General features: G+C 39.9%; 5 protein-coding genes across 15 annotated transcripts in view; 2 read left to right on the top strand and 3 right to left on the bottom strand.

The window, feature by feature from the left end:
- Positions 1 to 20170, bottom strand: part of stx8 (syntaxin 8) — a 196511-nt gene extending 176341 nt beyond the window's left edge. For 2 of the 3 annotated variants that reach the window (XM_060844532.1, XM_060844534.1), the window contains exons 1-4: positions 20080 to 20170; positions 19032 to 19131; positions 3260 to 3354; positions 2271 to 2381 (exon numbers count right to left, since the gene is read on the bottom strand). In XM_060844532.1, coding sequence (XP_060700515.1) covers positions 2271 to 2381; positions 3260 to 3354; positions 19032 to 19131; positions 20080 to 20096 — 323 coding nt within the window. In that variant the 5' untranslated portion in view covers positions 20097 to 20170. Of the gene's footprint in view, positions 1 to 2270; positions 2382 to 3259; positions 3355 to 19031; positions 19132 to 20073 lie in introns of all 3 variants that reach the window. The other variant, XM_060844533.1, reaches the window with a different exon arrangement.
- An 18079-nt stretch (positions 20171 to 38249) lies between these two features.
- Positions 38250 to 96849, bottom strand: mfsd11 (major facilitator superfamily domain containing 11). 3 transcript variants are annotated; one of them, XM_060844976.1, is made up of 13 exons: positions 95760 to 96334; positions 86077 to 86132; positions 85674 to 85781; positions 80244 to 80323; positions 70015 to 70111; positions 68736 to 68794; positions 66123 to 66267; positions 62290 to 62327; positions 55108 to 55173; positions 54100 to 54225; positions 53818 to 54004; positions 39136 to 39271; positions 38250 to 38939 (listed from the first exon to the last, which is right to left on the bottom strand). In XM_060844976.1, exons 1-13 carry the CDS (start codon positions 95853 to 95855, stop codon positions 38778 to 38780), a joined length of 1356 nt encoding a protein of 451 aa, XP_060700959.1. In that variant the 5' UTR covers positions 95856 to 96334; the 3' UTR covers positions 38250 to 38777. The 3 variants fall into 3 exon arrangements, with proteins under 3 accessions (XP_060700959.1, XP_060700960.1, XP_060700962.1); XM_060844977.1 differs by lacking the exon at positions 95760 to 96334 and adding an exon at positions 87889 to 88416; XM_060844979.1 differs by lacking the exons at positions 86077 to 86132; positions 95760 to 96334 and adding an exon at positions 96706 to 96849.
- LOC132828049 (serine/arginine-rich splicing factor 2-like) lies at positions 96762 to 103750 on the top strand. Of its 2 annotated transcripts, XR_009646072.1 has the most exons (4): positions 96762 to 97247; positions 98688 to 98998; positions 102923 to 103039; positions 103373 to 103750. XR_009646072.1 is itself a non-coding variant. In XM_060844980.1 (3 exons), the coding sequence occupies exons 1-2, from the start codon at positions 96895 to 96897 to the stop codon at positions 98974 to 98976; spliced, it is 642 nt and encodes a 213-aa protein (XP_060700963.1). In that variant the 5' UTR covers positions 96762 to 96894; the 3' UTR covers positions 98977 to 98998; positions 102923 to 103750. The 2 variants fall into 2 exon arrangements, 1 of the variants encoding a protein (XP_060700963.1); XM_060844980.1 differs by having other exon boundaries at positions 102923 to 103750.
- A 4862-nt stretch (positions 103751 to 108612) lies between these two features.
- mettl23 (methyltransferase 23, arginine) lies at positions 108613 to 118439 on the bottom strand. 6 transcript variants are annotated; one of them, XM_060844531.1, is made up of 6 exons: positions 118320 to 118411; positions 114847 to 114859; positions 112938 to 113042; positions 111882 to 112119; positions 110175 to 110259; positions 108613 to 109295 (listed from the first exon to the last, which is right to left on the bottom strand). In XM_060844531.1, the coding sequence occupies exons 3-6, from the start codon at positions 113019 to 113021 to the stop codon at positions 109121 to 109123; spliced, it is 582 nt and encodes a 193-aa protein (XP_060700514.1). In that variant the 5' UTR covers positions 113022 to 113042; positions 114847 to 114859; positions 118320 to 118411; the 3' UTR covers positions 108613 to 109120. The 6 variants fall into 6 exon arrangements, with proteins under 6 accessions (XP_060700514.1, XP_060700511.1, XP_060700509.1 ...); XM_060844528.1 differs by lacking the exon at positions 114847 to 114859 and adding an exon at positions 114099 to 114260 and having other exon boundaries at positions 118320 to 118405; XM_060844526.1 differs by lacking the exon at positions 114847 to 114859 and adding an exon at positions 114099 to 114265 and having other exon boundaries at positions 118320 to 118400.
- Positions 118440 to 118589: 150 nt separating this feature from the next.
- On the top strand, positions 118590 to 143129 carry jmjd6 (jumonji domain containing 6, arginine demethylase and lysine hydroxylase). The gene is made up of 6 exons (XM_060844524.1): positions 118590 to 118823; positions 122641 to 123029; positions 126502 to 126788; positions 128052 to 128187; positions 129690 to 129828; positions 142694 to 143129. The coding sequence occupies exons 1-6, from the start codon at positions 118695 to 118697 to the stop codon at positions 142823 to 142825; spliced, it is 1212 nt and encodes a 403-aa protein (XP_060700507.1). The 5' UTR covers positions 118590 to 118694; the 3' UTR covers positions 142826 to 143129.
- The last annotated feature ends 1050 nt before the right edge of the window (positions 143130 to 144179 follow it).

Genomic DNA, 144179 nt, shown 5'->3' with positions numbered 1-144179 from the left:
TTTCAGCAAAGCCTTACACTAATACCACATCAAAGTCTGATAAAGAGGGTTAAAAACATATGGGATCCAGTGTAACCTGACAAGTTGTATCCAAAATTGGCTTAGTGGTGGGAAACTGAAGGCAGCTTGTGTGCCTGGAGGCCTGTGACCAGTTGCATACCACAGGAATTGGTGTTGGGTCCCTTATTGCTCGTGATACATATAAACAATACAGAAGAAAGAGTGTGAGAGTACCTGAGAGAGTGTGATTAGCAGATATAAAGAAGATTGGCGGGTAGTTGACAACAAAGAATGGCTCACATTACAGGAAGATAGAAACAGATTGGTCAAATGGACAGATCAATGCCAGATGGAATTTAACCTTGATAAATTTGAGGTGATGCACTTTGGAAGAAGGAAGAAGACAAGGCAATATTCAATGAATGGCAACACACTAGGAAGGGGTCTGGGAGTGCTTGGCCACAGATCCCTGAAGGTGGGAGGACAGGATAATTCAGGAACGAAGATGCCTTGATCAATGGTGGCACAGATTATAAGAGCACCGAAGTTATGTTGGTGTTTAACAGCTATAGATTGATTAAGGAGGAGTAAGTGAGGATTGCAGATGCTGGAGATCAGAGCTGAAAAATGTGTTGCAGGAAAAGTGCAGCAGGTCAGGCAGCATCCAAGGAGCAGGAGAATCGACGTTTCGGGCATAAGCCCTTCTTCAGGAATGAGGAGGATGTGCCAAGCAGGCTAAGATAAAAGGTAGGGAGGAGGTACTTGGGGGAGGGGCGCTGGGAATGCGATAGGTGGAAGGATGTTAAGGTGAGGGTGATAGGCTGGAGAGGGGTGGGGGCGGAGGGGTCGGGAAGAAGATTGCAGGTCAAGAAAGCGGTGTTGAGTCCGAGGGTTGGGACTGAGATAAGGTGGGGGGGGGGGGGGGGGGGGGTGAGGAAGCTGGAGAAATCTGCATTCATCCCTTGTGGTTGGAGGGTTCCTAGGCGGAAGATGAGGAACTCTTCCTCCAGGCATCGTGTTGCCATGGTCTGGCGATGGAGGAGCCCAAGGACCTGCGTAACGTGATTAAGCCAAGGCTGGAGTACCGTGTGCAATTGTGTGTGCACACGATAAGAAGGATGTGTTTGCACTGCAGGGGTTGCAGAGCAGATTCAGCAAGATATTGGTTGGGATGGAGTATTTTAGCTATGTATAACGGCTGGAAAAGTTCAGGTTGTTAGCTTGAGATCAGAGAAGGCTGATTGAGATGTATATAATTATGAGGTGTATGGTCAGGGTGGATAGAAAGCAGCTGTTCATCTTAGTTGAAAGATCAATAATAAAAGGGTATACAGAACAACTTCGTCTAACCAAATGTCAATTATCAGAGTCCCGGATTATCTGAACAAAATCTCAAGGTCCCATGAAAACCTCCCTGCCCGTCTTGTTTGGATAATCGAGATTGTTCTGTAATTTTAAAGGTGAAAGGCAGATTTAGAGGGGACTTGTGGAAAAGATTTTTCACTTAAGGATAGCAGAAACCTGTAATGCGCTACCTGAGGTAGTTGAGAGAGGATAACCTTTAAAAAGTCATACCATTCAAGGCTATGGCCAAATACTGGAATGTGGGACTAGCATACACTAAGTTCTATTTTTCAGTGCAGACTTGAAGAGACAGCTTCTGCATGTTTGGATTCTATGATTATATAATTAATTAATGTGTGGACCTAGTTTTGCCAAACTGGGTGGTGCATTTGTTCACATAATTAACATGAACCAACAGCAGAGAAAGGTGCCATTCAGCCCAACTCATCATCAATATTTTCACCTCAAACGAGTCATCTTCTAGTTTATTTCATCCCAAAACTACCAACAAAGCTTCTAATTCCTTTGTCCCTTATTATGTAGTTTCCTATTGCTCTATACCTCGATGGCATCAAAGAGGATTCAGTTTTACTCATAACCACACTAAGAGTAATGCAGCAAACAACAATAATGACATTCATTGGCTGCTCTGAGTATATGAATTGATTCCATTCAAAATCCTTTGCTTCCAGGGTATTGATTCCACTAAGTTTTCAGTACTAAGCTCTTCATTAGTCACTGACAAAGTGAATTTTTGACAGATAAATATTAATTAAAATATTACTCAATATCTTAATAAAAACACAAAACTACTTCATTATATTTTTCGGATAGCAAAAGTTTTCAAAAAAGAATTTGTTAACACTGCACCAAACCCAAACGGAGAGTAAGTTTTCAAATGTAAGAAAGCTCAATGCAAGTCATACCTCATTACGTTAGGCTCTGTGCCATCATTCTTGAACGAAGTCTGAAGTTGTCGCTCTCTCGTTAACAAATCATCCACCAAATTTTGACGTCTGTCTGCTTCAAATTGTGTACTGAACATGAATTATTAAAGAATGAATATACTTTTATCATCTCTCCCTCTGTTTATCAATACAAAGACCATGCTTAAAAAAAAAGTCTCCTCAACTTGTCCTCCTGCCTTCATCAAAGTGTATTTATACACCAGAGGTTGGACTCCATTAAAATTTTATAGATGCATTAAATTTTTCTTTGCTGTGCAGGCTATTTGAATACAGTGCATGAGCAGAATTCTTGTGGACACCATTCAAAGCAGATTATAATTGTGCTCAATCCACCACAGGTTCTACTCTGGGCTTGTCCATTTTGAGCTCAATTACCTTCGATAATCACACTCAAGAAATACACAAATTTTTTTTTAAATTTTAAAGATCTGTATATATCCAATTATTAAAAATTAAATGAAAACACAATATGAACGCACACAGCAGTTGCATGTTCTCATTAATCATAAATTCTGTGCTTCTCAGATATACCTTTCTTCTGAACATCAAACCACAAAGCTAGTTTTGGAATATAAACAAGTTGAAAAGATTAGATATTAACTCACTTTAACTTTCCTTTGCTGACTACCAGAATAAAAACAAAAGCTATTGTTAGAAAGCATTTGTTTCAATTCCTGAGTTGCGATATTCTACAAAGGCAGAGACAATTCACTAGTTTTGCATCCTACTTTGTTATCTTTTGAACCATTTAGAAGGCAATTGTGTGGAAAAATAGCTACACAGATTATTCAGTCACGATCTTTCGCTACTTTAACAAAGAGACAGTGCACATAGTGTATTTTATGCATGTAATATTTTATAGATATTATATATATATCAGTTTATCCATATTTTGTTACAATGTGGACCTGCAGAACCCTGTAAAAGAACAGGTCTGGAAAGGATACATCTGGCGTGTCGACAAACTGCGCAACAAAGAATCTTTCAACTGGCTAATCTGCTCTTGGAGCCTCTGTAGAGATGTCCGAATTGTCACATTCAGCTGCAGGAGGACAAAATAAAATATTGTCTGCAACTCCACATCTTTACAACAAATATGATCACGTAAAAAAAATCTGAAAATAATTAGGCTCTTGAATACATGTATTCCATTTTGAATTATTTTTGCCATTTGGCACCTAACAAGTAGGAGACCAAATGGAACAAATAAGAAATTTGAATAATCTTTTCAAAATTAAAAGAACCCAAACAACCAGCTGAAGCATTCTCAACCTTCCAACTCTTTGAGATTGCCAAAAACAATCAGTAACAAATGATCTCAACAAACTGGGTTAATATCCCATCCCCCATACACTCCCACTAACTCACAATAGAAGTGCAAATGGGCAGAGATGACATATTTTCTCAGGCAGAATACCATTCACGTGCCTACATTCCAGTTTTCCACAGGAGAACAAAATAATAATGAACCAGATAACAAATCAAGTGTATGAATATTATCACTGGAAGAAATAAATGAATATATGTAAATGTTTAGATATAAAACATTATGACACCTAATTGCAAAGCAACATTCTGTATAAAAATCACATTATGTTACAACAATGCATCCCCTGAAGAAAACTAATACGTTCAAAGTCAATACACAAAATAGTTTATTTTCTTTGATGAAATATTTTGAGGAATAATAATTTTTGCAGTTTCACAATTTGTGAATTAAATTTCGCTACAATTAGGTCTCATAATTTGCACAACAAAATCTCATTTTAGAAAATAAATTTAAACTGGGGAAGTTACATGTTTAATCAGCTAGATATTAAAATGTTTAAACGAAACTAAAAAAAAAATTGCCTCAATGCATTTATCCCAAATAGTAGAAAATGATATGTGTGATAATCTGAACAACATGGAAAAACAGGTGGCATGAATACACCAGTTCGGGCTGTGAACCACTGATATTTCTAGTTATGTTTACACTTAAAGGAGTCTTTAATTGGATGGAAGTTCGTTAGTCAGTATTATCAAAGACAAATAATCAATTATTAACTGTCTTCCTTTGGTTTTGAACTTTGTCTTTGCATAAATTATAACTTACAGCTCTTAACACACTAACACTTTCCTCATTCTCAAGTTTTCAATGAATGGTGTCCTGACACCTTTGATATGAAGCTATACTGACCCCTTGTGCATTTCCTGAAATCAGAATAAAGTCTTCTGTTCTTTATCAGCAGTTTCCCAGTTGAAACCTTTTTCCTCCTTCTGTTGTAGAATTAACTGATTACGTTTTTTCAGAATAATTTTAACATAGCTTTTCTTCTAAAGTGTTAATCTACTTAACAGTTGTCCTCCACAGGTGTCTTTCACAAACACAAAGCATGTACAACTTTAAAAAATTTTTTTGAAGAATGAGTTAAGTTTGGATCTGTTACAAATCTACAATATGCAATTAATTCTGTTCACTTATTCATTTATTGTTTAATTAGTTCTGTGCTAATTAATATCCCGAGCCACCAAAGAATTTTTTATTCTATTGATTTCAAAGTCAAGGGTCAGGACACCTCAAATAAACCATACATCAAAATACCATGACAAACGTTGACTTTTTGTTCTCATTACAAATAATCTGGATATTAGACAGGTCCTGGGAGAATGGGCTGACTTTGGGAACAGTGTTAGGCATTCAATTCAAGAAAAACAAGCATGCAAAAACTATAAGAATGATGACAATTCAACAGCCACAACTCACTTGCCGAGGAGATCAGAAAAAGACTTTTCACCTATTCCAAATAAAAAATGATCATTTTCTTGCCAAATCCTTGTTAACCAAACCACAACTTGAACTGGTCATTAAATTACTTCATTTTTAAATGCCCAACAGACACAAGATCCATTTCATGATTCTATGTCTGCGAACATAATTTATAAAATCTAGGCAGATTATTTTGGGTGATAATGCTACTGAACAGCCAGATTTCACAACACCAAACTCGATGAATGGAAAGCTGCAAATGTAGAACATGCCTTTCAGTTAAGTAATTGCAAAAATAAGTAGCCTCATTTGATTTGCATCGATGTGAATGAGGACACCTAGTGTCCATGACAAGGAACGCAGATATGATATGACTAAGGGAAAGAAATGATCAGACCTCACAAAGTCAAAACCAGAAACCTGGTCTCACAGCTAGTGAGAGTAATTATTTCGGGTAGGTCAGAGGAGCAGTCACTACAGAGTTAGTCTCAGTTAAATATAATACGAATCAGGATTAGAGTTAAGCATTCTTTTTTTACCAGAGACTCCAGAAACTACATAAGACCATAAAGTATAAGAGCAGAATTAGGTCATTCAGCCTATTATGTCTGCTCCACCATTCAATCATTACTGATAAGTTTCTCAACTTTATTCTCCTGCCTTTTCCCCACAACTGTTGACCACCTTATCAGATCAGACAGAACTTACCTCTGTCTTAAATGCACTGAATGACAGCCTTCTGTTGCAATGAATTCCATAGATTCATCTCCCCTCCGGCTGATAAACTCCTCCTTACCTCAGACCCTTCAAACTGTGCCCTTGGTTCCTAGTCACTCCTATCAATGGAAACATCTTCTCCATGTCCATTCTATCCAGGCCTCTCAGCATTTTCTAAGTTTCAATCGATCTCCCTCATCCTTCTAAATTCCAGACAGTACAGGGTCTTCAACTGTTCCTCCTATGACAAGCCCTTCATCCCCTGAATCATTTTGTAAACCTTCTCTGGACCTCCTCAAATGCCAGCACATCCTTCCTTAGATACAGGCCCAAAACTGCTCACAATATTCCAAAAGCCGCCTGACGAGAGCCTTATACAGCCTCAGCAATAGATCTCTGCTCTTGTATTCTAAGCCCTTCAACTGCCCACTGAACCTGCATATTAACATTTAAAAAATCATTAACTGGGACTTCTAAATCCCTTTCTGTTTAAGATTTCCCAAGCCTTTTCCCCCATTTAGAAAATAGTCTTTATTCTTCCAAAAAAAAGTGCACAAACATCAAACTTGACCACATTGTATTCCATCTGTCATTTATTTGCCTACTCTCCTAGCCTGTTAAGTCCTTCTGCAGCCTCAACACTATCTGTCCCTCCACTAACTTTTGCATTATCTACAAATTGAGCAATAATTCCCTCAGTTCCTTCATCCACAGAAAACATGTAATGAGGTCCTAACAGTAACCCCTCAGAATTCCACTTGTCACTGGTTGCCTAAAAAAGACCCCTTTATCCCCACTATCTGCCTTCTGCCAGTCAGCAATCCTCTGTCCATGCCAGTAGGTTGCCCCTGACACCATGGGCTCTTATCATATCTAGCAGCCTCCTGTCAAAGGCTTCTGGAAATCAAAATGGATCAGGTTCACTGGTTCTCAATTGTCTTACCAGTTACCTCCTCAAAAAATTAACATATCTGTCAGGCATGACCTTCCCTTAACGTAATCACACTGACTCAAATTCATGTGAGAATTTTTTACAACTTAAGCAAAACGACTGGTCCACTTTTTACCAAAAGCAAACATATCACAAGCACAGTAAGTCAAAGCATGGCTACAGTACAGAAAGTGTTCTTTTGGCCTTTCAAGTCAATGCCAGAGAAGTATATAATTCAAATCTTATAAGATTATAATGTCAAGCAAACCTGGGAGTTAAAAACCATGCGTCTTCCACACCATTCAACTGGTATCATCTTTATTCTGGATACAAAATTATTTCAAATGAGTCCCACACATCAGCATCTTTTTTAAATGATCAGTAGCATATTATGTTTCACTAAGTATGAGTATTACAGGCCTAGCCACTTCATTGCTCACTGTGTGGAACTCTTGAAATACAAAGACAATACAAAAGTGACTGAAATCTAAAATTACTACATGAGAAATTTTGTCTCATTTTCTAACAACAAAAATTCAACAACATAAAATATTTCACAACAGATAATAGAAATATGCTTCCCTTACCGATGTATGTAAATTTGATTTGGTGTGAGATTTGAAATCAATTTGTATTGTATGGGAGTGTGAAGCACAGAATGATCAAGGAACAGAATGGTGAGTAAACAAAAAGTCAACGGAAAAGTTAGTAATTGGTATTTCTAGTATTGCACCAGCTGTAATTTTGTTCAATGTTTAGAGTTTGAATGGAAATTAGTTCTGTGACTGCCAGGACACTCATGCCTCAGATAAGACTCAAAACTTAAAGAGTTGAGAGTATGTTGTTGGAAAAGCACAGGTTAGGAGGGGCTCTGGTCCGAAATGTCGACTTTCCTGCTCCTTGGATGCTGCCTGACCTGCTGTACTTTTCCAACAACACACTCTCAACTCTGATCTCCAGCATTTGCAGACCTCCCTGTCTCCTCAAAACTGCAGAAGGCAGAGAGAGCTCAGGTGAAGAAAGATTTAGAAATCTGAAAAGAAAAGTTAGGCATTTGACCAATGCAACGATTTGGTAAAGTTGATGAGACAGGAAGGGATAGTGTTTAACAGTGATTTTCCTTCACAAAGAAATGTCTCTGCAAAGAACAGTGGTACAAAACAGAATTGAAGACTCTTTATCTTAAAGTACATACAATTTGCAATCAAATAGACACAACAAACGCACAAATGAAGATAGTGGTTTAGATAAGATTAGATTAGATTCCCTACAGTGTGGAAACAGGCCCTTTGGCTCAACAAGTCTACAGCGACTCTCCAAAGAGTAAGCCACCCAGACCCATTTCCCTCTACACCAAACACCATGGTCAGTTTAGCATGGCCAATTCACCTGACCTGCACCTTTTTGGACTGTGAGAGGAAACCGGAGCACCCGGAGGAAACTCATACAGACACGGGAAGAATGTGAAAACTCCACACAGACAGTCGCCTGAGGCTGGAATTGAACCTAGGTTCCTGGTGCTGTGAGGGAATAGTGTTAACCGCTGAGCCACCATGCTGCCACACAGGCCACCACCCCCCTCCCCCCCCCTCCCCCCCACCCCCCACCAGCCTCCCAACTCAACTATTAGAGACATGGTTTTGTAGAATAAGAAATGAGTGTATAATAACCTTTTAAAATCTAAAGAAACTTATTGATTACAGAAACAGCTCTCTCTGTCCTCAAGAAATATTCCATTGAACTTTGCTGGGCTGACAAAGACAGGACAATGTGGGTCTATTATTTCTGATGTGGGAATGACTCGAGCACAGGTTCTACAACAAGACATTTCTAAACCTGATAAATTTGAATCTTATGATTACAAACTAACTGTCTATGTAAAGATTAAACAGAATATCCCAGCAATGAGGTACCTTCATCGACTGCATGATAAAGGTAGGGATTACTTAGAAACTGTCCCTTGTTAATGGCTAAGTGGGTAAGAGATTGAGACAACAATCAAGTCCTTAGGAATTAGATATTTCAAGAGAAATAAAAATCACTTTAGAGAGCAGTTTTTCAAAACGGAGTTGTACAACATTTAGCAAATGTTAGCAAATATCTTTTGCTACCTTAACAAGACTGAGAACAAAAGAAGCTGCCACCTCCAGCAACAGATCAGTTTGATTGCCTGTTTCTCCAAGCTGGGATTTTGATAATTTTGAAAAGTCTGCAACATCAATCAATTAGCTGAGCATTCTTCTGTCCACTCCAAGACCAGTAAACTATTCTCATCTGTGAGGAGGTTCATGTCTTGATCATATCTCATCTCTTGCTCCTCAATATGCTGCTTTAAAATCACTTCCAACTTCAAACGTCCTTTTGGGCTATCCCTGACACTTGGACCAAATTATACATCAAGGTTCGGAAATACGCATTGTCTACATATTTCTATTTCATTCTGCCTGCCTTTTCAACATAATTCTGATCGAAAAGGATGACATAGCAATCAAAATGCCCTTGGCTTATAAGATGAGGAACAGAATGAGTATTTGTGGAGATAGGAATCATCAGGTCAGAAAAGGTTAGGTAATCAATTATCGTAGAGTCTGTATAAGGACAGAACCAAAGGCAAAGATAATCTGGAAGTAAGGCTTTGGAATGAATTAGTGGCATTTCCTGGAACAATACAATGTGGAACCAACAGAGAATACAGCTATTTTGGATCTAGTCTTATGTGTCGAAGCAGGTTTAATTTCATAGTAAAAGATCCTCTGTGACAAAGTGATCATAAATACAACTAAGTTTGAGAACCATATATGCCAGTCTAAAACAAAAATCTTAAAATTTAGCAAAGTTAATTACTTAAGTGAGGGGACAGTTGGTCAAGAATGCTTGGATAAATTGGCTAAAAGTTGGTAAAGGGACACAATCCTTTATCCAAAATTGCAAAATCCGAAAGCTCTAAAATTTTTCTCGTGGAGTGTGGAGCATCATTATGGCATGTGAACAGGTATGCAACTTCACACCCACTCGAACCACGTCACTCAGATGTGACGTCGTGGCATGGCCCAGCACTGACAGGCGTCAAATGTGTCTCAGCACTTGTACAATTCACACGTGTGTCTGCTGTCGGGGTAATTTTTTTTAATTCACTGTGAAAATGTCATTTATTACGAAATCAAAAAATTCCAAATTCTGACAAACAACTGGCCCCAAGGATTTTGGATAAAGGATTGTGTACCTGTAAATAATACAAAAGGGAAATATTTAAAGCACAATTCAAGCTGCTTCACAAAAATCCCTTCAATTGAAAAAAAAACAAGTCATAAAGATCAATCTACAGTTCTCTAAAGAAATTGAAGGTAGTAATAGATTTTTTAAAAAAGACTTGTGATGTTTTAATAATAGTGAGTCTGAAGATTAGGCATATTTTAGAAACTTGCCAAAGGATGACCAAAATGTTGACTAATAATAGGCAGTCAGTCAGAAGATAACAGACTGTCAGAGATTTTACAGCTATACAAAAAGCTAAATTAAACTTGGGTTTCATATAGGCTGAGGAAGGAGAAATGATTATGGGGGATGGGAAACTGTCAGAAACATTTGATAATGTTCTGAGGAAGAGTGACTGGACCTGAAACGTTAACTCTGATTTCTCTTCACAAATGCTTCCAGATCTGCTGAGCTTTTCCAGCAACTTCTGTTTTTGTTTCTGATTTACAGCATCCGCAGTTCTTTCGGTTTACAGTTAATAGTTATTGTGTATCTATCTTCACAGTATAAGACACGAACTACCCATTGGAAATGTACAGTAATCAAATATTTAATAAGAATAAGCCATTATAAACAATGATAAAGTATTGGTGGAGAAACTTAAGGGACTAAAAGCTAACAACCTCAAGAATCTAATAAGCTACACCTTGGGGATCCAGAAGAAGTAGCAGCAGAGATAATAGATACACAGGCCCCACTCGAACAGCTGGCCTGTCATTACTCAGAAGGAAATTTCAGCAAGTCTTAACAATGCATCTAAACAAAATGATAGTATTTTGGGCATTTCAAAAGAGAAAGATTTCTCAATAAATTTATTGGGTTTTTTTGGAGTTAGGTAAGGTGGACCAAAAGGTGGATTGAGGGAAGGCTATTAATGTAGAATACTTTGACATGCAAATAACATTTGGTAAGGCATTACTCAAAAGGTTCATACAGAAAATAGAAGTGCTTGTGAAGCATTAACATGAGAGGACAGGTTAATGGACAGGAATCAGCAGATTGGGAGAAACCAGAAATTATCAAGTTGGCAAAGCTATTGGGTCATGTTGGGCCTGAGCTATTTACAATCTATATTAAATATTAATGAGTCAGACTAAAAATATCTAACAGTAATGTATCCAGACTTGCTCGTGGTACAAACTGATTAGGACAGCGAACAATGAGGAAGATATAAAAATGCTACAAAGAGACAGAGAGAGGTTAAGTAAGTGGTTAACAAATGGCAGATGGAGTGCAGTATGGGTAAGTCATTCACTTTCAGAGAAGCAGAGAATCCCTAGAGTGTGAAAGCAGGCTATTTGGCCCATCGGGTATACATTTATTCTCTGAAGAGCACCACGCCCAGACCTAACCTCTTATCCTAACTTTGTAACCCTGCATTTCCAATGTCTAATCCATATAGCCTGCACATCCCTGGACACTATAGGCAATTTAGATCAGCCAATCCACCTAACCCACACATATTTGGACTGAGAGAGGATACTGGAGGAAACTCACAGGGAGAAGATACAAACTGGATCTAGGTTTGCTCACTGAGCTAGAAGTTTCAGTTTCAGACGTGTCATCACCATACTAGGTAACATTTTCAGTGAGCCTCCAGACGAAGCACTGCTGATGTTTCCTGCTTTGTATTTATATGTTGGGTTTCCTTGGGTTGTTGATGTCATTGCCTGTGGTGACATAGAGAGTTAGAGATGTATAGCATGGAAACAGAACCTTTGGTCCAACTCGTCCATACCGACCAGATATCCCAACCCAATCTAGTCCTACTTGCTAGCACCCGGCCCATATCCCTCCAAACCCTTCCTATTCATATACCCATCCAAATGCCTTTTAAATGTTGCAGTTGCACCAGCCTCCACCACTTCTTCTGGCAGCTCATTCCATACACGTACCACCCTCTACCTGAAAAAGTTGCCCTTTAGGTCTCTTTTATATCTTTCCCCTCTCACCCTAAACCTATGCCCACCAGGTCTGGACTCCCTCACCCCAGGGAAAAGACTTTGTCTATTTATCTTATCTCATAATTTTGTAAACCTCTATAAGGTCACCCCTCAGCCTCCGACACTCCAGTTCAGCCTCTCCCCATGGCTCAAATCCTCCAACCCTGGTAAAATCCTTGTAAATCTTTTCTGAACCCTCTCAAGTTTCACAACATCTTTCTGATAGGAAGGAGACCAGAATTGCACGCAATATTCCAACAGTGGCCTAACCAATGTCCTGTACAGCTGCAACATGACCTCCCAACTCCTGTACTCAATACTCTGACCAATAAAAGAAAGCATACCAAATGCCGCCTTCACTATCCTATCTACCTGCACTCTAAGGTGTCTTTGTTTAGCAATACTTCCCTGGACCTTACCATTAAGTGTATAAATCCTGCTAAGATTTGCTTCCCCAAAATGCAGTACCTTGCATTTATCTGAATTAAACTCAATCTGCCACTTCTCAGCCCATTGCCCCATCTGATAAAGATCTTGTTGTAATCTAAGGTAACCTTCTTCGCTGTCCACTACACCCCCAATTTTGGTGTCATCTGCTAACTTACTAACTATACCTCTTATGCTCGCATCTAAATAATTTATATAAATGACAAAAAGTAGAGGGTGATGTCATTTCCTGTTTATTTTCTCAGGCAGCGGTAAATGGGATCCAAGTCAATGTGTTTGTTGAGTGTGTTCCGGGTGGAATGCCATTGCTTCTAGGAATTCTCGTGCATTGCTCTGTTTGGCTTGTCCTAGGATGGATGTGTTTGCCCAGTTGAAGTGGTGTCCTCCTTTATCTCTATGTAAGGATACTAATGAGAGAGGGTCATGTCATTTTGTGGCTAGCTGATGTTCATGTATCATGGTGGCTAGTTTTCTGCCTGTTTGTCCAGTGTAGTGGTTGCTACGATTCTTGCACGGTATTTGCACCACAGGAAATGACATCATCAACTCAAAAGAAACCCAAATGTATAAATAGAAAGCAGGAAACACCAGCAGTGCTTCGTCCAGAGGCTCACTGAAGATGTTACCTAGTATGGTGACGCAAATCTACATTCAGGACCTCAACCTGAGCTATAAACCTTCTCAAAACTTGTTATGATGCGAACTCCACACAGTTGCCAGAGGGTGGAATTGAACCCAGGGCTATGGTACTGTCTGGCAGCAGTGCTAAGCACTGAGCCATAGTGCTGCCCCTTTAGTATCAGGAGCAGTAAAAGAAAAACCTTTTGCAAAGGCATTCACCTTCTAAATGTTGATTTTCAGAAAGGCTTAGATGCAGAGAATTTTAGCATGTGAATACAATAAACAAGTAGGAAGGCAAATGTCACGGTCGCCTTTCTTGCAAATAGATCAGAGTACACGCATTAATATCTCTTGCAACAAAATAAGGGTTTTGGTGAAACTATATCTGGTGGAACCAGATCTGGTGTAGTTATCATCTTCGTATTAAAGGAAGAATTTGAGGTAATGCAGTAAAACACATATAATTAGCCCCATGGATGAGAGGGTTTTTATTTGAAGAAAAGCTGAATAAATTGGACATATTCTGTCAATAGAGTCATAGAGGTGTACAGCATGGAAACAGACCCCTCGGTCCAACCCGTCCATGTCAGCCAGATATCCCAACCCAATCTAGTCCCACCTGCCAGCACCCGGCCCATATCCCTCCAAACCCTTCCTATTCATATACCCATCCAAATGTCTCTTAAATGTTGCAATTGTACCAGCCCCCATTACATCCTCTGGCAGCTCATTCCATACACGCACCACTCTCTGCGGGAAAAATTGCCCCTTAGGTCCCTTTTATATCTTTCCCTCTCACCCTAAACCTATGCCCTCTAGTTCTGGACTCCCCCACCCCAGGGAAAAGACTTTGTCTATTTATCCTATCCATGAACCTCATAATTTTGTAATCTCTATAAGATCACCCCTCAGCCTCAGACGCTACAGGGAAAACAGCCCCAGTCTGTTCAACCTCTCCCTATAGCTCAAATCCTCCAACCCTGGCAGCATCCTTGTAAATCGTTTCTAACCCTTTCAAGTTTCACAACATCTTTCCGAAAGGCATGAAACCAGAATTGCAAGAAATATTCCAACAGTGGCCTAACCAATGTCCTGTACAGCCGCAACATGACCTCCAACTCCTGTACTCAATACTCTGACCAATAAAGGAAAGCATACCAAACTCCTTCTTCACTATCCTATCTGCCTGAGACTCCACTTTCAAGGAGCTATGAACCTGCACTCCAAAGTCTCTTTGTTCAGCAACACTCCCTAGTACCTGACCATCAAGTGTATAAGTCCTGTTAAGATTTGCTTTCCCAAAATGTAGCACCTCGCATTTATCTGAATTAAACTCCATCTGCCACTTCTCAGCCCATTGAAATTACTGCTTTGAAAAATTCAAAGTGTCATGTCACTACACTGTTCTGCTTTGGTCTTCTGTATCTTTCAAGAATCTAATATTAATGACACTATATTTTGAATATGACATGATGTCAACCACAGGAATTTGGCCTGATCGATAACCATTACCATTTGTGAATGCTGATGACTTAGCACTTCCATCTGAATTTTACTTTAAATTGATGCTTTGTCACTCTTCTTCAAGTTTCCGATACAACTTCAATCAAAGCCAATTAAATCAAATTGTATCAACAGAGTTAACCTACTTCTCAGCATATGCTTACTTTAAAAATGTGCATTTCACCTCAAACACTATCTGCACATGCACTTAACTCTAGCCCGGGATTAATGCTCATTTCATTTGGGGATCATGTTATGTTAAAATAAAAGCATATAGACCTTAATGATCTATAACTAAATAATAAACTGCTTCAACAAATAACATTCTGATCAGCTAACTTACTTCAGCCAGCCAATGTGCACACCGTGCTGTATGAATGCTGGAAGCACTCAGTTGCTATATTCATGAAAATCCTGTGCAATTAAGTTTGAAATTATTCTAATATTTGGCAGCATTGCTGCAAAGTCTAGTACAAGATGGATGTGTCTGGAAAGCATCCGTCTGTATTTTCTACCAAATAGAATCAGTGGTTTCTTTTTAAACATACACAATATTTCCAGGTACAGAGTAAGATGTCAATTGTGTCATGTGAATTGAACTGAAAATCTGTACATCGTTTTTCTTTGTCTTCTAAACTGTAGACATACAATTGAATAGAGTCTGTATGCATGATTAGGGGTGAATATATAATTCTTGTGCTCTCTGCCAAGGATTACATTTCTACAGTCAACTAAAACCAGCTGCATTTGCCGATTAGAAGTCTTCAAATCACAATTTCATACCTGAAAAGATATAATGAGGTTTTTTTAAAAATGTATGGTAACTATCCACTTCTTAAAGAAAATGAACCAAAACATAGAAAGGCTTAAAATATAAGCAAATCTTTCACACCCACTATAAACTTTCCTGTTGTTTTCAGGCCAGAGATTCAACAATAATATGGCAGCACAAAGAAACATGGAAATCAGTGTGCAGCAATTATCATTATTAGCCTTAAATCAGCAGTTAACTTCAAACTGGAATATTTTTATCGGTCTTTGACTCAGCACAGCTCATGCTGTATTTCAAAGGACCTCAGGAATTGAAATATATTCCAAACATCAACTTAATGGAATAACTATTACTGTGCACATACTGGAAGCAACAATAAATATCTCACCCATCATTTTCCAGAAACATTTGTGGCTGAAATCCCAGAAACTGACACGTGTAATTAAACCCTTTGCTCAGAGTAGGGGAAACAAAAGAGAATAGAATTCTCAGAAAATTAAACTTTCCTCACTTCCATTCCATCCTAGTATTCAGCTATATAAGAAACATTCAAACCAAAATAAAACACTTCCAGATGAACTGGCTATTACTGAGCACTGCCTTGTTTTACAGTAAAAGTTATAATAATCATGGAGGTAAAATAGGATATGAAACTTGCATACAAACATATCAGTTATTAATTTACTGCAGTAGGACATCTATTTGTTAAAATTGTCTTTGCTTACTTCAGGTTGATTTGCATGGCAATTTACTTAAACTGTGAGCTAACCCAGCTATAGTGACAGAAACTGAGCACCTGGGACCTGGATAAACAGGCAGACAACAACACAACTACTTAAGCAGGCACACTGCAAAATTGTGCAATTTGCCATTTTCAGTTCCTGACCTAGAGGCTTGTGAATCCTCAGATGACTCACTGACCAACCCTGGAGCCACAGGCCTTTGAGTATAGAGGAGGAGGGGCAGAAGATGAGGGGAGGGGGTGGAAGATGGGAGGGCAGAAGATGAGGCAGTAGTTGAGCGAGGGTGGGGAGTTGAGGGAGGCATAGAAGGAGTGGGGGGTGGAGGGGGTTCTTAGCAAAGATTCTGCTCTCAATGCTTCTCTACACTAACATTTTCTGCCGTCAGTTGCCTACTGAGTTGCAGTTTGTTGGACAAAGTGTCACTACATGGTGCAGTTCCCAGAAAGTTTTAAAAGATTCAAAAGTTCTGAGACTAATTTAGTTCTTATCCACTGTACTGCAAGCAATTTGAACAGTAACTTGTGAAAAATGGTGTTTAACCATACCCAAAATTGTTGTAACATTTGCACATAAAGAAAGCTCAGCACCATTAACTTCATTGTTGATCTGAAAGAAACATTGTGGCTATTAAATGCTGAAAATTTCAAACAAAGAAAACATTATTTGGCCCACAGAATCCATCCATCTCAGGGCCCAGGTATTAAACTCTTGTGACATTGAGTGAATTGAATTGAATTCAAGGCACAGTGAAAAACTTCATCTTGCTAGCAATACAGGCAGATCACAGAGTTAAGTAGCATAGATAGTAAATAATAGGTAAACAGCAGCAAAAACGAAAACAAAAACATATGTACAGGCGAATGTTAAGAATTTGTGAGTCCATTCAGTATTCTAACAACAGTAGGGTAGAAACGGTTACAAAACCAGCTGGTGTGTGTATTCAGACTTCTGTACCTTCTCCCCAATGGTAGAGGTTGTTGAAAGACATTGCCAGGGTGGGATGGATTTTTAAGGATGCTGGCAGTCTTTCCTTGACAGCAGGCCTGGTAGATTCTATACATGGGAAGTTGGCCTTTGTGATTGTCCGGGCCGAGCTCACCACTCTGTAACCATCTCCGATCTTGAATGGAACAGTTGCCATACCAGGTAGTGATACATCCAAACGCAATGCTCTTGATGGCGCACCTATAAAAGTTGGCAAGGGTACTCGCCATCATGCCACATTTCCCCAGCTGCCCGATGAAGAAGAGACAATGTTGGGTCTTTGTGACCAGTGCGTCCACAATCCGAGGAAGCTCGTTGTGGATAACCACTCCCAGGAGCTTGACACTCTCCACTCATTCCACCTCTGTGCTGTTAACGTGTGGTGGTGGTGGTGGTGGTGGTGGTGGTGGTGGTGGGGGGGGGGGGGCGCAGGAGTAACATCCTGCCAAAAGTCAATAATGAATTCCTTGGTTTTGCTGGCATTGACGTTCCAATGACTATGGTGGTGTCATCAGTGAACCTGTAAATGGCACTGTTCAGGTATTTGGTGACGCAGTAGGGGGCTGAATGTGCACCCCTGGTGGAGCTCCAGCATCGAGTGTTAGTGACAATGAAATATTGTCCCCAGTCTTCACTGATTGTGGCCCATGGGTCAGGAAACTGAGGATCCAGTCACAGAGTGGGCCTTAGTTTGAGATCAGTCTCGAGGGGATAATAGTATTGAAGGCTGAACTGTAGTAAATGATAGATTAAATTGCCTTGAATGCTGGGTTTGAGAAATTTGTAAATAGCCCTAAGATAATGATAATTCCAACGATAGGATCATAGTGATGTCCAACACAGAAACACTCTTCAGTCCAATTTGTCCATATCAACCAGATATCCTAAATTAATCTAATCACATTTGCCAGCATTTGGCCCAAATCCCTCTAACCCTTCCAATTCATATACCCATCCAGATGCCTTTTAAATGTTGTAATTGTACCAGCCTCCACCACTTCCTCTGGCAGCTTATTCCATACACATACCATCCTCTGTGTAATAAGGTTCTCCCTCAGATCCCTTTTAAACCTTTGCCCTCTCACCTTAAACCCGAGTCGTCTAGTTTTGGACTCCCCTACTCTGGGAAAAGAGACCTTACCTATTCACCGTATCCTGCCACTCATGATTTTATAAACCTTTATAAAGGTCATCCCTCAATCTCTGACCCTCTAATGAAAATAGTCCCAGCCTATTCAGCCTCTCCCTGAAGCGCAACCACTCCAACCTTGGCAACATTCTTGTAAAGCTTTTCTGAAACCTTTCAAGTTTAACAACATCTTTAGGGTCCATTTGTCCTTAGTGACTAGAATTGGAAGTGAGAAACCACTAACCAATAGGTGGTCCCCTCTCACTTCAGAATGGAGCCAGTGAATCAGACAAACTGCAGTTGATTCTACTGGTGCTATAAATTATTAATGCAGATCCTAGAATCAAAGGGGTTAGAATGGATAGGTGGTTGTTTTTGACCAGCATGGATGCAGTGGACTGAAGAGCTTTTTATTGTGCTGTAGATCTCTGTGACTGGATGTTTGACAGGTAAAAGTAATTAGTTTACATCCCTACCCAGGAAAAACCCATGATGTGGAGGTGCCGGTGTTGGACTGGGGTGGACAAAGTTATAAATCACAATACCAGGTTTTCATCCAACAAGTTTATTTGGAAGTACTAACTTTCGGAGCACTGCTCCTTCATCAGGTAACTAGTCACTGATGAAGGAGTAGCGCTCTAAAAGCTAGCACTTTCAAATAAAGCTATTGGATTATAATCTGGTGTTGTGAGATCTGTTAACTAGGATACCTCAGGGGTGCCACATTATCATAGCCATATATTGCTAAGTTTTCAAAATGAGAAACACAGAAATAAAATATAACGTGAATAGAAATACACATATCAACCACTATATTTAAATTAAAAGGTAGTGTTTTCTCACTTAATGCAAAGTATATCAACTGTGCAGGCAATGTTCAAATAAAAAGGAACAGCAAACTAATAGCAGCCACATTTAAACTTACCTTTGAAGGATTACCTCCTGTCCTCTTCTGTCTATTACGTTCATGAATACTTTCAGCAATTTCCTGTGCTAGCTGGCAGGTGGAATCATATTTCATTAACCTACAGAACAAGGGAATGGCTATTACAGATATCCAAACATTGATCAGATTAAAATGCTCATATTGTGGATTTAAACAGCACTGAAATATATTTTAATAGCATTTCCCCACAACGTATTTGGTTACGCCTTTGTCTGTGCCACAAAGTGAGTTCGAAGTTCCTTTCTTGAATGTACAAAGACTTGAACGACTCCATACAGCACAAAGAAGTGGCTGCAAAATTCAGGATGCTGTCACTTAGTTGACATGTCATACCCAATCCCCGTCTGTCTGTTCCCATGTTTCAAGTGGATGTTAACGATTCAGACTTAATTATAAGGGCATGATCAAAACAAATAATTCAGTTCATTGCTCTTGAAGGGATCTTACTGCATTTAAATTAGCAATGACAATTCAGGTACGACCACTGGGATAATGTGTTCTTTAAAGTGGCAGACTGTCAAAGCACATCTCTGGATCACCAAAATAATATTTGACACGGAGATACAGAAGGGCACATTATGGACAGATGACCAAAAAGATGGATCGAGGTGGGAGATTTTAAGCAGTAATTAGATGAGGTATGTGCAATACGAAAGGAAGAGAAAATTTAGGAAGGGAATTTCAGAGTTTCGTAACTTGGCAGCAATAAGTACAGCAGGCAAAGGTTCGACAATAATTTAAAACAATAGGGATTTGCAGAGGTCAGAACTGGAACACGGCAGGTGGCTCAGGAATCTATAAATTACGGAGATGAAGGGGTTAGGTGATAATAGAGATGGGGGGGCGACATGAGCATGTGAAGAGGATGAGAATTTTTAAATCTAGGCAGGGCTTAACTCGGAGTCAATGCAGGTATCGAGCAGTGCCCCTTGTTAAAGAGAACCCTCACCCTCACCCTCACCCTCACCCTCACCCTCACCCTCACCCTCACCCTCACCCTCACCCTCACCCTCACCCTCACCCTCACCAGGGCTCTCGAGCCATCGCTCTTCTTGTTGTTGCTCTTTATTTCCTGGTTTCTGTCCGTCTCCTATTTCGGCTCCGAGTGTCACAACTTCCCGAAACTTTGGTTCCGAGCGAAGTTTCTCGCTCTTCTTCCTCCATCACCTCCCCATATCCCTCCCACTTCCCCATCACCTCCCCCTCCCTGTCATCACCTCCCCATATCCCTCCCACTTCCCCATCACCTCCCCCTCCCTGTCATCACCTCCCCATACCCCTCCCACTTCCCCATCACCTCCCCCTCCCTGCCATCACCTCCCCATACCCCTCCCACCTCCCCATCACCTCCCCCTCCCTGCCATCACCTCCCCATACCCCTCCCACTTCCCCATCACCTCCCCCTCCCTGCCATCACCTCCCCATACCCCTCCCACCTCCCCATCCACATCCCCCTCCATCACCTCCCCATACCCCTCCCACCTCCCCATCACCTCCCCCTCCTCCTCCCTCTCCTCACCTGCTCCTTCAGTTACCACTGCCACATCTCTCGCACCTTACCCTCTTCCTCCCATCAACTGCCCAAGTAAGTGACCTCAAATCCATAGCAACCATTCTTGCTTCTGCACAAACAGACGGGAAATCAGAGTTGACTCAATGCATTATCATGATTTCCTACTTTTGATCGTTATGTAAATAATGCAAGTTTCAAAAATTTCCAACACCTAAAATTACCAAGTTTCCCACTCAGCCACACATTCTCCTGACCTTTATTTAATTCATTCATCGGATTGTGGGTGCTGCTGGACATACCAGTATTTATTACCCATCTCTAATTGCACAGAGGGAAGTTAAGAATCAACCACATTGCAGTTATGTCATCCATTCCTTCATCATCACTGGGTCAAAACATCGGAACTCCCCTCCTAACAGCAATTATATAATATAGAAGACAGGCATCTCCAGTGTGCTGCAGTGCTCAAGAAAACAGCTTCAGTACATTTTCTCCAGGGTCAGTAGAGACGGTCAATAAATGCTGGCTAAGCCAACATCACCAAAATCCCATGAACGGATCTGAAATGTTTAGAGGAGAAAAACTGTCAAATCTAAAATCAGTAAAGTGTGCAATTTACCAAATAACTATTTCAGAAACATCCAATTTGTTTAAGATATTTTGAGTAAAATAGACATTAATGAACCAACTGTGCAACATTTAAAGTTTCAGACATACAAATTCTCTAAAGTTGAAATGAGTAAGAATCAAAACTTAGTTTCAATTTGCTTCATGGTATCAACTTACTGAAGCAAGTTAGTATTAATTTTATATATTTCCATGTGAGACTATAAAGGATTGATATTTAGGAGTTGTAGCTGCTCTGTACTGTACAAACAATATCTTTTACTGCCAGTCAAAAGCATGACAAATTGGGTTGGCAGTGAAACATTCCTGTTGAGGGGCTTTTGCCCAAAATGTCGATTTTCCTGCTCCTCGGATGCTGCCTGACCTGCTGTGCTTTTCCAGCAGCACACTCTTGGTTCTAATCTCCAGCATCTGCAGTACTCACTTCCACCTAGTGAAACAAAGATGTTCATCATTGATTTGAGAGAAAACATTTTCGAAATAGCTTGTAATTTTTGTGACTGGAACTTGACTCATCTCACGATAAAATTGACTGCAGCATTTTTTGATGCAGATTCAGAGTGGACCTCCAGTCATCGAACAGTCCAAATAGCTAATCACATGAAATAATTCTCATCAGCAGCCCAAACAGGAAATTTAAAAAGTAATAAATTTGAAAATATTTTAAAATCTTACAGAACGACAGAACATTTACAGCATGAAAAGAGACAATTCAGTCCATCATGTCTGCACTGCTCTTGAAATGTGCATTTCAATCAGTGACATTCTCGAGCTTTGCCCCCCAACCCTGCATATTGTCCCATGTCAAATAATATTGAATGCATTTAATCTAACATATTTGGAGGTTACTTTTCATTGAACAATGCAATAACTTTATATGTGGTTTCTACCAGTAACACAAGAGTGGAAGAGGATAATTTCCTAATCTACTGATTTCATGCTGGTTCTGGTTGGTGTTGTGACTTGGTGAGGGGAAAGGAAAGAGATGTGGGTGGTATGGATTGGCTACAGTACAGTGTAAAAACCACCAGCTGTCACAAAGCAGCAAGTGGCAGTCTGCAACATCATGATTTTCATGTTTGTCCCCATTTACTGTGAATCCTGAATTTGTCAGCTTCAGCAATCAAAGAAAACAAAGGTGGCAATTCACAGACAAATGGCCTTACAAAAGTCAGGTCAAATATTGTCAATGCTCCTCAGTTCCAAATATAACACCAGCTGCAGGACAACCACTTGGCTGCTGGTGTCCAATAGTACAAGCTGCAAGATTAATTGAATAAAACTGCAGAATGTAACTGTAAACATGACATCAGTCACAGCTCAGTTCTGGATCTGAAGTTTGTAGGGTTCATGTCTCATTGCAGAGTCTTGACCACAAAATCTAAGTTGAAACTTCAGTGTAGCTGGAGGCACTTTCCTTGGACTCTGATTTTTCTAAGCAGACTTACTCCAACCAATGCATATCTCATGCCACATCTCAAATGATCACATAAGATCCAACGTAGTGAGGTCAAAGAGCAGCAGAGTCATTATCACATTGCTTTTTAGAGTCATACAGATACAAAGCATCGAAACAGACCCTTCAATTCAACTCGTCCACGTCAACCAGCAACCCATTTGCCAGCATTTTTCCCATATCCCTCTAAATCCTTCTTATTCAACTACTCATCCAGATGCCTTTCAAATGCTGAAAGTGTACCAGCCTCCACTGCTTCCTCTGGCAGCTCATTCCATACACGCACCTTCCGCTGCGTGGAAAAGTTATCCCTCAGGTTCCTGTTAAATATTTCCCCTGTCACCTTAAATCTATGCCCTCTAGTTTTGGACTCCCCCACCCTGGGGAAAAGACCTCGTTTATTCATGCCCGTCATGATTTTATAAACTTCTATAAGGCTACACCTCTGCCTCCAATGCTCCAGGGAAAATAGCCCCAGCCTATTCAGTCTCTCCCTATCATTCAAACCCTCCAACCCTGGCAACATCCTTGTAAATCTTTTCTGAATCTTTTCAAGCTTCACAAATTCCTGTAGCAGGGTTGTAGAACCTTTATGTATGCACATTTGAATTTGTGTCTTCTAATATTACATTATGACTACACTTCAAAAACATTTCATTGACTGTAAAATGCTTTAAGTACATCCAAAGGTGATGTAAGGCAACTTGTAAGTGCAAATCTTGCTTTTCTGCTAATGTTAAATACTATCGTAGTGTTATGATAATGTTCTACTTAGTACATTGAGACATAAGGAGAAAGTGAGGACTGCAGATGCTGGGGATCAGAGCCGAAAATGTGTTGCTGGAAACGTGCAGCATGTCAGGGCTTCCTGAAGAAGGGCTTATGCCCAAAACATTGATCCTCCTGTTCCTTGGATGCTGCCTGAAGAAGGGTTTATGCCCGAAACTTCGATTCTCCCGTTCCTTGGATGCTGCCTGACCTGCTGTGCTTTTCCAGCAACACATTTTTGACATTGAGACATACAAAGGTTGACTTGCAGGTTGAGTCTGTAGTTAAGAAAGCAAATATAATGTTGTCATTTATCTCAAGAGGGTTAGAATGTAAAAGCAGCGATGCGCTACTGAGACTTTATAAAGCTCTGGATGGACCCCATTTAAAATACTGTGTCCAGTTTTGGTCCCCACACCTCAGGAAGGACATCCTGGCACTGGAGCATGTCCAGCAGAGGTTCACACTGATGATCCCTGGAATGGTAGCCTAACATAAGATGAATGGCTGAGGATCCTGGGATTTTATTCATTAGAGTTTAGAAGGTTGAGGGGAGATCTAATAGAAACTTACAAGATAATGAAAGGCTTATGCCCCAAACGTCGATTCTCCTGCTCCTCAGCTGTTGCTGATCTGCTGTGCTTTTCCAACACCACATTCTCAACTCTGATCTCCAGCATCTGCAGTCCTCACTTTCTCCTATGGTAATTTCATGAGCATGAGAATAAATCAGATGGTTTTTATTAAAAAAGAGTGATCACTGGAAATTTGTTTCTGTCAGGCGGGGATACTAGGACCCGTGGGCACAGCCTTAGAATTAGAGAGGGTCAATTTAGAATGGAAACGAGGAGGCATTTCTTCAGCCAGAGGGTAGTGGGCCTGTGGAATTCATTGCCACGGAGCACAGTGGAGGCCGGGACGTTAAACGTCTACAAGGCTGAAATTGATAAATTCTTAATCTTGCAAGGAACTAAGGCATATGGGGAGAGTGCGGGTAAATGGCACAGAAATACCCATCAGTCATGATTGAAGGGCAGAGTGGAATCCATGTGCCGAACGGCCTTACTTCCACTCCTATGTCTTATATTTGCCTATATTTAAATGTAAGACCATATGTTTGAGTACATCTGTGCAGTATTCAAAGTTCCATGCACTCAGGAAAGAATTACAACTTTGAAATAAAAACCATCTGATTTATTCTCATGCTCATGAAATTACCATAGGAGAAAGTGAGGACTGCAGATGCTGGAGATCAGAGTTGAGAATGTGGTGCTGGAAAACAACAGCAGATCAGCAACAGCTGAGGAGGAGGAGAATCGACGTTTGGGGCATAAGCCTTTCATCAGGAACCCACACTCTCGACTCATGAAACTACCATGTTTTGTACTCAAATTGTTCAGCCATTTTTATATCAATGGAACAGTGCCCCCCAAAAAATTAGACTGAGGAACATGACAGGCTAACTGAAACCAAAGGTGTACTTGTATGTTAGTGTGAAAGCGTGAATTTGGAAAATGTCAAAGACTGAAACATAATTTAGTCAATTTAAATTTTCATTTATGAATGATGGTGGAAGCTTGGATAATCGCTTCAGTCTACCATGCTTTATAGTAAGACATCAGTAAAGATAAAGAACTACATCGTGCAAATATGTTCGCGAAAGAGTATCTTGCCTAATAACAAAAATGCCATACATGAGGATCATGACAGTTTCCAAAACAGTAATGGGCAATTAAGAAATATTAATACATGAATCAAATCAATCATAAAATGATAGTAAACCCATCAATGAAGCTAAGTTGGCTTTTCACTCTATGAAAAGGATAAACTTTTGACTTCTCTAATATGGTATAAGGCTGAACTCAGTGTAAGAAAAGTCTTGTGACAATCAGAATCACAATTAGAAGAGGAGATAACCTATTTCTGTTGACCATAGTCTGGCAACAAGAACAGAAGACAGCGTTCTCATCAACCAGTGGGCCCCACAAATGCTCATAAGATCAGATTGAAAGTATTTTCTTGTGAAGAACCATTTTTTTTAAAATACTACTGCTTTTACTAATTGCCTTGCATCCAGAATAATCAGTGTTATGGACTAGCCCAGACCACTAAAAAATTCTTAAGCAGGCAGCTTAGACCATAACTTTCCAATTTGTTTCGGTAAGTGTACAAGGCATAATTACTCAGAGTAAGTTTGCTAGACTGACTACTAGATTTAAAAAACAGGAAAAAAATTAAACTACATAATGAAACACAAAGAACAGAATAAAGAACCCGCATAGAACTCAGTTTATCCAAACTAAACTCAATTATGCTGTTCTGAATACACACAACTGTCTAACTAAGCAAACCTCGATAAAATACAGTATCAATGAATGGAACAGATGCTTCCACATTGAAGTTAGAAGGGCAGAATGAGAGACATCGCCTGTTCACACAGTTCCCTGCTGAACTCCCAAATAGTTCTGGATTAGACAGCTGACCACCCCCCTTCCATTATATAGGTCACTTTGAAAACATGACCACTTTGGCCTGAAGGCCAAACAAAAGGCCTCTCAAAATCCTTTTCATCTCTGTAGCAAACTAGTCTCATTGGAGCCCGGTCCGTTTATAACCCCTCTGAAAAAAATCAAGGACACGGTATTCTTGAGAAAAGGAATAGCTTTTAGAAAAAAGGGACCAGCTTTGTGACATCAGAGACTAATCAAAACTAAAGGTATGAAACAATGAATGGCGCTTATACAATGTTAATATGGCCTGAAATGGAAGATTTTTCAGTGGGAAAAGTGGTTGCCCCAATTGGCAGTGATGCCAGTGTCTTTGCAAATACTTTTTTAAAAAAATGATGTCTCTATATCTCCTTAATTTTCCAATAAATTCCCATGCAACAAAAAAACACACCAAGTACATTAATGATAAATTTAGTCATGAGATATACCTGAATTACATCTTAAGTCAAATTGACATTGATAGACAATCTCTCCATTTTCTAAAGATTCTTTTATTAGTCTGCTTATAAAGAGCTCATCTTGACTATTATTTCTTGAATTGTGGAAGTTTATCAATTTATTATATAGTAACATTCAGAACACAGGAATAAAATACGTGAACATATTTAATTTGTTTTGATTTATTACTGTCACGGGAACCAAGCTACCATGAGAAGTGTTGTCCTGAATGTCTTATGTGCTTTACAGGCAGATTGTACGACACAAGTGCATCAGGGTAAAAGAACAGAGTGCAAGATAAAATGTTACAGCCGCTACATATTGTTTAGTATGCATTGTGACACTCAATCCTTTCACATTGCTTGTTTAACCAACTTCAGTCTCGTCTCTTCTATATTTAGTTTTGTTTTCAAGCTATGAGCTCTGAATTTCCAGCTTTTTTTTTCACTTCTAACATTCCTTTCTCTTACACTTTCTGGCTTATTCCAAGCTATTAGCAAATATGTATTTAGATTGCAATGCAGGCAGGGCAATTTCATTCATTTCTGTTTACAAATGTTTGGAGAAACATATAGCATTTTTACCTTTCACTCTCAAAAAAATTAATCTCTTGCATGAGACAAACAAGAAAACACTTATGAAAAGGCATCACATTAGAGAGGGCTAAGAAATTAGATAGAGATTCATTATCATGCATGTTCTTAATTTGTTCTAAGTTTTCCTTGTGACTTAGTTTCCACAAAGGAAATATGATTGCATTAAGTAGAGGATCATAAGAAAAGAATACATATTGGAACATCCATCTACTCTTATTAAACTAGAAGTGACATTCATGTTGGAATAAATTCAGAGCTTCCGATCAAGGTTTGTTGCTGCAACGCTCACAAGATTTGCAAGGTACAGTTGAGAGGAAAGACAGTGTCTGTGTGGTTGAGGGGAAAAGTGTGATGGATATAAGCTGGGAGTGGAGATGAAAAGAAGCTGCTTTTATATTACCTAAAAAGATTTCCCAAACACCTGAACAAGAATGGTAGGGAATCTGATCTCAAACCAAAGGGCAGTGGCCAGCAAGCATGTAAATGAGGCACTGTATCATTCCAGAATATGTTGATCACCAGTGTACGGTCTTTTGCATGGTACTATGTTGTGTAGTTTTAGATAAACAAATAAATCAAAAGTCAAAAACATAGCAGTTCAGTCAATTTTGTCAGACTGTACCTAAGTCTTTCTTTCACCCAACACGTTGTCAGAGCTGCTGAGCCTTTACAGCACTTTCCCATTTTCATTTGATTTCTGGCATCTGCTTTATTTCGCTTTCATCTTAGACAATAATATTCTCAAAAGGCTGAGACTATCATTCCCTTAAATGAGTACAATCAGATTTCAAATCAGCAATACAGTTTAATAAATACTTCGTGTTTCATAGCACAGTATTTATCATCATATTTTCAATGTTTTTGTTCCGATCACCCCCAATCACTACTACTGAAAGCCAACAATCAGATCATATAAATACAAATATTGAAAATAAAGAGAAGAACAAAAATAGGATAAAATAATGCTTCCTTGGTTTTATTCTGTTCTGACATAATTCTTTAATTACCAAACTCTCCCACTAGGTGGTGCATTTGGTACATCAGGTCAAAACAATCAGTTGGCGTTGAACTTGAATTATCCTGTGACAGTACATGAAACGACAATTCAAAATATTTCTTGAAGCAAGGCAGTAGATAGGTAACTTCCAATTACATTCATGTGTAGGGTAATAGGAAAGGTAAACAGATTGTTGGCCCTTATTAACAGAATGGAGCTTAAAAATAAGGATTACGAGAAAGTGAGGACTGCAGATGCTGGAGATCAGAGTCAAAAAGTATGGCGCTGGAGAAGCACAGCAGGTCAGGCAGCATCCAAGGAGAGGGAGAGTCGACGTTTCAGGCATAAGCACTACATCAGGAACGTGTGTGTGTGTGTGTGTGGGGGGGGGGGGGGGGGGGGGGAGAGAGAGGTGTCATGTCGAGCTAAAACTACACAAAACACAAGTCAGACCACCCTGGACTATTGTGAAGTTCTGCTTCCATTATCTAAATTAAAGAGTTTGAAGCCAGTCCAGAGAACATTCACTAAATTCATTCCAGGTATGGAAGGATTTGCTTAGTAGGAGAGGTTGAGTGGTTAGGCTTGTACACATTGAGTTCACTCTGTCATTCAATAAGATCATAGTTGATCTGATAATCCTCAACTCCATTTTCCTGCTTTATTCCCATAACTCTGAATTCCCTTAACAATTAGAAATCGGTTTATCTTAGCCTTAATGACCCAATCTTAACAGCCTTTTACAGTAAGGAATTCCTTAGACTCACCTCCTTTGGAGAACAAAAAATATTCCTTATCTGTCTTAAATAGGCAACTCTTCACTTTGACATTATGGCCTCTGAAAATGGGCAAAATTACTGAACTCAAGATAGGGAGTGAAATGACCAATCTTGGACATCAAAGTAACATTTGACGGGAGTGGGTGTCAATGAGCTCAAGCAAAACTGAAGTTAATGCAGATCCATGAGAAAACTCTCAGCTGGGTCATATTGAACACAAAGGAAGATGGTTTAAGTAGTTGGAGGTTAATTACCTCAGTCCCAAAACATTAGCCGGAGGAACTCCTCCAGTGATGTTCGAAGGTTCAACAAACTTCACCTGCTTCATCAATGAACTTCACCCCATCTTAAGAAATGGGGATGTTCAGATGACTATACAATGTTCAGCACCATTTGCAATTCCTTCGTGACACATCCCATGTCCATGTCCAGCAAGACGTTGACAACATCCAGGTGGGGACTGAAAGTGGCAAGTAACATTCATACAACTTAAGTCCCAGGCAATGACTACCGCAAATAAAACAACCTGAACACCTTTGTTGGCATGATTATTCATGAGTCATCCACTCGTCCTGGGGATGAAAAATGAGAAAATGTAACATCAAACACATACAGAGTTAGTAAAGTTCCTTTGTGAATTTTAGTGTCTTGTCTTTTTTTTCATTCCAATATGAAAGCTCCCATGCAAAAATGAATAAAACAAAAATGCAAATATCCTGAAGCCTGTATTTCAGTCTCCCTTGATGGAAATGGTAATTCTGATGCAGCTGGTTTTTGCATGGTCAAGTAAATTGTACGGGCTTGTCAGGTGATCTCAGGAGACATTTTAGGTCATAGTGCCCTTTTAAAACTCACTTAGCTCATGACAGACTCAGGTACTAAAGTCAAAATAACATAAGTTGAATACTGATAGTCCATTTCACTTCAATATTTAAGTACTGCGGCTACATGAGCAGACCAGAAACTAGAAAAATATTGGAGTTTGGTCTAAACGTAATCAAATGTGGTTTTCTACTCTTTAAAAGGATGTTATCATTACAAAGTCTACATTCCAAATCCCAAGTTTCTGAAAGTTATATAGAGCATTCATAATATTTTAATTGCATTTTTTTGTAACAATTGTTATAGTTAGTGAGTTTTGAGAAGATTTGTAGCTCAGGTTGAGGTTCTGAATGTAGGTTTGCTCGCTGAGCTGGAAGGTTCATTTTCGGATGTTTTGTCACCATACTAGGTAACATCTTCAGTGAGCCTCCAGATAAAACACTGCTGATGTTTCCTGCTTTCTATTTATATGTTTGGATTTTTTGGATTGGTGTTGTCATTTCCTGTTCTTTTTCACAGGGGGTGGTAAATTGAGTTCAAGACAATGTACTTGCTAATAGTGTTTCTATCAACAAATACATTGACTTAGACCCCAATTACCATCCAGAGAAAAAGAACAGAAAAAGACATCACCAACCCAAAAAAACCCAAACATATAAATAGAAAGCAGGAATCATCAGCAGTGCTTCGTACGTAGGCTCATTGAAGATGTTGTCTAGTATGGCGACAAAATGTTTGAAAATGAACTTTCCAGCTCAGCAAACAAACCAAATCCTGAATTGTTACAGTTAAGGAGCAATATTAGTGTCACATTATTTTATACCATGTGGCTTTCATGCCATGTAGCAAATTGGATTATTCCTTTTAAAAAAAACACCTTGATCAAGTACTGTTATTGAAATTTGGCATCGGAACTGTTCATTTTACAGCACCAAGTCAATTATACTGGAAGTTACAGTATGAATATTTTCAGCATCTGTAGACAATACTAATACAAATGTAATGTTAGCTAATGTTCGGCAATAGTTAGGTATCAAGCCAACACAAATAAACACCTATTTAAACAAATGAATGGAAGCAGATGAACCTTTCACTTAACCTCTCATGAACAGATGCAGGTTTACAGCCTGTCATTTTAATAGTTAATGATGTTCAGAGATGTTGTGGTTCTGCTCGCCGAGCTGGAAGTTTTTGCTGCAAACGTTTCGTTCCCTGGCTAGGGAACATCATCAGTGCTGTTGGAGCCTCGTGTGAAGCGCTGCTTTGATGTTTCTTCCGGTATTTATATTGGTTTGTTGTTGCCACTTCCGGGTGTCAGTTTCAGCTGCAGTGATTTGTACGTGGGGTCCAGGTCGATGTGTCTGTTGATGGATGTTCTTGCCGTTTCCGGGTGTCAGTTTCAGCTGTAGTGGTTTGTATATGGTGTCCAGGTCAATGTGTCTGTTGATGGAGTTTGTAGATGAATGCCATGCTTCTAGGAATTCTCTGGCTGTTCTCTGTCTGGCTTGTCCTATGATAGTGGTGTTTTCCCAGTCAAATTCATGTTGCTGGTTGTCTGAGTGTATGGCTACTAGAGATAGCTGGTCGTGTCGTTTTGTGGCTAGCTGATGTTCATGGATGCGGATTGTTAGCTGTCTTCCTGTTTGTCCTATATAGTGTTTTGTGCAGTCCTTGCGTGGTATTTTGTAAACTACATTAGTTTGGCTCATGCTGGGTATTGGGTCCTTTGTTCTAGTGAGTTGTTGTCTGAGCGTGGATGTTGGCTTGTGTGCTGTTATGAGTCCTAAGGGTCGCAGTAGTCTGGCTGTCAGTTCTGAGACGCTCCTGACGTATGGTAGAGTGGCTAGTCCTTTTGGTTGTGGCATGTCCTCGTTCCTCGGTGCAAGGACTGCACAAAACACTATATAGGACAAACAGGAAGACAGCTAACAATCCGCATCCATGAACATCAGCTAGCCACAAAACAACACAACCAGCTATCTCTAGTAGCCATACACTCAGACAACCAGCAACATGAATTTGACTGGGAAAACACCACTATCATAGGACAAGCCAGAGAATTCCTAGAAGCATGGCATTCATCCCCAAACTCCATCAACAGACACATTGACCTGGACACCATATACAAACCACTACAGCTGAAACTGACACCCGGAAGCGGCAAGAACAAACCAATATAAATACCGGAAGAAACATCAAAGCAGCGCTTCACACGAGGCTCCAACAGCACTGATGATGTTCCCTAGCCAGGGAACGAAACGTTTGCAGCAAAAACTTCCAGCTCGGCGAGCAGAGCCACAACAACGGATACCCGAGCTACAAATCTTCAATCAGATTTTAAATGTTCAGAGATCTTTATTCTAATAGTTAATTATGGCCAGGGTTGTCTTACATCACAAAGTTCAGACTGGATGACATTATCTTATTAACTCTGTTATGATAGCCACAAGAAACTGAATGAATTCTTCCTTGCCAAATTCTGTCAGACAAGAAATTACATACACAGAATTCCTAAAATATAAACTACATTATCACTAAACATTAAAACACAAATTTTAGTATAGAAACATTTCAGACAGATCATTTGGCCCAACAAGTCCACACTGACCCTCTGAAGAGTAAATCACCTAGACCCATTCCTCTACCATATTCTCTATATTTACTCCTACCTAATGCACCTAACCTACCTATCCCTGAATATAATGGGCAATTTAGCATACCCAATTCACCTAACCTGCACATCTTTGGATTGTGGGAGGAAACCCACATGGACAGAGGGAGAAGGTGCAAACTTCACATAGATAGTCGCTGAGGCTAGAATCAAACTCGGGTCTGTGGTGCTGTGAGGCAGTCGTGCCAACCACTGAGCCACCGTGCTGCTCTGCAATCTGTATGCACTGTGGCTACATTAGCAGACCAGAAATTAGAAAAATACTGGAGGTTGGTCCAAACTTAATCAAATTGGTTTTCTACTCTTGGAAAGGACATCATCATCATCAGATTAGATTCCATGTTTCTGGAAGTTATATCATGCATTCACAATATTTTAATTGAATTTCTTTTTATAACAATTTCTACAGTTAAGGAGCAATAGTTCTAAAATATTAGCGTCACATTATTTTGTGGTCAGATTATCTAGTACACTCCTAAACTTCAGAGCCAGCTTAATTGCAGTTCATTTATGAATGCTGCTATTTGAATTAACTGGCTAAACTCACATCCAGAGAACAGCGTATCCAGATAGGTGAAGGTAGAGATTGAAGAGAGAAGAGAGTGAAGGAAATTCATAGAATGCAGAATACATTTAATTCAGTGGCAGAGCTTTTTACATTGTCTCAGAACATTGTAAGCTTAATGTGCATTGTTGGGAACAGATTGTATTGTGAATCTTCGGGTCCAACTGAGGACTTAACAGAAGTCAGACTTAAAATATTTGATAAGCATCCATTTCAGCTCAGTGCATAATTTTCCATTCAATAACTTGTTGAATATTAAAAACTTATGAGAATTAGAATTAAAAAACTAAAATACATTCCTTTCTACTGTTTTTAACACAATGTTATGAAAACAAAATCCATTTCACTGTAGCTTTAAACATTAGAATTGTTCAGAAAATACTTTGTGTCTACTTAATTTTCTGATTTCTCCACATTCAGACTTTGATATTGCTTCTCTCACTCAAAACTGGTATATATTAAGATGATTTGTATTATGGAGCATTTGTAAGAATTTGGTTATTTGACAAATATGGCTGACTTCATATTTTAGTGGATTAACATGTTTCTAATTCACAGAAAACATGGGTTTATTACAATCAAATATCACATTTTATTTCAAATAAAGGAAACACAGCAACTTATCCAGTTTAAATGGCTTTATTACATTAAATAAAATTTCAATATTGCACACTTTCATACTAAACATTACCTATAGAGTTTTACATGGAAAATGAGTGTACACACCATCCACACACCAAAACACATTTAAAACAAACTTTGTCTTAGTATTGCAGACTGACCAACAAATTTAATTTGACAAAGACTTGACAGCAGAGCAGTACAAAGACATCACAATCAAAGGAAATAATTTACAACAATGTGCAACATGATGCAAATTGTAAGTTGCTTGAAAATATCAAAATACATGAGTGTAAGTGTGACATTCTCCAGACACCATAGAAAAAGAGATCTAATGAATTATATTGTAAAGTTATTCATCTGAAATGAACAACAAATTTTACATGCCAAACAACTTTCTTAAGCTTAATGTGCATTGTTGAGAACAGATTGTATTGTGAATCTTCTGGTCCAACTGAGGAAAATCAATCAATCAATCAATCAGTCTCATTTTCAAGGCCTGAAGTATGAAAGTAGACACAACCATTTCCACGGTGAGCCTGAGTGTTGAAAAAGATTTGGCAAAGCATTGTTCCTCTCCCCACCTTTGCCGGAACAACTCCTGAAATTTATCAAAACTTAAATCTTATGCAACTGGTGCATACAGAAGGACCAGTTACTGCATAAAAACAAAGCAAACAGAAGTGTGGTATTGAACTTAATTCAATGCATTAAGACAACAGGAAATAAGACATGTTCGAAACCACAACAGGTTCCTGAGTCGCTTAAATTCTGTTCTGATCAAGAATCACTATTCAGGACAGTATAACATTGAAACTTCAGATGGGTAAAACTATGTTTGGTACTTAAAGACATACACAATTGTTTCTCTAGGTAGTGACTAAAATAGCATTTCTACAATAATGATGTCAGCTTAAGATCAGTTAACATATTTGCTCAATTATAGCTTCAAACTTCAGTTCAACAGATCTTGCTCATCTTATCAAAATATGCCAAAATATAAAAATGAATACAGTTCAGCTTGAGTAAAATCTAAGGAAAGTGTTAACTTCATTTCATACATTCCTTCTTTAAACTGTGAAAAAGAACTTTCAAGCCATTCAACCATTATTTGTGCATATTTGCAAAGATTTATAACCTACATGGGGACAGCTTCTCAATTTTGAATGTAACTTAGTCCTATATTACAAAAACACATCATGAAACAAAATGACAGGCAGGTATCCAAAAAGATAAATTTAAATGAAAGATCAAAACATTTCAATAAAGCACCAGTCAAAAAGAAAACTATTTTCTACTGCATCTGAAAATCTTGTAATTTTAAAAACAGCTTCTGACCAGGAAACTTGTAAAATAGGAATTAAGCTAGCTTTATCCTTGCCAAGATTTTTTCACAGCTATAAAAGATAGTGATTTGGGAGTGATTTTTGTTGTGCATTCAACTCACTTATGCCGATCACCATGATCTATTAGATCTCACAATTGGTGTATGCCTAGGATACATTGGTCCCTGAATAGAAATACAGAGAAAATTCAAGGCTATAGTCTGGGCTAACACTACAGGATGGCCTCAAAAGTGCAAAACAAGTTAAACTATGGCTTAATTTATCTGTTTCAGCAGTTGAGAAAATGAAGGTCCCATCACACTATTCAAAAGAGAACAGAATTACCCCAGTGCTTCTTTTCAGACAGACAGAAAATAAAACAAGCATTCATCAAGACACACAAATTTGTTTAAACTGCTGCCCTACTTTGTTTTTTTATTTGAGAGAAATGATGCAGCCTTCTATAGTTTAAACTTTTTTTTTTAAGAAGTCCCTGTACTTACTTCCAATGAGAAGTGGCAGCTTTTAAAAAAAAACACAATGCAACTTTAGTCAGACACTAAACCAATGGTCCACTCAATTGTTTTGGGAATTTGTAATGAAAAAAAAAATGCCTTAGAAAGCAACAAGCCAACAAAAATGACAAAACATTTTAAAAACTAATCCAAGTGCAATATCTTGAGATTTTTATCTTTAAATAGTTGCACTCCAGATAAAATTGACAAAATGATAACTTTTACTGTATTGCTTTCATGTCCAAAAATCCTGAAGGCAAACAGAGAAAAAAAAAATCAAGTTTCTAAAGAGAGTAAACAAAGGTATAAAATGACAAAACATGTAGAGTTTTCAATTTATTTGTTCCTCATCCAAGGAAATTGATAAAATGGAAAACATAAGGTACAGTCAAACTGACAATATTTTTACTTGACACTACGGAGGTCAAAGTGCAGAAAGATGCACTTTCCTTAGCTTACATTTCCTTCCTTGTCCTTTAATAAAATATTAGCCCAATGGTCATGGATTGTGAAATACTGCACAATTTATATTCAAAACTAAAATACTAGCAATTAGAAGGACTGGTCACCAAACACCTGGGTATACCATTGACATCAATAATCAGTTTCAATCTCTACAGCTTCGAACAATAGTTAAAGACTTGGCATTAATATTACACCCATGAAACAGTCATTGCTGCAATGCAAAAAAGAGCATCCAAATGGCACACAGCAACATTTCACAAACAGCAAGATGAAATTAACCAAATAATTTGATTTTATGACTTTAGTATTGCTAATTAAGAGGTAGAAAACTCTTCTTCAAAAAAAAACCTGCCATGGGATCCTTCCTATCTGCCTGAAAAAGGTAGGTGAGGCCTCTGTTTAACACCCTACCAGAAAGGTGGCACCCCCAACAGCAGAGCAGGCACTCAAATTTTGTACTGAAAATCTCCAACATGGCACTTGAGTTTGCTACCAAGAAATGATAGCTATTGGTCTTACCTGGTGCATTTCCTAGTGGGGGAGAAAAGCTTGATCAAGCTTCGCAATTCAGCAGTTATGGTGACAATGCACAGGTGATCTGACTAATGTCACATCAGATTTAGCCAGCTTTGAGGATTAATTTGAAGTTAAACGTTTCAATAATAACAAAGACAATGTGCAACAGCTCAAATTTATGCTTAATGCTCATCACTAATATACTTTTAATATTCCATCCATTGTATTTAAAAAGGTAAGTTATTATTTGAAAAATCTTTTTAAATTTAAATACTTATCATGTGACAGAAATAATTAATAATTATGCATAGTTTAATATCAGAATATAAAACTTGTTATTTTATAAGTGCAGAATACATTAACTTCAAGTTCTGGAAACTGCTTAAAACAGAAACATTTGTGTATTCAATATATGTCGACAAATAAGGGAATGGATCTGGGTGGGTTACTCTTTGGAGTGTCAGTGTGGACTTGTTGGGCCGAAGGGCCTGTTTCCACACGAGGGGGATTCTAAGTATCTACATGAGCATCAAATACCACAGCTTTACACTCTTCAGCTGAGATATGGGCTACATATTTCAGCAATGCAGCAACATGATCCTGTCATAAAAACTTAGCTAGTTAGATCAGTTAGTGATGGATTAATAGAAAATGAATAAAACATTATGCATACACTTGCTGATATTAAGTGCCTAAAATCTAGAGTGCTCCTGGGAAGTCAATTTTCAGTTCTAGTTCACATCAATAATGCTTCCTTTTTTTTCAATAAATTGGTTCCCATATATACGATCACAAAGTACTAAACTCAGCTCTATCAAGCTCAGGTTTTGTACAATTTAAATCATTGCTTGCTGAGAGAAAAAAAATGCTCCTTGACAGTCTTTGACCTCTCCATGTGGGCGAATGGAAAAGTTAATTGGTATCGCTGCACAAAGAGAATTTTGCAAAATCAACTTGTTCAACTTTAAGGCCCAACATTAAATTGAGGAAATTGGCACCTTCGATCCAGTAAATGCAGACAAACTGATACAGAAGTCAGCAGGTCATTGTGGAAAACATTCATTGATCAATTACTGTCCAAGTAAGATTGTATGGAATCTTACTGGAATATGTATATAATATCGAATATATATATGGAATATGGTTTAGCATCTACAAAAATTAGACACCGATTAATAAAGTTGTAATGAGAAAAAATTAACAGTTACTAATATAACAACCTATTAGTTTAAAGAGAGTGGTTAAATGTAAACAGTCAGAAAACCCTTAAAATGTAATACTTTACTTTCTTATTAAACCTTAGTTCAAAGCAAAGTTTCCCTTTTGATCTTTACGTAACTATTTCGTAGAAAGTCATCAGCAAACAGAAACATTTCATACTAGATTAGAAATTAACTGAGTCACTAACAACTTTTATCTTTTTGTCAAATCCTGAACATTTGAAGGCACATCACTAGCACACTGTAAATTTGGTCATTTTCATAGTAAATCATTCCAGCTCTAGTCACAATCATTAATAATCAGAAAACACTTATATTTCCACTTGAAATATCACATTGGAATTATTTGCACAAAACATGTATTTTCAAAAAATGATCAAACTGGAAATATTTACCACAAAAATATTTAGTTTTACATTAACAGTACAAATATGTGTGTCGAATTAATAAGTTTTAGAGTAGCAGACAATATTTTTGAAATGATGTGAAACAATATGCTTTTGTTAGTTGGTACTCTTCATATAGTACCTACCAGCAAAATGTATATTTTTAAAAAAAAACAAAGATTGATGAGGTGAAGCATGGTGAAAATAAAATTTTCTAACAATTATTCTCGATTTCAAGAAAGTGCTTTGATTTTCATTTTAAAAAACTGGAAATTTCTTCAAGTTTTGTTAATTATGAAAAGAATTTTCTACTTCAAATAAATGGATCAATAAGATTTGGCAATTTACCATAATTTGGATGTGAAATAATATTCTACATCACTACAAGGAAATGCTTAAAATGGTATTTCAAATCAGTGAAGTCAATATTTTAGATCAGATTTAGTTTGTTCATCATATTTCTTGTAGTGCAGAATTTATGTGCAGCAGAAATGTTTGGTTATTGTATTCCATCAGCTATTTAGTAACCAGCTTCACTTTATTGGCTTTATGACATTCACTCCAGTTATATCTTTTAGCCACAAATAAGCAGGTCAATTAACTAAGTTGGCTGGACAGCTGGTTTGCGACATAAATTGAGGCCAACAGTGAGAGTTCAATTTCCACACCGGTTGAGCTTATTATGAAGGACTCCCCTTCTCAAGCCCTCTGCTCATCCAAATTGGTGGCCCTCAGGTTAAATCACCACTGATGAGACGGCCCTTGGTCTGATACAATTATGGTAAATTTAAGGTTTCATTGAAAACTATATTTAGAAATATTTTCATACAACTAATTAAATTTCTCAAAAAACATTAGTAAAAGTGGTATTTAAAAATAAATCTAAGCTTTAAAAACCTACGCATCATTGGGTCTTTGAAAATGCAGTTTCTTGATTAAATGCGGTTATAACTGAAACCACGAGAATGTGCCTCTGTCTTCCACTCCACGAGGATGAAAGATATTGTGCCAAATAATCCAATCACACCAAGGATAAGCAGCTGCCACTTGAGCAATAGATAATTGCTGTAGCCAAATGCTATTGCTGCACTGATAGACTGGTGGAGACAGAAAAATAACATTCAATGAGTTTATTGCTAAGTAGAAACTTCAATGTATAGGATTAACAAAATATTTTAACATTAACATTGAAAATTAAATCAAACCTTGTATTGCTATAATTAATATTTGTTATAAGTATTTATCAGTTGCCCTCAGATCAAGTACATGCACAAGAAAGCTTTTCACTCTTACTTGCACAAACTTGAAGACAGCAAACGCAGGAGCACTTTCTTCAGAATACATATATCCTACTATACTAAGGAGTTGTGTGTTGAAACAACTATCACCTAGTCCCAGGAGGAAACTGCAAACCATAGCAATGATTTTGCTGTGAAGTTAAAAAGAAACAAATTACAAGTTGGAAAATTCATGAATGCAAACATAAAACTTCTAGTATATCTCTATCATTCAAATGCTGAAGAAATTTTAATCTGTGTTTTGTCTTTAGGAAAAGACAAAATAAAACTATCCAATTGTTTTTGAAACTGAAATCACCAGAAAGCATTTCTGTCTATCATTCCACAAGAATGAGATATTGTGTCAAAGATCCTAGGAGCACCAAGTAAAAGCACTACATGCAGTTTGGTATTTACTCCCAGAGAGGCTATGCTCAGAGTTTGAGATTGGCAGGCCAAGCTGCAGGTACTTTGACACACCAGTGGGGGAGACTTACCTGCATGTTGTGAAACAAGGGACAGTCACACCCATCAAAAGAGGGTTTTCTGATACGGTGAGTTGTCAGGGGCAGCTAAGTGCAATTACAATTAAGGCAGGTAAGGAAACTCGAAGTAGAAGCCACAGCTTTTGCTATTGTCCAACAGGTTTGAGGTTTTTTTCAGCTTGTTTGGAAGAAACGGAAGGCTACAGTGTGGATAAGCCAGATGATCATGACACTGTTGTAAAGGATGCTACTCAAGTAGGTGGAGCAAAAAGCAATGTAGTGCTAGTCGGAGAGTGTAATAAAGTGAATTGACTTTTCTCTGCAGCAAAGAGCGATGTCAAGTCCAGGACATCTGCTCAGGGTTGGAAAGACACTTGGAGTGGGAAAGGGATGATCCAGTCGGTGTGGTTCATGTTGGTACCAGGAATAGAGGCAGGTCAGAGTAAGGGTTTCTGCACAATCAGCATGAGAAGTTAGGCACCAAATTAAGTAAAACTTTTAATGTAACAAACTTTGGATTATTACCTGAGCTATGTGCAAATTGGGATATCAAAGAAAGATTAGATAAATCAATGTATAATTCAAAGGCTGGTGTGTGAAAAGTGGGTTCCAAATCATGGGCTACTTGTACTGGGAATAGTGAGATCAGTCCCATTGGGACTGTCTAATGTCAAACTGTGCTGGGATTGGTGTTATGACCAGCCTGATAACTGGAGAAGTAGAGAGGAGTTTAAATCAAATATCGGAGGAAAGGGAGCAGATTTGACAAACATGGCAAAAAGAGTAGATGGAGGGTGTTAAAGAAAGGTATTAATACAGGAAATGATAAACAGGCTGTGACAGGAAAGGATGCAATTTTAAAATCAACAGATAAGATTAAAAGTAATAAAGTGTGAAGGCACTCCTAAGATTGAATTTTACTTTCAGTCTAAGGAAGAGAAGACTGGGTCCAAGACTAGTATTTTATTTTTTAATAAGGACAATTATGAGGTATAAAGATGAGCTAGCTGAAGGGAACTGCCAAATTAGGTTAAGGAATGGGTCAACAGAGATGCTGGAGCAGACATTTAAAGGTATAGGTCAGGAGACACAGAATAGATACATTTCAGTAAGAAAGAAAAATTCCAAGTAAGGGGTTCACCATTTGGTCACAGAATGTCAGGATTGATATGGCTCAAAAGAAAGCTATTTGGCCCATCACGTCTGCACTGGCTCTCTAATGAGCTTTACAACTTAGTGCCATTTGCCTGCCTTTCACCTATACTCTTGCACATGGTTCCTATTTAAATAATCATCAAATGCATTCTGAAAATGCCTTAATTTACTGTAGCTCCACCATACTTCCAGGTAGTGCATTGCAGAAAAAGCATTTTTCTCATATTACATTTGCTACTTTTATAAATCTGTGCCCTCATTCATCATTTTAGAAGCAGGAATAGATTCTCCCCATCTACACTAATCAGACCTCAGATTTTCAAAACTTAGCAGATTTCCACTCAGTCTCTTCTCCAGAGATGACAGTCCCAACCTCTGCAACCTATCCTTACACTAGTAGCATTTTACAAAATTTCTTCCGAACTCTCTCCAATGGATTTCTATGTCTTCTACAGCATAGCACCCAGAAATATACATAATGCTCCAGATGAAGTCTAACAAATGTTTTATACAAGTATTGTATAACCACCTTTCTCTAGTCCACTACATCACTGTTAGTAAAGCTTTGGCTGCACTATTATCTGCTCCCTCCACCTGTACCTTCAGGGGTCTACTCATATAGCTATTCTCTCTGATCAATAAGACCATAAGACATAGAAGCAAAGGTAGGCTATTCAGCCCACTGAGTCTACTCACCATTCAAACCGATCATGGCACCTCAAGTGCACTTTCCTGTGTCAGTAATCCTCGATTCCCTGACTGATTAAAAATCTGTCCATCTCAATTTTGAATATGCTTAATAGCCTAGCCTCAACAGCCCTCTGCGGTAAAGAATTCCAGACTCACTCCCCTCAGACAAGAAATTCCTCTTCGTCGGTCTTATACTTGTGAATCCTTAATCTAAAATTATGCTGTCTAGTTCTAGACTCGCTGACAAGGAAAAATAGCTTTCCCACGTCTACCCTGTCAAGTCATCTAAGAACTTTGTATGTTTCAAGAAGATCACTTCTCATTCTTCTGTATTGCAATGAGAACAGATCCAATCTATTAAATGTCACCTTCTCAGACAGTCCATCTAGACCTGATATCAGCCGAGTGAACCTTCTCTGGACTGTCTCTAATGCAACATTTCTTGGTAAAGTGCCCAAAACTGTTCACAACATTCCAGCTGTGGTCCAATTAGTGACTTGCAAAGTTTTGGCAAAATCTCTAAGTATTTACTCCATTCCCTTTGAAATAAAGGCCAACCTTCCATTTGTCTTCACAATTACCCTTTAAATCTGTGTCTTCGACAAAGAGTCCTAATCCGTGTTTTGTTGTGCTCTGCAGTCTTTCTCTATTTAAATAATATTCAACCCCTCTCTTCATGCTAACATGAGCAACCTGACATGATATTCCAAAGGTTTTAGAAGAATGCCTTTGCACCCTTTTCTATTGTCTCCTTTTGTATACAGTGTCCAAGTTCTTCGTACATAAATGCATCACAGCATTCTTTCAAATCCGTGTCTGTAAGAAGTTATAGTGAACTCAAAACCTTTATGGTTCTCTATCCACAGACACTGCCAGATCCACTGAGTTTCTCCAGCATTTTCTGTGCTTCCTTCAGACTCCCAGCATTACACTGCATTTTGCTTTAATCTCAATGTTTAATTCATAGGTACATTTCTTTCTCAAAGAAGTTCTACTCTTTGTCTGATGGTGTTTCAGTTTAATTTTTCAACTTGTTCACCTTCACCGCTTTCTTCTTCCCTCTCAACATTTCACAACCACACCTCTTTCCTTAGTGACTGCCTCCACTCTGCCTTACTGTGCATAGATTCCACCTTTCATGTGTCAAACCCAACCAAGAATACAGGAATGTCCAAGACTTCTCATGCTCCTCAGATAATTGCTATGACAACATCCTGAGATCCACACTTCGTGCCACATGCCACCACATGCACATTTGAAACTTTTCCGCCTCACACTATTTCAAAGTTGTCCCAATATGCAGTTACATTTCATTTCTCACCTTATTTGATGCTTTAACAAGAAACTTTTTCACTTCTTTCCTGGTGTTAAAGAAAACTAAATTCCTCAAGAGTCACCCTGTAGCCAAAACATTAACTCTGCTTTTCTTCCCATAATCTGTCGGACCCGCTGAGTTTCTCCAGAATTTTGTGCATTTATTTCACTAACTTGTCCACATCCTTTTGGAGTTCCACATGATTCTTCTCACAATTTGTAATGCTCCCAAGTTTCATATCAACCACAAACTCCAAAACTGTCACCTGGACATCCAGATCTTACTCATTAATATATATCAGGAAAAGCATGGAGCCCAACACTAACTCCTGGGGAACTCCATTTCAAACTTGTCAAAAATACTGATTAACCACTAGTCTGCTTGCTTTCACTCAGTATGCTTTCTCTTATCGCCACAAAATTATAATCCCTCATGACATCTAAGCCTGTAACCACCTAATCTTCTTTATTGTACTTCATGTATTCACATACACGCACATGTCCAGTAAACCCGATATAGACTTAATTAATTGCTCTCTAAACTACAACTTCACCAAATGACTTCCTATTCTCAACTAATGTTGTTGATCTCTCCAAATATTGTGCATACTCTGGTATTCCTCTCTAATATTCTCTCGGTTCCCACACTCCTGCTGAATTACTTGGAAACCCTCCCAACATCAATAGCAAAATACCTGGCAAGAAACGGAGTCCCTTCAGTGCAACCTATGCAGCCTGTATAAGTGCCATGTTTTCCAGAGTCAGAGTCAATCAGACTGTGTGAAGAATCTAAAGCCCTCCCTCTTAGATTATCTTTCTAGTCATATATTTATGCATCTTACCCATGTAGTTCTGTATTCTCTCGTACATGATACTGGGAGTAATCCAGAAATTATTACATTTGAGGTCCTGCTTGTTCATTTCCTACCTAGTTCCCGAAATGCTGATTGCAGGATTACATCTTCTTTCCTACCTAAGTCATTGATACCAATGTGGATCAGTCTCTGCCTGTTCATCATCTCCCAGCAGAATCGCCTGCAGCTACTCTGCAAATTTGTTGACTCTGGCACAAGAGACGTAACATACTTTTATGGAATCACATTTCTGGCCAGAGAAATGCCTGTGTGTTCCTCTAACAAATTAATCCCCAATAACTATTATTCCTTTCTTCCCCCTGCCCTTATAGCCAAGCCATTCACAATGTCATAAACTTGGCTCTAACTGCACTCCGAGAGGCCAATATCCAGAGTGGAAAACCTATTTGTTCACTGATGAGATAAAGCTGGTACCAAACTGAATAATGGAAAACTGAACTATAAATGGCAATTAGGCAGATGGACCACATCCTCGGATTTTAAAAGATGTGACAAGTGAAATAGTTGATGTGTTAGTTTCAATTTTCTTTGGTTTCAGGAAAAGTACCATTAGACTGGACAATAGCAAAAACATTTCCTTTATTCAAAAAGCAAGTGAGCCAGAAAGCAGAAAACTGCAGGTGAGTTTGTTTAACATCTGTAACAGGAAAAATGATTGAAGCCATTATTAAAGAGGTTATCACAGTGCAATCGGATAAGTTTGAAGTAATCAGGCAGAGTTTAACACAGTTTTTTAAAATCAAATTATTGGATTTTTGTTTGAGGATGTAACATGCACTATGGATAAAGGAGAACCCATGAATGTACTGTACTTAGGATCAGTGCTGGGACTTGAACATTTTACAATTTATATAAACGACTTAGATGAAGGGAAGAAGGGCACTGTTGCTAAATTTGCTAATTATAAAAAGATAGATTGAAAATGGTTGTGAAGACAATGTAAGGAGACTACAAGTTAAATGAATAGGCAAAATTCTGGAAAAAGAATAGTGTAGAAAAACGTGAAGTAGAGAATCAGAGATGTACAGCACGGAAACAGACCCTTCGGTCCAATTTGTCCATGCCGACCAGATATCACAACTCAATCGAGTCCCATCTGTCAGCACTTGGCCCATGTCCCTCCAAATTTCCTATTAATATATCCATCCAGATGGGTTCTAAATGTGGCAATTGTACCATCCTCCATCACTTCCTCCGGCAGCTCATTCCATACACTTACCACCCTCTGCGTGAAAAAGTTAGGTCTCTTCTATATCTTTCCCCTCTCACCCTAAACCTATGCCCTCCAGTTCTAGACTCCCCCTCCCCAGGGAAAAGACCTTACCTATTTACCCTATCCATGCTCCTCATGATTTTATAAACCTCTACAAAGGTCACCCTCTGCCTCCGACGCTCCAGGGAAAACAGCCCCAGCCTATTCAACCTCTCCCTATAGCTCAAATCCTCCAAGCCTGGCAACATCCTTGTAAATTTTCTGAACCCTTTCAAGTTTCACAACATCTTTCCGATAGGAAGGAGACCAGAACTGCACGCAATATTCCAAAAATGGCCTAACCAAAGTCCTGTACAGCCGCAATATGACCTCCCAACTCCTGTACTCAACACTCTTAGCTTTGTTGATGGCTTCTCACACTCCCTCTCTCCCATGAGGGACAGAACCTGCTCCTGGGGCTTGCTTGAGTTTGGCTCCTGGTCCAATTATCACCTGCTTGTCTGATAGCTTCCAGATGATTATAGTATCTTCCGCTTGTTCTGGTCAACGAGACATCATCAGGGATCTTAAAATCTGGCACAGCAGCTTGCGTGACAATTCCTCTTCATCCTGACTGGCTGAAACATAGTGGTATGGTTTGCTTCAGGGGTCCCTGTGCTCACTTCTATCGCTCCTTCCAGAGGCACAGCCATGACAGGCCTGGTTACAGCTTGCAGCACGGCCAAGGGGGCAGTGCTGCATAGATGCCAGACACCAAGCAGAACTACCCCAGCAGCGGCTGTTTCCTGGCCATGCACAGTGCTGTCTCCACCCCTGATATGGTTAACTTGCCCCAGAGTGATTGTCGATCCCAGAGCAGTACCCTAACCTCGCTGTGTATATTGAGCCATTCCTCTCCACCTTCCACCTACTGTCCTCACACGTGACAGACAACAACGGTCTCAGCCGTAGAACTTTATCTCATTCAATTCAGGAATGGATAACCAATGCTGACCTCATCATTGATATCCACATCCCATGAACAAATAAAGGGAAAAAATGAATCCTGGTGGATCTGCACCTGCAATACATTTCCTCCACATTTAACAGAATTATAGAGGAACCTCAACTATCTGAACAACATGAGGCGGGGAGTATTTTGTTCAGATAAACAAATTTGCCAGCTGTTTTGGGGTGTTCCAGTTGACCCCCAGCATCCAAACCCTTTTACTGGAGAGTGTTTCAAATTTCTGCCATCCTTTGTGTGAAAACCTTTCTGATTTCCTTTTGAAATGGCCTAATTCCAATATTGAGACTCTGCCTCATTGAGTTCTTCCAGCATGGACACTAATCTTCTTGCATTCACCTGAACTGTTGGCCTCAGATGTTGAATTTTAAATCCCAGGCTAGAAATCGGATGCCTAGCTCATGTCCACGTCCAGACTCTGCATCAAGATGACATCAGTGATGTGACATGACTTTCCTATGCAAAGGGACTAACTGACTTGGGGCAGATTCAGCTCTGAGAGAACACAAACGCCAACAGCAGGCAGTGATGGTGAAAGAGCCAGACAGACAGTTGCTATCACAGTGTAGATGGGAGTTGTGCGTGGGGTTCCTGGAAATTCCCGATCAGAGCAGATTCTGAAGGTATTGCCTGGGAAATTGAATATTTGGCAGGGCAATTTCTCTAAGCTTGGAATACTCTTAAAGTTCCATATAAAATGGAGATTCTGGAGGATCCGAACAAAATTAAGCCAAATAGTTACTGAGGAAATGTTAGACAATTAAATGCATGAGTCAACAGTCCCTGTACTTGAAGAAAGTGAGGGCTGCAGATGCTTGAGATCAGAGTCGAGAGTGTAGTGCTGGAAAAGCACAGCGAGTCAGGCAGCATCCTAGAAGCAGGAGAGTCGACATTTCAGGCATGAGCTCATTCCTCTTGAAGGGTTATGCCTGAAATGTCGACTCTTCTGCTCCTCAGATGCTGCCCGACCCACTGTGCTTCTCCAGCACCACAGACCCTGTACTTCCCTCGCCCATTCTCCAGGTACATTTCCTCAGAACTGCTTAAAGGCTTGGGAGTCCTGGATATCCGACACCTTGTTCCTGAGCTCTACCCTGGGATGTGGCACCTGACACCTGCTCCAGAGCACAAGTCCCCACATCAGGACCAAACGTCTCACACTGTATATCTGAACACCACCCTCCCCCAAAATCTTCCGCTGTTGCAGCTAGACCCAACCTCAGACCCCATCCACCTCCTGCCACTACCACATATAATGCCCACCCAGAATCAACACCCATCCCATTGCCAGAACTAATTTCTCCCATTCACCCGAGTATATCCTAAACACTACATCATCTGCCTGGTGCCCTTGCCAGTGTCACCCTGGCATCTCAACCACTTGATACCTTGTCCCCTTCTTACTTGTCAGCTTTTCCTCTTGGCACCCTACACCTCCCAGCATCCTTACATCATACTTATCTCATGTGCTCACCATATGTCAGTCGCTATCAACGTGGTGATCGGGACAATAACATTTCAGACTATGCCAGTTGGCTGCTGGGAAGATGAGGCCTGGTTTGTTTTCCTCTAATAGCTCTGCACTATGAAGAAACTCCTATACTCAATATCTGATCAATAAAGGAAAGCATACCAAATTCCTTCTTCACTATCCTATTTACCCGTGACTCCACTTTCAAGGAGCATTCCCTACGGCCTTACCATTAAGTGTATAAGTCCTGCTAAGATTTGCTTTCCCAAAATGCAGCATCTCGTATTTATCTAAATTAATCTCCATCTGCCATTTCTCAGCCCATTGGTCCATCTGATCAAGACCCCATTGTACTCGGAGGTAACTTTCTTCACTGCCCACCTCCAATTTTGGTGTGATGGGATTTCACAATTGGACTACCTCAATCATCTACCACATATGAATTTAACCTTACAGTTCTCTGTGTTATTAGTGCAAGCCTCTGGATTAGCAGTCCATAACCACTATAAAATAGCACTCACTCATCTGAATCAGTAAGTAATTTTTTCAGAGGACAGTGATTATATCATTTTCTTCAGTGACACAATCTTCCTGTGTACACTGCATAAAAAGACCCTTCAAGACACTTATACCATGAAGAATGGCTGTCATCATCAAAAATACTTCAAGCATTAATGCAATCAAAGTGGCCTTCGTCAACAGTCTAAGACTCACTCATTGGCCTCTAAATAGACCAGCAACATGACTGCACTCCTGATTCTCAGCCAACCAGTGAAATCTAACAACACCAATCAAATGATAGCCCCTCCACAAAAGTGTTAAAAATGTACCGTTGTTTTAAAGCTGGTTGAAGTGCACTAAAAACAACCCACGCGGGATTGCCTGGGATTTGCATTCTGTCGATGGTGGGTTTGAAAGGACAGGGTTAGTAAAGTTCAGTGTGCAGCTTGGTCACTACCACACCCAACTCTCATGTACCTCTGACTTGCTGAAATTTTTACGAGGGGTTGAACAGACACCAGACACTCTTAGGTTACTTAATCAATACAGTGATACAATCCACGGTTACAGTGAAATGAAGTTGTATCTGATCGACATTATCAATACGAAGTTTTAAGAAAGACATGTATGTCAGAGATATCCAAAAATCTTGAAGTCTGCACAGTTCCAAATTCTGTTTTATCTCCTGAGAGAGTCAGAAATTACAGGTCAAACATTCAAAGGGACTGGTGGAATGCCAAGATAAGTCTGCATTACATAGATGACACTCTCCTCAGTCTCAACAGTATTCAAACATAAATGTCATGTAATTCTTGAAAAAAAATTCTATCCAGTTTCTTTGTCACACATTTCACACAGCATGTGGTGTCACCCAAAGGCAATTAAGAAAAATAAACTGTACGAAAGAAATTACTGCTGGCTTTAGAAACTGAGGCAAAAAAGCAAATGCTAAAGCTGCACAATTCATTGCTATGATTGCAGTTAGGCTGACTTGTCTTGGTTCACTAACCGGACAGGCTGCGTGAGAAATGTAAATGTTTTCGGAAGTTTAGCCATAAAATGACAAACTCAGTTACTTTTCAACTATTTATTGTCAATATGTGGGATTTGTTGGCAAAGGCTAGTGTTTATCGCCCTGAGAAGACAGCGGGAAGTCAAACTCTTGAAGCAATTGGAAACAGCTGAGTGGCTTGTCATAGGCTGCTTTAGACAGCAATTACAAACAAGTGTGGACTGGAGTCACAGAGGCCAGACTAACTAAAGGACAGTAGCTTTGCATCTGTAAAGGATAGGAATGGACCAATTAGATTTCAATAACAAACACTTTTATGGTCTCCTTTATCAATACTATGTTTTATTTTTAAAGCCATCTGATTGGGCATATTTTGACACACTTCCATGGCCACCATATCCAGAGTGAGTACTTGAAACCAGACTTCTGGTCCAAAGGTAGGGACACTACCAGAGCACTGCAAGATCTTTTAATTATAGAACTTCTAAAAAAAAGTCAAATTTTCAAACTAAGAACTCACATTCTATCAATTATTAGTCCAGATCCCCAGGTAAGGAACATCCTCACAATGAGAATCTGTGGTTACATGGGAGGGTCCTTACCTCTGAGGCAGATACCGAGGTTCAAGTCTCAAATTGACAGCTCTGATCAGGTTGATTAGGGGAAACCAAGGCTGAGGTGATCCATTAGAGTGAGGAGAACATTTGCTCACAGTAAGAAACTACACATGGTGACTTTTAACATGGGAACATGATTTGGGGTGACCAAGAAAGTATCTCCATGTCACCAGTGGGTAGTAAGTGTAAGGGTATCAAAAAAACCTACAGATTGATCATAGTCTGACACATATCCTACACTCATCAGATCCATGGTGAGACTTGAAACTGGAGTTTTGGCCCAGAAATAAGACCCATCCTACTCTGTCCACACATATTGGAGGTATTTATCAGGAAGGAAATGAAATAAGATGCAGTACAATCATGTACATTTTCTCTGGTGATTAATCGTTTACTGTTTCACCAAAATATACTTTATGGCAAATACATTGCTTTCCGTAATGCTCTTTGAATATATCTGAGTGAGATGGTCAAATATTGCCACCTGCTGGAACCAACGGATAATGACACAGATGTGGGACTTGTTTCACACTGAGTGGGAGATCTATAACTCTAGTTTCTAGCCATTTCCATGTTATAAAAAGGCAGGCTTCTGCTGAAGATCCACACCCCAACTTGTAAAACGGGCAATGGAAAGACTATGGTGTTTCTCCATGCTGTGGTATTGTGTAATCTCACAAAGTACATTCTGCTAACGATGCTTCTTCCCTGGCAAGTCCAGTCATTTACCTAGTGAGAGCTTAAACTTATACTCATTCGTGATTGGATGAAGTAAAACAAGTACTTGATCTCAACCATTATGCATACCAACCACAAACATCTCAACAAGGAATAAAATCCCAACAAGGAATAAAATCCGAACATACTGGGGCACTGCTATAAAAGGAACAATAAATGGTGCAATGATGTACCTGGTGTACGACTTCAACTGTTCTTCTAGTTTGGGGATGCACACAGAAAGTGATATAGCAGATTGCAAACAGAGAAAGATGAAAATACTAAAAAAACTAATAATTTAACTTTTAAAAAGCATTATCCACAAAATGGGACTGAAAATACAAATTATCCCAAACAATATGATGTTTTGAGTTCAGAGGTCGAGGTTAAGTTTGTGACTGGAAATCCTAAACATAAATTATCCCAATTCACATCTCATGCTTTCCAATAAGAATAGTGGAATTTTAGTTAAAAAATAAAACAGAGAATTTCCAGATGGCTGATGAACAGTTCTGTCACATGTTGACCATAATCATATAAATTTGGTTGCCTTGGATTAGTGACCAAATGAAATGTAGCAAGGAACAAGTAAGTTGGTCCTGATGAGCCAGACACTGAGCCAATGGATCCAAGGATCAGGATATATTACGCCATTCACATTCTGACTTAAACTGAACGAAGAATTATTTGAATAAGGAAACTGTGCAATAAAAATAAAAAGGTGATAATGTTGTCACTCTGGAGGCAACATTTGGATGCCAAGCAAGAACTGGAAATATTGTTGTAGAAGCTACATGAAGACAAGTTGAAGGATGATGTTTATAAAGCTGACAAGACCCAAGACCTCAGTCAGGTTTAAGGAGAGATTTTTAGCATGAGATAAGCTACAACAGGAATGTAAAAATTAGTAAGTCTGTGATGTTGTGCAAGTATATCATTCATCATAATGTGAATCTCAGGCAGATTTGCACATCTTTTGAACTAGGAGAAAGTGAGGACTGCAGATGCTGGAGATCAGAGCTTAAAAATGTGTTGCTGGAAAAGCACAGCAGGTCAGGCAGCATCAAAGGAGCAGGAGAATCGACGTTTCGGGCATTAGCCCTTCTTCAGGAAACTCCAAGATTATGTAAAAGCAAATCACTTGACAAGGGTTTTATATTTTACCTGATGTGACATGAGATTTGAATACACAAAGCTGGAAGACCACTGGAATTCTTTATTCTATAGGTATCAGATCACTCAAACCTGAAGGGAATTAAGGTTCAGCAAGGTAGAGTGTTTTACATGGAATTAAGCTAATGTTTTATACCTGAGAAAATCCTTTATATGTCCAATCTTTCTCTGCTTGAGATCTCTTTTTTCTCCAAGTAGTCAAGTTTGATAGGAAGAATTAAAATATTACATATAAAATATTATTTAAATGGTGATTTACCAATGAAGATGGACGAGGGAGATCCAGTAGATGTAGTGCACCTGGACTTTCAGAACGCTTTTGATAAAGTCCCACATAGGAGGTTAGTGAGCAAAATTAGGGTGCATGGTATTGGGGACAAAATACTAACTTGGATCGAAAGTTGGTTGGCTGATAGAAAACAAAGAGTAGTGATAAACGGCTCCATTTTGGAATGGCAGGCAGTGACCAGTGGGGTATTGCAGGGATCAGTACTGGGACCGCAGCTTTTTACAATATATGTTAATGATATAGAAGATGGTATTCGTAATAACATTAGCAAACTTGCTGATGATGCTAAGCTGGGTGGCAGGGTGAAATGTGAGGAGGATGTTAGGAGATTACAGGGTGACCTGGACAAGTTAGGTGAGTGGTCAGATGCATGGCAGATGCAGTTTAATGTGGATAAATGTACGGTTATCCACTTTGGTGGCAAGAACAGGAAGGCAGATTACTACCTAAATGGAATCAATTTAGGTAAAGGGGCAGTACAGAGAGATCTGGGTGTTCTTGTACACCAGCTAATGAAGGTAAGCATTCAGATATAGCAGGTAGTGAAGAAGACTATTAGCATGCTGGCCTTCATAACAAGAGAGATTGAGTATAGAAGCAAAGAGGTTCTTCTGCAGCTGTACAGAGCCCTGGTGAGACCACACCTGGAGTACTGTATGCAGCTCTGGTCTCCAAATTTGAGGAAAGACATTTGGCTATTGAGGGAGTGCAGCGTAGGTTCACGAGGTCAATTCCTGGAATGGTGGGATTACCTTACACTGAAAGATTAGAGCGACTGGGCTTGTATACCCTTGAGTTTAGAAGACTGAGAGGGGATCTGATTGAGACATATAAGATTATTAAGGATCAGACACTCTGGAGGCAGGAAACATGTTTCTGCTGATGGGCGAGTGCTGAACCAGAGGACACGGTTTAAAAAAATGGGGTAGACCATTTAGGACAGAGATGAGGAGAAACTTCTTCACCTAGAGAGTGGTGGCTGTGTGAAATGCTCTGTCCCAGTCTCTGGATTTATTTAAGAAAGAGTTGGATAGAGCTCTCAAGGGTTATGGGGATAAGGCAGGAACAGGATACTGATTAAGGATGATCAGCCATGAGCATATTGAATGGTGGTGAAGGCTCAAAGGGCAGAATGGCCTACTCCTGCACCTATTGTCTATAAAACTTGGAGATGCAGAAGGATCTGGGTGTCCATGTGATGAATCACAAAACATTCACATGCAGGTCCAGCATGTAACTAAGAATATTAATAGAATATTGTCTTTAATGCAAGGTAAACTAAATACAAATGTAGGGAGGTTATGCTTCAGTTATACAGGGCACTGGTGAGACTGCATCAGGAGTACTGTTTACAGTATTGGTCACTTTATTATAAGATTCAAGTGCATTGGAGGCAATTCAGAGACTGGACTAATGTCTGAAATTTGTTTCTTGTTTCATGAGTAAACGTTGGGCACGACCGAAACACAGATGATACAGAGGTAACTTGACATGATGAAAGTGGAGTGAATGTTTCCTCTTGTGAGGTAATCGGTGGTTACTGGTTTAAAAAAATAAGATCACCTAGTTAGAACAAAGATTAGGCTATTTTTTTCTTCACAGAGGGTTGAGTGTCATTTGAATTTATTTCTCAAAATAACAGTAGAATCAAAGTGTCTGATATTTGTTTAAATGCAGATATAAACAGATTGTTAGTAAGCAAGGAGGATAAAAGTTCTCAAGGTCGGCATGAATGTGGAGTTGAGGTTACAATTGGATCAACAATCTTATTTAGTGGCAGAGCTTGCTCAAGTATTTAAATGGCTTATTTCTACTTCTAATATGTTTACTCATATGTAACTAGTTTAGTCCCACGTAAAAATATTTAGAAAAAGTGGAAAACTAATCCATTTCTAACAAGCAGCCTCTGCTTCCCTCACTGAATGTAGAGGAGCTGTCAGCATATTCTTTATATTAGAATGGAAAACTGTTCAAATGAGCAGTCTGTGAAAGTAAAACCAACTGCAAGTGATTGCATTGTGGACAGACTCATCCACATATTCCCTTAACATTTGGCTGTGTAAACGTCTCATATACTCAGTGTCCTTAATAGATTCATTCCTCCATCACAAGTGTAGGTTACTTGTGCTTCATTTGAATTAAACTCAAGTTCAAAGCAAAAGGTAAAGTACATGACCAACCTTGGAATTAAGTAAGAAACTCGATCAGTTCCTTCATCAGAAACAATTGGTGAATCCCCTGGCACATTTAAGAATATCAGAAAGAAGGCAATAATGTGACATAATAAACCCAGAAGAACAACAGGGTTTCTGCCAATGCCAAGATATTTTCTGAGGAATTTGTTCAATAAACCAAAGGTTGCACCACCTAAACATAGACAAAAATAACAAAATTAAGAAAATGTAATTCTATTTAATAAAATCAGTATTTAATAGTTCATGCAATTGCAAATAATCACAAACCTATGATTTCTCCAACACCAATGAAGATACCAGATAAACCAATTAGGCTTTTGGCTTCACTCCCAAAACCATTTGTGGCACCCAAACAGGTACCATAGACACCACTAAAAAAGGTTAGTTCAATACCTAGAAAAAAAATTCAACAATTTCATTGACTTGATCTCTGCAAGAGGTTTTCATTTAAACGTTGAAGTTCATGTAATTTTATCATTCAGCTTCCTCAAATTAACCAATGTTAACAAGGCAGTCAGATAGTAAATTAACACTGGTAATGTTTACAATAAGTCTGCTTCATGTCATATCACAGCAACTTTACATATGTACTGCACAGCTTAGCATGTAGGCTCTAAGTATGGAGCTTAAGAGGTTGGCTATGTGACATGATTTTAGGCTCAATGTTTGCTCCAGTCATCCTCTTGCCAGGATAAGGCAATGTTTCAAAATGAACAGAAAGCAAACTTCGTTAATCTTAAAACTGTATCAGAAATATTATCCTACAAGACTTGTTTTTAATGGGTCTAACTTTTTCCAATATTAATAATTCAAAAGAATATCTCCACTCAAAGAAAAATGTAACTGGGGAATTATTTCAAAAAAAAAGTACATGAAATTAGATTCCCCTACAGTGTGGAAACAGGCCCTTTGACCCAAAAAGTCCACACTGACCCCACCCCGAAGAGCAACCCACCCAGACCCGTTTCCCTCTGATTAATGCACCTAACACTATGGGCAATTTAGCATGGCCAATTCACCTGACCTGCACATCTTTGGACTGTGGGAGGAAACCCATGCAGACAGACACAGGTAGAACGTGCAAGTTTAACACAGATGGTCACCCGAGGCTGGAATTGAACCTGGGTCCCTGGCACTGTGAGGCAGCAGTGCTAATCACTGAGCCACCATGTCGCCCCATTGAGGGTAAGCAAACAAATATTTTCTTGACAAGGGAAATCTCATATCCAGACAAACTCCTAGTTCAAATTTATAAGACTTGTAAAGGAATCTTACCAGTATAAGTAATAGTTATACTTAGAAGCAGCATATCTTTGGTCAAGAATATACAGATTGCACTTCCTATTAAAGAAAGAAACAACCTGTTAGCACAACAAAAGAGGTTAAGAACTTCCTTGAGTAAAGTATTTAAAACTGACTAATTACATAGCTACATAAAATGCAGAATTTAAATGCAATCAATCAATCCAAAGCAGTGAGTCCCATAAGTGGTCAGGTGCCTATTTCTTTCAAGAAACAGATTTTGCCTTGGCTTTTTAACTCAGCCAAAAATCACATTTCTCACATACTAAGTACTTTGCTTTCCTTCAAAGTCCACAATACAGGAGTGAAGGAGAGAACTGAAGGTGATTTTTTTAAAATCATAGTCAATTTGGCCATGCAGGTGGCATGTGGTCTAGGAGATCAGCAGGATAGTGGACTCCAGAGGCATTGCCAAAAGACAGGTGAGTGTGGGTCTCAGATACCTGGTGACACAATAAAATATTACATCACTTAGCACAAAGTGGAGAGATAGCAGTGTGGTGTTAATGGTATTTGACGAGTCATCCTTAGGCCCAGACTAACGGTTAGCAAATTCTACTATGGCATCTGCTGGAATTTCAATTCAAGTCATAAATCTGGAATTAAAAGCTAGTTTCAGTAAAGATGATCATGATGCCATTGTCCACTCGAAAAAAGAGCTTACTAACCTCCTTCAGGAAAAGGAATCAGCTGTCCTTAGCTGATGTGGCCTTTATGTGTATCTAGACCCACCTTCTGAAATGGCCTAACAAGCCATTCAGTTGGATCAAACAGCTAATAAATCAAAAAGGAACAAAACTATCTAGCATTGAGTTAGGCATCCAGAAATGATAATGTTACAGCCAACTGAGTTGACCATGAAAAATGTTTTATTTCTTAACGCTGGGGGCTTGTGCCAAAATTGGGAGAGTTGTACCACAGTTTAGTCAAGCAACTTGCTGATGCAATCATGCAAACCAAATCACACATTTCAGACAATATCCCAGACAGATTGTCATCATCACCCGTTATAGCACCAAAATTGATCAAGCTGGATGACATTCTTGAAAAACAGAGTTTGACTGGAAGTGGCAAAGGAAAAACCTACTTGACCACACTCTCAACAATCAACATGTAACCATCCATTACTTGGAGACGCTGGTGTCAGACTGGGGTGTACATTAAATTTGTCCATTGCCGTATTGGTAGGAGTGACCAATGCGCAATTCACGTATAGAAAAATTCCTGTCTTCATACTGAGATTTCTATCCATCATGTTGCGTAGCATTATCATTGTGCTAAATGATTTAATAACAGATACAACAATTGAAAGCTGGATATCCAAGTAGTCCTGTGGACCAAGAGCAGCAGTAAAATTGTATTCAATCCTAATCTGTAACATTATCATTCTGACATTTACCCTGGTCCAGCATTACCATTAAGCAAGTGGCTCAATAATGGTTTTGTGAAGAGTGCAGAAGGGTATGCCAGAAGCAGCATATGGCACACCTAAAAATGAGGTGTCAACCACATGAAGCTGTAATACAGACAACAAGCATACCAAGCAGCATATGATGGACAGATCTCTGCAAATTCTGTGACATTGCTCATGAATGATTGTGGACGATCGGCAACTCCCTGGAAGCATCAGCTCTACAAATATTCCCATCCTTAATGATGAGGCAGCCCAGCAACTCTGCTAGTATTAATATATTTAATATTAATGTATTATAATGTATTATTACAACGTATTAATAGCTTATCAGTTAAGAAGAAAACATTTGTAACCATCTCCAGCCAGGTGATGAATGAATGGTCAACTTGGGTTCCTTTTGAGGTCCCTGGCATCATGGAGCTACCTATCTTTGGTCAACTCAATACATGCCACATGACCTCAAATAACAAAAATAGCTGAAAGCACAGCACACTGCTAAGGCTATCAGCCCTGAAAACATTCAGCAGTAATGCTCCAGGTTAACTACACCCATAGCTAAATGTTCCAGTGCAATAACAATGGTGACATCTACCCAGCAATATAGGAAATTGCCCAGGACAAATCTCACACTGAATTATTGCTCCACACTACTCAAGCATCAGCAAAGTGGAAGTATAGTGGACAGTAAAGAAGGTTATCTCAGAGATCCTGATCAACTAGGTCAACAGGCTAAGCAATGGCAGATGGAGTTTAATTTGGATTTTGATGAAACAAGCAAGAGCAAGCAATTGTACAATTAATGGTAGGGCCCTGGGTAGTGTTGTCGAACAGAAGAGAGATCTACGGGTTCAGGTACCTAATTCTTGGAGAAATGTACGCCACAGGTAGACTGGGTGGTGAAGGCGGCATTCAGCCCACTTGCTTTCATTACTCAAACCTTTGATTATTGGAATCGAGATGTCATGTTGTCATTGTACAGGCCATTGCTGAAGCCTCTTCTGGAGTACTGTATGCAGTTCCACTCGCCTGGCTATAGGAAGGATATTATCAAATTGGAGAGGGCTCAGAAAATAATTACTAATGTTGTTGGGAATGGAAGGAGAGAGTTATTTTTAAAAATGCTGGATAGGCTAGGACTTTTTACACTGGAACAGAGGAGGTTGAATGCTGACCTTACAGAGGTTTATAAAATCATGAAGGGCATAGGTAAGGTGAATAGCAAGGATTGTTTCTCTTGGGTCAAGGAGTTCAAAACTAGGGGTCACATTTTTAGGATGAAAGGAGAAAGCTTTAAAAAGGACATGATCGCAACCTTATAACATGAGAGTGGTTCGTGTGTGGAATAAACTGCTGGAGGAAGTGGTGAGTACAAGTATAGTAACAATATTTAAAAAACATCTGAATAAGTACACGAACAGGAAAGGTTTGGACGGATATGGGCCAAATGCAGGCAGGTGGGAACATTTAGTTTGGGAACATGGTCAGTGTCTGTTTCCATGTTGTGTGACTCCATGAAAGGGTCGTCAAAGTGTTATCAAAAATCACTTACTCAGTCATAACTTACATATTGATTCTCAATTTGCGTTACATTAGGACTACTCAGCTCCAAATTAGATAATGATTATCTCCAAAAAGAGAGAATCTAACCACTTTTCCTTTATATTCAATGGAATTATCATCATTGAATCCTTCACCATCAACATCCTGGCATTTACCATTGACTAGAAACGGAAATGGGGACTTGCCAAATAAATGTTGTGCCTACAAGTGTTCAGAAGCTGGGAATTCTGTATCACATAACTCACCTCCTGATTCTGCAAACCCTGTCAATCAACCACGAGGCATGTCAGACATGTGAATGAATACTCTCCAAATGACAAGATGTGCAGATCCAACAAACACAAGAAGCTCAATATTACCTGGGTCAAAATAGACTATGCAATATTTACTCTATTCAGCATCCTCACGTGATTTCCTTTCACCATTGATAAACTGCTCAACAAGGCTTCTTCACTAAAGCTTCCAAACTTGCAATCTGTTTACTCTCTAGGTCAAGGGCAGATACATGGGTACGCTGTTACTTGCAAATTTTATTTTATTTATTCACAGATGAGGGCATCAGTGGCTAGGCCAGCATTTATTGCCAATCCCACAGGACAATTAAGGGTCAACCACTTTGCTGTGGGCCTGGAGTCACATGTAAGCTAGGCCAGGTGAGCCTCGTAGTTTCCCTCCCTCAGAGACATTAGTGAACCAGGTGGCTTTATCCTACAAACTTTAAATTCCAGATTTTTACCGAATTCAAATTTCACCATCTACTGTGGCAGATTCAAACTCAGGTCCCTAGAATATTACCCGAGTCTCTGGATTAACAGTCCAGTGATTATACTACAAGGCTATCACCTCCTCAAGTTCCCTTCCAACTTGCAACTATATTACCATTCCCTTAGCATTGTTAAGTCAAAATCCTGCAATTCTCTTCCTAGCAGCACTGTGTACTTGCACAGATGGACTGCAGTGGATTAAGATGACACACCACAACCTCCTAAACAGCAACTAGGGATGGGTATTAAATGTTGGTGACACAGCTCATGAAAAAAACAAAAATTACTATCAGTCACGTTGAATATTTGTTGTTCGTAATTGAAGTACAAAATAATGCGTAAGGCTGACCTTGTGAAACCACTCTTCCTGTCAGTTCTAATTATAATCTTGTATGTTCCATTGGCCCTTCAAGGCAACAAAAGACCTTCAGTGAGAAGATGTCAAGGAGAGCTCAAAAATACTGAAGAAGCACACTTCAGTGGGAACTCCATTCAAGATATCTAAGTTTTGACATGGTTAGCAGGAACAGGTGTTGAAGGTGAGGTCAGCCCTGAAGAGATGGGTGAGGTCTACATGACTCTACAACATCATGTGCTGGGATCATCCACAAGAACATTAGAAAATGATGCATGTGTTTCTATCAGCACTCCCATGGGCACTGTGCACCTTTCAAGCGAGATTGGAGGATCCTTTCTCAAATATTAATGACATGATAATGCAAGCTACCACTCATGTCCATCTCCAAGGAAAATAAAATGGCACATGTATGGATATCCACTCACAGCTGAAAATCAAGTGATGGTTACATTGACCAATAGTCCGAACATTCAGACTGGCACTTTCACAGATGAAATTTTTGCTTAGTGCATTCAAAACCTCACAACGTTTTAGCCGACAGGGGAATAATTGAGAAATGGAAGTTAAGACGATGTTCAAGGAGTTCCCATTTCCACCTGTTATTGCCAGGTAAAGCCCCACATCCTGAATCATCACCTAATGGCCAAGTCTGTCCCTGCATTTGTGCTGCTGGGGCAGTCTCTCTTCCGCAATGCTCTTTAGGGACTCCAGAACCCAGAGGGTGTGTGTGATCAGTATCTCAGCTGACTGAGCAGACAATGAGCCCGATTCCAGCCTTGCTAAAGATTTGGCGGAGCACTGTAGGAATACGAATGCAGAAGAGGAATGTTTTTGGTTGCACTTAGGTGTTTATAACAATACTAGTCACATCATCTTGATAAAAATATCAATGAATCAACACTTCATTTCAAATTTCCATTGTCAAGTAATTTCCACTGTTGATTACTGCATTCTAGATAGACATAAGCCTTCAGACGAATGCTGTGAACAGGGTGGACAGTGACCAAACTGTGAAAGACAAAATCCATCCATTTCTCGGAGAAAGAGTTGAACTTTTTGAAGGCAAGAGGGGCACATTTGGTGTTCGTGGGTTCAGTATTGGGTTGCCGAAATATGAATCCACAAGTCTATCTTATCTCCCCAGTAGCTATGTAAAGAGTTGCAACTTTCCTAATCACATGAAGTTTGACCTTCATAGAAGCAGAATGATGTTCTGCAATTTAAGTTTCTTTGTTGTGCAATGTTGTGGAAGAGTTTCTCAGCTGACTGAGCAGACAATGAGCCTGCTTCCCGCCTTGCTAAAGATTTGGCGGAGCACTGTAGGAATACGAATGCAGAAGAGGAATTCTGCACAACCATCTTGGATGCCCTTGTTGGTGTATTCTGAAGGGCTCCTGTAGATTCATTCAAGCACTGGAAATGAACCTTCAGCAACCTTAGAACACAGTCAATTTGCCCTTTCGATTGGAGGTTGCTTTAGTTGCATCTTTCCTCTACTGTCTGGTAGGAGTCCTCACAAGTGTGATCAGCCACATCTTCAATAGGAAGGTCTCATCTCCAAGAAACATCCATTGACTGTTTGAAGATGCAAAACTCTGTGCGTGATTTAACATACATAATGAAGGCATCAAGGCTATATCGAGATAAGTTGTTCACACATGAACACCTTTGTATGGTTACATTCTCAGCTGAATATTGACAGAGTGGAATCTTTTTTTGCAGATTAAACACTCCAGCAAAATCTGAGGAAACCTAGACTGTCATGAATGTACTAAATGGCTCTGTATATCTGTGAAAATTCTGCCAATGTCACAAATATCAAAGCCCTCCAAAATGTAACAACCTTATCAGTATCAAAGGAGGTGTAAGTGGTGATCTTTCCCAGGTCATCAGTCACCTGGGAAATCATGAAATCTTGAAAATATTACCAGCAGATTACTGAAACAAAGTGACAATAAGCATTCATCCGCTTCGCTCGGAAGGAGGTTTTGTTCCATAAGTTTCAGATATCAGTAACAGGCGATTAAGAAAGTCTGAGTCAATAAAATGTGGAGCTGGACAAACAGCAGCAGGTCAAGCAGTATCAGAACAGGAGAATCGACATTTCAGGCAGGATCCTTCATCTGGAAAGTTGGAGTCTTTTCAGATATTGTTACATCGCCACATCAAGAAGACTAGAGGAAAGCGAAGACTGCAAATGCTGAAGATCAGGGTCAAGACTGTGGCGCTGGAACAGCACAGCAGATCAGGCAGCATCCGAGGAGCAGGTGGATCTACATTTCAGGCATAAGCCTGATGAAGGGCTTATGCCTGAAGCATTCATTCTTCTGCTCCTCAGATGCTGTCTGATTTGCTGTGCTGTTCCAGCACCACACTCCTATCAAGAAGACTGCCTTATAAACTTTGCAAATGACTCTTTGAAGTTAAGAGTTACATTTAACCCTTTTGTCAGGCAGAGAAACACTTGCCTGTGGAGAAGGCAGCTATAACTATTGACAATTCCTTTGGCTGGTCCTGTTACTGTTGACGTTACTCCTTTTGCTCATCTGTTTCTCTTCAGTATAGCTGCATAAGCCGTTACCATACAGCACTGAATGTTGATGAAAGAGAAATACTGATCAAAATAAAGTCCAAACAGAAAAAATGACTCCCTGGAAGTTGCAATTCATTTTTGAAGCAGTGAAATACAATTGTACAAACCCTGTGAGCACAAGGATACCATCTAGGCAAGGAAGCAACTGTAGAAAACAGACTTACTGGAGTAACTGGACAGGTCAGGTAGCAATTGTCGAGAGAAAGGGAAGTTAATGTTTCGGGTCCAGTGACCCTTCTTCGGAATTATTCCACACTGTTTGGAGACCTGTGGACTCATTGTTAAAACCAGAATTTTGGGTGGAGAATTAGTAGACTCTTCGACACCCTTTAAAAAGCATCCTTGTCACAGACAGAAGTGAGAGTAGATCATTTGAGGTTTTTGCATGTTTTTGAATTTAACTCTTTGCCAGTACTTGTAACCAACCCTTCCTTGCTTAAATCTTTGCAAATAAAAGCATGCTTACGAATTGCATCAATTGCTTGTGATCGTTGCTCTTGAGGTCTGTCAATAAAGCAAAATAATTTGTTAATTCATTACAGAAATCTGTTTTTGATGCAAATAGAATTAGTCACTACCCTAATGTTTAATATTTAAATTTCAGATTAGTAGGTAGTTCCAAATGGATCAGTTCAACCGAAGCAAGGCACTTGCGTAAAGCACATGGTTACAACAAACTACCCTTATTTGTTCAGTGCATTTATGGACACGATCATAACAAGTGGAAAACATCGAATTTTAAAACTAGCCCAACTGTAGTCTACATTATATCATACAGTGGAAATGTTGGTGAATGAAGAAAAAAAAGCTAAAACTAGCGATTAATTCACCCCTATTCAAGAAGAAAAGTATTATAATCAATAAATTAGTGTTGTTGAATATGCTGAAGCAAACAAAATGCATTTTTTGTGGAGGAATTTAACTCCTTTTGTAATGTGTATAGTATCCAATTATACTGAAGTGTTACAAAGTCAAAAAACGATTCAGATAAAACAAGATGAGAAAGACTGAACAGCAATAATGGATCAGTGATAGTAAGGCAGTTGATGCTGCAGGGATGCTGGAATTGCTGTAACGTCATTCTGGCCTGGTATTCCAGCTCTACACACATCAATACTTTTCTTACTCACCTGGAACTTTGGAAAGGTATATAGCAAATTTAGATCAGCTATGATCATATCAAATGTCAGAGCAGGTTCAAGGGGCTGAATTGCCTACTTCTGCTCCTACTTCTTATGTTTTTAACCTTCTAAATGTTTTATCAACATATTGGAGATATACACGGTGCAGTAGAATGAAAGGTGTCATTCCATTGAAGGCACCTTTCTCAAGGAACATAACAAAGCAGTTTGCAAAAGTCTGACCAAGTGGGGCCCATGGAAATACCATCCATACGTGGTATCATTAAAAGTGAACTCAACCATGTGCTGCTGAATTCATAAGTTCATTGAATTCATACAATAGTAGTGGTCTTGATCACCATGCTGTGGTGCTTCAGAGCAAAGGTCAAAGGTTTGCTTGACAGCTACATTGATGAAAAGGCTAACAACATCTAATAAGTAAATTGACATTACATTGTGATCAATATCAGTCCAGATGGTGTTTGAAAATATAACAAATCCTTCACTATGTATTTGGAAGACTTGTTCAAAACATGTTGCAACAATTGACTCAAACATTTGGCCAGATTATATTGTGCAGATCCAGTCACAGGTAAAATTGAGAGCAAAGGCACACCTTATGCGTATGCCTTGGGTAGCCCATACATGCATGGATGCAGTGAGGTGTGAGGACAAGCCCTGTCATACAGATCATTGCTCTCACACAAGTCCATCAAGCAAAGGATGACTTTTTCAGTGCCTTTATTGGATTTACTGATACATATGTTCTTGAGGCCTTGCAGTGCTGCCAGACATTCATTTTACATATGAAAACTGGACAATTCATTTGGAATTCTGCAGAATGCATGCACTAGATCAGCTAATCCTGTAAACAAGAATTCTCAGTCTGCAGTAGGAACGAGTGGATTGTGCGATAGCTGGGATTAAGAGTACGAACTCAGCAAAACAGTCGTGATCTATATGGACTTCAGGACAAGGTTCCCCATGGGAGACTGGTTAGCAAGATATATCTCATGGAATACAGGGAGAACTAGCTCAAATGTAGAAGACAGAGGATGGTGGTTGAGGGTTGTTTTTCAGATTGGAGGCCTGTGTCCAGTGGAATGCCACAAGGATTGATGCTGGGTCCACTACTTTTCGTCATTTATATAAACAATTTGGATGTGAGCTTAATAGGTATAGTTAGTAAGTTTGCAAATGATACCAAAATTGGAGGTGTAGTGGACAGCGAAGAAGGTCTTCTCAGATTACTACGGGATCTTGATCAGATGAGCCAACGGGCTGAGGAGTGGCAGATGGAGTTTAGTTAAGATAAATGCGAGGTGTGACATTTTGGGATGGCAAACCTTAGGAGCACTTACACACACTTAGTTGTAAGGTCCTGGACAGTGCTGCTGAACAAAGAGACCTTGGAGTACAGGTTCTAGCTCCTTGAAAGTAGTCGCAGGTAGATAGGATACTGAAGGCGGCGTTTGGTACGCTTTCCTTTATTGGTTAGAGTACTGGAGTTGGGAGGTCATGTTGAGGCCATACAGGACATTGGTTAGGCCACTGTTGGAATATTGTTTGCAACTCTGGTGTCCTGTCGGAAGGATGTTGTGAAACTTAAAAGGGTTCAGAAAAGATTTCAAAGGATGGTGCTAGGGTTGGACGATTTGAGCTATAGGGAGAGGTTGAAGAGGCTAGGGCTGTTTTCCCTGGAGCGTTGGAGGCTGAAGGGAGACCTTATAGAGGTATATAAAATCATGAGGGGCATGGATGGGGTAAATAGAACTAGAGGGCATAGTTTTAGGGTGAAAGGGCAAAGATAGAAGTGAGACCTACGGGGCAACCTTTTCATGGAGTAGTTGGTGTGTGGAATGGGCTGCCAGAGGAAGTGGTAGAGGCTAGTACAATAGCAACATTTAAAATACATCTGAATGGGTATATGAATAGGAAGGGTATGCAAGGGTTTGGAGGGAAATGGGCTAGGTGCTGTCAGGTGGGACTAGATTGGGTTGGGATATCTGGTCGGCATGGACGAGTTGGACCGAAAGGTCTGTTTCCATGTTGTACATCTCTATGACTCTACAACTCTAAACTCCTCTTCCCATTCGATGCGAGATAATAGCACACCAAAATTGAAATCATGCACAAAGATAAACTCTTCACTTTCAGTGAACACATGCTAAAGGCATTGTTAGCTATGTTGCCCAACTACTTTTGCTTCAGTGAATTTATGGTGCAGGCCCATTTTAAAGGAGTACTGTTTACAGTGTGGTCATGTATTTTAGATTAGATTAAATTCCCTACAGTGCAGAAACAGATCTTTGGCCCAACAAGTCCACAATGACCCTCCGAAGAGTAGCCCATTCAGACCCCTTCTCCTACTCCCTGGTAATGGACAACTTAGCATGGCCAAATCACCTGACCTGCACATCTTTGGACTGTGGGAGGAAACCGAGGCACCCGGAGGAAACCCACACAGACACGGGGAGAATGTGCAACCTCCACGCAGACAGTTGCCCAGCTGGAATCGAATCTGGGTCCCTGGCACTGCAAGAGAGCAGTGCTAACCACTGAGCCACCGTGCCGCCCTGCTGAGGGATGACCTTTATTAAATCATGCGAGGCACGGATAGGATAAATAGACAAAGTCTTTCCCTGGGGTGGGGGAATCCAAAACTACAGAACATAGGTTTAGGGTGAGAGGGGCAAGATACAAAAGGGATCTCAGGGGCAACTTTTTCATGTAGTGAGTGGTGCATGTATGGAATGAGCTGCCAGATGAAATGGTGGAGGCTGGCACAATCGCAGCATTTAACAGGCATTTAGATGGGTATATGAATAGGAAGGGTTTAGAGGAATTTGGGCCAAGGGCTGGCAAATAAGACTAGATTAGGTTAGCATATCTGGTCAGCATGGACGAGTTGGACTGAAGGGTCTGTTTCTGTGCGGTATGACTCTATATACATATTAGATGACTTATAACATTACATTGTATGTACTAGAAGCTTATCAACTTACACATTCCTAACTTACTCCTTTAAAAGTTGAATAAATCTGTGCAGAATTTCTCCAGTATATATGCAAATAGAATTAATGAAAAATCAAGCCTATAAATTTCCCAACATAGCAAATTAGTGAAATAGCTCTTTGTAGCTTCAAACTTTTTAAAAAAGAAATTAGAAGACACTTACCCAAGTACAGTGTCAGATTCATCATCAGATTTGTTCTGTTCTGTAGATGAAACCTCAGAAACTGGTTGCCTTATAAGGAGAAAAAGGATACTTCCCACTCCACTAATTACAGTTAATGCAACATAAACAGTCCTACGATTATGATCTAATGAGGCAAAAAACAAAGATTAGGACTGAATTATTATTTAAAATCTGATTGAAGATTTGTAGCTTGGGTATCCGTTATTGTGGTTCTGCTCGCCGAGCTGGAAGTTTTTGCTGCAAACGTTTCGTTCCCTGGCTAGGGAACATCATCAGTGCTGTTGGAGCCTCGTGTGAAGCGCTGCTTTGATGTTTCTTCCGGTATTTATAGTGGTTTGTTCTTGCCGCTTCCGGGTGTCAGTTTCAGCTGCAGTGATTTGTATGTGGGGTCCAGGTTGACCTGGACACCATATACAAACCACTACAGCTGAAACTGACACCCGGAAACGGCAAGAACATCCATCAACAGACACGTTGACCTGGACCCCACATACAAATCACTGCAGCTGAAACTGAAACCCGGAAGCGGCAAGAACAAACCACTACAAATACCGGAAGAAACATCAAAGCAGCGCTTCACACGAGGGTCCAACAGCACTGATGATGTTCCCTAGCCAGGGAACGAAACGTTTGCAGCAAAACCTTACAGCTCGGCGAGCAGAACCACAACAACTGAATTATTAAGCTGCTAAATCCCAGAGAGAGGGGGAAAAGTACACTAATGAACAATAATATCCTTCAAAAAAAAAGCAGGGAGAAGTGGGTGGAGATGGAATACAGTGCCTCCATAAACAGACATGGGTGGAAAAATGTTTCATGAATGTTAGAGGAGGAAGACAAAGGAAAATATAGAGTCATAGAATTATAGACAAGTACAGCATGGAAACAGACCCTTTGCGCTAACTTGTCCATGCCAATCAGATATCCCAACCCAATCTTGTCCCACCGGACAGCACCTTATCCCTCCAAACCATTTCTAATCATATACCCATTCAGATGCCTTTTAAACGTTGCAACTGTACTAGCCTCCACCACGTCCTCTGGCAGCTCACTCCATACACATACCACCCTCTGCATGAAACAGTTGCCCCTCAGGTCTCTCTCATATCTTTCCCCTCTCACCCTAAACCTATGCCCTCTAGCTCTGGACTCCCCCCAACCCAGGGAAAAGATCTAATCTACTTACCCCATCCATGCCCCTCATGATTTTATAAACCGCGAGAACGTCACCTACTCAACCTCTTCCTATAGCTCAAATCTTCCAAACCTGCAACATCCTTGTAAATCTTTTCTGAACGCTTCCAAGCTTCACAACATCCTTCCAATAGGTAGGAGACCAGAATTGCATGCAATATTCCAAAAGTGGCCTAACCAATGTCCTGTACAGCCGCAACATAACCTCCCAACCAATAAAGGAAAGCATACCAAATGCCTTCTTCACTATCCTGTCTACCTGGACTCTAGGGTATGTGCATGCAAGAAAAGAAGGGAAGAATAAAGTTAAGACTACCTTGAAGGTGGAATGGAATTGTGAAAGAGTGGACTAAGTAGTTATGTAGGGAAAATTAAGATTATTGACTTGCATAATATTACAAAATAGAATACAAAAATTCAAGAAGTTGTAAACAAGCATGCATTTTAACATAAAATGCTGTTACAGAAGTTAATAGTTACCAAGCAAACAGTGCAACAAACCTTTAGAAGACACTTGCAAACCAAAAGGTTACCAGTTATCTATTTAACAGATTTGAGGTAAATTATTTAGTCATCATGCACAGGAGGGGCCTTCAGATCACCCAGTTCGTGTAATTTCTGTGTATGTAGTACCACGACAGTGTCAATTTATAGGTCTGCTTTTCTTAAAACATCTCCAAACAGTTTAAACGTTCTTATTGTATTCTATGCACCTGTACGAATGTACAAAGGCCTGTTCTGCATATAAGAGTGGGGATGATAATCCTGAAGTATTAGTCAAGGTCAACATTGAAGCAGCTAATGGGACCTACTGGTAAAAATATGTCATTTGAAAAACCAGGTAGAATGTTGAGTACTTAAAATATGGAGGCTCCACAGTGTGACGAGATGTGCTCAATGGGACTAAAAATTCAGAGTCAGTAGATCGATGAAGAGAAGAATAAAATCAACAAATGGTTACAGTACAGGAGAAGGCATTCAGCATGTCATGCCTGTGATAAGTTTCTGCAAGATTAATTCCGTTTGTCCCTTTTCCCCCAGCCTTGCCCCCTGTATCCCTGATACCTTTTTCTGCTTCTGATAATCATTCAATTCTCTTCCAAAACCTAAGAATGTGTCTTTCATTAGTTCCTAACAATATTCCTGCAATATCTATTGAGAAATGTTATGGATGATATATGCAGCATTTTTGACAATGAAGTCTCTCTCTTTCCTGGTAATCACGGAGGAAATTTTTAAAATTCATAAACAATGAAAAGGATTCAAAGCACCAAAAAAAGGCAAAACTCAATCTGTTGGTTAGTGAGCACAAATACTCTGAAATAAAATATCTTTGTAACTGAGTTCCTACTTGCACCAGCTGAGTTCCACTACACATTTTGGAGAAATGAAACTGACCTGAGATGTGTGTTTCTCCCTTCCAGGCAAGGTATATGTACAGATTTCCAAACAAAAGACTAGAGGGGAAAAAAAGATGATTAGACTTCACACTGCTCATTAATGTAATTGATGTTATGATTACTATAATACCCAAAATAAAACAGTTAATTGAAACTAAAGGTGATTGGAACACAGGTAAGTTCAAATAATATTCATGTAATTTTCTTGAGTAAGAGCCTATATTATTTTAAAATTCTAACCTGTAGGTATAAATGCACATTCAGTAATTGCCTTCCAGAACTCGATTCAAATGGCAAAGAGTACAAAAACAACAAAAAAAAAGGTGGCCAGATAACACGACACCTGGAGGATAGTTTTGCCTTTCTGTCATGCTGAGGACAGGCAGCATCTTTCCTGACATACTTCAATTACAATGAAAGGTATAGAGCTGGTTGTGCCATAGCTTGTCCAGAGAATCAATACAAGTTTTGGACTCCATGAAATCATTAAAAGTTGAGAAAACGTGAAACATAGGTCAATTTGAATTAAAATACACGATGATGTACTTCTTAATAGCATAATCACTTCTGTCCCTCTCTCAACCCATCTTATTTGTACCTTTAATTTTCAACCCAGAGGAATCAATGCCCTTCTAGTGGGCCTCCTATCCTCAAGGCTCAGTCAACCTCAAAATTTTGCATTGTGTATCTCGCAAGAAGTCCCACTCGTCTATCATTTTGCTGAACAAAATCAGCTCCCAGTATCAAGAAGCAACAAATTTAAAATTCACATTGTTTTATTTAAATCCTTCTGGGAATGTACTTCCTTATCTATACAATCTCTTTGAATCTTCACATTTCCCTGACATCTCATTTCCTCCAATTCTGGCTTTTTATGCATCTCCCCAAACCTTCTCCCTATGGCTAACTGTTCATGACCATGTCTTCAGTCAATTCGTCCCCACGCTTTGGAATTCTCTCTTAATTTTCACTGCCTTACTTCTTTCCCACCTTCTATTTGACTTGCTTTTAAATACAAATGACCAAACTTTGATAATCCTTCCCAAAACCTCCATTTTGGCTCCAACTTTCATTCGATTGCACCTTAAGGAATGCTTCAGCCCACTTTTCCATGTTAAAGGCTTTGTGAATTAATACTGAGCTGCTTCTTACCCGAATTGTATAATACGAGACAAAGCAAGGCTCATCAACTTGGGTGAATAACGCACACCTTTGGTTATGCAAGTGGTTTTGCTTAACACAGTTGTACAGTTCGTAAATCTAATTTTACTAAATACCTAAATTGCAACAGCGCCCAAAATATTCCACTATTTCTTCCAATTGTGTTTTCATCTGAGTTTGTCGTCAAACAGTTGCCTTGTGCAGTCCATATCACTGAAATAAGAATCAGAAACATTCAATCATTGTAACAATCATTTCTATGACAACACAACATTCCCTTCCCAAGCAAGTATGAAGAGAGATACTACACCTGCTCCTTTAGCTTTTTCTGTCTCAATGACCAAGATCACAATTATCCCTACCCGATGAAGCAATTACTCACTTGTACTTTCAATTTAATATACCGAATTCTCTGCTTATGATGGAGTCTTACTACTGGAGAAATTGAAGACAAATGGGACAATCACTTTGCAGTGCACATTCATTCAGTTCAAAAGTGTGGTCCCAAGCGTCACCTGTCATTTAGTCTCCACTCTCTCCCAATTCGGACCTCACTGCTCCAAAACCATCAAACTGCTTTGACTAGACACTTGACAGCCTTCCAGACTTAACGTGGAGTTCAATACTTTCAGATCGTGACATCTGTTTTCTTTTTTGCATTTCTAGTTACTGTAATTAGCGATTTGGATCAGAAATCTTCCCTGCACATTGGCACAATGCACTGGGCAGCAAGTTAGAATGTCCTTGTATTTTATTGGAGACTCGCAAAAGCTGCATCAAGGCATCCAAAGTACTGGAGAAGTACCACACACAGTGCCTTTGCAAGATCATCCAAAGTGCTCCAACATAAGCATCCTCCCCAAAGCATTGGGATATTGAGGTGGTAAACAATTAAAAACAGCTCTTCTGAGCACAACTCATTGTGCATAAAACTGCCACCAGGATACCAAAGCAAGTGCTCCACTCAGAATTTGGTGAGGACGATGACTGCAGAAACACTTCAGAATGCCTTCAAAGCATCCCTGAAAATGTCAAACATACCTGTTGACTTACGAGCAATCCTGGGTTGAGACTGACCAAAACAGAGACTACTCAATTCTAAAAGAACTCGAACAGAGGCTTGGGTGGAAATATGCAAAAGCAAAATAAAATATCATCACAGAATCCCTACAGTGTGGAAACAGGCCCTTCGGCCCAACAAATCTACATTGACCCTCTGAATACTAACCCACCCAGACCCAATCCCCTACCTTTAACCTCTGACCAATACACCCAACATATAAACCCGAGTACTATGGACAATTTAGCATGGCCAATTCACCTAATCTCAACATCTTTGGATTGAGAGGGGAAACCAGAGCACCTGGAGGAAACCCACGTAGACACAGGGAGAATATGCAAACTCCACCCAGACAGTTGCCTGAGACTGGAATCGAACCTGGGTCCCTGGCACTATGAGGCAGCAGTGCTAACCATCGAGCCACCATGTGGCTCTGATATTTTAGGATATGTGCAAATCTCAAAACAACTAATTGACCCACCCCTTCAAGTACCATCTGTCCCGTATGTGGCAGTCTTCAAATCACCCATTCGACTTAACAGCCATTTCAGAATGCAGGCAAGTCAGTCATCTACAATCCAGAGGTTGTGTTTAACGAAATTTGTGCGGGGGGGGTGGGGGTTAACCTGCAAACAATTACATGCCATGCCAGTGAAGTCAGTGAAAGATATAATCATTGTCATTTGCAAATATGTGTGTCATTTTTCACATAGCAACTGCCTGAGGAGATACCGACATTAATAGCTCAGGCATTGTAACTGTGCATGGACAGGAAGATCACCCACCAAAGCATCAACAAACTCAGGCATTTTTTTTCAGGAAGCAGCTGCTGATACAGACTCTGCACATATCCATCAAGAATCACTGCAGACACATCTTTTGAATCTGTACCGGCCTCATCACCTCACTTCTGCCATGTGTTATTATTTCTTGTTCTTTTGTCTCTGTCCTTCAACCGATCACAGATAATTCTGTTCCAATACAAGCCAAATTGTGCAGATTGCTGTGTTTTGACAATCAAACGTAAGTTTTCCATACATATGCTAGCCTGAATCTGCTAATTACTTGAACAATATATGGTCATTTTTCTTCCTCAGATCATGAATAATGAGCTTGCATATATTCTAGTAATTCATGAACTTGGATCACTAAAATGTTTTTTCAAAACTGGCTTAGTAAAGGTGTTTGGTATACTTGCCTTTATTGGTCTGCACACTGAGTATAGGAGTTGGGATGTCATATTGCAGCTGTACAGGACATTGGTTAGACCACTTTTGGATACTGCATGCAATTCTGGTCTCCCTGCTATAGGAAGGATATTATGAAATTTATAAGGATGTCGCCAGGGTTGGAAGGTTTGAGCTATAGGGAGAGCTGAATAGGCTGGAGCATCAGAGGCAGAGGGGTGACTTTATAGAGGTTTATAAAATTATGAGGGGCATTGATAGGGTCGCTAAGTCCAAAACTAGAGGTCATAGGTTTAAGGTGAGAGGGGAATGATTTAAAAGGGACATAAGGGACAACTTTTTTTACACAAAGGGTGGTGTGTGTATGGAATGAGATGCCAGAGGAAGTGGTGGATGCTGGTAGAATTACAATATTTAGAAGGCATCTGGATGGGTAGATGGATATGAATGGGTTTAGATGGACATGGGCCAATTGCCGGCAAACAGGACTAGATTTATTTAGAGTGTCTGGTCAGCATGGATGGGTTGGACCAAAGGGTCTGTTTCCATGCTGTATGTCTCTGTGACTTGACATTTGTTACAATAATTAGAATATCTTGAAAGCGCACAGTGTTTCTTGCAGCAGCTATGAATGCATTTCAGGTTGATTACTTTCCAGCAGATTTGCAAATAAGTTAGAAATGTGGTCAGTTTGTAAACAGGTGAAAGGGGCCAGCAAGTTAAAAAAAAAGAGAGATAATCTTGATGAAAGAAGAGATTTAAATGACGAAAGATTTGATTGTGTGGGTCGAAATGAAGTGAATGGAAGAGCTAGAGAATCAAAAGATGTATCAAGAGCAGGTGTGAATAAGTGATAAGCAGCTGTAGAAATAGCAGGAAAAACAAGAGTCAAACTGAAACATGGAAGTTGGAGTCACTCCTCTTTCATTGGGTAAACAAAGCTAAAATTGGTGACTGCTTCATAAAACACCTCGTTTCAGTTTGCAAACACAGCCCTGAGCTTCAGGGCACCTGTAATATCAAATCCCTACATTACTCTCATCCCTACATTAAGTGAAAAACAAGGTGTTGCTCATCAAGTAGAGACTTTTCAGTCTGCCAGCCTTGTCATCAAGTTCTGTAGTTTCAGAGCTCAATCTCTGGTGCCCATTTTAATTTTCTTTGTATTTTTAGTCATGTAATTATTTTTCTTGATTCTTGATTTTTGATTTTGGGCTGCAGTTGTAAATCATTTTGTTGTTTCAACCTGCTCTATTCTTTTGGCTCTTTGGATACCTCATTATTGTACCCTTTGGCCCTGAACTACCAATTCTTTACACATTTAATCCCTCCAGATTTCCATCCTATCTCAGACCATCCCTTTTGTGTTTTTTCCCCACTCACTTCTTGCACCAGCTTCAGATCAACTACATTTTTAAATTTTCCCAGTTCTGATGTAATGCCACTGACAAGGAGTGTTAAATCTGTTTTTCACAACTTCAGTTTGATCTGTAGAGTATTTCCAGTATGCTCTACTCTTGTTTTAAGTAAGAACAGAGGTCAGGAAAGTGTTATGTGGAGGAGAAACAAAGAACAAAATGGATTATCTGTGATCGGACGAAGGACAGATATAAAAGAACAAGAAATAATAACGCATGGCAGAAATGATATTGAGACTGGTACAGATACAAAGAATGTGTCTGCAGGGCGTCTTGATGGAAAGGTGCAGCGTCAGTATCAGCAGCTGCCTCCCAAAATAAGAAAAGCTGAGATTGTTGATGCTACAGGAGGTGAACATTCTGTCCATATACACTTACAATGCTTGAATTGTTACCATCAGTATCTTCTCAGCCAGGTGCTAAAAGAAAGATGGCACAAATCTTCACAAATTACAACGATATCTTTGATTGACTTCACTAGCATGGCATGTAATTGTATGTTGCTTTGATTGCAGCTTGTGATATTGTTAAACCTTCCCCATAGCACTAATTTTGTTATGTAGGAACTCTGGATTGCAGTGGGCATCACTGGCTGGCCAACATTTATTGCCTGTTCCTCATTGCCCTTGAGAAGGTGGTGATGAGCTGCCTTCTTGAACCACTGCATTCCATCTATTGTAGGTAAACCCACAATGACAATAAGGCGAGAATCACAAGAAGTAAACATATACATTTACATGGCATCAACCAAACACATTTTGTGGGAACAAAACAGGATAAAATCCACACTACCCAATAGCATCTTTTAATCACAAGTTAGACTGTCAGATGTAGACACCATGTTATAAGAGAAGTCTGCAAATTAAGATATTTGTGGTCCAACAAATGCCAGCCTGACTCTAGAGTTTCATATGAATAATTCGGAAAGGATTTGGTCCAGGGATACAGACTGAAACAAATCACACACAGGTAAAGAAAATATTCCAAAATGGTCATTTGCAGGTCTGCCAGCTATGGGAGCCGAGATGAACCACTCCCTGAAAATACTTCAGTTGCCTCCCCAATATGGAGTCTGCTAGTTGTCTGGAGAACAGAAGGCGTGGCTGTGGCAGTTTGGAGAAGAGACCACAATATCCCACCTCAACAAATTCTGCACCCGGCACAACGTGGAGCTCTTGTTCCGCCGCTTCTGTGCCTTCTTCTTTGTTAAAATTCCCAACCTCCCTCTGAGGACCCCTTCTCCAACCTTCGTCTTCCAATTGGTCATCCCCTCCCAAACTTGTACTTGGCCTAGACCTCTTCATTGCTGCCTGATGACGTGACATCAGCCTCCTCAATTTCTCCACCCCAATCATCCACTTAAAACATTCAGCGCTCTACTCTCTCCACCCCGGTTCACTGTCAAAGCCGCTGACAAAGGTGGCAGGTGGTAGTATGGAAAATGGATTTCTGTGTCACAGAGACCGAATGCCAACTCTCCGACACCACGTCCTACCTCTCTTTTACCTGCGACCCATCGGTCCCAAATCACTCGCATGTCCATACCCTCATTACCTCTGGTGATCTCCCCTCCGCTGCCTCCAAACTCATAGACCCCAGGCCCGCACTGCCAGGTTCTACATGCTCCTCAAGTCCCACAAGCCCAACTACCCTGGCCAATCCACCATTTCAGCATGTTTCTGTACCACCGAACTCATCTCACCCTATTTCGACTCCATCCTCTCCCCCTTGGTCCAGGCACTCCCCACCTACTTCTGCGACACCAACCATGCCCTCCATCTCTTCTGTAACTTCCAGTTCTCTGGCCCCCAGCACTTTATCTTCATTATGGATGAGCAGTCCTTAAACATGTCCACACCCCACAGGGATGGCCTCCAAACCCTCAGCTTCTTCCTCGCCAACAGACGTATCCAGTCCCCCTCCACCAATAACCACCTCCGTCCTCACCCTTAATAGCTTTTCCATTAACTCCTCCCATTTCCTCCAAATGCAGGGGATGGCCATGGGCACCTGGATGGGCCCCAGCTATGCCTGTCTCTTTGTCGGCTATGTCAAACAGTCTCTCTTCAGTACCTACACAGGCACTGTGTCCAAACTCTTCTGCTGTTACATCGATGACTGTATTGGGTACAGCGTCTTGCACCTAGGCTGAACTTGAGTTCATTGACTTTTGCCCACAACTTCCACCCCGCCCTCAAATTGACTTGGTCCATCTCAGCCACCTCCCCCCCCCCCACTTCTTGGCCTCTCCATTTCCATTTCTGGCAGCAATCTCCAGATGGACATTTACTGTAAACCCACAGACTCTGACAACTGCTTGGACGACACCTCCTCCTACCCAGTATCCTACGAAACCTCCATCCCATTCTTCCAATTCCTCTGTCTCTGCCGCATCTGCCCAGATGAGGAGACATTCCACTCCCAAGCATCCCAGATGTCCATCTATTTTGAACAAAGGTACTTTTCGCCCCTCGGTCATCCAGACACCCCTCTACCGCGCTACCTCCATTCCCCAATCTAGTGCCCTAAACCCGCCTTTCCAAATGCAATAAAGACAGGGTCCCCCTTGTCCTCACCTACCATCCCATAAGATTCCATATCCAACACATCATTCTTAAACATTTCTGCCAACTCCAACTAGACCTCAACACCAAGAACATCTTTCGCTCCCCACCCTCTCTGCCTTCTGCAATGACCGTTCCCTCCCCAGTCCTTCATGTGCGCCACCCTCCCCAGCAACGCCTCTGAACCTCCAGGTACCTGCAAGCAGAAAAGATGCAAAACCTGCCAGCACACCATCCCCTTCACCTCCATCCAGGCTCCAAACAGTCCTTCCTGGGAGACAGAGGTTCACCTGCCTCTCTTCCAAACTAGTTTACTCCATCAGATGCTCCTGATGTGGTCTTCTCTACACTGGGGAGACCAAACGTAAATTTAGGGAACGGTTCACTGAGCATCTCAGTTGGGCCAGCAGGGGCCAACCCGACCGCACAGTCACAGCCCATTTTAATTCACCTTCCCTTTCTGACATGACCATCCTTGGCCTCCTCCATTGCCACAACAAACCAAACCAAAAATTGGAGGGATACTTCATCTCAGTCTGGGCAGCCGACAGCCCGGAAGACTCAACAATGAGTTCTCCAATTTCAATTAACGTCCCTTCCCATCCCTTGACTCCCTTCCCAGCCCTGTCCCCTCCCTTCCACCCCTCCCAGCCACCTACTGGATTCATTTCTCCCATTGACCAAACACGTCATACTCTACCTGTCTTCACCTATCCCTACTTCACCACCCCCTTTTATTTGCAGCTCCCCTTACATCCACCCCCAATCCTGAAGAAGGGTGACACCCAAAACTTCAACTTCTCCTCTGCCTGATGCTGCCTGGCTTGTTGTATTCTTCCAGCCTCTTGCTTGGTTATCTCCAATATAGAAGGTAGAATCAATTTAATGGACATTTCCAAAACAGACATTTCCCTCACAAAATAAAAAGAATATTTTTTTATCTAAATGCACTGAAGTTAACCTGCAGCATTTCTGTTTGTTAAATGCATGCAAACACCTGCTAACACCCAGTGGTTAGCAGAGCACAGGTCTGAGCTGGGGCTATTAAAAGCAGTCAGTTGAGAGTCAGTGTGTAATATCAATATCGGAAAAGGAATGGTTTTGGACAAGATAACGGCCAGATATATCCAACCACCATGTGGGCTACCAACATTCAGGACCAAGTATTAAAAAGTATATTTAGGATCTCTGACTGAAGCTCAAGTGAAAATGAGTTGCTTCAATTTTCAGAGATTACTTGTGCTCTTTTGTATAAACAATCTCCAAAAAGCCTAGGCCATTTACCCTTTCTAATCTGTTCCATAATTCAATGAGATCGGAGTGGATCTAGTAATCTTTAAACCACTTTTCTACTTATCCTATTACCTTCAAGCTGATTATTGATTGAAAATCAGTTTCAGTCTTGAATACAATGAACAACACAGCCTCGACATCCTTGTGTGTTAAAATATTCCACAGATTCACTATTCTCAGATAAAGGAAATTCTTCCTTATCTGTCTGAAATGGCCGATTCCCTGACTCAGATACTATGCATTCTGACTCTCTCAAAAAAGAAACCACCTCTTCAGTTTTACCGCGTCATGCTCCCTAAGAATCTTTTAAATTTCAATAAGATCTCTCAGTGTTCTAATCCCCAAAGAGTACAAGCCCAATGTATGCAAACTCTTCTCATAAGAAAATACCCCATACTGGAATAAATCTAGGTAAACAATATATTTCGCCTCAGTTAAGGGGGGCAAACTATTCACAGTATTCGAGCTGCAGTCTGACTAGTGTTCTGTATAGTTTTAGCAAGACTTTCTGATTTTTACACATTACTCCCTTCAAATTAATGGTCAACAGTCAATTTGGCTTCTCTATTAACTGAACATGGATGATAGCTTTTTGTGATTCATCTATGAAGCCCCCCCATACATCCTCTGTGCTACAGCCTTCTATAGTTTCTCTCCATTAAAAAAAAATCAACCCTTCTATTCTTCTCATTAAGAGCATAACCTCGTATTTTCCTGCCAAGCCATCTGTCAAATGTTCGAACACTTATTCAACCAGTCTATATCCCTTTGGAGACACTTTTTTCTGTCAAATTCACGACTGCCTTCCTATCTATTTTTGTGTCATCTGCGAACTTGGGTGACAGCACATTCAGTTTCGACATCCACATCACCAATCCGTGCTAATATTCTACTTCCAACACCCTGAGCTCTTAACTTAGTAAGTGGTCTTATATGTGATACTTTATCAAATACTTTCTGGAAATTCAAATAAATTACATCTACTGGTCCCCTTTTAACTATCCTGCTTGCTACCACCTGAAAGAAATAAAATAAATATGCAGGTACAATTTCCCCTTTATGAAGATGTGTGTCCTCCCCTTGATTATATTACGTTTAATGTTTTGCTATTAGATCCTTTCCAATGGATTTCAATATTTTCACACTTACAGATGTTAAGGTAACTACCCTATAGTTAATAGCTTTTTGTCTCACTTTTTAAATAATAGTTGTTACATTGACTGATTTTCAATTTTTAAAATCTTTTTTTCAGAATCTAAGAATTTTTGGAGGATAACTCCTAGTGCATCCGCTATCTCTGTAGCTACTTCCTTTCAAATGCTGGGATGTAAACCATTATTGACCTTTAGCCCCGTTTTCTCTCACAAAAACCAAGTTTAGCTTGAAGATCAATGCCAACGAGTTGGAACCTGGCAATGCAAGCATTAATTTCAGGCTAATTTAAAAGCATCTTGAGCTTTCCAATGCAACCTGCACTTCTGCCTTCTTACTATGATAGAAGTGCGAATGTAAATCGATGCTTGAACTCACAATGGACTGAGTATGCAATTTTCCTCCTGAAATGCAAAAAAGCTAGGATTGATTTCAAGTTACAATGCTATTTTCCACATAACAATGAGTGAAAGGGTTTTGGCATCTCACAGTATGCGTGGAAAGAGAAGTAGTTACTTATGGGGAAATAATTGAACAAACTAGGGAGATTTTCTAGAAGCTTTTATTAAAATACCAGCCTTACTACTTAACTTAGTTACATACATTAAACTAACTACCATATCAATGACCTTTACTGGTAAACGAAAATTAATCATGAACAAATTAGCAGCGAGAAAAGAAAAAGTAGCTTTACTGAAATAGAAGTTACAAAGATATGCTTCCAAATTACAAACAAGATTGGTTTGTAACAAAAGGTAGGTACAATGGTTGGCACTGCTGCCTCTCAACGCCAGGGACCCAGGTTTGACTTCAGCCTCGGGCAATTATCTGTGTGGAGTTTGCACATTCTCCCTGTGTCTGCGTGGGTTTCCTCCAGGTGCTCTGGTTTCCTCCCACAATGCAAACATGTGCAGGTTAGGTGAACTGGCCATGCTAAATTGTCCATAGTGTTCAGGGACGTGCAGGTTACATGCATGAATCAGGGGTAAATGTAGAGTAATGGGGAATGGGTTGGGGTGTGTGTGTGTGTGTGTGTGTGTGTGTGTGTGTGTGTGTGTGTGTGTGTGTGTGTGTGTGTGTGTGTGTGTGAAATCAGTGTGGACTTGTTGGGCAGAAGGCCCTGTTTCCACACTATAGGGATTCTAATTATATACCAGAAATTGGCCAAGTGGCAACCACAATTTCAAAGCAATCACTAGTGAACCCTTTCATGCATTTTTCCACAACTCACTTCACCAGTCATATACCCACCTTCTTTCTCACCCGAGATAATAGCACTTACCACTGCTGGAACCCTTACACTACTAGTGCTAGGAGCATTCTGAAAGCCCAGTGGTGCACCAGCCAGGTGCTGCTCCCTACCATGTATGCAAAGACAGGGAAACCAAAAACAAATATTTCTGATCATACACAGGAAGCACAGCCAACACCCACCCCAAACATAAATGTGCATTTGCAAAAGTATTCTTATTTAGTAACCAAGCTACAGTGATACACATTCTCAGTGCCATTCCATCCCAGAACTCAGTCCAAGGGAATGCCACTTCACCCACAAAACTCAATCAGTCACCCTCAATTCTGACCTTATGATGGAGGCAAGGTCATCATGAGAAAAAAAATGTTATCCTCGGTTTTAATCATCTTACTTATTGCATTAGAAAGAAAACTCACCTGCAGCTGCTATTCCAATGATGACTGAAGCTAAGTAAAATGACCAAGTGAATGGCTCAATGAAAACTGCAGAATATACACTGCAAACAAAAATAATTTTAATTAAATTTAAATGCAACCAATTGTAACTTAGAAAATTACAATCCCTCCATTATTGTCAAGGTGTTATGAAAAATACAATGTTGGACACTCCTAAATATAAAAAGGTGACAAGAAACAGGAACAGGGGTAGCTTGCTCCACCAATCTATAGGGCTATGACTGATCTAACATTGCTCACATCCACTTTCTTGCCCTTTTACTGTAACCATATTGGAGAAGACTCTATCTCAGCCTTAAGGAGACAGAAAGACTCTGCGCCCACGCCTCTCGTGGCAAGGAGTTTCAAAGACTCAACCCACAGAGAAGAGATTGCTCCTTTTCCGAGTCTTAAACTTACACCCCTTCGATTGTGAGCATATGCCCTATACTCCTAGGCGCTTCCAGGTGGGGAAACATCTCTCAACACTTAGGATTCTAAAGGGGCTTAATAGGCTATGTGCTTCATTTAGACCAGTTCTAATTCTTCTGAAATCCAGTAGTAGTTTCTCAACCTGCTGAAGCTTTGCTCGTAAAACAATCCCTCCATAACAGGCAGCATTAACCCAGCAAACTTTTTCTAAACTGCCTCCACTGAAACAATATATTTTCTTAAGAGGCCAAAACTGCTCACAATACTCCAGATATGGTCTCACTAGCACCTTGCACAGTTGTAATAACACTTCCCTGCTCTTGTACTCCAAATGCCTTAAAATAAGGGCCAACATTTCACTTGCCTTCCTGATTACCTGCTGCACCTGAATGCTAGCTTTGTGTTTCATGCACAAGTACCCACAGGCCCCTGTGTGTTGCAGCTTTCTGCAGCTGTTCACTATTTAAATAATTCTGGGGTTTTTCTCCCTTTGAAAATGAACAACTTCACATTTTTCCACCTCTCTTCCATTTGCCAATGTTTTGTTCACTTACTTTCTGGAGACTGTTTGTATCCCCCTCCCACCTTACCTTTTCACCTATTTTTGTCTGCAAATTTAGCTACAGTACATTTACTTCCTTCCTCCTAGCTACTAACATACCTTGTAATCAGTTGTGGTCACAGTACTGCTCCCTGCTGAAACTCACTGGTTGCCAACCTGAAAAAGAACCTCTTGCCCAATAGCCAATTTTCTATTCACGTCGATATACACTTCCCATGCCATGGGCTCGTATCTTATGACTTAACCTTTTATGATGTACCTTCTGAAACGCCTTTTGGATATCCAAATACAACACATCTACTGGTTCCCATGTTCACACTGTTTGAGACTGCTTCATGATTTTCCAAACGTTCTGCGATATCTTCCTAATTAAGTGATTCCAAAGTTTTACAAACAATAGATGATAGCTTAAAGGGCCTATAGATATAAACCAGAGCACCATCTGCTAACTCTGGTGAATGCCACTGTTCAACGATCAATAAGGGATTTCTCTCCTGCGTCCTCTCCTAGACAACATTTATTCTTGAATCAACATCACAAATAAGCAGACTATTTGGTCATTACCAAATTGTTGTGTGTGGGAGCTTTGTGATTTGTGGAAAATATGTACTAGTCTCTTAATCATTTAAAAAAATTCTGCTCTTCCAATATTTCTGTCAAGATGGAGAACTTCACATTTCCCTACCTTCAAGTCCAACCATTCAAACAATCCATATTATCTTCCAATCTCTTTGCATCCGCCTGACAGCTTACATCCTCTTCAAGTTTTGAATCAGAATAAACTTTCTGTTACACTTGGTCACATCAAAGGTATAAATACAGATTACAAATAGTTGACATCAAAACACTGATCCTTCTAAAACTCCATCAGTTACACTCTACCATCCTGTAGATGACCTATTTCGCTATGTTTGTGCTTTCTGATCACCAAGGAATCTGCGCCAATTAATACTGATATATAGCAGTTTATACCAATATAAGGTGCACTGCAACAATATACCTTATAAATATATATTTATGGAAGTTTGGTGCTGCTGGCTTGGCCAACATTTAATATCCATCTATAAATGACCTGGAAAAGGTGGTGGTAAGCAACCTTTTTGAACTGCAAAGTCTGTATGGTGCAGTCAGGTACACCCATGGTGCTGGTCAGCCAAAGAATTCCAGGTGTTGACCCTAGGATATCTATCCCAAGAAGGCAAAGGGCAGCAGATGAATGACAACACCAGCATCTATAAATCCTCCTTCAGGCCATATATCAAACTGACATGGAAATACATCATCAGTCCTTCACTGTCACTGGATCAAAATCCTGCAACTCCCTCCTTCCAAGTACTGTGGGTTCACCTGCACCTGATGTACTACAATGGTTCAAGAAGGAAGTTCAGTATCATTTGCACTCAAGTGGCAATTAGTGATAGACAATAAGTGGTCATTTCACCAGCAAATATTCACATCTCATGAAAGAGTAACAAAAATCCTACAAGTGCTCATCTCGTGGAAAAGTCTCTTCATGATCCTTATCACGTTGCTTCTGTAAATTCCAATATACTGCATCCATTGACTCTCTTTAATCATCTTGCTGGTTACATTCTCAAAAAGCTCTCACTTTTCCCAATTTCTCTTTCACAAGTACGCACTGATCCAGTTTGATCATATTCTCACTATCTGATCACAGCAACAATATTCTAAAGCATGACAATTTGGAAACCTGCTAACCATGTGTAGATTCTTCCAGATACAAGGAAATGGTAGTAAACTCATCCACAAAGCCATATATTTAAAAGTGATGAATTTAGAGGGTTATGGAAATAGAGTTGGAGAATGGGACTGAGTCGCTCTTTTGGGAGCCAGTACACATGATGGGCCAAATTGCTTCCTTCTATACAGTAAGATTCTATCAACAAATTCCTGCTCCCTCTCAGATTCTAAAAAGAAACACTTGAGCAGTGCATGTCACAGAATTTTTGATGCAGCTTTACATACCATACACACAAAAAAAAGAAAATGAATCCCTACACTTTATTGAACGGAGCAAACGCCACATTTGGTTTCACCAAAAACAAACAAAAAGTGGAAAAGTAGCAATAGAAATATACAAAGATTATGCATAATGGCGGTAAGGTGGCTCAGTGGTTAGCACTGCTGCCTCACAGTGCCAGGGACCCGGGTTCGATATTCAGCCTCGGGTGACTGTCTGTGTGGAGTTCGCACATTCTCCCCCTGTCTGCGTGCATTTCCTCTGGGTGCTCCGGTTTCCTCCCACACTCCAAAGATGTGCAGGTTAGGTAGATTAGCCATGTTAAATTGCCCACCGTGATAGGTGCATTAGTCAGGGGTAAAATGCAGGGGAATGGGTCTGGGTGGGTTACTCTTCGGAGGGTCAGTGTGGACTTGTTGGGCCAAAGGGCCTGTTTCCATGCCTTAGGGAATCTAATCTAAACTGATCAAGCTGGTGAGCAAAATTGATGGCAGGGACCTCCTACTTGAAAGACAAACATTTCTTGCCACAGTGTTTTATTTATAAACATCTCTCTCCTCCAAAATCAGAGAATCACAAATTTGATCATGTCTACTGCAATTCTCCAAATGAGCAATGTCATTCTCACACCCTCTCCCCTTAACCTTTGACGGTCTTTCTTTTCAGAAAAGTTTTTTTCCCGCCATGAGATAGGCTTATTGAATGCCCTGCCACCGGTAACTGCAATCTAGATATTAACTAGTTACTGTGTGAATAAGCTGTTGTGTTGTTTTTCTTTCTTTCCCCAATTACTTGAAATCTGTGCTTTCTTTCTCTATCCATTCACGAGTGAGAACACATTTTCCCCCACTTACTCTGTCCAGACCCTTCATGTATACATAAAAGAATTATTGTCACTTGTATTAGTTTTTTGCAAAAAAAGGTGTAAAGTGTTTAAGTCGCCATGTCACTGCGCCTATGTTTTATACCTATATCAGATTTGCTCTCAACCACATCTTCTTCTCGAAGGAAAACAGTCATAACTTCTCTAATCTGTCTTCATAACTGAAGTTCCTCATACTAATGACCCTTCCTGTAACCTAGTCAACTGGAGTATAAAGAATTCTCACTGCAACTGCTCAAGATTTCAGGGAGACATTTGGTTGTAATATAAAATCAAGCGGTTTTTAAAATAGATATCCATATAAAATTCTAAAGGTGAACATTTAAAGAAACTGAAAGTGCAGAGCAAGATATAACGCAGATACACAAGAAACTAGGAAGTCAGAATTTTATTGCAAAAATAAAGAGGTCTTGTGAGTTTTGAGAAGATTTGTAGCTCAGGTTGAGGTTCTGGATGTAGGTTTGCTCGCTGAGCTGGAAGGTTTGTTTTTAGTTGTTTCATCACCATACGAGGTAACATCATCAGTGAGTCTCTGGATGAAGCAGTGATGGCATGGCCTGCTTTCTATTTGCGTGTTTAGGCTTCCTTGGGTTGGTGATGTAATTTCCTGTGGTGGTGTCATTTCCAGTTATTTTTCTCAGGGGTGGGGTGGTAAATGGGATCTAAATCAACATATTTCTTGATAGAATTCCAGTTAGAATGCCATGTTTCTAGGAATTCTCCTGCGTGTTTCTGTTTGGCTTGTCATCCTACCCCAAAGAAATGAAAAACAGATAAATAGAAAGCAGACTATGCAACCAGTGCTTCCTCCGGAGGCTCACTGACTATGTTACCGAGTATGGTGACGAAACGTCTGAAAACGAACTTTCCAGCTCAGTGAGCAAACCTACATCCAAAATAAAGAAGTCTTGCTACAACTGTATAACCTTTTGCTGAGATTTGACCTGGAGTACTGTATACAATTTTGAACTCATTATTTGAGGAAGGATGTAGTTGCATTAGAGACTGTACAGTGAAGGTTACTAGAAAATTTGCTGGAATGAGGTATTTATACTAAGTTAAGAGGTCAAGTAAATTGGGTCTACACTCTAGGTCTACAGTCTGGATCTCAAAGAAGCAATCAAGATTCTGAAGGGTCTCAATAGGATTAACACTGCAAGACTGTTTCCTGTGACAATGGAATTTAGAACACAGGGACATGAAGGTTAGGAGTTGATCATTTAAGACTAAAATTCGGATAAATTGCTCTACTCAATTGGTTGTAAGTCTTTAGAATTCTCTATTTTAGAGCGAAAAGAATATTTTTAAGGCCATGGCATACCGACTTTTGGTCTCTTGAAATTAAAGAGACATATGAAGCCAGCAAAAAAGTAGAAATAAATAGAAAATCAGCAGTAATTTCATGTAAAAAGAATGTGCAGTCTACACGTGCTCCTATTTACAAGATGACAATTTTTTTTACTTTTTAAATATTTTATAGAAATGGCATATAGATAAACAATTTATGAAAATGCACAGAAAATAAAAATGTAAGAAAGTGAACTTGTTTATTACCTGTACACTAATCCAGAAATGACCATTGAAAGTCGAGCTCCCAAAACAGCAACAATTGACGGAGTCAAAATATTTGAAGCAGAAAATACAGTATAAATTATAGCCAAGCTGTTAAAGAAAGATGATCTGTTAGCACAATGAAATAACCATACACAAATCGACAACAATTGAAGTACAATTTCAACAAAAGAAATACATTTAAATCAATACTAATACATAAATGATCAACTTTGATGCTGACTTTTCCGATGTTCCTTTAAATGGCAGGTAAAACAGTACTGTGAAAGTATACTTCATTTTATGGCTATATAGTTTTATCAAGATATTCGCAAGGTTTGAAATTGCAGTAAAACAAAGTTGCCATACGATATCACTTCACAAACTAAGATAAGTAAACAAACACCTGGTGTATCCACTTCCATGAAACCGGGTACTGTTAATGCTCTTGATGACTGTTTGCTGTTGAACAAAAATCGTAACTATTTTAATAAAAAGGAAAATGTATTCTGCAAAATCATAATATGTTCACATTTTACAAACTAGTGTGGTGGCTCAAAGCAACTTTATAAGGGATGAACATGTCAAGTCGATGTTTTGAGCACACTGCTCAAGTTTCTGGTAAATGTAAACACGTGCAAGCAGTGACCACAATCACAGAAGTGTTACAGCACAGAATGAGGCCATTTGGTCCATCAGGATTTAAACTAGTAAGGTGGGCAGTGGGACCCAGAGATAGTAAGGAAAGAGATCAATCTGAGACTGATACAGTTGAGAACAGAAGCGAGTCAAACAGTCAGGGCAGGCAGGGACAATGTAGGACTAATAAGTTAAACTGCATTTATTTCAATGCAAGGGGCCGAACAGGGAAGGCAGATGAACTCGGGGCATGGTTAGGAACATGGGACTGGGATATTATAACAATTACACAAACATGACTCAGGGATGGACAGGACTGGCAGCTGAATGTTCCAGGATACAAATGCTACAGGAAGGATAGAAAGGGAGGCAAGAGAGGAGGGGGACTGGCATTTTTGTTAAGGGATAGCACTACAGCTGTGCTGAGGGAGGACATTCCTGAAAATACATCCAGGGAGGTTATTTGGGTAGAACTGAGAAATAAGAAAGGGATGATCACTTTATTGGGATTGTATTATAGACCCCACAATTGAGAAACAAATTTGTAAGGAGATCCCAGCTATCTATAAGAATAATAGGGTAGTTATGGTAGGGGATTTTAACTTTCCAAACATAGACTGGGACTGCCATAGTGTTACGGGTTTAGATGGACAGGAATTTGTTAAGTGTGTACAAGACAATTTTCTGATTCAGTATGTAGATGTACTTACTAGAGAAGGTGCAAAACTTGACCTACTCTTGGGAAATAAGGCAGGGCAGGTGACTGAGGTGTCAGTGGGGGAGCACTTTGGGGCCAGCGACCATAATTCTATTAATTTAAAATAGTGATGGAAAAGGATAGACCAGATCTAAAAGTTGAAGTCCTAAACTGGAGAAAGGCAAATTTTGATGGTATTAGGCAAGAACTTACGAAAGCTGACTGGGGGCAGATGCTCACAGGTAAAGGGAAGGCTGGAAAATGGGAAGCCTTCAGAAATGAGGTAATGAGAATCCAGAGAAAGTATATTCCTATTAGGGTGAAAGGTATGGCTGGCAAGTATAGGGAATACTGGATGGCAAAAGAAATTGAGAGTTTGGTCAAGAAAAAGAAGGAAGCATATGTAAGACATAGACAGGATAGATCGAGTGAATCTTTAGAAGAGTATAAAGGCAGTAGGAGTATACATAAGAGGGAAATCAGGAGGGCAAAAAAGGGACATGAGATAGCTTTGGCAAACAGAATTAAGGAGAATCCCAAGGGTTCTTACAAATACGTGAAGGACAAAAGCATAACTAGGGAGAAAATAGGGCCCCTCAAAGATCAGCAGGGCAGCGTTTGTGTGGAACCGCAGAAAATAGGGGAGAAATTAAACAAGTATTTTAGAATAGATTCCCCATAGAGTGGAAACAGGCCCTTCAGCCCAACCAGTCCACACCAACCCTCTGAAGAACAACCCACCGAGACCCATTTCCCTCTGACTAATGCACCTAACACTGTGGGCAATTTAGCATGGCCAATTCACCTGACCTGCGCATCTTTGGATTTAGGATGTAGGTTTGCTTGCTGAGCTGTCGGTCTGATATCCAGATGTTTCATTACCTGGCTAGGTAACATCATGAGTGGCGACCTCCAAGTGAAGCGAAGCTGTTGTCTCCTGCTTTCTATTTATAACTTTCTCCTGGATGGGGTTCCTGGGGTTTGTGGTGATGTCATTTCCTGTTCGTTTTCTGAGGGGTTGATAGATGGCATCTAGATCTATGTGTTTGTTTATGGCATTGTGGTTGGAGTGCCAGGCCTCTAGGAATTCTCTGGCATGCCTTTGCTTAGCCTATCCCAGGATATATGCGTTGTCCCAGTGAAAATGGTGGCTTTTTTCATCCGTGCGTAGGGCTACGTGGGAGAGAGGGTCGTGTCTTTTTGTGGCCTGCTGGTGTTCGTGTATCCTGGTGGCTAACTTTCTTCCTGTTTGTCCTATGTAGTGTTTGTGGCAGTCCTTGCATGAAATTTTTGTAGATGACATTGGTTTTGTACTGGGTCTTTTAAGTTTGTTAGTTTTTGTTTGAGATTATCTTTGGATTATGGGAGGAAACTGGAGCACCCGGAGGAATCCCATGCAGACACGGGGAGAATGTGCAAACTCCACACAGACAGTTGCCCGAGACTGGAATTGAACCTGGGACCCTGGTGCTGTGAGGCAGCAGTGCTAATCACTGTGCCACAGCGTGCATCAATATTAACTGTGGAAAAGTATATGGAAGTTATAGACTGCAGGGAAATAGATGGTGACACCATACAAAATGTTCAAATTACAGAGGAGGAAGTGCTGGATGTCTTGAAACACATAAAGGTGGATAAATCCCCAGGACCTGATCAGGTGTACTCTACAACTCTGTGGGAAGCTAGAGAAGTGATTGCTGGGCCTCTTACTGAGATATTTGTATCATCGATAGTCACAGGTGAGGTGCTGGAAGACTGGAGGTTGGCTAACGTTGTGCCACTGTTTAAGAAGGGTGGTAAGGACAAGCTAGGGAACTAATGACTAGTAAGCCTGACGTCAGTGGTGGGCAATCCTGAGAGACAGGATGTATATGTATTTGGAAAGGCAAGGACTGATTAGGGATAGTCAACATGGCTTTGTGAGCGAGAAATCATGTCTCACAAACTTGATTGAGTTTTTTGAAGTAACAAAGAGGATTGATGAGGGCAGAGCGGTAGATATGATCTATATGGACTTCAGTAAGGCATTCAATAAGGTTCGCCACGGGAGACTGATTAGCAAGGTTAGATAAAGGGAGAACTAGCCATTTGGTTACAGAACTGGCTGAAAAAGGGAGAAGACAGAGGGTGGTGGTGGTGGTGGAGGGTTGTTTTTTAGACTGGAGGCCTGTGACCAGTGGAGTGCCACAAGGATCAGTGTTGGTCCTCTATGTTTTGTCATTTACATAAATGATTGGGATGCGAGCATAAGAGGTACAGTTAGTAAGTTAGCAGATGACACCAAAATTGGAGGTGTAGTGGACAGCTAAGAGGGTTACCTCAGATTACAGCAGGATCTTGATCAGATGGGCCAACAGGCAGAGAAATGGCTAAATGCGAAGTGCTGCATTTTGGGAAAGCAAATCTTAGCAGGCCTTATACACTTAATGGTAAGGCCGGAGGGAATGTTGCTGAACAAAGAGACCTTGGAGTGCAGGTTCATAGCTCCTTGAAAGTGGAGTCGCAAGTACATAGGATAGTGAAGACGACTTTTGGTGTGCTTTCTTTTATTGGTCAGAGTATTGAGTCCAGGAGTTGGGAGGTCATGTTGCAGCTGTACAGGACATTGGTTGGGCCACAGTTGGAATATTGCAGGCAATTCTGGTCTCCTTCCTATTGGAAAGATGTTGTGAAACTTGAAAGAGTTCAGAAAAGATTTCCAAGGATGTTGCCAGTGCTGGAAGATTTGAACTACAGAGAGAGGCTGAACAGGCTGGGGCTGTTTTCCCTGAAGCATTGGAGACTGAGGGGTGACCTTATGGAGATTTACAAAATTATGAGGGGCATGGATAGGGTAAATAGACAAAGTCTTTCCCCTGGGGTCAGGGAGTCCAGAACTAGAGGACATAGGTTTAGGGTGAGAGGGGAAAAGATTTTTCACACAGAGGGTGGTACATGTATGGAATGAGCTGCTAGAACAAGTAGTGGAGGTTGGTACATTTGCAACATTTAAAAGGCATTTGGATGGGTATATGAATAGGAAGGGTTTGAAGGGATACGGGCTGGGTGCTGGCAGGTGGGATAGATTGGGTTGGGATAGCTGGTCGGCATGGACGGGTTGGACCGAAGGATCTGTTTCCATGTTGTACATCTCTATGGCTCTGGAAACGGAGTAATAATCAGCCAGTTTTCTATCCATGTTGCTATTGGCTTTCATCCCATGATATTTCACTTTGCTCTTGTGGCAATGTATCAAATACCTTCTGGAAGTCCACATATACTACATCAATAGCTTTGCAATCATCAAGCTTTCCTGTTTAGACCAGAGTTGTGTTGGAAAAGCACAGCAGGTCAGGCAGCATCCGAGAAGCAGGAAAATTGATGTTTTTGGCAAAAGCCCTTCATCAGGAATAGAGGCAGGAAGCCTCCAGGGTGGAGAGATAAATGGGGAGGGGGCAGGGAGCTGGGGCTGGGGAGAAGGTAGCAAAGAGTACAACAGCTGAATGGGGGTGGGGATAGAGGTGATAGGTCAGAGGGGAGGGTGGAGCAGAGAAAGGGAGACTGGCAGGTAGGACAGGTCACGAGGACAGTGCTGAGCTGGAAGTTTTGAACTGGGGTAATGGGGGGGAAAATGAGGAAACTGGTGAAGTCCACATTGATGCCCTGGGGTTGAAGTGTTCCGAGGTGAAAGATGAGGCGTTCTCCCTCCAGGTGTTAGGTAGTGATGCAGCAATGGAAGAGGAAGGAGGCCTCCTCCACCGCTGCTCCCTCACCACCCGATGCCTGGAGGAAGAACGCCTCATCTTCCGTCTCGGAACACTTCAACCCCAGGGCATCAATGTGGACTTCACCAGTTTCCTCATTTCCCCTCCCCCCACCTTATCCCAGTTCCAAACTTCCAGCTCAGCACTGTCCCCATGTCCTGTCCTACCTGCCAATCTCCCTTCCCTTGCCCCACCCTCCTCTCTGACCTATCACCTCCATCCCCACACGTGATGTTGTACTTCAGTTTTCTAACATGTTTGCCCATGGCATAGGCTATCCTATCATCCTGGGCACCACTGATACCTTTCTGAAGAAGGGCTTATGCCCGAAACGTCGAATCTCCTGCTCCTTGGATGCTGCCTGACCTGCTGCGCTTTTCCAGCAACACATTTTCAGCTCTGATCTCCAGCATCTGCAGCCCTCACTTTCTCCACCACCTTGTTAACCATTCCCCAATCACAAAAACTCTACCACAACAAAACTTCTGGCCATTAAATGTCATTCTCTGAACAATCCTGAAAATGAACAACTTCATCCATTTTATTTTTAGCTATGTGAAAAGTCTGCAAGCTATTCATAAATAAAAAACCATCATACAAGATTAAACCAATCCCGATGTATAAACATATATTACATGGCTTTTTACAAATCGAAGCAAAACAAACGTGGCAACTCCAGTAAGGAGCATAACCAGGATGGGAGGAAGTGAAAATTTTACTGAGGCATAAGCATTATATATCAAGGTGAGAAGTGATTGAGCATGTCATCTGCCATGGTTAGTGATTTAGAACAGATACAGGACATGAGCTTTTTAGGAAACCACAAGCAGTGAGGGATTGCCATTCAACAATCTTAAATGGAATAATCCTAAAAACTTTACTTTTATTCACTCATGGGTTGAGGGCCGAGCTAGCATTTATTGTCCATCATTAATTGCCCAATGAGCAGTCAACCACAATGCTGTGGATCTGGAGTTACAGGTAGGTCAGACCTGGTAACGACAGTAGTTAATTTTCTTAAATGACATTATTGAATCAAATAGGTTTTTCCTGACAATCAGCAATGATTTTAAGCTCATCAAGACTTTTAATTCCAGATTGTCCAAAAATTGAATTCAAACACCATGGCAGGATTCAAATTCAGGTCTCCAGAACATTATCTGGGATTACAGGTTAATAGCCAAACAATAATACCATTAAACCAGAGGAAGTGGTGGAGGCTGGTACAATTACAACATTTAAAAGGCAGCTGGATGGATATATGAATAGGAAGAGGGATATGGGCCAATTGCGGGCACATTGGACTAAATTAATTTAGGATAGTTGGTCGATGTGGACGAGTTGGACCAAAGGGTCTGTTTCTGTGCTAGACCTCCCTATGACATTCCTAATTTGTTAAAATGTGTTTTTCAAACTATATTTGAACTATGCATAGCACACACACAGTTGCAAAGAGTCTAAAATTGGCTTCAACATTTCTGCAGCATCAAGGAAATTAGCTTTGCTTTCCTTTTTGATCATGATCTAATCAATCCTGCCAGGACCTACTGATATGTGGATTTTAGATGCCAGTAAATGGACTGAGCACTGTTAAGTGGAGCAATTTGTCATTACTCAACATTAAAGTCCTAAACTAGATTAGAAGAGCTAGAACTTTGATAAAATCCTATTCCCCACTGGATTAACTCACATCAAGGGATATAGAGGGAGAGAGAGGGAGGTAATAGGGGTGGAGGAGTTGCATTACTGGTCAGAGAGGATATCACAGCAGTGCTGAAGGAGGGCACTACGGAGGATTTGAGCAGTCAGGAAATACGGGCAGAGTTCAGAAATAGGAAGGGTGCATTAACAATGTTGGGGCTGTACTATAGGCCTCCCAACAGTGAGCATGAGATAGAATTACAAATATGTAAACAGATTACGGAAAGATGGAGGAGCAACAGGGTGGTGGTGATGGGATATTTTAATTTTCCGAATATTGACTGGGATTCACTTATTGTTAGAGTTTCAGATGGAGCAGAATTCGTAAGGAGCATCCTCGAGGGTTTTATAAAGCAGTCTGTAAAAGTCCAACTCAGAAAGGGGCCAGACTAGTCCAGGTGTTGGTCAATGAGCCCAGCCAGATAATTGAAGTTTCAGTCGGGGATTAGTTTGGTAATAGTGATAACAATTCCATAAGTTTTAGAATATTCATGGACAAATTTGAGAATGGTAAATTGAGAGAAGGCTAACTATACCAAAATTTGCCAGGAGCTGGGGAATGTGGACTGGGAGGAGATGTTTGAAGGTAAATCCACATTTGACATGTGAGAGCTTTTAAAGAGAGATCGATTGGAGTGCAGGCAATGCATGTCCCTGTGAAAATGAGGGATAGAAATGGCAAGATTAGGGAACCATGGATGGCAGATAAAATTGTGAGATGAGCTCAGAGGAAAAAGGAAGCATTTCTAAGGCGAAAAAGGTCGAGGTGACTGAAAACAGCTAAAGCTTTGGAAGAATATCAGAAAAGTAGGACCAATCCGAAACAAGGAAATAAGGAGGCTAAAAGTGTCTTGAAATATTTTTAACAAACAGGGTTAAGGAAAATCCCAAAGCCATTTATTCATAAGGAGCAAGAGGGTAATTCGAGAAAGGATTGGCCCACTCAAGGACAAAGGAAGGAAGCTATGCATGGAGTCAGAGAAAACAGGTGAGATTCTTGATGAGTACTTTGCGTCGGTATTTACCAAGAAGTAGTACATAACAGATGCTGAGGTTAGGGATAGAGGTTTGATTATTCTAGGTCAAGTCAGTGTAAGAAGGGAGGAAGTGTTGGGTATTCTAAAAGGCATTAGGTGGACATGTCCCCAGCTCTGGATGGGATCTATCCCAGGTTACTAAGGGAAGCGAGAGAAGAAATAGCTCGGGCCTAAACAGATATCTTTGCAGCATCCTTGAATATGGTTGAGGTGCCGGAGGACTGGAGAATTGCTAATGTTGTCCCCCTGTTTTCGAAGGGTAGCAGCGATAATCAAGGTAATTCTAGACTGGTGATAACGAGTTTTGAGAAGATTTGTAGCTCAGATTGAGGTTCTGGATGTAGGTTTGCTCGCTGAGCTGGAAGGTTCATTTCCAGATGTTTCGTCACCCTACTAGATGACTTCTTCAGTGGGTCTCCGGGTGAAGCACTGTTGATAATTCCTGTTTTCTATTTAAATGTTTGGGTTTTTTTGGATTTGTGATGTCATTTCCTGTTCTTTTTCTCAGGGGTTGGTAGATAGGGTCGAACTTGATGTGTTTGTTGATAGAGTTCTAGTTGGAATGCCATGCTTCTAGGAATTCTTGGGCGTTTCTCTGTTTGGCTTGTCCTAGGATGGATGTGTCATCCCAGTCGAAGGGACATGATCTTGACCCTCTCTTACTCGTATCCTTACAAAAAGACGAGGAAGGACACCACTTTGACTGGGACAACACATATATCCTAGACTGGTGAGCCTGCGTCAATGGTTGGGAAGCTGCTGAAAAAGATACTGAGGGTTAGGGTCTATTTATATTTGGAAGAAAATGGGTTATCAATGATCGGCAGCATGTGTTTCTTGCAGGGAAGGTCACGTCTTACCAACTTAATAGAATTCTTTGAGAAAGTGACAAAGTTGATTGATGAGGGAAGGGCTTTAGATGGCATATACTGTGATCAGTGGTGTTCCACATGGATCTATGTTGGGACCACTGTTTTTTGTGATATACATAAATGATTTGGAGGAAGGAATAGGTGGTCTGATTAGCAAGTTTGCAGATGACACGAAGCTTGGTAGCGAAAGCGACTGTCAGAGAATGCAGCAGAATATGGATATGGATAGATTGGAGTGTTGGGCAGAGAAGTGGCAAATGGAGCTAAATCCAGGCAAATGCAAGGTAATGCATTTTGGAAGGTCAAATTCAAGAACTGTATGGTAAATGGAAAAGCCCTGGGGAATACTGATGTACAGAATGATCTGGATATTCAGGTCCATTGTACACTGAAGGTGGCAACACAGGTCGATACAGTAGTCAAGAAGGCATACTTCATCGGACAGGGTATTGAGTACAAGAGTTGGGAGGTCATGTTACAGCTGTATAGGACTTTGGTTCTGCCACATTTAGAATTCTACATGCAGTTCTGGTCACCATATTACCAAAAGGATGTAGATGCTTTGGAGAGGGTGAAGAGGAGCTTCACCAGGATGTTGCCTGATATGGATGGCGTGAGCTATGAAAAGAGGTCAGTAAATTCTTTTCATGAGAAAGACGGAGGTTGAGGGAGATCCTGACTGAGGTCTACAAAATCAGGAGAAATATTGAAAGGGTGGATAGCAAAAAGCTTTTTCTGGGAGTGGGGGACTCAATTACCAGGGGTCACAAGTTCAAGGTGAGAGGGGATATGTTTAAGGGAGACATGCATGGTAAATTCTTTACACAGAGAGTGGTGGATGCCTAGAACACGTTGCCTGCAGAGGTGCTAGAGGCAGGTCTAATAGCATAATTTAAGAGGTATCTAGACAGATACATGAAAGGGCAGGGAACATAAGGATACAGAGCCTTAGAAAATAGGCGACAGGTTTAGATGGAATCTGGACCTGAATCTGGAAACGGCACAGGCTTGCAGGGCTGAAGGGCCTGTTCCTGTGCTGTCATTTTCTTTGTTCTATATACATTTGGAAAGCTTCATTTTTTAAAAAATGCTCCTTCAATCTGAAATGCAATAGGTTTAATCTAAGAAAATATTTATCTAACAATCTTCAAATTGAGAGAAATTAAAATACACAAACTATTTTAATCAATGCAAAACCGACAGAGGCAGTTTCATGGTTAAACTCATCAATAAAGTGTAAACTACCTTCGTCCTTACAGATTTTCACAGCAATTAAATATTAAATTTGTACTGAAGGCTGCAAAAAGCTCCAAAAGAAAACAAAATTAAAGTTACAATTTCCTTCTAACATGAAATGAAATTATGGAAATGGCATGAATTCAGGTTCACTTAGTACTCACTTCTATGTTGCCACCAGTTTGAAAGGCGCTGAAAACTAACAAAAACCCACATCCCAGAATTATGACATTGATGAGTTTTGTTCCTTCTGGCGTCATTGTTAAATATCTAGGTATTTACAGTTGAGCAGTTTTGGTTGGTAATACTTTTTTGATTCTGACTGGCAAACTTCAACACGATACTCTTCAAAATTCCGGGTTTTCGATGCAATAGGAATTTCCTGTGGCACAAAGACTGTCTCTCGCTCATCGGCTTCTTTCCCCTCTCAAATCACTTTTCTCCCACATTCACTCTCCTCTCCGCCCCTTTCTCTCTTTGCTGTCACCTTCCCTCACTCTCCGTCCCTCCCCTTTGGTCAGACACCTTCCCTCACTCTCCTCCCCTTTCTCTCCTTCCTTTGGTCAGTTATCTTCACTCAATCCCTGGCCCTCCCGATCTCTCCTCCTCTCGCCCACTTTATGCTGCTCCTCAAACAGTCAGCTCCCTCCTTCCATTTCCGTCTCTTGTTCTTCTCTCGTTCCCTCTCTTTCTCATCAAACACACTTTCCTCCTCAATCCCTTCTTCTTCCACCTCACACTCACTGACTCATTGCGAAACAACACCAACCGGCACAAGACCGGAAACAACATACGCATGCGCCATAATCGAACATGACCGTTAGCATTTGAAAAATTTCCGCTCAAGTGGATTTAATCTGGTGTTCCAAAGTCGTAGCTAATGACACGGCTGACGGTTTCCCGTTCGACAATAAACGCAACGTTTAACACCGTTGGCATTGATGAATATGAACCGAATAAAGAGCAGATTGGGTCGAAGGCCATTGAACTACAATTCCCATGTGGCACCGCGGTTGCCATGAGTTAATTGCTGAGTCAGTGACAAAACAAAATGTACAGAAATTATAGTTGTTGATTTTAAAAGTTACATTGCTATGAATAAATTCTTACTGTAATTGAAATGTATATTTCAGGTGGTTCCGCAACCCCATCCTCGCGATGTCACGGTGTGTTTCCGGGTCAAGCAGGCGCCATCTTGTGATTGTCGTTGGGTTAGCTGTTGGTTTTCTGGCGGTTTTCACACGGACCACAGTCTTCGTCTTTACGTGTCGTTGCTCGGAGCCGAAGTTGATCGTAGCGATGAGTTACGGCCGAATGCCCCCCGATATCGAAGGGATGACTTCACTCAAGGTTGACAACCTGACTTACCGCACATCGCCCGAGACGCTGAAGCGCGTGTTCGAGAAGTACGGCAAAGTGGGCGACGTATACATCCCCCGGGACCGCTTCACCCGGGAGAGCCGCGGCTTCGCCTTCGTCCGCTTCCACGACAAGAGGGACGCCGAGGATGCTATCGACGCCATGGACGGCGCGATGCTGGACGGCAGGGAACTGAGGGTGCAAATGGCGCGCTATGGTCGCCCAGCCGAGTCCCACCGCCGAGGAGGCTCGTCCCGCCGCTACGGCGGCGCCTACGGCAGGAGAAGCCGCAGGTTGGTGGCAAGGGGGTGGGTGGCGGCGCGCGTTAATTTTTACCCGATTTTTGGGTGGCGGACTGAATGGGACTTGATCAAGTCCAACCCCCTCCTATTCCTCTGTACACTTGTGAGAGTCGCCATTAGATTGACTAACCCCAGATTTATTCTATGTACTCAACTTCCTTCATTCGTAAGGACAGATATCGATTTCACCTTATTCAGAATCATTGGTCGTATAGACCCGCCTAGAATAGGCAACGGCTTTGGTTTAACTTCGAATCAAAAGGCCGATTAGGTTTTTAAGTAACTAGTTTATTTTATCGCAAGTAGATACACTTTCTTTTCCAACAGTTTTGTTTTTATCTTTATACTGCCAGCTAATAGATATCGTGCCGAGGGAGGCTGTTTTCACAGACTCTAGACGGTTATTAAAAACTGACTCTTTTGTTGCACTTCTTCAGATAAGGATGTGCTTTACTGAGCCTGGGCATAAAGTATTTTTGTATCGTACAGTTATCACTCCTGAGATACCGTGAACCAACTGGACAACTTAGTTAAAGGCGTGTTTATTTCGCTTCTTCCTTGTTGAGCAAATAAAATATTTGGGAGAAAGGGTTGTGACAGACTGTGATACCATTTTTGATCTTTCAACGTTCGAGGGAAAATTCAGATTAATAGTAATAGATGTTATATAGAAATGAAGCTTGCTCCTTTAAATTCTGTTGCACAACATTGTGAAATCCTTTTCGAATGTGATTTAGATTTATTTTCGCAAGTATTTATTGTGTTTTTATCATCTAATTTATTGGGCTCCATGTATTTCTTTGTTCTTTAGAACAACTGTTTCTGACACTGTACTGCTTCAACCCATGTAAATCTCTGGGGGGAGTTGGTTGACTTTGGCTGTCTTAGCTTTGTGTTATCAGGACAACAACAATTATCTGTGGGTGTGTCATCCTTCACATTTGTAAGATGATGCTAACCATTCTACTTTTTGGCAGCTGCAAATTACAGACATGAAGTTGCATACAATAATGAAATTGTCCTATTGGTGAATTGCATGGCTAAAATACTTGAGATTTAATAGTTGTCTTGATTTCCTAATATGCTTAGGCTAATTGATTGTAATATAAACCCAGTGAAGTCAAAAGCTTTGTATTATGTTGTTTAACGAGCTCAAGATGGAAAGATTGCTCCTGGGAAGAACCACCCAGGTGGATTTTAGGTGATGGAAAGTTTATCTGCTCTGTTGTCCCTTGGTTACATTTCCTATCATGAGTTGTGTACACAAATTAAACGAGTTCAAGGGAGACATTGAGATGTGATGTTACTTAGGAAGCTCAAATGCAGAAAGTATTGGGTGTAGGGGCTGTAAAAACTGGGTTTTGTTGGAGATTTCATTTTTTTTTGGTTTTATTTTGCACTTACTTATCTCACTAAAACTTCCCTTTTTAGTCCTAGAAGACGACGTCGATCCCGTACAAGGTCCAGAAGTCGAACTAGATCAAGATCTCGCTACAGCAGGTCCAGGTCTCGTTCCTATTCTCGATCTAGATCTCGTTCCAAATCTAGATCTGCTGAAAGATCAAGGTCTAAGTCAAAGTCTAAATCAAAGTCAAGGTCTCGGTCTGTATCAAGATCTAGAAGTGGATCACGAATGTCTCAAGGGTCAAAGTCAAAATCCCGGTCTAAAACCCCCATATACGCAAGATCTCCACAGAAAGATGGAATTGAATCACCGTAAAAAAGTGGTAAATTGCACCAAAGTGAGTAAATACACTAAAGCAGTGGAATTGAGTTTTTCTCTGAAATAAGAATGCATGTTTATGATTTTAAGAGTGAACAAATATCTAAACTATTAAAGCTGCATTCAGTTATTGGATATTTTTTAAAGGGAATGTCTTGATGCTGAATCCATTGAATTTCCATCGTTAGTCATGGAGGATAATTTCTCAACTTCCATTTTGTTATTGAAACCATTGTACATTAATTTATCTGTATGTATCTCTGTTCATGCATCTGAAACATTAATTCCTGAACGCAACTTCAGCACAGGCAGTTAGTAAGTCGTATTATAGACTGAGCACTCCTGCATATTTCCCATAATTTTGTTAATTCATCACTTCACGCTTTTATCAGCATCCGGACTGCAAAATCTCTAATTTCCTCTGAAATGTGACAGTTTTGACTGAAAGTCTGCAGGGCCCTCAAGTTGAAAATATTGGCCTTTGAGCCAATGTGATGCTGGTTGTTCCCTCTTTGACACAGGCTTCAGTCCACATCAGTACAAGGGATGGGGAAGAAACTTTTTTTTTTAGAGAGAATTCCTGCTTCTTTGTGTTTAAAGTGTTTTGAGGAATTGATTAACTTCCATTTTTTCCTATTTAGGAGGGGTGCTGGCCTGGGGGAGTTGCTGTGCCCAGCAGTGTGAGAGCTGAATGAGCAAACAGTTGAAATAAGACAGTTGCTGAAGTCATGATGCCAAGGTGCTGCTGCTTCTGATAATTTGGCTCCTTCACACTTAAGGCACAGTAACTTATTCAAATCATTTTTCCTAGTTTTTTTCGACCACATTCGGATTTGAACAGCAGGAGGAGAAAAAAAGTAAAAAATATAGTACTTAATTATATTTATTTTAAAGAGGTAGCAACATGGATATACATCATTTTGTTTAAAAAAAACAATGCTGCTGGTTCCTCTTGTGGCTTGATAGACTTTGTGAGCCCTATGCATTCAAATCTTGTGAATAATCTTCTTGTCTGAAGCTTAATGGCAGTGAACAATGTTACAGTGATGATTTATGATTCTGAAAAAAAATCAAGTGCAACCACAAAAAAATGGGAATAATGTAGGAAGAATGTGAATGCCTGAAATGGAAAGAAAAAGTTCATGTTTCAGATTGAGGCCACTTATTATGCTGAACAAAGTGAGAATTTGACCACTCCATCCCAATTTTCTCGCCTTCATTTTTTATTTTGGAAGAAGTACAAGTATGGGCAGAAGATACTTTAAAGATTGAAGTAGATTATGGATAATGTGGGAATTTTATTTTTCTAATTTTACTGAAGGTTTTACACGAGTAGACCAATGAAATCACCTAATTCCTCAAAACGCTAGAGAATACAGACTCAGTTTCCACAATCACTTTTGAAATTATGCAGCTATTGAATTGCTTTTCTGACACCTATTTCCAGAGTAAACTTGAACATTGTCAACGATGCGCCTTGCCCTCAACCTTGCTTTATCACTGACTGCCTTCATCAGAAGAGTAATTGTTAGCTAATACAATTGTTGACATCTCACAGGTCTTGTTTAGTGGTTATACTATCTTTGGGTAAAGTGGTCACTTCGCTGTCTGTCGTCCACACTTTGAGTGACCGCTACTCTTAAGTCACCTCATGCACTTCTTTTTACCCTGTACCTTTTCTAGCACACAGAACTTCACCCTTTTCTCCTACTTTCTCACCCACATTTCTTTCGCATCTAATTTCAGCCTGCAACAACTAACCAACCATTTCTGTAATCAAACAGTGAAACCTCTATAACACGTTTCTGATGTTTGAGTGCTTGGCAGTACTGATCTATATTTTCGTGACACTTGTCGTTTTGGGGCTTTGAGGGATTCCGTGCACAATCAATATCATCTTAGTTTTTAAATTCAGTGTTTGGTTCAATACATGCATTAATATATTGTATAATTAAATACTTCTTTTTACCACCAAATGGTAAATCTCAAACTACTTAACTTTCTTCATGCTATCTCTCGTTTTGCATTACAGTAGGTTATCTTGTTTCATTTCACAATTCCTATTTTTGGAAGTAAAATGTCCATGATTGAAATACTCTATATCCTGTTATAAAATTGAAAGTCATTATCTTCTATTTTTAAAATATTTTTATTCACAATTCAGTTATTTTGGCTTTAAATACTTTTTTAAATGGAAAACAACTTGGTTCACAATGCAAGTAGTTTTTTGGACTTACACATTGCTGATTGCTGCAGATGTTCAATGAATAGTGATGCTGCATCTTGCTACCATGACAGCAGCAGACTCTGCACAATTATGTCCTATGAATCTCTTAACCGAAGTAAGATTTGAATTTATTATAACCTAAAATTTGACAATCAAGAATTTAATATATTTTTGGTGTGATTTTTGGCAAGGCTGCAAATATTGCTCAACCATGGTTGCATTGAGATTGGGGTGATGGATCACCTTTAACTGCTGCAGTATTTGTCGTGGAATCATAGAATAGTACAGTTCTGATGCTCGAGTGGTGTTGGGCGGGCACTTGAGATTTTTACCCAGCAATGATGAAGCAAGTTATTTTTGTCCCGAGTCAGATTCCTTTTGTGTCTCTGGAATCATGATGATGTATCCATGATTTTGCTTCTCATGTTCTTCAGGGTGGTAGAGGTCTTGTGGCAGGTAGGTGCTGTTGGAGTAAGCTTGGTGAGTTGATATACTGCATCCTGAGGATTATATGTACTGCAGTCGCAACAATACACTGGTGAAGGGATGGATATTGAGTTCACTGGCAAGGGTGCTGAGCAAGCGGATTACTTTGTCTTGGATAGTGCCACTTTTCTTCAGTTTTGTTGTGGCTGCATCCACCCAGACAACTGGTGAGTATGTTATCAAGCTCCTGACTTTCAAGTGTGGAGTTAATATAGTTGTTGAACTCTTGGTTTAATACTACTATTACAGTGCAGTCAGGTATAAGTGGATAATATCAGCTCCACTTTGTCAACTGTTGAAAGGATTGTATTTAAATGATGATATCTACCACTTGTAAAATTTTGTCTTCTAAGTAATATGATTGATAATTACATCTGCATGACCGATGAGTATTTTGTTCAACTTGGTGTAATGTGTATTGCCAGATGTTGCCAGCATCCATTTTCTCTTTCCTCTGCATGACAAAGTTGATTATTTGATTTAACTTGAAGATTTGTTTTGTAATTTTAATGTAAATCTTCAAGTGGATACAAAATGAAACAAAATATTTACAATGAAATATTAAGACATCTCAAATTTTAGGTTTTGTAGATGTACTGTAGGCTTTGATCGTGATAGTGGAGATATCGAGAGTTGTTTCCTGGTACTTAGTGGGAAATTGCTCGTGACTAGAATTGAAAACTGCACTTCGAACAACCCAATAAACTTTATTTACAATGCTCCAGAAATCATAAAATTCTGCATAAACAGATTAATATTATTTGCATGTTTTCAAACCTTTAAAAAAAGTTTTTATTCAGTTTTCCATTCAGCTTTGATACTAGCTACTTTACTATTTCCTGTGCAAACGTTTGACATTATGGCAAATTAAACTTTTGTATCGGGGCAACCTTATCTTCAGTGAGGCACACATTCGAGCTTTGAGTGTAGAAATGGTGTGGGACCTTTTTTTTGTTACTTAATTGTTCATATCTAATATCATGTGACCTGAACGTTTCTCCCAACAATCCCATAAATATGAATTTAATTGAATGTACTCTTTGGGGAAAGTATATTTTCAGAAGTTAGTTATCCTGTTATGAGAAGAAAGGAAAACCTTGTGTTGATCAGGTGGACCCGTTTGAACTAAGTTTAACTTGTACAATTCTAGTAAGCAAGGTTATTTTGGATATTTTCAACATTTATGAAGTAGATTATTTTTTTAAATTTTGACTTGTCTTTTTGTTCTAGATATTCTGGATGGCTGGAAGATTTACATGGTAGATGCCTTGCAAGAAGTATCAGCTCTTGCCAACTGTTTAGATGATGGAGAGACCTTCCTAAAATAAGCAGTGATCTCCTTAAAAGGTTATTATAACATTATTGTTTATAATAGGTTTAGTCAGTTTAAGTCATGAATTAAAATTAGTGTCTGAGAAGGCTCATTATGTGTTGTGTGCCATCTGTGTTGCTATTAAACTTCTTACAATTTAGTGAAATGTTCGACTTCAGATGCATTTTGGCTTGGATATGTACATAAGGTAAAAAGCATGGGACGTATTTCCAGGTTTTGTAAAGTTTTTTTTTTCTGTACGCTGAAGTAATTATCTTTCTAAATTTCAACTTTGCATATGTCTTCTTCTGTTATTTTTATTTCAGTCCAATACTAATCTTATTGTCTCATGTATTTTTGTGCACTAGGCGCAGTTGTGTAGCAGTTCTGTAAAGCGGGTTAGCTGTAAGGTGGCGTGTTGCAGTGCAGTGCAGAGTGCTTGGCTGTGTCCTGTATTCTCCTGATTGCTCCTGTAATGATGCCTTGACGTGCAGAAAATATGGCTGTCCAGTAAAATGCCTGTCAGCTGCACCTCCAGAGACGTGGCTGCGTATAAATTATGGAGCAGGCAGTAAGCACCTTTAGCTACCTTGTTTTTGTACTTGGTAATGTGGTTTATCCATTTCCACATGGAATACACTGTTTAGAATGCTGTTAATTTTTGAAATTGAGTGTAATTAACAGTTTTGTTTGCTTCAATACATGAATCCTGTACAACTTGTAATATTAAAAAAATTTTTTCTTGGTGTTAATTGTTCCATGTTTATAACTATTAAGAATGTATTCAGAAAGCAGTTTTTAAGTGATCATGTGAAGTTGACAGACAGATGTGGACGGCACGGTGGCACAGTGGTTAGCACTGCTTCCTCACAGCGCCAGAGACCCGGGTTCAATTCCCGCCTGAGGTGACTGTGCAAACTCCACACAGACATCCTCCCCGTGCCTGCGTGGGTTTCCTCCAGGTGCTCCGGTTTCCTCCCACAATGCAAAAATGTGTAGGTTAGGTGAATTGGCCATGCTAAATTGCCCATAGCGTTAGGTTAAGGGGTAAATGTAGGGGAATGGGTCTGGATGGGTTACGCATCGGCGGGTCGGTGTGGACTTGTTGGGTGGAAGGGCATGTTTCCACACTATGTAATCTAATCTAAAAACGGTTGCTTGGTTGGACTACTGCAGATGGGAACTAGAGTTTTGATGTATATGAAAACAATTGTGTGGGGGGTGGGGGCAGTCTTTTGCTTAAACTCACCATCACACTTTTTTTAAAAAAGAAAAATCCATTGATCTACTCTGAAAATAATTAAACCTTCCTAGTCAATGTTAAATTTGACCATCTTTTGTAAAGTTAAAATTTATCTTTTGAGCTACTGTACAAGTGGATCTAGTGCTGGCAACTTCGCCCAGGCCTTAAAATTAATGATTTCTTTGTTCGTAAAAACATGATTTCCATGCTTGGATATTTGTATTGGTTCATGATTTTTGCTCCACCGGGAAATCATTGTGTGGTTCTGACGTAAGCTAAGCCTGGTTTCATTTAGTTTGCAGCTTGAACTGCAAAACACTAGATTCAAATATCACTGGAACCTGTCTTGATTTCAGTTAGAACTCAAAATTTGCACAAACATGCTAAACAGATCACTGCATATAATGTGCAAATGCAATTTTACTCAGATGAAGGAAAAATGCAGATCAGGCAATGAAACCGAACATATGGATGATCATAGCATGAATGGGAACAAATAATGAATTGCATATGCAATTCAATTCTGAAGTCTCACTTCCAGCTGTCGGAGCTTGTCTTGAAGCTGGAAGTGACAAAATAGTGCCATGAAAGAGAGAGTAGCCCAGGCAGCCCTGTCTGCCAGAGATGTTGGGCAAACCCAAGTCTTGCTGTTTTAGAAGATAGCCATAGTTCAATTATCTTACAACATTGTACATACCACTTATTTTTACAAATATGGTGACAAAAGAAATACTCCGCACTCTGGATGAACCTTGTAACCTCTTTATCTATTTAATCATAATGAAAGCTTTTTATATTTTCTCTTAGACCATGAAAATTCTTAAATTTGACAATAGTGTACCTGGTTCCATAGTGTTGGCTGTACCACTGTACAGTATAACTATTCAAACTAGGTGTTTTAAAGAGCTTAGAGTATTCATAGGACGGAATTTTTCATGCAGTAAGTTGAAAGCTGGTGATTCATGCTTGCTACTGTGGTGTGTATTTTAATATTGGATCAAATGTGTTTTTTCAGGCTATATAACCACAATATAACTCCAGACAGTACTTCTGCAAGTTTGAGAAATATTGTCCTGAAAAACAGCTCATTTGTAATTGTTTCATAGCACAAATTTGCTTTTCCAAGTTATAACTATATTTGGAGTACCCGTATGTATTGTACAGCAGTTTTTACTGACATTGTAAGAGCTAAAACCTAAATATTGCTCAGATTTTTGACTGAGGAAAAAGGTGTTTATATTTTCCCTTAACTCGCTATTATGGTTAGAGTGCACCAACCGTGAACAATGGATACGCTTTTAAAACTGGGAGTGGGAATCAGTGTGGTTGGAATTTGGCAACAGCAGCAGCCGTAAGTTTCCAGTTAGTAGTTTAAGGAATGGGGCCTGGTAAAGACAGAACGTCATCTACATGCTGCCAGTATCAAAAGTGTAAGAGCTGAAATTTGGGTGAAAATAGGCATTGTTGAGTGTTGAATATCAGGTCAGCCTTTGGTAAGGATGGAGTTTGAAGTCTGGACAGAGTTGCTCTTGGCTTTGCACGGAACGCTTGAAACAAGTTTTGTGCTGTTTCTAGCTTAATCTTGCTATTTTAAGCTGGCGAGTAAACATTAATAACTAAAACCTTTTGTATCTCAAAATTGTAGATGTGGGCCTGTTATTAGTAGGCAAATAAAAATCAGGACTCGTTTGATTTCAGATGAGTTCAAAAGAGCAAATTAAAACATGGTGGAATTGGTGTGGAATGTTGACAGGATGTTTTGCACCCCACTACATTCCATTAAAAGGACCAGCTTGAACTTCAATTGCTCTTCATAGCAAGAATATTGAAGCATGAGGAATTTTATTCATCCGAGTTGTTTCCGAGTTTAGAAAAATCACGTTTTAATTGTGCATCACTACAGCTGTATTGTAACTTCAATTGTTAGTCACCGATGCTTCACGCGGATAATGCAAGACAGAGCAATTGAGGTAAAGATCAACTTTACTCCTGATTTAACTCATGATTAAAGGGATGAATGTCATACTCCTGTTTTAAATTGTGCATCTTGAAAGAGGAAGGTAAATATTTTGAGCAGTTTAATTTTAATGCCAGCTTTAGGCATGTTTCCATAATATGTATTGTGGATGTTACTTATGTTGATTGACAAAGTGCATTGTCAGCTCAGCAGTCTAGCTTTGTATTGTTTCAATTCAGTATGAGGTTGGGTAATGTGGTCTAAATTTCATAACTTATTTAATAGATGAACACTTCTGTATAGCCAAGACATCTTAGCTTATTCACAAAGGGGCCATAGTTTATGCAGCCAGAGATTATTAAAATACAGTGTCAGGAGGACACCAAAATTGCTAAATTACTGCTAAGCCATAATTCTAGACTCTAGAAATGGCTTTTTACTAATGTGATACTTAATCAATGAATAAGCCTGTGTGGAGGAAGCAACTGGAGTATTGGTTTGTAGTACAAATTTTCTACACAGCTAACTAATTTCCATTTGAAACGTATAGAGTTGCTGTCATTTTAATATAGTACAACATTTGAGGAGTGGAAAAAACAGGTTTTGTCTGTATTTCTGCAGTCATGAGTATTATGGAGCTTATATTTTGATTAAAATCAATCCATTGACACAATATCCAAACATTCATGTAAACTTATTGTGAAAAATGAAGTCAGAACAAAATATTAGGAATAGACAGCGGCTGTGTCTGGAGTTGGAGGTGAAGCAGCTGACATTTAAAGTCTGCATTTTTTTTGCACAGAGAGAACTTTGACTTGCTCACACTAAACTCTACATAAGTTAGGCTTAGGAAAAACAGCACCACTCAAACATCCAGCAAAGCAAATGTAAACTTCAAGGTCCATGTCGGTAATGAACTGTGATACCTTTACATTGGTTTCCAATTTCTAATTGATTTTAGAGTTAACTATATTTTAACTTTAAGGTGGTAAGGTGTTGGAAAAGGTTATAAGAAATAGGATTTACAATCATCTGGAAAGGAATAATCTGAACAGGATAGGTTAAGACTGTTTTGTGAAGGATAGGTCATGCCTTATTAACTTTTGAGTTCTTGGAGAAGCTGACACACAGGTGCCTGAAGGTTAAGTGGTTGATGGGGTGTAAATGGACTTCAGTAAGGCGTTTTAATGGAAAGGTGCCACATGGTGGGCTATTGCTCAAAATAGAGTTTTGGGATTGAAGGTGATAGGTCATGGGAAACGTTCATCCTGGAGCCCAGTTACCAGTGAATATCGCAAGTATTGGTTTTTGGGGACACTGCTGTTTTGTCACTTGTATAAATGACCTGGATGTGAGCATAGGAGGGGTTAGTAAATTTGTGGATAACACCAGGTAAGCAGACTTGTGGATAGTGCCAAAGGATGTGGGTTAGAGGGATGAAGATAAGATGCAGAGCTGGGCTGAGAACTGGCAAATGGAGTTTGCTGAGGAAAAGGTGAGGGGTAGTTCACTTTGGAAGAAGTAACAGGAAAGCAGAGTATGGGGCTAATGGTAAAATTCTTGGAAGTACAGGTGAAGAGAGATCTGTGTCCAGGTGCATAGGTTGTTGGAAGGCATAGTGTTTTGGTGTTTATGGGTAGGGGCATTGAGTTTCAGAGCCACAAGATTATGCTTCAGTTGCACCAAACAATGGTAAAGCCACACCGGGAGTATTTTGTACAGTTCTGGTCACCATATTATATGAAGGGTGCTGGTATGGAGGGTCTTATGAGGTAAGGTTGAGGGAACGGAGACTGTTTTATTTTTGGAGGGGCAACTTATACGTCTCAATTAAGATAATCACTCGGTTAGATAGGATGGACAATGAGAGCCTTTTTCCTCGGCTGGTGAAGGCCAACATGACAGGACATAACTTTTAATTGAGGGGTGATCGATTTAGGACAGCTGGGGTAGTTTCTTTACTACTGTTGGAGGCAGGCCATTCCATGCCACTACTACTAAGTAGACTCACTGATGTTAAGGGCATTGGACATATGTAGGGATAATGAAACTGCAGGTTAGATGGGCATCAGATTAATTTCACAGGTCACTGTAACAGAGGACTGTGCTGTAACATTCTATGTTTTAAGCCAAACATAGTGAAATAACTTACCGAATATATTACAGCACTACCAACAGTTGTTTGGCATGTAAGGTCTGCAGCAGTCTTATGAAGGGTTACTGATCTGTTAATGTATGATTTTTTTGTCATTAAGAATTTGGAGCATGGAGTAACTGGATTTCAATGTAGCAGGAATTACTCTTGGGAAAGGAGCAAGTGATGACTGTTGACAAACTACAACTATGCTGAAATAAACAACCATCATCCAGTTTTATTAACACTTGAAGCCCGTTAGAAATGTCCATTTATTTCTGATATGGGGAAACACTACATTTACAGATGTAAATGTTTAACAGTGAGAATGGATGGGAAATGGTCATGTTACTTCAAGACAAAATTATGCAAGTTAAAAACATTCCTGATTGTAAAGTGATTGTACCATGCTAAAACAAAGGAAATTTAAAAAAAAAAGTCCACCAGGGGAAACAAATCACTATTATATACTTGCTAACAACGGCATGTTTGAAGACCCTAAATAAAACATTAATTCCCTGCACTGGTTTCAGACAATAATGGAGATACTTCATCAAACATTAATTACAATATTAACTCACAATTCAAAAAGGTTTAGTGCCACTCTTGGTCCTTCCATGCTGGACCAATCCTTTCAACAGCAAAAGTGCATCAGTGAAATAGTTTATGATAAACATAACTTTTGACATGGTAATGTTTTCTGTAGAATGATTTGTAAATGGATTGTGAATGTAAAGAGCAACTGCAGTATTTCTAAAACAATCTTTTTCAGTAGATTAGGTTCAGGTTACTGAAGGAATACTAGTTTCTAACATGATAATCATCATGTGAACAGCGTGACTTCCTGGCAAGTTTGATCCGGCAAGGAATTCTTCATCTGCTTTGAATGTTTCTAGAGGAATGTGAACACACTTCAAATTCCACTTATACAATAATGATTCAATTGACCAATCAGCACTGGAAGAAAGGGAGAAAAAAAAGAAATTACAGCAAAGGGACACTACTAACACTGAAACTTACAACGCAACATTAACCTCATTTTCAGTATGTTGAAGATACTAGAATAAGAAAGATCAGATATAATATCCAATTGGATTGTGGTATCCTAAGAATAGTAGAGGTAGACTTAAGTTTGGAGACAAGAAAGAAAGTGTAAACTATACTGTTAAGGAAAGTGGGAAACCAAGTAACTATGCCCACAAAATCAGGACTTGTAATTGAAACTACAGTTTCTGCTTGTGTTATTGGGGTCAATGTGTGCACATAAATGGAAGAGCTTAGTTTAAACTACATGGTTATGCCAGTATATTTGCAGAATAGAATAAACAGTGTAATAGACTAGAATTTTATGATTTTGATGCAGTTCTGCTAACAAAACTGCTTCAAAAATTTAAGTACGTCTAATATTTCACCTTTGACTATATAATTTAATTTGTGCATGTTAGTCAGTTTCTAAACATGATCCTAGTTTTTAAGAAATTCTGAATAAATAGTAAGGGATTCACTCTAATTTCCCCAACCTAATACCTCAGCTGAAAACAATGTCATGAAAGAGTATATATGAGTAGTCCTGTTAAAATATAAATGCAGTTAAACTGGTGAACTTGGTAGCCAGTTCTGAAGCTTGTTTTGTTGTCGCCAGAGTACAATATCTCCCCCTTTTTTGGCCATCAGATAATCTAACAATTAGCAATAGAAATATGATGCGAGGGGAAGAATGCCTCAATTCCCAAAGCTTGAAGTTGGTTAATCAACAGGAAATAGTGCTTTGATCAAAAATACAAACAAAAAAAGGTATTAAAATGCTCAGGCACAAGCAGTAATTTACAAACTTACCAGCGTTCCTGATAGGTGGTCCAGAAAAGTGCATGTGGATTTTTTCGGATGAGGTAAAAAACAGTTGTTAATATATTCTCGAAGTCTATTTTAAAATGAAAAAGATATTTTGGCGAGTTGACAGAAGATTTGTAGCTCAGGTTGAGGTTCTGTACGTAGGGTTGCTCACTGAGCTGGAAGGTTCATTTCCAGACGTATCGTCACCCTATAAGATAAGATCTTCAGTGGCCCTCAGGCGAAGCACTGCTGATAAGTCCTGCTTTCTATTTGTATGCTTGGGTTTCTACCACCCTGGAGAAAGAACAGGAAGTGACATCACCAACCCAAACATACAAATAGAAAGCAGAACTTATCAGCAGTGCTTCGCCTGAGGCCCATGGACGATGTTACCAATAGGGTAACGAAACATCTGGAAACTAAACTTCCAGCTCAGCGAGCAAACCTACATCCAAAAAAATATTGTTTTCATATTCAGCAATAAACATCTGAAAAGTTAGTTTAACGTTTCCAGGAGTCATAATTACATGCAACCAATGGCAGTTATGGTCAATTTAAAATGCACATTTCAGATAAAAGACAAAGCAATAATAATGCAAGTATTCAAGTACTAGATATTTGAACTGGCAGGGAGGAAGAGAAACTTCCAGGTTGTTGACCTTTCAACTGCCGTCCACAGTGCTAGACCTATTTACTGTTTCCAAATCTGTGTTTTGTATCAGTTTTCAAGTTTAAATAATGAATTGTTGTGTGTTCCAGTTACTCAGCTTGTTGGTATGAGTAGCCATGCCCTGGATGCCAAAAATATCACCAGTTCATGTTTAAGTGATCCAATTCCAATTCTTATATCCTCGGTATAAGAATTAATATCATACTTGAGTAATATGTTGAATCATTTGAGATCTTAATATGAACAGCAGCATTAAAGCCGCCATGTGTAAAACACTGTGGAAGTAAAAATATGCCTTGCTGCAAGTTGTGAAGGACAACTCCGCGCCACTGAAGAATATTGCCCACGTTTCACTTATAACCAGATATCTATAGATTCACCCATCATGTTACAGTATAAGTGAAGACTATTTCTCCTAGAGCAATGCAGAAGAGGGAAAACGGTTCCATATTATCATTGGTCTCTCTCATTTCTGGAGAGCAAAGAGATGAGACTGATTATAAAAACTCCTTTACAATTTTCGTTTCAATTAAGCGTATTTCCATAGTGTCTTTTCCTACAAAAAAGGCAAATTAACAAGCTTCAGTTAACTCTCCAAGAACAAAAATTAGCAACTTTCGTTCTATTCCCTTAAAAAATTTGGGAATGTTTTAACTAGTTAAAAAGTGCAGCACAAATGTAGGTTGTTAAAATCAACACAGTTAATTGACAAAAAAAAGCTTGCGATTGAAATGCTCGATCAAATTCCTGAACACCAAAATAAAATTTTAAAACTGTGGATGATGGAAATCTAAAAAAAGTCAAAACTACTGACAAAACTCTACATATGGCAGCATTTGTGGGAAGAAAGCAGAGTTAACATTTTGAATATGATGTTTGATTCTGATTAAATCAAAGGTTTAGCCTGAGAAAGTGTATTTTTCCTCTAGAATATATATCAATAACTAACATTATTCAATCAATCCAAAATACATAAAAGAGACAATATTCCTTTATATTATAATGTACAAGTATAGGCTTTGCAAATATTAAACTTTTACCTTCAGTGTCATAAAACACATCAGAACCCAGAATTATATCTATCTGAGGTAGCAGCACAAGATCAGGTGATATTTGCCCCCAGGTTAAACCAATGACCGGCACATCTTCAAGGTTATTAATCTGGCAACTGAGGCGGCAGTTATCCAAGCAATTCGGAAGCTCTGCACTGTCGGATAAAATCACATTGGCACCACATTTTGCTGCCACTATGCCAGGTAAGCCTGCACCAGCCCCAATCTGAAAACAAAATTAATTCCAACATCATTGCAAATTGAAAATATTGTACTTTGAATATAATTTTAAACTATTTTGTGGTTGGCGAATGTGCATTTGCAAATTGAATCACTGTTTTTAGATACATCAATTAAACTAACGATGTGTAAATGATAACAACACATACAAGAGCAGTGATGTTTTGGTGGAAAACTTGTAAGCTATTTCCTTAAGAACGACTTTGTCTTGAGCAGCAAGGGACACTTTCTTTCAAATCCAATCCTCTTATGGAGCAAAGATGACATAGAATTGTATTTGTTTCCATTCTTAACCAGAAGGTTTATCTCACAATTAAGCAACCTTCTCATTGAAATTACCTTTTTTTTTGTTTTCAACCTACTGTCCATCATCAATAAAATGTATGCAGCCAAATGAAGATTTACAAGTCAAGCCTATTAGGGGCAATACAAACCAAAAAAGTGTGCAGGGGGAGGTCAAAGCAGAGGGAAAATAAAGCACTGTATCCCAAATAGTGTCCACCTTTTTCTAAATGTAGAGGGAATTGATGGACACCACGTCCAAGGCTCCACCCTCCACCAAGTACTCAAAACCAGTGATGGTGGAGCTACAGATTCTGGAGCAGTGGCTCTCTGGCAAACGCCAGAACTCCAGAAGGCAATAAGACCCAGCTTGGGTTGACCCTGTTCCAAACATTTATCAGGCTCGGTTAAAAGACAGGCAGTGAACTGAAGCAGATTACATGGAATGATCTAATATACATTCTAATTTATCACCTATTTTCTACTGGTGTCATCATTCAAAATCAAGTTAGTTTAGTTTACCTCTAAGATGGTCTTCCCTCTTAATGTATTTCTGGAAAACCACACATATTGTGCCAATACCACAGCGCATGGCCATACGTACATACCATATTGGGGGTCTGGTACCTGAAGCAAAAAGAAAAGCAATAACTTATATTTAAATTGCACCTTAAACATGGTAAAATATCCCAAGACATTTCACAGGAACCTAACCTAGCAGAAACTGATAAGCTACAGAGGAAAACATCCTGCTGAAAAGGCTATTAACTTGAAATACTTTCTCTCTTGACAGATGTTGCCTGATTGACTATGTGCATCATTTTCGTTTTTGGGAAAACATTTATCTTTGTAATCAAGCAGTTGATGATAGGTGATCTTTAAGCAGCATCTTGGAAAAGTGAAGGCATGTTGCTTGTGGAGGGAATTCCAGAGTTTAGAGACTAGGCAGCTGAAAGAACAGCTGTCAGTAGGAGATTGATGAAGTAGGGATGCAAAAAAGGCCAGGTTTTGACCCTATCCCCATTCACCTGTTGTACTCTTTGCTACCTTCTCCCCAGCATCCTCCTCCCATTTATCTCTCCAACCTGCCTCCATTCCTGATAAGGGCTTTTGTCCGAAACATCGATTTTCCTGCTTCTTGGATGCTGCCTGACCTGTGTGCTTTTCCAGCACAACTCTAATCTAGACTCTGGTTTCCAGCGTCCGCAGTCCTCACTTTTGCCCAGATTTTGAGAAATGCAGACCATTGTTTGGACACAGTGACCTCCAAAGGTAACTTTTCAGGGACAATAAATAAATTGTTGCCACCAGCCTGGTCCAGGCGCAAACCCACAAAAATCCTCATATCTGCCCACACCCGTATGCACCAGATGAGATCTGGCTCTAACTGAATAAGTAAAATAGAACCAGGTGATTAGAATATCACTTTCCTGCCCAATTCTGGCGAGAAATTCAAAGAGATGGTGTGGTAAATTGTGTCAAAGGCTGCAGATAAGTCAAGGGGAATTGTGCATCAGTCACTCAGAATATAATTGGTGGCTTTAATTAGAGCCATTTCAGTGCTGGAAAAAGATCAAGAACTAGAGATAACACACAGGATCATGTATTTCAATGTTGTTTATGGAATCTACTGTGAAAATTGTGTTAAGAAAGATACTTCCTCTTCAAAACAAATGAACTCACTGTTAACCATGGTTCATTGACGTCCAGAGATGGGAGTATTGACAAAGCCATTCGATTCAAGCCTACTCTCGAAACCGGTGACAACTTGGTACTGATAGTACAAAGGAGGTGGTGCAATGTCACAGATGCAATACATCACACAATGATAAAATCAAATTCCATCTATTCTGAGGATACAAAACACATTGCTTTGCAAATCACATTATTGAATCCTTCATTGTTTTACTTCATCAAGCCATCTTTCACAAGTAATTTTTACAGGACCTCTATAATAGCAGGATTAATAATTCCAGGATTCAACAATAGCATTCAAACTGAAGTGGGAAAAAAAATCCTGAAACAAAATTGTGGAAAAGAGCAGAGGAGCTAGATTAAATTCTCACAATGGTTTGTCCAGATCCAGTGGGTCAAATCCCTTCTTTTGTGTGGTGTTTAGTGATTTACTCCCTAATTCTAGTTTATTCTATATCTTGTATAATTATATTTTTTAAAACATACAGCTGTAAAATTAAAATCAGATAAATAAAATGTTGATGTTTGGTTGGTATCATATAACCTTTTGGTTTTATGCAACCTCCTAAATTAACAAAATATATTTTAATAATGAAGAGAATGCTGAATCATATTTAGTAACAGAGTTAAATTTTATTGCAAGGCTGACCGGAACTGAAGGAAATAAAAATGGGATGATACTACCAACCATTTGGTTTCCTTGACCCGTTTTGCTGATAGGAAATGTGGGAATTACCTTATGAATTGATCTGTTGAGGAAACATTTTGTTCAGTAATGTAGATGGTAATTTCCTGAAATAAGCAGTTAACACAGGATTTATCCTACTTGCCAAAAATTGTTCTCAGTTGTCAGTTTGATGTTGCACTTCACACAAATCAAAAAACAGAATAAACACACTCTGGAATAACATGCTGTAGAATTATTCAAAAATGGAAAAGACTCCTTCAATCATTGGCACACAATTACATGCAAAAATCAGCAAACAAAAAAAACCCACAAAAACAACAGACTTTGTTCCTCCCGTTGTGGCACTGCAGTATGTTACTCAAGCCTAAGTGAAGATCATTTTCAGATCGACTTCGTCAGGTCTTTCTTTACCAATCTCATCTTTTCCAATTCGAGTGACCTTTGCACTTCTACTGTGGCAGTGAATATACCCAAGAGGCAAAATACCTGCTCTCCCACTGAGTTATCTCTGCATCACAGTATCTAGCAGATGTCTTTGACTAGAACTCTAGTGCATTTAGTTGTTGCTGATGCTGTTTCATTATGTGATACCCAAGATCTCATGCAAGCAATACTGGTGAAAGATAGCCAACCAACATGGGTTTCTTTGCTGTTATCTTCCATTTCCTGCTAACATTAACACAGAGTCACAACGTTAAGCCCACGTAGATGGTGTTGGCTTCCCAGACCACATGAAGCTGCTGGGGATTGGCATCGATGCAAGAATCGGCAATTCAGCAATCTCAACACCATTACTCCCCATTAGGGCTAAAAACATCAACTCTCCTGCTCCTCTGCTGCTGCTCGACTTACTTTGCTTTTTCCAGCTGCACATTTTATTGACTATGCTATCATCCATCCCCACTTTACGAGCTCAGGAAATTTATGCAGCCACTCATCCCAATTTCCCCACATTATGTAGTCAATGCTGATATAGGAATCTGGTGCACAATTATTAGGACTAAATCCCACTTTCAGCATAGTTGGAGCAACAGCTGTCTTATTGAGATACAATAGAACACTTACATCAAAGTCCCACAACTTGTTGGTTTGAACACTGAATATGTCTCGTTCATCACCAGGTCAAAGCCTTGAAGCTTCCCATTTAATGGTATTAGTGAGGCAATAAGATATAGAGCAGAAGTAAGCCACTCAGCCTGAGTCAGCTCCGCCATTCCCTCATGGCTGAATGTTTTGCAACCCCATTCTCCTGCCTTCTCCCCATAACCCTGATCTCCTTACTAATCAAGAACCTCTCTCTCTCTTAGATACAACGAAAACACTTCCACTTAATAAGTTGCTCCCCATCCTTCAAAGAAAGCAAGAATTATTAAGGAAGCGATGCAAGTCAGAAATGGGAAGTGTGGATAAGCTGAAAGCAAAATCAGACAGTTCTCACAGATTCTTCAATAACTATTGCACTTTAACAGTAGTCCTACACATTGGCCATAAAAATCAATGTTAAAATAGTTTGAAAGCTCGAATTTAAGAAACAGCAGGCATTTTTATACACTTTTCACATATTCAAGATGTTCCAAAACAGTTCACAGATCTATTCAGTGTAATGGCTGTTTTCAAGAGGGTAACATGGTAGCCACATTCAAGTATCAAGATTCCAAGGTGTATATAAAAAAAAGACACACGACAATGCAGCTTTCTATCAGTTATAAAAAGCAGCCTAGAAGTGTGTGCTATTGTAGGACAGGGCTTGAAATTAGACAAGATTTATAGGTGAGTGTAATAACCCAACACCAAACTAATATATTGTCACATTTAACATTATTAGTACAATTCATGGTCTGGCCTACATGTACTTCCAGATTCACAGTAATGTGCTTGCCTTTTAACAGTTCTCTGAAATAGTCCCAGTAAAGCAGTTAAATCAAGCTGCAACTTGGGATGGGTAATTAATGCTGAGAAAGCCAGGAAAAACAGCACAATGATTCCTGATGAAGGGCTTATGCCCGAAACGTCGAATTTCCTATTCCTTGGATGCTGCCTGACCTGCTGTGCTTTAACCAGCAACACATTTTCAAAACAGCACAATACTCAGGGAATGTTTTCATTGACACAGTACAACCCCAAAGGGCCAGTCTTATGCAGAAAAGGTTCATCCCATCTCTCAGGACTGGTTCTATACTCACTACATCCCCACCTCTTGCTCAGACAGAAATATTTCTCAGCTTTCAAAAGTCAGTGAGGGTGGGAAAATCAATAGCTTGTGCGAGGCATACGCAGAAAGGTAACTGGAAAAAGGCAATATTATCACCTTCCATTGATTTAATTTCCCAAATTGGAGGGGGACAAAGGAGATGATGGTGGAATTAACCAAGACAACCACTTCCTGAATTTATTTCTTGCAAAATAAACAAAGTCAAACGCTGGAAATCTGAAACAAAAACAGAAAGTTGCTGAAGAAACTCAGCAGACCTGGCAGCATCTACAGAGAGAAAGCAACTGGACAATGGGTCCTTCTGCCCACAATGTTGTGCAGAACATGGCACAAAGTCAGACTAATGCCTGCCATTGGTCCACATCTCATTCCTGATGAAGGGCTTTTGCCTGAAATGTCAATTTCCATGCTCCTCAGATAACACCTGACCTGCTGTGTTTTTTCAGCACCATTCTAATCTTGGTCCATATCCCTCCATAACAAGAGAACAATGTTCCCCCCTCTGGTATGACTCTTCTTCAGAACTCAAGTACTGTACCCAAAGATCTTCATATCCCTCATTTATCTCTGCTTTCTCTTTCCCCAGACACTGCCAGACTGGCTGAGCTTAGTCAGAGAGATAAACAGCAGAGAAACAGACCATTCAGTCCAACTCATCTATGCCAACCAGATATTCTAACCTAATTTAGTCCCATTTGCCAGCACTTCACCCATACCCCTCCAAACCCTTCCTTTTCATACGCTATTCCTTTTAAATGGTGTAATTGTACTAGTCTCCATTACTTCCCAGGCAGCTCATTCTACAGACACAGCATCCTCTGCGTGAAAAGTGACCCCTTATGTCACTTTTAATTTTTTCCCCCCTTACCCTAGTGGGCAGCACGGTGGTTAGCACTGCTGCTTTACAGCCACCAGAGACCGGGGTTCAATTCCCGCCTCAGGCGACTGACTGTGTGGAGTTTGCACGTTCTCCCCGTGTCTGTGTGGGTTTCCTCCGGGTGCTCCGGTATCCTCCCACAGTCCAAAGATGTGCGGGTCAGGTGAATTGGCCATGCTAAATTGCCCGTAGTGTTAGGTAATGGGGTAAATGTAGGAGTATGGATGGGTTGCGCTTCGGCGGGTCGGTGTGGACTTGTTGGGCCGAAGGGCCTGTTTCCACACTCTAAGTAATCTAATCTTAAAAAAAACCCTATCAAGTTTGTCCAGCGACTTTCTGTTTCAGCTTGACCTCTTCCCTAATCGCACAGCGCCCTTAGTCTCCCTCCTCTCCTCCTTCCCCAGCAACGAGATGAGGAAGAACATGGGCCACCTCAGGCACAGTAACTTCGAGCCACTCAACACGGCCAACCCTAGGAGGCCCGTCTTCAGCGAAAACGAACCGCTTCTCTCCGAGCCGTCTCGCGCTACTCATGGCGTCACAACGGCTGAGCCTCGCCGCCGGATAGAGGGCGTGTCCGCATGACGTCGCAAGAGTGGTAGTCGTCTGAACCAATCAGCCCTTAAGGGGCGGGGTTGATAGGGTCCAGTCATCCGTCGTGGGCGGGACTTCCTCCTCACGGTTTGATTGACAGTCCCGGTGCGGGGGAAGTGGGTGAAGATTCTGGAAGGATTTCCCTTCCTTCCAGCCGGCCGTGACAGTACTGGGGAAGGTTGGCGAAAGCGTGGCGTCGCTCGCTTTTAAGAAATGAATCACAAAGCGAAGAAGAGGATAAAAGAAGCTAAGCGCAGTGCTCGCCCGGAGCTGAGGGATTCTTATGACTGGACGAAGCACAACTACTACGAAACTTTCTCTTTATCCTTGGACACTGTCAAGGTAAGGAAGCCCCCCCTCACAGCCACCCCTACCGCCACTTTCCAGGGGAGGCCGACCACTGACTCGCCCGCAATGCCCGAGGGATGCACGTCCCGCACGTACACGCTCAGGGCACGACGCTATTGAGTTACCGCTCAGGCCTCCCTCCGATCCCGGAGGTGGAGATGGAGAGCGGGGCAGGCTGCTCCATCCGGAGGCAGCTAACGTGGATAGGGCTGGTCTGGCCCGCCGCCCTCACCTTTGCCTTTCCCCTCCCCCCCCTCCCATCATCATCAACACCATGGTGGGAAGAGGGGGAGCACGGCGGTGGTGTCTTGTGAAGAGATTGTTTTGGCTCTTAACCAACATGGTCCATGTTGTGGGGCTCACACGAGGATGGCACAGTTCTGGAGGATGAGATGGGCAGCCGTCTCTCCCCACCGCACTGAACTCACCGGGCAGCAGCTATGGCTGCAGGCAGGTTTGATCTGTGGAATTCATCTGTTCTGAGTCACCTTCGCTGGAGTGTTTGTAGTGGGGGGCGGGGAGATGAAGCTAAAATAACAGCAAAATACTGGTAGACTCTGGAAATCTGAAATCAAAATATACTAGTGTTGCCAATCCTTGGTTAATCTAGCAGTTGCCTTGGAGAGAGGAAACAAGTTAAAATCTCAAGTCGGCTGCCAGAATATTTTCAACACGCTTTATTCTTATGGAATGGGGAGCAGGTCTGTAGAGAAAAAAAATCTTGGTGAAAGTCAATTCAAATGTTAAATAATTTAACTCGAAGCAAAGGAGTTGCTTTTCTGACTTGAACAAAGTATGATGGCATCCACCTGAGCTTCACTTTGATTCCAACATGGTTACATTTGGGAGTGATTTTATTACATGAATGGCTACAGAACAAGTGGGTTAATACCCTTCTCAAAATTAGTCTTTCTCTTGAGTCTGTAACAGAGCTATCTGTTACATAGCTGCAGATATATTTAGTGAAGAATTGTTTGGCCTTGAGGGTATGTAGTTCCACAACTCAAAATTCAACATAATTAGTCTTGTGTGGGTTGTGACAGTACCAATGATCTGTTTATTCAGTGCTTATTTTGATGCTTACTTTAAACCAATCAGTAAAAGAGCTCACTTGTTGTCCAGTGTCATTTTACAGTAACATGACCTGTCACCAATGCTTAAAAATAGTTACGACTCTTAAAAACTTGTGGATGGAATTAACTCTACTGCTGAGCCATGTTTTCTCAACTGTTAGATTTCATGTACACCTGAACAAGTTTTGTGCTGGAGAATCAATTTGGCAATTGGTGTAAATAAAACTCTCTACAATCTGTTTTTATCAAATTCCGTTCTTAACGGACTCCAGGCCGTTCCTTAACTCTTACTAATGTAGCTATCTTCATGTCCTGTTTACAATGCAGTTTGTTTCAATTTTGCCATTATAACCCTTTCACACTTTTATTTTCAAACTTTGATGGAACCTTAACCCTTGCTGAAGTGTATCCAGGTGACTTTGACTTCCTTCTATGCTCAAACTATTTTTGTAAACTAATCAAATTCCTCCTTGTGCTCTTCTATTGTTTCCCAGATTACCTTCTCTTCCTTTGATGATTATACATTATGGTGCTATTCATCTTTTAAATCTGGTTTGCTGCTGCCTCCTCAAGTCGTCTTCCGCATTTTGCATCCAGATAGGATCACTCCCTTTTCTTCAATCAATGCAATAAACAATTTGACTTAAATTGAACGGCCATCTTAACTCGCCTTGCTTTCTTTGACATGTGCCAAATTGTCCTCCCTTGGCCGATCCCTCCTTCTAAACTATTCAACTTAGATTAACAGCCATCCCCTTACACTTATCATTTCATATGGACATTAGAAAAGTATCCTTGATTATGAACAAGGCCAGAGTGCATCCCTTCTGTCCTCGACTGTTCACATAACTCTTCCAACCCTACTTTATTTCTGCACCTCTCCATTGAAAGATGAGCCTCCATTTGACACACAAGCCTAATAGTTCAGCTTTTGGATTGCATGGTCACTGTCAACATGTACATGCCCCTCACACCTTTGCTTTAAGACTTCAAATGTGTGGTGCACAACTTGTTTGTCTGAGTTGGGTAAGTCATGCTGTTTGGCAAAATGTTCTGACCGTGATCATTGTGGACTGCAACATGAGTCTGTACTCAGCTGTGTCGTTAAGTCTTTTGGATTTGTATGCACTTCTTAACTTTTTTGTTATAATAAAAATGCATTCACTGAATCCATAGCCATCTCTACAGAATAGCTGTAGCAGAATCCTACCCAGAAGACTGCAGTTGTGCCCTGAACCAATATCTTTTACGTTTGTGTTCCAGTGCCCTTAATGTGCTCTGCAATCTCCAATTGCCAATAGACCCTTGCTCAGATAAGGCAAAAGTGAGGACTGCCGATGCTGGAGATCAGAATTGAGAGGTGCTGCTGGAAAAGCACAGCAGGTCAGACAGCATCCGAGGAGCAGGAGAATCTGTGTTTTGGGTGAAAGCCCTTGCTTAGATAATCCTATTACATGAACTCTTTTTCCTGAGCTCCAAAGCCACATCTTAATGATGAAGGTTGCTTGCTTCAACCTGAGTTTCAGAGCCTGTCTTCACCTTGCCCAGGCGATCTCTTGCTGAATGCTTCATTTAGACTTGATTACTAGCATCTTTCGTCCTCCGCACCTTTTTAGTTGATGAAAAATCTCCCTGCCAAGTTGTGGCAGGATTATAAATCTCAATTTTGTTTTTCTTGAGTTATGGGATCACTTAGTCTGGCAGTAGCATTTGCTTGTAGTCCTGAGTTGCAGTTTTGTAACCCTGTCACAACGTGTTGCAAAAGGAAATGGACAAATAACTCCCCATCTGATTCCCTAATATCTGTCCACCATGTACAAGATTTAAGTTAGGAGTATTTTGGAGAACTCTCAATTTACCTGGAGAAGTGCAGCTCCAATAATATTCACAAACTTAACACCAAATGGGACAAAGCAGTCACCACAGGTGCAGTGATAGAAGTGTGTACTATCAATACAATACAGCAACGCATCAACCTTCCTTTGACGAACCCACCTAAATTCTGTGACCAGTTGCCTCAAGAAAAACGGGGGCAGGTACATGGGAACATCACCTTCAGGTTTCCTTTGAAGCTCCCCACTGTCACTGCTCCTTCAATGTCACTGGGTTAAAATTGTCATCAGCGAGTTGAACAATGTGTGTATCTTCAGCGTGTGAACTGTTAGCAGTTCAAGGTGGCAAGAGGATAATTGTGAGCAATTGATGAAACGGCATTCATTATCCTTGTCAGACAAGATTGGAAGTCAAGAGACTTGATTCAATTAATGGAGATATCAACAGGGAAAAGTTCTGTATCTTAAATTATCCCACAGCTCTGATTTATATTTATAAATAATATTCAGATCATACATTAGCATATCAATGACAATGAATAAACCTCTAATTACAATCCAGTATTCTTAATTTGCAGTAATAAATTACAGGTGATAGAAGGAAGATGTATATTAAAATATATAAATAAAAATTGTATGGACCTTGGAAACAATATAACTTATTTTTTAATTGCTTAAATAATTGTTGATTAGTTTCAAGATCTTTCTTTCATTGAGCGTTTTGAAGTACAAGAAGTCTATAATTGCTAATGAGAAATTAATAACTATATTGTATTTTGTGGGACATGTACTTGCATTGGCCAATTTACAGCTATTTCCCTGTAATGGCTCAATCAGGATTTTATCATTGCCAACATTTCCAAGCTGAAAAGATTTATGTTGAATGAATTTTTCTTTTTGTTACAGGATAATGTAGAAAGGATAGATGCCCTCCAGACCTCTGTTGAAGAATTCATTGAGAAATATGAAAAACCATATAAGCCTGTGGTGGTGGTAAATGCTGAACTTGGGTGGGCAGCACATGAAAAGTGGACTCTAGAGCGATTAAAGCGCAAGTACAGAAATCAAAAATTTAAATGTGGTGAAGACAATGATGGCTACTCTGTTAAAATGAAGATGAAGTATTATGCTGACTACATGGAAACTACAAAAGATGATAGCCCTCTTTACATTTTTGATAGCAGTTATGGGGAACACCCTAAAAGGAAGAAACTATTAGAGGATTATGAAGTGCCAAAGTATTTTAAGGATGATTTGTTCCAGTTTGCAGGGGAAAAGCGGAGACCTCCATACAGGTAAAAGCACTTAAACTGCCAACATTCATACTTAATTGCTGGAAAGCCGCAATGTTGGTCAAAGTTTGGATAGAGTGTCTCTTCGTGAATCCCACTGCTTCAGTGGCGAGTTTAGTGTGACAGAATAAGTCTTAGTTGGAGAGCTCTTTAGGAGTCCTAGAAATGAACATTCTATTTGACTAAAGTAATGTTTACTATAGAACAGTACTTCTGTGATGCCATTTATCCTGCTGAGTGATAAATGTTCTCTACATGAAACAAGCCATAGACTTTGAAATATTGGAGAAACTTTGTAGTTCTGGTTGTAAATTTGCGTACTGAACTGGTAGATTGATTCTCAGAAGTTTTGTCACCATGCTAGGTAACATTGTCAGTGAGCCTCTGGTGAAGCGTTGGTATTCTGCCCCACTTGCTATTTACCTGTCTCGGTTTGTTGTTGTAGGTGTTATCATTTCTGGTTCCGTTTCTGAGAGGTTGGTAAATGGGACCGGGACAATACATCAATCCTGGGACAGGCAAAATAAAGACATGCACGGAAATACCTAGAGGCCTGGCATTAAAACTGTAACTCCATTAACAAATAGATTTGTACCCTGTTTACCAACCTCTCAAACAACTGGAAAACTTACCTACCACATCAAACAGAGACCGATAAATCACAAGCGGGACAGAACACTAACGCTTCACAGGAGGTTCACTGATGATATTACCTAGCATGGTGACAAAATGTCAGAGTCACAGATGTACAGCATGGAAACAAACCCGTCGATCCAACCCGTCCATGCCAACCTGATATCCCAACCCTTTCTAGTCCCACCTGCCAGCATCTGGCCCATATCCCTCCGAACCCTTCCTATTCATGTACCCATCCAAATGCCTCTTAAATGTTGCAATTGTACCAGCCTCCACCACTTCCTCTGGCAGCTCATTCCATAAATGTACCACCCTCTGTGTGAAAAAGTTACCCCGTGGGGTTCTTTTATATCTTTCCACACTCACTCTAAATCTATGCCCTCTAGTTCTGAACTCCCTGACCCCAGGGAAAAGACTTTTGCTTATTTACCCTATCCATGCCCCTCATGATTTTGTAAACCTCTATAAGGTCACCCCTCAGCCTCTGACGCTCCAGGGAAAACAGCCCGACTCTCCCCCATAGCTCAAATCCTCCAACCCTAGCAACATCCTTGTAAATCTTTTCTGAAGCCTTACAAGTTTCACAACATCTTTCCAATAGGGAGGAGACCAGAATTGCACGCAGTATTCCAACAGTGGCCTAATCAATGTCCTGTACAACCGCAACAAGACTTCCCAACCCCAGTACTCAATACTCTGACCAATAAAGGAAAGCATACCAAATGCCACCTTCACTATCCTATGTACCTGTGACTCTACTTTGAAGGAGCTATGAACCTAGCAACACTCCCTTGGACCTTACCATGAAGTGTAAAAGTCCTGCTAAGATTTGCTTTCCCAAAATGTAGCACCTCACATTTATCTGAATTAAACTCCATCTCCCACTTCTCAGCCCATTGGCCCATCTGGTCAAGATCCTATTGTAATCTGCTGTCCACTACATCTCCAATTTTGGTGTCATCTGTAAATTTACTAATTGTACCTCTTCTGCTCGCATCCAAATCATTTATGTAAATGACAAAAAGGAGAACCTTGTTGACCGCCTTACTGAAGTCCACCTAGCTCACATCTACTGCTCTGTCCTCATCAATCCTTTTTGAAGTCTACCAGCTCATAAGCAAATTTACAATCTAAACCATAGATAGTCCTAATATTTTTAACACTTCATGATTCATGCTACATGCATTGGATTGTCAGAAATGTAAAAACCTTTCAACATGGCACAACTTTTCAAATGAATGGCCTTTTAATATCTTCAACAAAGTAGTCAATAAAAATGACATATTTAGAGACATACGCAGAATCTCATTTTAAGAAAATCGCCAAAAATCCACAATATTTTCCATTTGAAAATGTAGAAAATAGAAAGAGTAGGCTTTTCATACTTTTTGAACATGTTAGGCGATTTAATGAGTATGGCTGATCATCTGACACAGTCCTGTGTTCCTGCTTTCTCACGTAGCCTTGGATCTCTTTAGCCCTCAGAACTGTATTAAATTCCTTGAAAGCATGCAATATTTTGGCCTCACGTTTTGTGGCTGGGAATTCCCCAGTCTCACGAGTCAGTAAGTGAATAAATGTCTCTTCATCTCAAGCCTAAATTGCCTACTCCATCTCCTTATCAAGTATCTCATTACATTCTTGTTTGACTATTTGTTGTGATCATAATTTGTCTTAATCTGTAGAAAGTGTATATATATTTTTGCTTTTAAGTTGTGTTGAGCGGACTGAGATGTTAGAGGAATTCTTAAATTTTTTGGTGGTGTCAGCATCAAGAACTCTAAGACCACTTTGTAGTGCAGTTAAATGTGAGCAACACTTTACTTAGTCCCAAAAATATACCTGAGACCTCACCCAAAGAAGATTATGCTTGTCTGCAAGATCATGTTGCTTCTCTGCAACAACTTCATTTGTCCCACCAAATATCCTGTTGTATTTCGATCTCATGTCTTGGAATTACAACAAGAATATGTAGCTTACTTTACAAAGGTTCCTTAGAGTAATTAAGTAGTTTTGATTGAGCCAAAAATATTAAGGACCGTCTTGACCAATCCTGGAAAACTATACTGTATTTTATGGAATCAGTCAATTTTATTTTTAGAAGAGAAAACTTGATCGTACATATTGTCTTTAAGGAAGAATGTCAGCATAGTTCTCATAAGAGTGCAATAGTAATGAAAACCGGTAAATAGTTCGAGACACGAATGAGTCACTTAAGCCTTCTCAAAGCATTTTTTTTATTATGGAAGAGAAACGTTGGAATAAATGGATTTCGGGAGTGAATTCCAGAGAGAACAAAGTGAAGATTGAAGACTTTGACAGAGAGCAGAATACCAAGGCATGTGAGTGGAATAGGGCAGGAAGTTGAGATAAAAAGTGGAGTACAAGACCAATCGGGAACTTAGGAAGAGGACAGAAGATTTAATGGAATGTGTTTGGACAAAGAACAGGCAGGGGTTAACAGGGGTGATGAGTAGGTGTGAGTCAGTGAGGGATGGTATGTGAGCAGTGAAGTTTCAAATACTAAGATACACTGATTAAGGTAAGTTAATATTCCATCCTCATTTTTACATGAGTTTCTCATTTTCAGCAGTTTGCACATGCCTTATGCATATGTATGACTGGGTGCCAAATGTAAGAGGATTGAAATGTTACATACTTAATCACTGCTTAGGTATCTGTATGAAGAATAAAGCAAAGACACCACTCCTGGAGAAGAACATTGGAAAAATGTGTTGTGTTGATTTACTAAAACCATGACAGTTGGTACTGACAAAAGCTTTGTTTTATGTTTTGGAAGAGTAAATGTAAAAATAATACCAATATTTTGTCTTTTTAGATGGTTTGTCATGGGTCCTCCAAGGTCTGGAACTGGTGTCCATATTGATCCTTTAGGAACAAGTGCATGGAATGCTTTAGTTCAGGGTCACAAGCGTTGGTGTTTGTTCCCTACAAATACACCACGTGAACTTATCAAGATAACAAGGGAAGAAGGTGGAAACCAACAAGATGAGGCGATTACATGGTTTGTCATTGTCTACCCTCGTACACAGCATCCGACATGGCCCCAAGAGTTTAAGCCCTTAGAAATCCTTCAGAAGCCAGGGGAGACTGTCTTTGTACCAGGTGATTTATTTTTAAAGAATAAGTTGACTTATACAGGCCTTTGTCCAAAGGGACCATTGTTATAAATCGTTAAACTATCTGTTCCACGTATTACACACGGGCATCATTTTTGTTTAAAACATGATATTAGGCAACAGAAAATTCTAACTTCTCCCTGTAGTGCAAAATAGGGGTGACCATGTTCTCATTCTTTGAAAATGACTTCAGAATTTTACATTGACTTGAACCGTTTTGGTCATGATTTTTAATTGCTCTCCAGCCCTCGGAATCTGTAAGGCTATGCACAGTGGTCGTGTTTCCTTGGAAAGGATTTAAGACAATGATTTGTTGTGTAAAGGGAAAGTTAGAACCCTCTAGTGTTAGGTGATGGGTTCTCCATGGTCGACTGTTATCTTATAAGCAATCTTTTCTTTTCCAAAGAAAATCTCAATGCTCATTTATGTTTTATTTTCTTGATGATCTTTATGGATTTTGTCAGAATGTGCATAAGTGCCATCTGTCCCCAGCACCCTTAGTTTTGATCTTATGGGAACTGCTATTGTTCTGCAGTATATTTGAAGAATAACATTAAGTTAAATTTTTTTGCTCTCTACTGCACTGAATGCACAGCCAGATTATAAGATGTCACCCGAATGGTCTTGAGATCAAATCTAAAATTTGATGAATAAGTTGCTTAGGATAGTGATATGTCAATTCTCAAACTTTGGTGAAAGAATCTTTTCAAGGATGCTGGCTTGCACAGTTTGACAGTATTGATTCTTGAAGTTGGAAAGATTTGGGTTCCTCATTTGGGGGCAGATTATGCTGCGAAAGCTAACCTTTTTGAACAAGTTGCAGCAAAATGAGGACTTGATTATGTACATGTTTTATATATCTTGATAAGAAATACAAGTCCTAATGGCCTGTCCAGCCTGCATCACCATTCAATATGATCATGGCTGATCTTTTTGTGGACTCTTAATTCCTTGACTATTAAAATCTATCCATCTTTACGTTAAAAATATTCAATGAGGTAGCCTCAGCTGCTTCACTGGACAGGAAGTTCCATAGTTTAACAACCCTTCTCAACTCCTAAATCTGCACCCCCCTTTATTTTGAGGCTATGCCTCCTACTTTGAGTGTCACTGGCCAGTGGAAACCACCTTCCTGCTTCTATCTATTCATAATTTTATATGATCACCCTCTGTAGTATGATGAGATGATTGAAAATTGATTTGAGATTTAGAAATGTATTCCTTACATATGATTCTTTTTGCCTTTCAGGTGGATGGTGGCATGTAGTACTCAATATGGATCACACTATTGCTGTTACACAGAACTTCGCCAGTGCAACCAACTTTCCTGTTGTTTGGCATAAAACAGTTAGGGGGCGTCCTAAACTATCCAGAAAGTGGTACAGGTAATCGCTCGAGAGTTGATTTCTGAAGTGCAATGAGGTATTGGTATTGCTTATGGTGGATCAATGCTAGCACATGCAAGAGAAATGTAGATGAGAAAATAGTATTTCCTTGTTTTGTATGATATATAAATTGCCTTAAATCCTGTTAAAGTAATAAGTACTTAAGACATACAGACCAGATAAATTTCATTAATGTTGAGTTACTCTATTTCTGCCAGAGAAACACTCTCAAAAACTAGTCAATTTCGTGATGAAAATTCACACAGTTTCAAAAAGCAATTTTTAAGTCTGAAACTCAGCTTCAAAGTTGGACCTGGCCTAATGTTTACATTGATATCATCCTATTTTGAATGAACTGCCAGAGGAAGTGGTGGAGGCTGGTACAATTGCAACATTTGGGAGACATTTGGATGGGTATATGAATAGGAAGGGTTTGGAGGGATATGGGCCTGGTGCTGGCAGGTGGGACTAGATTGGGTTGGGATATCTGGTCGACTTGGACGGGTTGGACCAAAGGGTTTGTTTCCATGCTGTACATGTCTATGACTATATAAAAAGCAAAATATTGCAGATGCTCTTAACTGTCCAGGTCTGGTATCAACTATGAAGCAAAGAATGGAGTTTGTTTCAAGTCCAAAGGTGATCCTTTGGAAACTGAAGGGACCTAGAAAATTGTTTTTATACTTTTGGCACAGTGAGACTGTGTCTTAGGGCTCTGGGCACTCTCTGAATCTGTTCTGTTTCCCTCACTCCTCCTCTCTGCCTTTGAATCTTCATAGAATTTCTACAGTGTGGAAACAGGCCGTTTGGCCCAACAGGTCCACACTGATATTCCAAAGGGTATCCCACTCCAATCCATTTCCCCTATCCTATTACTATATGTTAACTAATGCATCCCTGAACACTATGGGCAATTTACCACAACCAATTCGCCTAACATGCACGCCTTTGGACTGTGGGAGGGAATCCACTCAGGCGCAAGGATAATGTGCAAACTCAACACAGACAGTTGCCTAAGGCTGGAATCTAAACCTGTATCCCCGGTGCTGAGAGGCAGCAGAGCGAACCACTGAGTCACTGTGCTGCCCTGTCAACAGGATACTTCGCAACTCCCTTCAATTCCAAAGAAGAATTGTTGATCTCAAGAGATTAACTTTCTTTTTTCCTCCGATGCTGCTGGACTTGCTGAGTTTCTCCAGCTTTTTCTGTTTGTTTTAAATGTTTAAAACCAGTTTGCTGCCCATAAAAATCTCTTGACTGGAAAAAAGGAACCAATAAGATGAAATCATCACCACTGGTGGGGGCCTTCCCAGTAGCTGGCAGTAGAATTAAACTGTCATGGGGTAGGCTCAGTCTGTTCTACGAGGATAGCTTGACCTATGTTGCCAAATTCTTCCTTGATCAATGCTGAATGTGATCCCTTTGTCACTGACCCTGAATTTCTTGTTTAGTTTGCTTCAGTGGGACTAATCAAACCATTTTTTGCTTGTGCATTCTTGCAGGATTTTGAAGCAAGAACGTCCAGAACTAGCTGTAGCAGCCGATTTGGTTGACCTGCAGGAGTCCACTGGTATTGCATCAGACAGTTCAAGTGATTCTTCTAGTTCATCAAGTTCTAGTTCCTCGGACTCTGACTCAGAGGTGAGAACTAATTTCCTGTTGGCAACTAATTAAGTTAACGTCTCTTTTTTGGATTGGAGTTATCAGTTGAGATTGCAATAATTTGTTGTAGGCTGTAATATATTTAGTAAATCTCCATGTACAAAGTGATTTGGCTCATCAAATCAGTTCATACACTCTGAAGAACATCCCACCCAAACTCAACTCTATTCCTGCAACCCTGCATTTACCATAGCTAATCCACCCAGCTTCCACATCCTTGGATGTAATTAAGCACGGTCAGACCACTGAATCTGCACATCTTTGGATTGTGGGAAGAAACTTGGCAGAAACCCACACAGAAATAGGGACAAAGTCATCCAAGGCTGGAATTGAACCTGGGTTCCTTGTGCTGAGAGGTACCATTGTGCCACCATTCCCACAGAGTCACCATGCCATCAAAACAAATCTGTTTTCAATTATCGATACAGTTAGACATGGAAAAACCAAAATAAACACTTAGTGGTTAAAGAAGTTAGGTTTTGATAACTTGGAAGAACTATAACCTGATGCATGTTGTACTATATTCTGTATGAATCAATTGAAGAGGTAATGATACAGCGTTACTTTAATCCCATGATTGAGAATTGTATTTGCCTACATTAAAAAGTAGTAAAAAAAAAGTCGTCATCAAAATAATCATTCTACTGTGGAGCAATACTGATTCACTCTGCCTTTAAAAATTGAGTGTTTTCTACTGTAATTTGAATCACATTAGCTGTGCTTGGCCTTGGTAGAAAGTTTTTCAAGAAGTATGCTTGCCTTTTGTATTGGAGTCAGTGCATGGGGTATAGGAGTTGGCTTGTCATATCAATGTCCTGTACAGGTGTAATAAGGCAACTTTGGGAAGACTGGGTTCAACTCTGGTCTCCCTGCTGTAGGAAAGATGTTGTGAAACTTGAAAGGGTTCAGAAAAGATTTATAAAGATGTTGGCAGGGTTGGAGGATTTCACCCATGGTGGTGGTGGGGGGGGAAATTCAATAGTAAGTAGGGTCAGATGCTGTAGAATCTGTGTGGGTAGAATTGAGGAACCACAGAGGTGAAATAAGCCATAGTTGGGATTATGTACAGGCCTCCAAATAGTATCTAGGAGCTGGGGCACAAGGCAACTTTTTCACGCTGAGGGTGGTACATGTATAGAATGAGCTGCCAGAGGATGTGGTAGAGGCTGGTACAATTGCAACATTTAAAAGGCATTTGAATGGGTATATGAATAGGAAGGGTTTGGAGGGATATGGGCCAGGTGCTGGCAGGTGGGACTAGATTGGGTTGAGATATCTGGCCGACATGGACGGGTTGGACTGAAGGGTCTGTTTCCATGCTGTACATGTCTTTGACTCTATACACCAGGAGATAGAAAAGGTGCATAGGAAATGCAATGTTATAGTGGTCATGGGGAATTTCAATATGCAGGTGAACTGGGAAAATTAGATTGGTAGTGGATTGTAAGGAAATGAATTTGTGGAATGTCTGCAAGATGGCTTTTTGGAACAGCTTGCAGTGGAGCCCATTAGGGGACAGGCAATACTGGATATAATGTTGTGAGATGAGGGAGCTTCAGGTGAAGCAGCCCTTGGGTAGTGATCGTAATATGATTGAATTTATTCTGCAATTTGAGAGGGAGAAGATAGAGTCAGAGGTGATATTGAAGCTGAATAGAGGCAACTACAGAGGTATGAGGGAGGAACTGGGTAGAATGAACTGGGAGAGGAACCTGGCAGGAAAGATGGTTGAACAGCAGTGGCAGGAGTTTCTGGGAGAAATTCAGCAGACAGCAGAGAATCATCCTGAGGAGGCAGAATCACAATATAGGAAGGATGAAGCAACTGTGGCTGACTCGAAGTTGGGGATAACATAAGGTCAAAAGAGAAAGCATATCATATGGCAGAGGGCTGTGGGAAACCAGAGGATAGGGAAGATTAGTGTCCAACAGAGGGCATCAAAACAAGAAGTAAGGAGAAAGAAGATTAAATATGAGGGTAAGTTAGCCAGTAATATGAAGGAAGACTGTAAGAGTTTATTTGTGAGAGGCAAAAGTGGGCATAGGGCCATTGGAAAATGACACTGGAGAGATAATATTATGGAACAAGGAAATGGCTTAAGGACGGAACAGTTACTTCATGTCCGTCTTCACAGTGGAAGGCATGAGTAATATCCCAGAAATTCAAGAATGAAAGGGCAGAGGTGAGTAATGACCTTGGTAATGGCCACAAGGTGCTAGAAAAATTGAATCACCTGAAAATGGATAAATCGCCTGAACCAGATGGACTACACCCCAGAGATCTAACAGAGATAGTGGAGGCGTTAGTGGTCACCTTTTTGAGGATTCTCGAGATTCGGGGAGGGTCAGAGGACTGGAAAATTGCTGTTTAAAAAAGAAAGGCAAAAGGAGAATTATGGATCAACTCATCTAACCTCGGTCATGGGTAAGATTCTGGAATTCATTATTGAGGATAAATTTCTCAATACTTGGAAGTATGTGATAAAATCGGGCAAAATCAAGGGGCGGTCATGCCTGAAAAATCTGCTAGAATTATTTTGAAGTCATGAGCAGGTTAGACCAAGTAGAACCAATGAATGTTATCTACATGAACTTTGACAGGGTGCTGCACAAAGATGATTGAGTCAGATAAGGGCCCATGGTGTTGGAGGCAAGGTGCTAACATAGAAGCTTGGCTGTCTGACAGAAAGCAGAGAGTAGGGATAAAAGGGTCCTTCTCAGGATGGCAGCTGGTGACGTGGTGCTCTGCAAGGCTCAAGGTTGGGGCCACAACTTCTCTTTATACACTAAATGAGCTACAGGAAGGAACTAAGGGCATTCTGGCTAAATTTGCAGACAATACAAAGATAGGTTGTGAGGCAGAGAGGCACCAGAAGGATTTGGCCAGGTTAGAGTGGGAAAAGAAGTGACCGATGGAGTCCAATGTTGCAAAGTATGAGGTCATGCACTTTGGTAGGAAGAATAGAGGCATGGACTATTCTCTCAATGGGGAGAAAATTCAGAAGTCTGAAGTACAGAGACGTGGGAATTCTAGTTCAGGGTTGTCTGAAGGTAAACTTGCAGGTTGAGGTTAGGTTGAATGGCCTGGACAGTAGATGTTGGGAAGATGTTTCCATTGGTAGGAGAGACTTGGATCTGAGGGCATAGCGTTGGAGTAAAAAGAAGACACTTTCGAAGGGAGATGAGGAGAAACTACTTCTGCCAGAAAATGGTGTATCGATGGAATTCATTGCCATAGAAAGCTGTGGAGGTCGGGTCATTAAGTGTATTTAAGATTTGAGATATGTCCTTGATTATCAAGAATTGTGGGGAGAAAGTGGTACAGTCGGGTTGAGAAACATATCAGCCATGATTGAATGGTGGGCTGAATGGTCTAGTTTCTACTCCTAAGTCTTATGGAAAGGCTAAATATGCTGGGTTGTTTTTCCCTGGAGTGTCAGAAGCTGAGGGGTGACCATCTGGATTTACAAAATCATGAGGGGCATGGAAAGAGTGGATAGTCAAGTTTTTCCCCATGGTAGGGGAGTCCAAAACTAGCGGGCATAGTGTTATGGTGAGAGGGGAAAGATTTAAAAAGGACCTGAAGGGCAACCTTTTCACTCAGTGGGTGGTGCATGTATGGAATGAGCTGCCATGGGATGTGGTGGAGGCTGGTACAATTGAAACATTTAAAAGGCATCTGGATGTACATATGAATAGGAAACATTTTAAAGGGATGTGGACCAAATGCTGGCAAATGGGACTAGATTAATTTAGGATGTCTAGTTGGCATGGCGAGTTGGACCAAAGGGTCTGTTTCAGTGCTGTATATCTCTGATGCTATGACTCTTAAATTTGATTGAAAAGTGATTCCACACGGTGTAAATAAACTACCTCAATCTAGAGGTATGATAACTTCTGCAAAAGCCTTGTATCTGAGTGGAGAAAAGAAGGATATTGGTTAATAAAACAAATGCATGGTTAACCAGGATATAACCTATTAAGTTAAGATGACAGAGGTAGTAAGAGAATAATGGTAACCATCATATTGGGGAGTTTGAAGTCAATAGAACAATAATCTGTCAGTAAAACTGTAGCAAGTGAATGCCTACTTCGTAGAACAACAGTAACATAAACCTGGATGGCTAAGAAATGATGGCTTGCAGATAACTTCAAGTTGAAAGCCTTCAAATTGCTAATTCTGCTAACAGCTGAAAGAAAATGCATGATAAAAAGTACTGTTGGGGCTACTAAAAACTGGTATCATTCTAGCTGACATGGTTACTCTGATATCATTGTGTTAAAACATCTTTACATGTGAAACAATTGCAAAATCTGAAAGAAGTATAAAGCCATGTTTTACCAGAAATCTCAGAAGCCCCTGAAACATTTGAGAGACTTGGTATTGGGAGATAAATATGGCAAATACAGTACTTCCAATGGTGTGGCAAGTAAAAAAGAGCCTTCCAAGACTATAATAGTCTGAGTAAAACAAGAATGGGAGAAACATTTTCATCTTGAATCTATTGAATGGAAGAGGGAAGTAAATATTTTGGAGCTCCTTGAGGATAGAGAATGATTCTAGACTGCTGAGGAAATTTAACAATTTTAACTGAATTTTAAAATACTGAATGGGATAAAGATAAACTAATTACAATAGTTTTTAAGCAAGCTAAAGTGGAAAATGTGTCCAAGTCCTCTTCAAATTGCGTTAAGATGCAGAGGAGCTGGAGTTGTCAGAGTGGATTGAGGCTTCCCTGCTGAACAATACAGTCTTGGGAGATCTTTTGCTTTAATTATGCTTTCCCACCTAGTCTCTATACTTGTTGATTACCTGAGTGATAAAAATCTGTATATCTCACCTTTTAATATATTCAGTTATCTAGATCAAGAAAATATTAAGACTAGCAGTAAAGGTACGCTATTTGGAATAGGACACAGGATGTGAATGATAGCATTATGCAAGGCAAGCTAATGATTAAGTTGATTGGAGTTAAGGCATTGCAAATCAGGAGGACGCATGAAATAACATGACCCAGTGCAGATAAATAAACCTTCAGATGCATGAAATTAGAACACTTGGAGGTACTCTGATCACGCAGCATCTGTGGAGAGACAGAAGCAGAATTTCTCACCTTTTTGTCCAAAAAATGGCTATTTTCCCAGTTCCTTTGGAGTCGGTGCACTGAAATGTAAACTATTCCTGTCTCCTTATATTTTTAGTTTATCCAGTGTTTTTATTGGATGTTTCACGTGTTATTCTAATTTACATTATTCCATTGTTTCTGTTACTTTGCTGTAAAATTTGGTCTGAATTATGAGAGCAAAGAGTACAACAATGAACCAAGACACATGCTAATTTCTGGAAGGAATGAAATTAATCACAGGAAAATATAAACAAAGTGAAAATGTGCGACTGGGAATGATGTGGTTTGAAAAAGGCTGCTGGAAATGCAAATTACATCCACGATAAACTGATGTATCAGCATGAAATGCTTGTTTGCCTTATTGTGAATTTCACATCTGAAAGAAACAGCTGTGGCCTCTTCTGACCAAACAAAGCTTTACCTAAGATAATAGCTAGTAGGGCGTAAGAATTTATTTTGTGGAAGACTTGTACCTTCTAATAGCTGCAGTTCAGCAACTTAGTGATATCATTTTTTAGGATTTTTTTAGAACAGAATGTAGCATTATCTTAATTCTTATTGTTTGAGGTTTGTATGCAACAGACATGTAAGTAAAGCATCTAACCATCTTTGACGACCTTTCTACTAACTTGTAATTTGCAAGATGAATTATTAATTTAATTTGTTCATAGAAACCTTTTAACCCGAACAAAATGATGACTTTTGGCCATCTAATGTCTCTTAGCATTTTAGAAAAGCTTAATGCCTCACTAGAAGATTGGCTAAGTAATCAAATAGAGTTGTGATAAAAGAAGCATTTTCTAACTAGTAGAGTGCCACAGGGATTGGACTTGTGGCCACAAATGTGACCAATATATAAATGATTTGCATAACGAAAGTGAATATACGTTTTTCAGGTTTGTGGGTGGGAACACAAGTTGCGAAAATGACAGTCTGCAGAGCGATCTGGACAGGATGATTGGGTAAAAACTTGGCAGATGGAAAGGCATGTGGGAAAATTTTGAAGTTATGTACTTTGGCAGGAAGAGTTATGGGAAGTTAGAGGAAATTGCAAGACCCATGCAGAAATATTTGGATCATCTTTAACTTCAGGTGAGATGCCTGATGACTGGAGAGTGGCCAATGTTGTACCTTTCTAATAGAAAGGTTGTAAGGGGAACTGTGGACCTGTGAGTCTGACTTCAGTTATGGGTAAATTGGTGGAGATCCTTATGAACAAAAGAATTCATGGACGTTTAGACAGGCACAAATTGATTAGAGAGTGTCATTTAATTGTATCAGCCCTACCTGCAACAAAAAATGGTAGGGTGTTACATGGTGTTGTAGAACAGAGCCTCGGGGTTCAGGTCCATAATTCTTCAAAGTTTGCATCACACCAAGACAGGATGGTTAAAAAGGCACTTGGCACGCTTGCCTTAATTGCTCAGTCCTTTGAGTATAGGAATGGTCTAAAGAAGGGCCACCAGACCCACAATTTGATTTCTCTTCACAAATGCTTCCAGATCTGCTGAGCTTTTTCAGCAACTGTTGTTTTTGTTGCTGATTTACAGCATCTGCAGTTCTTTCAGTTTTGCTTTGAGTATAGGAGTTTGAAAGTCACGTTCAAATGTATAGGGCATTGATGAGGCTTCTGCTGGAATACTGTGTCCAGTTATGGTCTCCCAGTTATAGGAAAGATTAAGCTGGTGAAGGTTTAGAAAAGATTTACCAGGATGTTGCCAGGCATGGAAGGTTTAAGTTGGAACAGTCTGGGTAAGTTGTGACCTTTTTCCACTGTAGTGTAGGAGGTTGAGAGGCAACCTGATATGTTTATAAAATAATAAGAAAAGATAGTTAATGTTCTTTTTTTTCCTAGGGTGGGGGATTTCAAGACTAAAGGGCATTTTTTTTTGTGAGAGGAGAGAGATTTGCATAAGACATGACTGGGAGAAAGTGAGGACTGCAGATGCTGAAGATCAGAGCTTAATGTGTTGCTGGAAAAGCGCAGCAAGTCAGACAGCATCAAAGGAACAGGAGAATCGACATTTCGGGTATAAGCCCTTCTTCAGGGCTTTTGCCCGAAACGTCGATTCTTTTCCTTTGATGCTGCCTGACCTCCTGCGCTTTTCCAATAAGACATGACTGGGCAGGCATTTTTTTTTTACATAAGGTGGTTCCCATGTGGTGGAGGGAAATGGTGGATGTGGGCACAATAACAACATTTAAAAGCTATTTGGATGGATTGATGAATAGGAAAGGTTTGGGAGCAATATGAACCAGGAGCAGGTAGATGAGACTAGTTTAGTTTGGGATCATGGTTGGCATAGACTGGTTGGACCAAAGGATCTGTTTCTGTGCTGTATGATTGACTCTATGACCAGAAGAGCTGAATATAGTTTAAATTGGGCAAGATTGCATGAAGTCGAAGATCATTGTACATGATTTAGAAAAAGCTGATATTCAGGTTTGGCTGGTTATAAGGAAAGCAAGTAGGCCTTTTTACTCATTTTTGTTCCAAGCGGGATCGTGGTCTTCCTAAAACAATGCAAGACACTAGCCAGATAACACCTATAATATTTTGAAGTTTTTGGCCCCTTTTATCTGAGATATAGATAGATGAATGCAGTCCAGAGATGTTCACTAGATTGTTTTCATATAGAGGGACTGACAAAGGAGAGGCTGAGGCTGATATTCATTGCAGTTTAGAAGAATGGGTGATGATCTTATTGCAACTTAAAGTTTTCTCTGGGGGTTTGACAAGGTAGGTACAAGGAGTTTTTTTTTCCCTCTTGTGGGAGAGTCTAGGATCAGAGGGCTTATTTGTAAAATAAGCAGTAAAGGTAGAGTTGCCATGGTCTTGCTGGACCATAGAGCAGCTCTCTAGTGATGGTTTAACATGACCGTCACCATTTCTGTGACAATTGGAGGGGCTGAGGCAGCGAGTCCTTTGTGGTAACCTCAGCCAGTGTCTGAATTAAACTCATGTTGTTGATATCCTTCTGTGTATTGCGAACCAGCCAACAGCTAAACCACCATAGTTAAAGTGAGAGAGGTGTGACGAATTTGTTGTTTTTTTTTAGGCTAGTGAATCTGTAGAATTCTTCACTGGACAGGGCTGTTAATACTGGTTATATTTGAGCCTGAGAGCCTTTTAATTAAGGCTTCTTATGGAGAAGGCACGAAAGTGGAGTTGAGGATTGTCTGATCAACTATGATCCCGTTTGAATGGTAGAGCAGAATAGTTTGACTGGTCGATTTCTGCTTCTACCTTATGGGCTTATGAATGTTTCTTCCAATTCAAATTATTCTTTGCTAGAACCTTAGAACTTTGGAGCTATTTCCCAGTTACACACACTTTGCAAAATTCAGAAGTTTTGGATCCTTGGTATTACCTCAGAACTATTGAAGTTTTGTGCTGCAGGAGGTCAATCATGCCTGCACCAGGTCTTCAAATGAGTAGTGTTATCTACTGCCAATGTCTTGATTTTTTTCCCCTGTTTTCTTGTGCATTATTATCCACAAGTCTCATGTGCTCTTAAATGTTTCAATTACACCTACTTTCACCACACTGCTGGTTGGGTCAGAGTTTTTTTTCCCCCTCCCATCACTAGCTTCATTTGTAACTCACTTGAAGTCTATGCTGTCTTGTTCCTTGTACGAGTTGAAACAGTTCCTCTGTATGTACTCTATTCAGCTCATGACTTTGAAAGCCTCTATCTGATCTCCTCCAAGGAGACCAGTGCCAACTCCTTAAATGTGTCCTTCTAATTGAGGTTTCTCATCTGTGGAACCTTTCTTGTAAATATAGTCAGTTTGGTGACAATAACTTTTTCGTAAAAGATTAAATTAACATTCTTTCCTATGGTTCACAACACTAAGGAACACAATTTATTCATACAGTTCAGGAGGTCAATCTATATAGTAAGTGGTATGCCTGAGGGGGGGCTGTGTTTCTATCAAGAAACCTAACCCTGGATAGAACTTGTTCCGATGTGGTAGTTATTTAATGCAAATTCTTTTCTGTAACGAGTCAAACATCTGACACTAACTTGTATAACAACTTTCAGATTTCATGATTTTGCTAATGCTGAAAAGCTTATTAAGACAAATTGTAATAAAGTATTAATTTTTCACCATGATTGATCCCTCAGTTTATTTGTTAAACAAGTCTCTAAATTTGTGCATTAATCACTGCTGTTCAGTGTTGTGTAAGTTACACACTTCCTTTTAGATGATGAAACATGTAGGACAAACTAATTCTCCTCACTTGTGTAACTTATTGTTCGTTATGTTCTGTTACTACTTAAGCAGCCTACTACTTCATTTTGCCTCTTGTTTTTTAGCAGGATGTTCAATGATCAGTCATAGTTCAGCAGTTCAGTTTGACTCTTAATTCTTTTTCAACTTTTTTCTCTTAACAAAAATGATATTCCAAGTGTCACAGGCGTAATCGTACAAAAAGTGGATGCTGATACAAAGAAGGAGAATTTAAGATTGGTACGTTTGAAGAAGTGAGGTTTGAGGATTTAATGGAAAGCACTCCTGAACTTGGACCCTTTTGAAGGCTGAAAATTTGACTGCCAATGACATGTAAGGTGGCAGTGTTTAAAATCTGAGAGGATGGAGATTTTTGAAGCTGTTGGAGATGTGGCCTTGATCATTAAAGTCAAGGATAATAAGTTGGAAGCGTTGGGCTGAGAGTAATGTGTAATTCAGCTGCCATAAGAATGATAGGAACTTCATGCAAATAGTAATGTCAGCAGCAGAAATTTGGAGTGGAATATGGGAAACTGGCTTAGGAGGCTGGCAAGTAGAAGTAATTATCGAGATCAATAAAACTACAGATTCAGGTTTTTGCAGCAAATATACTGAGATAGATGGGGCAGAGCCAGGAAATCTTTGCATTGGACATTGTGGAGTCAGTTGAGCTATGACAGGATGTAGAGATTGTTTATAATCTGATTTCACATGAGTCCAGTGGAAGGGAGGAGAGTTGTACAGGGTACAAATTTGTGGCTCGTGCAGATTGTTAACTGCAATTCCTTCCTTAACTGGAAGGAATTGCAGCTCATTGAAGATGGGAAATTGGTAAAGTCTTTTATAATGGGTATTGGAGTGGCAAGAGAATCTGAAGATATCGTCTTCCAGCAGTCCCTAGGAATTAATGATGACATGTTCCAACTCCTGTTTGGCTTTGTAGATTGTTGATGCTACTATGTATGGAATACCTATGTTATAGGGTTGAGTAGGTGTGTTGTGTGCTCTTTCCGAACTCAACACTGGGTCTTGTTCCGGACCGATTCTGTGTTTGGCACCTTCCCAAATGAACCTTCCAGTTTAGTAAGTCAGTCACAGATCAGAGCTTGTGATTTGTTGATTATGCTCATTACTTCAGGGATGCTTTGAGAACATCAAAGTGTTTGCACTGCCTGACTCCAGCCTGACAGTTATGTGCTTAACTGGTGTCCGGGCAGTTAGGGGCAGGCAAGAAATGCTGGCCTGACCAGCAATGCACACATCCTATGAACGAAGAAACAACCTTGCCCTCATTGTCTCACAGGTTCCCTCATGGGATGCAGAGTCTCAGTGGTGGGTCATCACTTTGAAGCAACTGTGTATCTGGCAGTCAAAGCGCTCCTAAGTGCCCAGCATTCTGTGGACTCTGAGGAGTCACTCCATGTCAGTTTGGCTTCTATGGCTGATGGAAACTCCTCGTTGGCGGTTTGGGGTGGTGGGTGTTGTTGAATGACAGCTGAGAAGTAGTTGGGGATGTGCCACTTTGCGTGGCTGGGAGTTCTCTTGTGCTGACCTTAGGATAAAAACAGGAAGGTGTACCCAATCTTGTTATAATTTTGATTTTTCTGTTCGATCATCCCTCGCTTATAAACTGCAGTGAACATAGTCCTAACCAATCCAGTCTATCTTCAACAGTCTGTCCTGCCATGCCAGGAATCAGTCTGGTAAATCTTTGCACTCCCTCCATAGGCACAAAACCCATCCTCAGCCAGGGAGACCAGAACTGCACACAGCTCTCCAGATGTTGTTTCATGAAGGCCTTGTGCAATTGCAGTAAGATATCTGTGCTCCTGTGTTGGAATACATTTTACTATGAGGCCAACTTATCGTATACTACCTTCACTGCCTGCTGCATCTATATGCTTTTGAGCCACTAGTGTACAAAGGCACCAGGTCCCATTGTAGCTCCCCTTTGCCAATCTGTTGTCATGTATGTCATGAACTGGCTTCCAGTTTTTGCTACCAGAGTGAATGACCTCCCATTTGCCCACATGTACTTAATCTGCCATGCATTTGTGTACTTGCTCAACTCACCCCAATGTCACTGAAGCATCCTCCTCATACCTCACCCTCCTACCCAGCTTTGTGTTGTCTGCAAATTTGGAGATATGTCGTTTCCTCATCTAAATCATTAATATTCATTGAGTTCAATTTGCTGTTATTTTCCTAGCAAAAAATAGACCATTGTAATATACATAAGATGCATGTGGTTAGCTGTTTTCTTCCAGAAGCCTAAGTATTTTGTATAGAATGACTTTTTATTTCAGTTGCATCTAACTTTTACTGTAGAAGAGCCATCAAAATGTTTCCACAAATAAAAGGTGAATTAATCTGTTCTGAATGTATAGCGAATGTTTTGTTTGTCTTGTCAGCACTCTGGTGGATTGGAAGGAACTTAAACAAGTTGTATGTACTTGGATACTTCATGAGTATTACCTTCAGACACTATTGGAATATAATGTTGTAATATGCCATACGTTTAGGATGCTTGTTAAATTTTATTTGACCAACCTTTGGTCATCTGTCCAAATGTCTTTGTGGCTTGTTGAAGTTTATTTGATCTTTTTATCATAGAATCCCTACAGTGTAGAAGCAGGCCATTTGCCCATTGTCTCCATGCTGACCCTCTGAAGAGCATCCCACCCAGACCCAGATCCTTACCGTATCCCCATAACCCCACATTTTACCATGGCTAATCCACCAAGCCTGCACATCTCTGACGATTTCGCACAACCAATCCACCTAACCTGCACATCTTTGCACTGTGGAAGGAAACTCATATAAACATTTGTTTTTCTGGTCAGACCATATTTGGAGTATTGTATGCAGTTTTGGGCCCCTATCTCTCAGGAAGGATGTATCAGCCCTGGAGTGTGTTCAGAGGAGATTCACAAGAATGATCCCAGGAATGAAAATGATAACATATGAGGAATGTTTGAGGACTCTGGGTCTATACTGGTTTGAGTTTAGAAGGATGAGGGAGAGATCTAATTGAAACGTACAGCATACTGAAAGGCCTGGACAGTCTAGATGTTGGCAAGATATTTCCATTGGTAGGAGAGACTGGGACTCGAGGGCACAGCCTTTGAATAAAGGGAAGACCTTTTAGAACAGAGATAACAAGAAACTTCTTCAGCCAAAGAATGGTGAGTCTAAGGAATTATGCTATGGAGGCTGGGTCATTGAGTGTATTTAAGACTGAGTATCAAGGGGTACGTAGGAAAAGTGGGAGAATGGAGTTGAGAAACTTGTCAGCCATGATTGAATGGCAGAGCAGACTCAATGGGCTGAGTGGCCTAATTTCTGCTCCTGTGTCTTAATGTCTTCTGACAAATACATTTTTCTATTAACATGTTTTATAAATGCAAGAGATTGTTTATTTCCCTTTTATATGGTCAGTTTCTTTCAGTTAACCTAAATTAGTTTTATTTGTTTGAAAACTAGTGTGACTCTGGTGCTGAAGGAGATGGAATGACACACAAAAGAAAGAAAAGAAGAACTTGCAATATGATGGAAGATGGTAGTTCTCAATCTCGTGATGACTGTGTGAGCAAAGAACGCAGCTCATCCAGGTGACAAAGACTCGAAGATAACAGCAGTGCATCGTAAGATAAATTTCAAAAACTGCAGTAGATGAAAAATAATTGCCAGTCTAAGACTCGATTTTAAATTCTGAATTACTTCATGTTTTCGGTTTCGTATAGCTATCTTATTTACCTCCTTGGTAATAATTGTAATTCCAGACAAAAATGTCATGGACAGCCATTTAAGACCATACAATGTTTAATAATTGATTTTTTTTTAGATCAAATTATCTAGTGTTGGAAAGATATTTTTATAAACCTGTCCCTAAATTAACAATAGTGCGCTAAAGACTATTATTAGTCAGTGTTGGTACAGATATATTGGATACCCTTTATTACTGTTGATCAATATTTCTGTTCAAGTTTAGCTTGAACTAAATAAAAATGAACACTGAATAAATCTGTTTTATCTTGATGTTCCCAATTTATAAATCACTTGCTCATTTTGCATAACTTAACTCAAATGCCTCTCAAAAGCCTACTTTGACTTCAAGTCAATTGGGGCCCAGTTGGTAGCATACTCGTTTGAATCACAAGATTGTGGGTTCAAGCTCCATTCTAGAACTTGAACACAAGTCCAGGCTGTTGGTGTGTCTCTTATGCAATGCTGAGGGACATCCCCAACAGATTGGGCCTCATGTTTTTTGGTGAGACTGTGTTTTCATTTGATGTAAAACATTTATGCAAGTGCATGATGGTGGGAAACGCTTCAAAGTGCTATGGGATGCTTGGTGATCATACAAAGCACTACATAAATGCAGCTCTTGTACTTTTTGTAACTAAGTCAGTTCATGTCTTAAAAATTAATTCTTGGTCTGCATTTATTATTCTTCAAGCCAATGTTCCAATTATGGGTGTTCTCATCTGACATTTTCAACAGATCTTTTAATAAGAAATGTGCACGTTCTGTACAAATGGGAATATTTGTTGCCAGAAATATTTTTTATCTCTGGTTCTTAAATTTAAACAAAATGATTATCTCTTAACAATGACGAATAACTGGAAAAGTCTTAGCAAGTTCAGGTTAACATTAAATGTTAATTAAATTCCATAAAATACCTATTGGAACAATATAGATGAGCTGCTCTTGATCCTCATCAGGGGTGTTGAGATGGTGAAATTCCTGAAAATGAATATTGCACCCATTGCTGATGGATGACATTACTGGTCAATGTGACCTTAAGGTAAAAAGCAGACATTTGGTAACACATCACCTTATTGTATATTTAATTCAGAGGTCTTGGTAAATGAGATGACATCAGGTCAAATCCCACCATGGAAGCAGGAGAATTTCAATTTCCTTAAACAAGTGTGGAATAAAATGTTTTATCAGTAATTGTGACACA

This window comes from Hemiscyllium ocellatum, chromosome 25 (assembly GCF_020745735.1).
Source record: "Hemiscyllium ocellatum isolate sHemOce1 chromosome 25, sHemOce1.pat.X.cur, whole genome shotgun sequence".
Lineage (NCBI taxonomy): Eukaryota > Metazoa > Chordata > Chondrichthyes > Orectolobiformes > Hemiscylliidae > Hemiscyllium > Hemiscyllium ocellatum.
The sequence above is the reverse complement of the archived record's forward strand: the minus strand, read 5'-3'. Positions and strand labels throughout refer to the sequence as shown.

What these genes read in the sequence shown, in the direction of transcription:
- mettl23 (XM_060844525.1), bottom strand. Translation starts at nt 118,421, where the DNA reads ATGAGTAGCGCGAGACGGCTCGGAGAGAAGCGGTTCGTTTTCGCTGAA. An exon ending in GAGGGAAGACCATCTTAGAG is followed by an intron (nt 112,120 to 112,937) that starts GTAAACTAAACT and finishes TTTTGTTTTCAG; the next exon opens with ATTGGGGCTGGTGCAGGCTT. An exon ending in ACCACCTATCAGGAACGCTG is followed by an intron (nt 109,296 to 110,174) that starts GTAAGTTTGTAA and finishes CCTTTCTTCCAG; the next exon opens with TGCTGATTGGTCAATTGAAT.
- LOC132828049 (XM_060844980.1), top strand. Translation starts at nt 96,895, where the DNA reads ATGAGTTACGGCCGAATGCCCCCCGATATCGAAGGGATGACTTCACTC. An exon ending in TACGGCAGGAGAAGCCGCAG is followed by an intron (nt 97,248 to 98,687) that starts GTTGGTGGCAAG and finishes TTCCCTTTTTAG; the next exon opens with TCCTAGAAGACGACGTCGAT.
- jmjd6 (XM_060844524.1), top strand. Translation starts at nt 118,695, where the DNA reads ATGAATCACAAAGCGAAGAAGAGGATAAAAGAAGCTAAGCGCAGTGCT. An exon ending in TATCCTTGGACACTGTCAAG is followed by an intron (nt 118,824 to 122,640) that starts GTAAGGAAGCCC and finishes TTTTTGTTACAG; the next exon opens with GATAATGTAGAAAGGATAGA. An exon ending in CTATCCAGAAAGTGGTACAG is followed by an intron (nt 128,188 to 129,689) that starts GTAATCGCTCGA and finishes GCATTCTTGCAG; the next exon opens with GATTTTGAAGCAAGAACGTC.
- mfsd11 (XM_060844976.1), bottom strand. Translation starts at nt 95,855, where the DNA reads ATGACGCCAGAAGGAACAAAACTCATCAATGTCATAATTCTGGGATGT. An exon ending in GAATCTGACACTGTACTTGG is followed by an intron (nt 62,328 to 66,122) that starts GTAAGTGTCTTC and finishes CTTTATTGACAG; the next exon opens with ACCTCAAGAGCAACGATCAC. An exon ending in TATAACTATTACTTATACTG is followed by an intron (nt 54,226 to 55,107) that starts GTAAGATTCCTT and finishes TTTTTTTTCTAG; the next exon opens with GTATTGAACTAACCTTTTTT.